A 144,179-nucleotide genomic window follows, 5' to 3' on the forward strand; every position below is an offset into this window, starting at 1 on the left:
CTTACTGCTTCAAATTGCATCCCCCTCTGCCCTTCTGCTGTAGGGAGACAGCCTGAGTCCTTGGGTAGAGGACTGGTGTGAATATGCACCACTTAAATAATGATAATGTGTGATGCAGCTGATGGGGATGTATATGGCTCTGTGAATCACTGAGCAAGCAGTCACAGGAGGGTTGTGGATGACTATTTTGGAAGAGTGTATGATTGTACATGAATGGTGACACATTTGTTCATGGCTGTGCGTACTCCGCACATGAATGTATAGTAGCATTGCTGATACTGAATGTACTACAAAGTTCTTATTGCTGTTTTTGTTGTTGTGCTTTATCAATCTTCAATAACATTAGTTTGGTATGGGATTGTTATCCATGCCTTGTATTTTATGTACATTTCAGGCATTGAGCTTTCTGGGTTAGATAGATGTTCCATATTCGTTGTCTGTCTGCCGGTTGGGTCAATGCCAACTTGTCTGTGACATGACTTTTCCTACTGTACAGTACAACACACTGGTCCCTTTTATTACAGAGCCTCAGAGCTTCATTCTCAGCTTTGTTCCCTGGCCATGGCCCTAGCCTGATTCCAGATATGTTTGTATTGTCTTGCCAACTTTAATGGCTGTGACAAACATAGTAGTTGACAAGACAGCACAAACAGATCTGGATTCAGGCTATCCTAGTCCTTTCCTAATGGCTGCTCCTTCTGGGTGACTTGTCGGCCACTCCGTCGATCCACAGATTATTCATAATCTCCCTCCCTTCCAGCCCCTCTCATCCTCCCTCTCTGTCTCTTCTCTCTCTCCCTCTCTCGACACTGTTGTCCTCACATATGAAGGTTCTGGTGGGATTAGCTGCTGGAATCTCCTGCACTTGTTTTGTTTTCTCACCGAGGGCGAAAGAGAGAGAGAGGGAGGGAGAGAGAGCGAAAGGGTGGGAGGGAGGGAAAGAGAGGAAGGGAGGGAGGGAGGGAGGGAGGGAGAGAAGGTGGGGGTGAAAGACAAAATGTGTTTGTGGTCTCTTTTCCACATGTTCCACATTGCTAATGTCCATAGTGTGAGATATGTGTTTGCATACGTTCCTGCTTTGACTCTCGGAATTGACCAGAATCTTTGAAATGTCTGGATCTTTTTTCTCCTTGCGTCCTCTTTTTGTCATCCCGTCCATCCAGTGATCAGCGGTGTACTGTGTCTTAAACCCCTGAATAGTTTCAAGCCAGGAGGGATTTCACACAGGAAATAGTTGTGTTCCGGTGGAGGTGCTGTGCGGTTGGACTGGGACTGAACCGAGGGTTGGTGTCGCTAACCAAGAACAGAGGGGAGACTCAGGGAAAGAGAAAAAGAGTGAGGAAGAGAGAAAGAGAGAGAGAGAGAGCTGGCAATGTGGGCTTCAGGTATGGCTTTTTCTGCTTTATCTGTTTGGCTCTAGTTGTGGTGTGACAATAGCCTACTGAATTGTTATGGTGGTCTTGAGTAGTTGTTGCCGGGTGAAACCCTGCACAGAAGAGATATCTTGTGAGAAAATGGTCTGGGTCTTTGTATTGTGGATACAATAAATTGTAAATATAACCCCTTATTTAGAACCTAAATACAGTACAGTGTAATAGTACGATTATGTGAAACTGTCTGACTTTGTGATAAACTTCAATTATAGTTCTAAGTGACAACAGTGTCATATTAGATGGCTGTTTTGTTTTGACTTCTAATTTCATTAGAAGAAGTTCCTTGAGATTTCCAAACACATATTGAACTAGTAGCCTTTTAAATGTCCCTACCAATACCTGTCAGCAATCTTCAGAGATGTTCTCATTGCCCAAATATATACATACATGGTGTATCCCTTTAGAGTCTGGATCTGTCAACCAAATATATATACGTACATATCCTGTTAATGGATAGCTGACAACAGTAATGACAGCTACACCTGTTAACCACTCCACCTCTGCCTTGAATGTAACACCAGAGATTTAGACTGGACTGATTTTAGTGTGCGTGTATGTGTGTGTATGCGTTTGTGTGCACGTCCTTGCATGCGTGTGTGTACTGTTGACTTTGTTTTGTTACAGCCTGATTTCAACATTGATTAAATATACCCCCCCCCATCTACACACAATACCCCATAATGACAAAGTGAAAACATGTTTTCTGAAAATGTTGTATAATTTTTATTTATTTTTAGATTTAATTTGAATGCAGCAAAACGTTAAGGCTGTGTATGGGTGTGTAGACTTTCACTGGCGACTGTATGTAAAAAAACATGTGGCCTGTGATGTTAACCATGTGACAGAGTCGGTGACAACATGTCACTGCAGAGCCCTGTCTCACGTTTGACCCCTAAGAAGACCTCCTCCTATTGGCCGCCTGGCCTTGCTCATCTAATCCCCAGAATGTCCCTACCAGGTTTTGAAATAGAATCCAAAGAGTTCTATAGCTCCAAGTGAAGTCTTCAACGAAAATCACAGAAGCGGGGTACGGAAGCAATCTTTCCCCATTGAAAGCAGTTCAGCCAAGCCTGAATTCAAGCACTAACGATACACAGTTTACCTTTTTTTGTATTATAACTAGATTATAGCTCCTGTCCAAATGTCGAGAATTATATATATTCATGTGATAGTCACCAGTCAACACCATTACACTCAAATGTTAGTTCAACTTCAACCAGTGAATGCTAGCGATTGCTAGTTATGCTAGCTATTCTACCAGCCTGTCTTAATGAGTGTTATAGCACACTCTGCACATTAAAATGTATATTTTAAGTGGTATGCAGTAGGTTCATAAGGATATCACCAAAGTATGTTGTATCGGACATTTCAAACAAAACTCCCAGCTAATGAGAAAGCAGTCATGGTATTTAGTTTGAGAATGAACAAGATTTTTAACAAAGCAACCTTGGGGCTAATTTAAAAGTGTGCCAACGGCAGATTTGTGGGATTTTTACATCCGTACCCCAGTACGACCCACGTGACCACAGTTAAACGTCACTCCTTGAGGAACTATGGAACTATGAAAAAAGGTATTAGAGAAAATTACATTTATTTTAAAATGTACACAACATTTCACAATGGCAATTCAGAAGCAATTGTCTTCTTCCTCCGAGGTTTGTGTGTTTTTGTTTCAGGCATTTGGCAGTATTCAGACATACTGTTTAGGCTGTGTCGGGTTGGGTTAGTGGTTAGGTAGTTCATGTAGGAATATGGTGGTTGAGGCTGATGAGCCAGGTAGATGGGACCTGTGTGTGTGTGTGTGTGTGTGAGAGAGAGAGAGAGATGAGGCAGAGAGAGAGAAGTTCTGTCTTCAAGGTCTAGTGTGAAAACAACAGGGATGTGTGAGAGAATAACGGTCAACATCAACATTCTCTGCCTCTACGGACCAGGGTGTATCCACTGGGCACAGTTCACACACACACACACAAACACGCGCGCGCATCTAGAACGCCACCTCAGCTGACGTTAAAAATAGATTCATTAATACCATTCAAAGAAGTATGTAAGCTATTTTAATGATTGTTGCTATGTGCGTACATAGGGCTGGCCCCATGGCACGTCCTGTCCACAGTGTCCTCTGTGTGTGTGTGTATGTGTGTGTGTGTGTATGTGTGTGTATGTGTATGTGTGTGTGTGTGTGTATGTGTGTGTGTCTGTCCACAGTGTGCTTTGCTGTATATACTGCATTCCTCAATGATCAATAGTCTATATTTAGTGGGATCACTCCTCAGAAATCCAAACTGAAATCAAAAGCTCAAACTCCCAGGCTCTGTCTGTTTCAATGGGAACTCAGAGGGCTACAAAGGTCCTTTCCTTCACGCTAACACCCACCATCCTAACCACCAATACAAAATCAATCATTGATGTAATCTCCGGTATGCAAACCTCTACAAACCAGGAAATGGCATTATGAAATGTCCTCTGTTGGTATATAGAGCAGTGGTTCTCCAACCTCTCCTCGTGTAGCCCCAGCCGTTCCATGTATTTGATCTATTCCAGAGCTACCACACCTGATTCACCTTGTCAACTAATCATCAAGTCCTTGATTAGGTGAATCAGGTGAGATAGTTCAGGGCTACAACAACATTGTGACATGTTTGAGGGTCCCCAAGGAGAGGTTTAAGAAGCACTGGTATAGAGAATCTGATTGTCGGGTAGCTCTAGTTGTGGTTCCTCAGTCCGGTATTTTGTACAGTACAGCAAGGTTATTATAGTAAACTAAAACTGAAACTAAAACTAAAACTAATTATAAAAAAACAATTTAGTAAACTTAAAAAAATTATTTTACAAACCCATTTGAAAAACAAAAAAATATGCTGAAACTATTCTATAACTATCTTTGACTCCAAAACGAACTAAAATAAAAACCATCATGAATTGGGCAAAAAACGAATGGGATTTTATATGGGTTTTTCAAACATCTGAAGCTGGTGGGTAAATGTAGTCAGATTTTTTTAGCTTGGGAATTGCTACAGAGAGGAAGAGGAGAAGCGAGAGGCTTGACTTGCCTCAATATCTGTCCACAGAAAAATATTGCGAGAAGCAGAGGAAGTGCAGATTTTTTGTATGGAGGTCAATTAAAGCATGTGGTCAACATAAAATTGAATTGATAATTAGCTACGTGAGGCTTATTTGATCGAATAGAAGTTTTGTAATGTTTAGGTTGTTACAAATGTACTGATTTAAGTGGACACACGTGGCATTCCGGCAACTTTGAGAAAAACTGTTTTATATCGGAGTTGTGCCTGTTGTTCACACGCGTATCTGCCCTCTCATTCGCTACAATGTCCCCGCCTGATCCCCTCCTCCCCCCCGCCTTCCACCTTTGCGGACATTTATTCCCATTATTAGCAGTCAGTCCAGTATCTTGTCAGTATTGATGACTATCACTAGCTATCACTAACTAACAGGGAAAAAATCGGATAGGTAGCTTGACTCTTCTTACATACACTACTAAAGTTAAAAAGCATTGGATTGGTGTAAACATAGGCGAGAGAAAGTTTCCTTCCACAATATTTTTTTTTGCGCTATTCCTTTTAAATTGAGATTGACTAAATAATTTAAACATAACCTATCCTATGACCTGACCCATCATCACCTTATGTAGTACTGCCCACAGTGCCCATGCCACCCATGCATGCTTTCTGTCATTAACAGTAAAACTGAAATTAAATAATATAAAAACGAAATATAAACATTTTAATGCAACTAAAACTAAATAAAACGTAGCAAATCAGGTCTGAAAATGTACTGAAACTAATTTAAAACCCCAAAACTGCCACATTGTATAATGATGGGAAGACAGGCGCAGGAATACGTATTAGGGGTTTTATTTACTCCACCCAACACAAGGTATGTCATGGAAAACGACGGGGACGAAGCCCAAAACAAACACGTATATATTTAACAAAGGGATTTCACCCAAACAAAAGAGCGAGGTGTAACCTCTACACAATACACGGGACGAGACCCGTAATAACAAGAGCACAATACACGGTACTCACGAGACCAACGGACATGGGACAATAATCGACAAGGACAATGGGGAACAGAGGGCACATATATACACATACTAATCAGGGGGAATGGGAACCAGGTGTGCGTAATGAGACAAGACAGTCTGGGGTTGGTGGTAATGAACCAGGTTAGTGACGCATAGAAGGCCGGTGATTTAGACCTTTGGAGCTGGTGAACAGAATGAGCAGCGGTACCGGGGGGATCCATGACAGGCTTTCCATGAACGCTTTCCATACGCGTGAGGTGAACTGACGACCACGGTCCAACACAATGTCCTCCGGGATCCCGTAGTGCCGGAAGACGTGTGTAAAAAGAGCCTCCGCGGTTTGCATGGCCGACGGGAGCCCAGGCAGAGGAAAGAGGCGACAAGCTTTGGAAAACCGGTCCACAACGACGAGAACGGTGGTGTTCACCTGGGAGGGGGGAAGGTCAGTGACAAAGTCCACCGAGAGGTGAGACCAGGGTCGTTGTGGAACCGGCAGGGGTAGGAGCTTTCCATAAGGGGGGTGTCTTAGACTGGGCACAGATGGAGCAGGAAGAGATGTAAACCCGGACGTCCCTAGCCAAGGTGGGCCACCAGTACTTCTCAGTCTGGCAGGCGTTGGTACGGCCTAACCCAGGATGACCCGACACAGGCGCCGTGTGCGCCAGGAAAGGAGGCAGTCCCGCACACCCGTGGGCACATAAGCACGGTTCTCCGGGTACTGTACAGGTGTGGGATCTGTACGCAGGGCCTGCCGTATGTCGCCATCCACATCCCACACCACTGGCGCAATGATATGGAATGGAGGGACAATGGGGGTCTCCTCTCCCTGCCTCTCCCCTGCATCATAGAGGCGAGACAGGGCGTCCGCCTTCACGTTCTTCGAGCCTGGCCCTCTCCGCCTCCGCCATCCAACAAAGCCGCTGGGGACCTCCTCTCAGCAGGGAGGTAAGAGGCGCGACCACCGTGCTGAAACACCGGATGAACCTCCGGAAATAGTTGGCGAACCCGAGGAATAGCTGGACTGCTTTCATGGAGTTGGGGAGATTATGCTCCAACAATCTTCCAGCACAGACCTGACTAACGAGACATGCTGAGCTCAGTAAGCAGAATAGACCAAAATGTCGTCTATATAAACCACTACACCCCGTCCCAGCATGTCCTGAAACACTTCGAGTTGTCCAACCTTGGAATTTATTGAAAGTTCCCAGAATTTTACAACCCTACAATCAGTACTGTTTTCATCGCATTGTAAATATTGAAATGATGGTAAAAACTTTAACTTAAATACATTGACTAACAGGTTTTTACATCAATCTAATTTCAACATAATCATCAGAACTTTGCATACGTTGTAATTGCATTGAAAATTCCCCGTAGAAACGTCAAAAATCGTTTTCATCCTAATTCCTTTTCAATGTGGAATTTAAAAGTAATTTCAACGTACCTTTATACTGTACATAGTTCTGATGATTATGTTGAAATAAGATTGATTTTACAACCTGTTAGTCAGGTTAAGTCAATGTATTTAAGTTTAAGTTTGACCCTAATTTCAATGTTTACAACGCTGGTTGAAATTAGATGAAAACAGTACTGGTTGATGACATCTTTCAAATCCATTTGAAATCTTTCAAATCCATTTGAAATCTTTCAAATCCAATGTATTTTCCTTGTTGATTCCATGTCACAATAAGTTGACAAATTACATTGAAACAACGTTGATTCAACCAGTGTGTGCCCAGTGGGGTGGTTGTATTGTGGTTATTGAGCCTGTACAGTACTGCAGTTGTGTTGTGGTTGTGTTGTGTTCCTAGGCTCCCACATTACCAGTGGAAATACCACCGTGCTGATGAAGGCCTGCTGCTTAGCCCCGTCACATTTGACATTTCTGAGCAGTCTCTAAACTCACCACCACAGCGCCAGGGTGTGGGATGTGTGTGTCTGTGTGTGTATATGCGTGTGTCTGAAAAGGTGAAGTACAGTGCTTGGAAAGATGCAGACTGCCTAGCCTAGGCCCTCAGAGTTCACTGGTTGGTGCTGAAATACCACTACAATTTATGTTCTGGGTGAAAGGGATTGGTGAAAGGGATTGGTTCAGCTGTATTGACACAATATTTGAGGGGCGAAGTGAAACTGACAGTGTCCATCTGTCTCCTAAATTTTCAAGATTTACAGTGCCTCTGGAGAAGATTGTGGAACAGAGGTTGTGGCACCTAGGGGGTGAATATCTTAGAGGTCAAACCGTCTTTTGAGGTTTGGTGAATCTACAGTATGACACATATTTCACAAACGGCGTATCCTGACATTTTCGCAAAAGTCCCCCATTTATATCAACCAATGTTTTGCGTGAAACCCGTGCATATTTATCTCAACTCTGAATCAGGCCCCAAGTCCCCCAAAGGAGACTTTTCAGCCATTATGATCCAGTCAATATGAAATGTGACTCTCTGCACTCAAACCTTGTCCTTTTCTTCTGCCTTGAGTGGTTCCTACATCATGGAGGAAAGTCCCAAACTCTGGTCTCGTCATTTTCAGATAACACATTGTCTCCCTGTAGTATTTGTATCAGCTGGGGAGTTATTTTTTTGGGAAATTCTATTGAACTGTTTTGGGCTGATGAGAGCTTTCTCTGAGTTAAGGTCTGGTACATAATGTCACCTCACTTACATTTGAGTCATTTAGCCGACTTACAGGAGCAATTAGGGTTAAGTGCCTTTCTCAAGGGCACATCGACAGATTTTTTATCTAGTCGGTTTGGGGATTCTAACCAGCGGTTACTGGCCCAACGCTCTTAACCACTAGGCTACCTGCTGCCCTAACCTCCACCCATCTATAGAAACTTCTGTTTGTTCCCTTATTTACCCCTGTCCTGTCCTGTCCTGTCCTGTCCTGTCCGGTCCTGTGAGTGGGCATCAGAAGGAAGTTCTGGGAAAATGGATGTCTCAGTTTGCATGTGATCCTTTTCAGTCTGGCCCCTGTCTAAACTGCTGTCCAGGAGGAGCAGGCAGCGAGAGTGGTATGATATGGCACCTTCTCTGGTGCCCGGTCTACGTTCAGCAGGGCACAATGTTGTTGAATAAAATGTAGAATAAGGGATCATACCAGCTCTATTCATGGCATTTGCAATGTTCCACAACATTTTCCTACTGAACATGCCTGTGTGTTCTGTTAAAAATAGTTGATACTGTATTGACAGGGTCCTACCACTAGGGAGCAGTAGAGCCTCGTCACAGTCAGGTAGACTGGCAGTGGCAGCCTGGCAGGCCGACATTGGGCAGACAATGTACTGTAGACAGCATCTTAATAAAGTTATCACTTTCATTACTCTGCTTAGTTGAACCCCAAGACTACTTGTTTCTAAACTTGGGGCTTGGGACTACTTTAGCTCGCAGTTGCTAGGTCCGTCTCTCTCTGCCTGGGGGGATCAGGTCAGCCATGTTTGTGACACTGACATCCAAAGGTCTTCTCCTGTGATGTGATGACGTCTCACAGGGTGGCAGGGTGACACAGAGACACTCTGCAGGTGGCTAACTCTAACCCTCCTGTGGAAAGATGAGTGTCCATCCCTGACAGAGATGTTGGTGGATTAGGCTCACCGAACACCACATGACTTTCTCACTCTCAGGGCATCAGCCTCAGATTACTGAGCTGTCCATATCTGACAATCACACAAGAGGACCTGGATCCAAATAGGATTGATTTTCTTTCAAATAGTCTGTGTGAGCATCTGATTGAGCCTGCCTAGACTGCCAGATGGGCGGGGGTTGCACTTTTGGGACTATTCCATTGGTTCCAGTATTTGAAAGAATAATAATACTTTTGGACCCAGGTCTGTCACACTAATGTAACTCCCAAAAGCTACATTGGAGAGCTGTTGAGGGCAGTGTTAGCTACAGTGGAGAGCTGTGGATGGCAGCAGACCCGTCGCCAGACCTCAGTCTTAAGGGGGGCATATGAAATGCATGGGAGGGCAGGGCACAATTATTATTAGCCTACAGTACGTATCTTTAATAATAAATTCCCTCAAGTGGGGGGCACAAGCATTTTTGGGGGCGAGCCCGGCCCCCTATGGCCCGCCCATAGCGACGGGTGTGGATGGCAGTATTAGCTACAGAGGAGAGCTGTGGAGGGCAGTGTTAGCTACAGAGGAGAGCTGTGGAGGGCAGTGTTAGCTACAGAGGAGAGCTGTGGAGGGCAGTGTTAGCTACAGAGGAGAGCTGTGGAGGGCAGTGTTAGCTACAGAGGAGAGCTGTGGAGGGCAGTGTTAGCTACAGAGGAGAGCTGTGGAGGGCAGTGTTAGCTACAGAGGAGAGCTGTGGAGGGCAGTGTTAGCTACAGAGGAGAGCTGTGGAGGGCAGTGTTAGCTACAGAGGAGAGCTGTGGAGGGCAGTGTTAGCTACAGAGGAGAGCTGTGGAGGGCAGTGTTAGCTACAGAGGAGAGCTGTGGAGGGCAGTGTTAGCTACAGAGGAGAGCTGTGGAGGGCAGTGTTAGCTACAGAGGAGAGCTGTGGAGGGCAGTGTTAGCTACAGAGGAGAGCTGTGGAGGGCAGTGTTAGCTACAGAGGAGAGCTGTGGAGGGCAGTGTTAGCTACAGAGGAGAGCTGTGGAGGGCAGTGTTAGCTACAGAGGAGAGCTGTGGAGGGCAGTGTTAGCTACAGAGGAGAGCTGTGGAGGGCAGTGTTAGCTACAGAGGAGAGCTGTGGAGGGCAGTGTTAGCTACAGAGGAGAGCTGTGGAGGGCAGTGTTAGCTACAGAGGAGAGCTGTGGAGGGCAGTGTTAGCTACAGAGGAGAGCTGTGGAGGGCAGTGTTAGCTACAGAGGAGAGCTGTGGAGGGCAGTGTTAGCTACAGAGGAGAGCTGTGGAGGGCAGTGTTAGCTACAGTGGAGAGCTGAGGAGGGCAGTCACTGGGAGGGCAGCAGGGTATTATAGATGATAACAGTGCTGGGAGTGGAGGAAAGGCTTCACTTTACTGACCTTGAAGACTATACATCAACATATTGGTAGTTGAGATTAACCCTGTAAGACTGTTTGTTTGAGTACTTTTTTTAGGCTTTTCTATCGTTTGGATCTGTTTAGTAGAGTAAAAAATTAATATTCTGTTGAACTATGTTTTCAATATAGCTTCTGTCTGCTGGGTGAAAATCCTAGATCCAGAGGTGTTGGGGGTCAATGCCATTCAGACCGAAAACCTATCCAATCAGACTGATGTATCTTTTTTTTGTGTGTGTTAATGACACTTGTTTCCTCTCCTCTTCCCATTTCCCCTCACCTCCCCTCATCCTCTTTTCACACACCTGGTTGTTATTGCAGTCTGTCCATTCTTAGGTCACGTCCCAATTCTCCTAAAGTGTGCACACACCTGGTGGGCTGAAGGGTGTTTACACCATATTTATTACACCGCTCCTTTCCTTTTAAAGGGGCAGTGCAGTCAAAAACGTGAATTTCCCGTGTTTTATATATATTTCCACATTATGAGGTTGGAATAATACTGTGAAATTGTGAGAAAAAAATAGATAATAATTAGTGTAAGAGTTGTTTGAAAAGACCGGCAGAAATATCAGCTTGTTTGGAAGGGTGGGGTTTTCGGACTGCCTGGCGACATCATCAGGCGGTATAAGTTAATAGACCAATAACAAAGAGAGTTTGCCCTCTTCTCTGCCAATAACAGCTAGTTATCAGGGTACATGTCCCTCAAATTAGGCTCCTCCAATTAGGTCCCTCATTCAGACCACTCCCAGACCGTCCTAGCTACATTCTTGCTTGAGAAATTGCTTTTTGCTAAGAATCAATTTTTCTTCTTCTTTTTTGACTATTTTAATTGAAAACAATTACAGTAAGGTACTTAATTGTTACTCAGAAATGATTTGATATTGAGATAAAACGGATGCATTGGACCTTTAAAGCAGTGAACGGAATGGAAGTGAACAAGTCCACACTTAGGTCAGAAGGGTAGAGACGCAGGCTTCAGTGGACCATACACATCACCACACTGCCCTCCCCTCACTCCCCTCCTCTCCCCTCCCCTCTCCCCTCCACCTCTAACCCCCACCCTTGGTGAGGTGACAGAGGATCCCTATGCTCCTATTTCACCCTCTCATCATGACATCCATTAAGCCCTGCTCTAGCACACACACACACACACACACACACACACACACACACACACACACACACACACACACACACACACACACACACACACACACATAGTGCGACTGTGGGGCCCCGACAGCACATTAGCGTTCGGACCATTGAGCCCAACAAGACCTGGAGTTGAATTATTGATAGCAACAGTACTAATGAGGAAACTGTATACCCATCCTCTGCTGACAGAGGCAGCATCCCAAATGGTACCCTATTCCCTTTATAGTGCACTTCTTTTTGACCAGGGCCCATAGGGTTTTGATCAAAAGTAGTGCACTACATAGCGAATAAGGTGCCATTTGGACAGCACCCAGAGACACACAGGGACAGGGCTACCGCCGTCCTAGGGAGGGACAGGCACACACAGAGACATCATGACAATAATAGTTATTGTGCCAGATTGACTGCTCTGGTCTCACACACACTAAGACCGGACCTAGGGACTCAATATGTCCTCTCATTGCAAAGGTGGGATCAACATTCCATTTCCAATCTATGGGTCCCTAGGCTGGAACTTAAACTGTTGTAGATAATGGATTTTCCCACACTGTACTTTCCCACAGCAACATGTCCCAGATGGAGGTACTTTCTGAAGTGTGTTTGACTGGAGTTGCATTCTGTTTGTATGTATCATACAGTTCTCCCTGTTGCAGGAGAACTTTCCTACAATGCAGGACATTTTAAACGTGTAGTGTACTTGGGGTTTAAAAAGGCTTCTGAAGTTGGTAATTTCCCTTATGAAAAATGTATTACATTTTAGTCATTTAGCAGACGCTCTTATCCAGAGCAACTTACAGTTAGTGAGTGCATACATTTTCATACTGGACCCCCGTGGAAAACGAACCCACAACCCCGGCGTTGCAAGCGCCATGCTCTACCAACTGAGCTACAGGGGATGTATGAACTCATGCTATAGCAAACTGGCTCAAATTAAGATCCTACATCTGTATGTGTGTTTGTGGCTCCTAATATTTGTGTGTGTTTACATGCAAAGCAGTGTGTGAGTGTGTGTGTGTGTGTGTGTGCTTGGTGCGTATAGTGTTTCTGCTGTGTAGTGCAGCAGTGAGGTATTAGAGGTGTCAGGCAGACTCTTTAGTATTCACTGCACCACTCTCTGACTCTCTGACTCACACACACACTGCCCCAGCCAGAGACAAGGAGAGAGGGAGAGGGAGAGCGAGAGAGGCAGGGTGAGAGGGAGAGAGGGAGAGAGGGAGGGAGAGGGAGAGGGAGAGAGGCAGGGAGAGAGGGAGAGAGGGAAAGAGGGAGAGAGGGAGAGAGAGAGAGGGAGAGGGAGAGGGAGAGAGGGAGAGAGGGAGAGGGAGAGGGAGAGGGAGAGGGAGAGGAGGACATGAGAAGAGCGAGAGGGGGATAGAGGGAAGGAGAGGAAGAGAGAGACTGACACAAGGAGAGATAGGGAGGGAGAGAGCAGAACAAGAGAAGGCATTAAAAAAGACACAGAGGGAGGTGAGGGAGAGGAATAGAGAGAGAGAGAGAGAGAGAGAGAGAGAGAGAGAGAGAGAGAGAGAGAGAGAGAGAGAGAGAGAGAGAGAGAGAGAGAGAGAGAGAGAGAGAAGGCAACATGGCACTATAAAAGAGAAGCTTGTTTCTCTAGCTAGCCCTACGCTCTAAAAGTAAATGATTCCTGGAGTATCCTTTAGGGGATCTTCAAATTGAAACTGTGGGGGAAACCCATAAGTTCTTCAAAGAACCCTTTAAAAGGGTTCTTCAAAGAACCCCTTTTAATGGATCCTCGAATAACCTTTTGAAGAACCTTTTGGGGTTGATTTTTGAACTACCCCCCTCCCCTATTATTATTTTAACAATAACAAAACATTAGAGTTCTCAGTGTTTATTATGATGTTAGTGGCAAAGCAGAATAAAAAATCTAAATATGAGGTAGACTCCCAGCAGAGCCCCAAGTCCAATGGATATATCCTCTGGCCTGTTGATGTTGATGTGCTGATGTTCTCCGTATCCATAGCCAGAATGATTTAGCAGTGCATGGTGATCGAACAGGTTTCCTGTTATATTCATCAGAGGTGTAGGGAGGGTGAAGTCTGTGAATCCAAAAAAATAGTACTTATACAGATGATTAACAAAACATGCACACGACAGAATACATACCTTGGTTTTTGTGGTGAATGTGAATGATTTTTTTGTTTTGTTTTGATAATGGTTTTCATACACATACCTTGTCCATGATGTAGAGGCCTATGGTATATTCATTGAAGAGGTAAGGGAGGAGGATGGTAAATGTGATCTGCATAACATACCAATACCAATACCAATTGACATACCTTTGTATGCCTTCTCGTCTGTATACCTGCAGACACAGACACACAAGTGAGCAGTTCAGTCATCTGCATCCAATACAGCTAGCCTTCAACATATTCTTATAGCATACCTTACCTCTTTGTTGATTGATATCCATTGAATTGTGTCCATTTTCTGTTTTTAGAAAGATTGGCACAAATATGAAAAGATAGATGGTATCAAAATAAAACAATATCAATTTAGATCATATAAGGGACAAACCCTACCTTAAATTGAGGAGATCTTTACATTTTTCAGTTAAATGCCTGCACCTGCTGTCCTTTCAAATCGAAATGTTTCAGTTGGGCAGTTAGGTTCCTGCAAGAACCCCCACCAACTAAGGTTCCTCGATTAACCCCACCTCCTATGGGGTTCTTGGAATAATATTTTGGGGGCCATTTTCATTTTCAGTGCCAAGAACTCTAAGGTTCTTCGAAGAACTATGAGGATCTTAGAAGAACCCTTGTTGAACTCCTAATTTTTTGAGTGTATATACATAGCAAGATACATTCCTTAGTTGCCTGCTTGTTTTCATTCACAAGCCGTGTGTTTTTAATATCTCCAGTTAGCTACTGCATTGCTATGGACTGCAGCTTAATTCAACTCCCTCTCTATGCCACCATCTCTCTCTTTCTCTCTCTTCTTCTGTTTTACTGTTTCATTCCTCATGGTCCTCTCATCTCTTCTCTTGTCACTCCTCGTCTATTCATCCCTCTGTCAGTTTGCATTTAGTTTAATCTCTGCCCCTCCTTCTCCTACTTCCTCCGCTCTGTCGCTTTCTATTCCATCTGTTTTTTTCCCCATCCTCCCCTCTCTCATTCCCTCTGTCCAAATCCTGTCTTTTAAGGGCAATGGAAAAGGGTGACAGAATGCGTAACCTTGCCTAGACAGGTTAGAAAGTGAGAGGAGGACGGAGAGAAGGAGAGAAAGGAGGAGATAAAAGGTTAATCCTATAAGTCCACGGTCACATGGAGTCAAAGAGCAAAGGGATGAGGGGAGGGGCAATAAACAACGAGAGAAAGCGGAAGACGCAAGCCGACAAACACTCTGGACAGAGGGCTGACGAGAGAGGGGGGATGGAGGGGGAGACAGAGGGCTGACGAGAGAGGGGGGATGGAGGGGGAGACAGAGGGCTGACGAGAGAGGGGGGATGGAGGGGGAGACAGAGGGCTGACGAGAGAGGGGGGATGGAGGGGGAGACAGAGGGCTGACGAGAGAGGGGGGATGGAGAGGGAGACAGAGGGCTGACGAGAGAGGGGGGATGGAGAGGGAGACAGAGGGCGAGAGAGAGGGACAAATACATTATTAGTCCATCGCTTTCTCAATCATGACTTACACTCTGCATGATGACAAACAGCTGCCGACACTCCCATTTGTCTAGGCTGCCACCAATCAGAGCACGCATGTAAGGTGCCTTTAGGTTATACGACCATTACATATTCTGGCCTCTCTGGAGGAGAAGATCTAGCCACAGTAGCTCCTTCTCATTCTGTGATTGGGTAGTTAGACTTCGGGTAGTTAGCTCCCCCTCCCTCTTCTTTCTGACGTCCACCAACCCCCTCCTTCTCTCCGACTGTCCCCAGGCTTACCTGAGACAGACAGACAGCACAACTGCACCAGCATTACTGCCCCCTCCTCCTCCTCCTCTTCTCCTCCTCCACATACCGCTAGTCACCTGGTGAGGACGGACACAAGGCAAGACGAGGGACAGACAGCATGGGCAACATTAGGAGCGATAGCAGCAGCAGTCTCAAATCACATGTAATTCTACTGCTTCTCTGACTTGCTTGCCTCTTTCCAGAGAGAGAGAGCGAGAGAGCGAGAGAGCGAGATAGCGAGAGAAGAGAGAGAGAGAGAGAGAGAGAGAGAGAGAGAGAGAGAGAGAGAGAGAGAGAGAAATAATTTGGAGCCATTGTCCCCTTCAAGAAAAAAAGAGAGACGGGGGAAACGAGGGATCACTGTTAAACGAGAGGAGCAGTGAGAAGGAGAAGTCATAGGATGATTTTGGGTGAGTGTTTGTTATTTATTTCCCTCCGCAGCTTGTTCTTTTTGGGGAGGTCAAACTTGATTATTTTATCATAGTCTCATTCACTCAAAGTCTTAAATACGCTTAAGATATCTGTCGTAGTGCTATTGAAGTGTTATTGAACACCAGTCCAAATGTATGAATCCTCCTCCAGAATTATTATGATTCTAGAAATAATCATAATCATCTATTTGACATGTTAGAGTAGGCAGATGACAGGAGAGGTTAAAGTGATTGCATTGGCAGCATATCATTAAGACCTGTTTGGTCACATGACATGACCATGCTTCACCACACTCCTCTCCTGTCCTTTCCTGTCTGTCCTGTGAGGAGAGGTTGAGGAGGGAGAGATGTTTCAGATAACAGCCCATGACAGAGATGCAGCTACGCATACTGCAACTTGCCAGCACCAATAGTCATGTGAAGGTTACATGTGAAGGTTGTTGGGTCTGTACATCGTCACATATGAATTTCGACATTCTCCTTTGGTGCTGTAGGGTTCCTAAAATGATTACATTTGCTGTTCCTACCAAGACCAATTTTGTGCGAAAATCCTATTGTGTATGAATAAGGCTACGACAGTATAGTTTGTTGCTAGATACACCAACACGCACTGTAATGCATTTGTATCCAGTATAGGTTATGCATCATGATCTTGCTTAGTATTCAAGTCTCATAGTCCACATGTGGGTAAGGAAGAGAGAAGCCTTCCTTCAAGTCTCTCTGCTGCTAGTCAGCTCGTACTAACACTTACTACCGCTACAGGGGACAAGAGCTCTGCTACTGCAACACTGTAAGTCCCCATGCTACATAGACCAGATTTTATGTGTGTGTGTGTCTGGGTTTCTGTATGTGTTGTCACTTGTGTGTGTGTGGTCATGTACTGTATGCGTGTCAGTCTTTGAGATGCGCTGTGTGTGTGTGTATGTGTGAGTGCGTGTTGCTATGTGCCCTGGCTCAGGAGAGGCCACATTGTTTAATGCACGCCTGGGCAGATTCAGAGGCAGCTAACGCTCATCTCCTCCGCTCCCCTTCTCCTCTGCTCCCCGCTAGGCATGTTTTTCAAGGAGACAGTAATGATTATAGGGAGGTATGCCATCTGAGGTCTGTGAGTTCATACTACTTAGAGAATAGTGACAGAGAGACACAGAGAGACAGACAGACAGACGACAGACAGACAGACAGACAGACAGACAGACAGACAGACAGACAGACAGACAGAGTACCTGACTTCTGCTTCATTTAACAGTCAGACGAGCACAGACGCGCTCTGCTCTGCCTCGCTAGTGTGTGTGTGTGTGTGTGTGTGTCTCTGTGGATCACTAGAGGCCCAGCTTAATGAGGTTGAGACAGGAGATGTGTTAATAGCATCATTAACCCTCTAACTACAGCTGTCTCACTTTAGACTAATTGTTCTGATCTGTACGTGGAACTGTCTGTGATGTCACAATTAGTTTTCATTCTCATATAGAGAATGATAGAATGTGGCAAGTCTACTCATCACCAGTATGTTTGAATCGTAGAGATCCCATTAAGATGCTATTCTAATTCCTAATACTGGTTTGAATTCTATTCTGTTCTATTCCATTCTATTCTATTATACTCCATTATACTCTATTCTATATTATAAACTGGGTGGTTCGAGCCCTGAATGCTGATTGTCTGACAACCGTGGTATATCAGAATGTATACCATGAGTATGACAGAACATTTATTTTTACTGCTCTAATTACGTTGGTAACCAGTTTATACTAGCAATAAGGCACCTCAGGGGTTTGTGGTATATAGCCAATATACCACGGCTAAGGGCTGTATCCAGGCATTCCGCATTGCGTCATGCATAAGAAAAACCTTTTGCCATGGTATGTTGACCATATACCACACCCCATTGGGCCTTATTGGTTAATTCATCACCTGTACAGTAGTGGGTTCCTTTCATTGTTGCCATGACATCATGAAACGTATATCATGGGGCTGGGAATTGCCAGTGACCTCACGATACGATATTATCACGATACTTAGGTGTTGATACGATATGTATTGCGATTGTTACGATTCTATATGTATTGTGATTCTTACGATTTTAAATGTATTGTGATTCTTACGATTCTATATGTATTGTGATTCTTTCGATTCTATATGTATTGTGATTCTTACGATTCTATATGTATTGTGATTCTTACAATTCTAAATGTATTGCGATTCTTACGATTCTATATGTATTGCGATTCTTACGATTCTATATGTATTGCGATTCTTACGATTCTATATGTATTGTGATTCTTACGATTCTATATGTATTGTGATACTTACGATTCTATATGTATTGTGATTCTTACGATTCTATATGTATTGCGATTCTTACGATTCTATATGTATTGTGATTCTTACGATTCAATATGTATTGTGATTCGATACTGTGATTTTATTGCGTTTCGATGTTCCAAACATATTGCTCACCATATGTCTTCTGCAGAGGGACAAGTTTTTAAAAGTGCTGAAAACAAATTGTCTCTATTTAAAAAGAAAATGGAAAGTAAAGGGAAAGGGGGATACCTAGTCAGTTGTACAACTGAATGTATTCAACTGAAATGTGTCTGAGAACAAGCTATGAAGGAAAAATACTGGAGTTTTGGTGCAGGTACAGCCAACGAGCGCAAACATAATATTGCGATGTTGTCAAAACGATACGATACGATATATTACCAAAAATAATATCTCGATAAGTAACTATCAATTTTTCCCCATCACTAGTATATCATACTAAAACAAGGGAAATATCAGACAATAATTGATGATCAAAATGTAGAATGATATGCACACAACAGCCTGCATGCTGCTGTGTACAGTATGTGTGAGGTTCTGTGGTTCTGTGAGGAGATCAGTATGGACCAGACTGAAAGAGTGTATCCCAAATAGCACCCTATTCCCTACATATATAGGGAATAGGGTGCCATTTGCTCTTGCAAGGTGATAATGCACCTCTGAAATGCAGTCGGACTTGGTGGTTTTCCTCACGTTTAATGGCCCATAAAATCTACAACCACCTTTGCAGATGAGGTTAAAAGCGGCAGATAACCAGACGCTATCATTTTGCTGTCGATTGTATCTCAACTGTTTGGTTCACCATTGTCTTCTTGTCTATCTTACACTTTGTGTGTCAGAACCCTTTTATTTGTACTGAGTAACATTCATCTCTATTGGCTTATACATTTTCGATGTTGACATTTCAGTTGTTTTAGCAGTGAAAAAGCTAATGTCATTCTAATGACCTTTACAACGTCTGTACCGTCTGATCACCTGATCTACTCCTGATATCCTGATTTACTATGTAGATATCACTCTGTTTAGCTCTGATAACATAACTTCATGACAGGGTGACACATTGCATTAGACAAGATATGAAAATGAAAACAGAATGTGTGTGTGTGTGTACATCGTGTATGTACGTATAGTACTGTGTATATGCATCAGTGGATATTAGTACATGGGTAATTTGCTTCATTTCCCTCGCTTGTTTCTACATTTGACCTTGAGCTCAACTCCCCTATCACTACCCTCTATGAGGTCTATGCCCTTGACGTTCTACTACACATGTATCTATGCCCATGATGTTCTACTACATTTGACATTTTAGTCATTTACAGTGGGGAAAACAAGTATTTAGTCAGCCACCAATTGTGCAAGTTCTCCCACTTAAAAAGATGAGAGAGGCCTGTAATTTACATCATAGGTACACGTCAACTATGACAGACAAATTGAGGAAAAAAAATCCAGAAAATCACATTGTATGATTTTTTATGAATTTATTTGCAAATTATGGTGGAAAATAAGTATTTGGTCACCTACAAACAAGCAATATTTCTGGCTCTCACAGACCTGTAACTTATTCTTTAAGAGGCTCCTCTGTCCTCCACTCGTTACCTGTATTAATGGCACCTGTTTGAACTTGTTATCAGTATAAAAGACACCTGTCCACAACCTCAAACAGTCACACTCCAAACTCCACTATGGCCAAGACCAAAGAGCTGTCAAAGGACACCAGAAACAAAATTGTAGACCTGCACCAGGCTGGGAAGACTGAATCTGCAATAGGTAAGCAGCTTGGTTTGAAGAAATCAACTGTGGGAGCAATTATTAGGAAATGGAAGACATAAAAGACCACTGAAAATCTCCCTCGATCTGGGGCTCCACGCAAGATCTCACCCCGTGGGGTCAAAATGATCACAAGAACGGTGAGCAAAAATCCCAGAACCACACGGGGGGACCTAGTGAATGACCTGCAGAGAGCTGGGACCAAAGTAACAAAGCCTACCATCAGTAACACACTACGCCGCCAGGGACTCTAATCCTGCAGTGCCAGACGTGTCCCCCTGCTTAAGCCAGTACATGTCCAGGCCCGTCTGAAGCATTTCAAGGTCGTGGAGTGGCCTAGCCAGTCTCCAGATCTCAACCCCATAGAAAATCTTTGGAGGGAGTTGAAAGTCTGTGTTGCCTAGCGACAGCCCCAAAACATCACTGCTCTAGAGGAGATCTGCATGGAGGAATGGGCCAAAATACCAGCAACAGTGTGTGAAAACCTTGTGAAGACTTACAGAAAACGTTTGACCTGTGTCATTGCCAACAAAGGGTATATAACAAAGTATTGAGAAACTTTTGTTATTGACCAAATACTTATTTTCCACCATAATTTGCAAATAAATTCATTAAAAATTCTACAATGTGATTTTCTGGATTTTTTTTTCTCATTTTGTCTGTCATAGTTGACGTGTACCTATGATGGAAATTACAGGCCTCTCTCATCTTTTTAAGTGGGAGAACTTGCACAATTGGTGGCTGACTAAATACTTTTTTCCCCACTGTAGCAGACGCTCTTATCCAGAGCGACTTACAGTTAGTGAGTGCATACATTATAAAAAAAAAAGAAAATCATACTGGCCCCCCGTGGGAATCAAACCCACAACCCTGGCGTTGCAAACGCCATGCTCTACCAACTGAGCTACATCCCTGCCGGCCATTCCCTCCCCTACCCTTGACCAATTGTGCGCCGCCCCATGGGTCTCCCGGTCACGGCCAGCTACGACAAAGCCTGGATTCGAACCAGGATCTCTAGTGGCACAGCTAGCACTGCGATGCAGTGCCTTAGACCACTGCGTGTTCTACTACACTTTAATCTATGTCCTTGAAGTTCTACTACACATATGTCATTGTGTTCTTCTACACATATATATTTGCTATTGATGTTCTACTACACGTATATCTATGCCCTTGAAGTTTTACTACACATATGTAATTGTGTTCTACTACACATATATATGCCCTTGATGTTCTACTACACAAATACCTATGCCCTTGGTGTTCTACATGCTGTATATCTATTTGTTAAATGTCAGGGTCCCTGGCACAGAGCTCGTTGGCTATAGTGACAACGCTGACAGTGCTGACACTCCTGATGCTGATAATAGCAGTGAATCTGTCACCCATACAACACACCATGGTCATGTTCATTACGGCACACCAAAGCAAAACGTTTGGCAACAGAAAGGGAACATTTGTGTTTCTTATTGGGCAAGGTCAGGTTATTCCTCCCTGTTTCATTGCCGTTTTCTTCTGTTTGGTGCTAAATGAATAGGATGGATTTGCCTCTCTCTCTGTCCTCACTGTCTCTCCCCTGGGCTGTGCTGCACCAAGCCTGGGGGTCTGGAGCTGCTGTTGCTGCTGTCATCTGGATCAGAGAACAGAGGAGGGGGAGGAGAGGATGGGAGGATGGAGGAGTTGGGAGGAAGAACATTACTGCAGCATATAATGGTAACATGATCACTGGGCTCACTGGACTCCTCCTGATGTGGAGACACCCAGCCTATTCATTGTGGCTCCCCCATTGACTGCACCTGGAGGCCTGAGGCTACTAGTAAGGGTTCTGCCTTATAGACAACCATAGGATTGTTTGAGAGGCCTTGTCCAACACTCTTATAAAGAAAGGTGCAACCTAGAACCAAAAAGTATCACGGCTCAGGCTAAGACCCAGATGCAGACACAGGAGGCGGATGGTACGAGTCTCAGAGTTTGTTACAGTACACGGGGCAGGCAAAAGGTAAGTCAAGGCAGGCAAAGAGTCATAATCCAAATCAAAGTCAGGCAGGTACAGGACGGCAGGCAGGATCAGGGCCAGGACAGGCAGAAAGGTCAGAACTGGGAAGACTAGGAAAAGCAAAAACTAGAGCACAGGAAACACGGGAACACGCTGGTAGGACTTGACGGGAGAAGACAAACTGGCAACAAACAAACAGAAAACACTGGTATAAATACACAGGGGATAATGGGGACAAATGGGAGACACCTGGTGGGGGGTGGAGACAAGCACAAGACTGGTGAAACAGATCAGGGCGTGATAAAAAGGGTAATTTCAGGGTTCTAAGGTTGGGTGAAAAGGTTTTACCTATAACCAAAAAGGGTTGTCCTACAATGACCACCGTAGCAGTATTTGGGCATGTTTAGCTACAAGTCTCTCAGTCTGTCTGGTTGAGTATTGCTTCAGCTCAGGGCGATGTACTATGCTGCATGTCTATCTGGTTGTCTATCTGTCTCTTTGTCTTTGTGTTAGTGTGTCCATTACAGACCCATCTGTCTTCATAACACATCAGTCTCACAGACCAACCCCCCCGAAAAAAAAAAGTTCCAAAGGAATAGAGACATTTCAAATGTCATATTATGTCCATGTGCAGTGTTATAATGGTGTTATAAGCCGTGTTACAAGCGCCGTGCTGGTAGAGCACGGCGCTTGTAACGCCAAGGTAGTGGGTTCGATCCCCGGGACCACCCATACACAAAAAAAATGTATGCACGCATGACTGTAAGTCACTTTGGATAAAAGCGTCTGCTAAATGGCATATTATATTATTATTATTATTATAAATAGTTAAAGTACATAAGGGAAAATAAATAAACATAAACATCGGTGTTTGTTCTTCACTGGTTGCCCTTTTTTTGTGGTAACAGTTCACAAATCTAGCTGCTGTGATGGCACACTGTGGTATTTCTCCCAATCTCTATCTCTCTCTCTCTCTCTCTCTCTCTCTCTCTCTCTCTCTCTCTCTCTCTCTCTCTCTCTCTCTCTCGCTCTCTCTCTCACCTGGCTGTGTGGTTGGAGGTCAACCGAAAGAGAGACTGTCAGAAATGTGTTTGTTTTCTCAGCTCAGCATTTTCCCCTCATTTCCCCTCTATGGTTATCCTGTTGTCACGCACATACACACCCACACACACACACACACCCACACACACCCACACACACCCACCCACACCCACACACACACACACACACACACACACACACACACACACACACACACACACACACACACACACACACACACACACACACACACACACACACACACACACACACACACACACACACTCTTTGGTGACACAGCAATTATTATCCAACTCCACTAAATGAGCCGGGGCCAGGGGCTTGCCTGTCTGCCATTGTGACATTGGCACAGTTTGTCCCTCAAGGCTTCCCCCATAGGAAAAAAACACATAATTGAAACGCTTGAGAACGAAGGCCCAATGGGGAAATCTGAATGCAAATATACCACAGTGGATTTTATTTCTTGATACTTTTGTCAAACTGTGTCACAAACGTTCCATAATCCATTAGTACCTTGAAGTGCTGTGTTGTTGCTCTACCTCAGCTACATCACTTAGTCAGACAGGACCTAGTAGTAAGTCACTCTCCTAAAGTGCCTGTTCTGTTTTCTTATGCAAAGACTCAATACTGCAGCTCCTTTCAAAACACTGCTGAAAGGATATGTTATTAGAAAATGGTGGCCATGGGTCATCGGGCCATCCTTAATGTCGGGCCCTGTGTTATGTGGTTACTGTTGATCCTCTGAGGCCTCCGTAGTTCATGTCATGTTAAAAGTTTTGATAATACTTGGTCAGTCATCAGTCACTCATTTCAACTACAGAACAGGACTCTTCCACACACTGACCTTTCTGTTACAGTGTATTACATTCTATTACAAATGATACTGGCCAAGTTGGTCTCTTCTTTTCAAGCGGTTGAATCCTATTCTTTGTGAAGCAGTGAGCTGTGAATTCCTAGATGGTTTCATAATATTCCACTTCACTTCACACCTCCCTCACCTCCCAGTGGTCTCTGTCAGTGGCAGTGCTCCCCTCTAGAAGATAGAAGCACTATTATGATCATTAGAATACATCTCTCAGGTCTGACCCATGGTAGGAGAGTAGTGGGATGTAGTGTTCTTCATCTCTGAGTGATGAAACTGTTCAATAGGCAAAAGGTGTCCTGTGTGTGTGTGTTTGTGTGTGTGCTTGCATGTCTGTGTGTGTGTGTGTGTGTGTGTGTGTGTGTGTGTGTGTGTGTGTGTGTGTGTGTACATACACGCTGTGAATGTGTGTGCACAGGGCTCTCTCTCTACTCATGTCAGTGGTGGGCTACTGCTTAGATTGATCCCACATCACTCAGGTCTCTTTCCCTCCTCTCCCCTCCTTCCCCTCCTTCCCATCCTTCCCCTCCTTCCCATCCTTCCCCTCCTTCCCATCCTTCCCCTCCTCCATTAGTTGATGTTGTAGTGAAACCACATTACTGCTGGCTACATCAAAGCCAATTGACATAGTTGAATCTCAGCATGACAGGGGGGCTTAGTGAATTGGAGTCATAGGAGGTCTTCACACACACTCACATCAACACAATTACAGACGCAGTACCTCCCCCAAAATATGACATTCTCTTTTGAGATGCCTTGATGCAAGAGGAAAAAAGAGAGGAAAAACACAAGTGAGACTGTTGAAGCGTGGAGACATGCAGTAGTAGCTCTCTAGACTACAGTTCCCAGGTGTCTTTTAGCTACGTAGCCCCTGCAGCTAGCAGCCTGTCCTAGTCTGTGTGTGTGTGTGTGTTGTGTGTATACGCACGCATGTGTGTGTGTGTGTATGCGCGTATGTGTGTGTGTGCACACCAGCCTGTCCCATTGAATGCACCAATGTGAGACACAATAATCACAGTCAGGTGCAGCTACGCTATGCTTCACAGAGTACCACTATTACACTGATGGTACAGAGGCAGGTGGCAGCCCAGGTGTACAGCTAATATACAATGTGCGTGTGCGTGTATGTGTGTGTGTGTGTGTGTGTGTGTGCGTCTATGAACAATAGTTGGAAAGAGTATAGTTTTTATGTGAGTCTTATTGGGTGATTCCTCAAAGCCGACCATGATTTTGGGGGATTTTCACGAAATGTTATCCATAGAAGGGTCTTTAGGAGGAAGGATTGTTAATATATAGTTGACATTTGTGTCTTAAAGCATAATTTAGAAATAATTAATTGATGTTAGAATAGTTGTTACATTTTGTCCTTACCCTGGTCTCTTTTAAGACTCCATAGTGTTTCATCTGCAGGTGGTACAAAGCTCTGTAATATGAGTACTATTTTGATTTCAAAAGCTATATTCTTATATTATTTTATGAATATTGAAAAATATTAACATGAATATAAAACAATTTCTTTTTTTTGATTCGGCACATTTTTAAGTATATTGTTGAACATAATATACTCTATGTCACATCAAAGTTCCAGAGAGGGATCTCTGATACTTTTGAGTTATGATCCAATGTGCAAGCATTACCAATAGACTGAATTTGAAAATGTATTAAAAATGGTCACCCTCTGCTGGTGATTTGCAGGACGTGCAATGATACAACTAAATGGAGGGCTGTGATTGGTTACATTGCCTCCTATGCCAATTTCTCTGTATAAAATCGGCCATAACATTAAAACTAGAAGAGATCTCACACTGGAACTTTGATATGCCCGTAGAGTATATTATGTTCAACAACATATTGAATAATTTGCCATATTCATAAAGTAATGTAAGAAAATTGTTATTGAAATCAAAATACTAGTCATATTACAGAGCAAGCGGTAAAGCTTCATATGACACCACTTTTTGCTTTGTAGCACCTACAGATGAAACATTATAGTCTTAAAGGACGCCTGGGTAAGGTCAAAATGTCACAAATGTTCCAACTTAAATTAATTATTTCTCAATTACGCTTTAAGATACAAATGTCAAATATACATCAACAATCCTTCCTCCAAAGGACCCTTTTATGGATTACATTTTGCGAAAAAATAAATAAATCATGGTCTCTTTTTGTTCTAGTTTTGTGAGGGATCATCCTATCAGAAAGTCATAGTCATATAATGAGATCATAAGCCAGTCCCAGCTCAGTGGATGAAGGTAGCCTGCTGTCCTCATGTTGACTCTTAGCTGTATCAGACGTCAGAGCTTCTGTTTGTTGTTTGTGCACATTGGCATCAATATTGATATCCCAATAATAGTCAGGAGACAGAATATAGAGACCCAGAGAGGATAACATAATGAACATGGCTTTGTTGTAGCTCTGTTGGGTATACTTGAACTGTTTGTTCACATTGGCATCAATATTGAAATCAATGCTGATACAGTTCGTATTCCAAATAACAGACCATAGAGACCCAGATAGCATTCTACTACTCATTGAACATTATTTGTTTCATTCCAATAGCACTAGGGAACCCAACACCGGGAAGTAGGAGAAGTGTAGAAAAACATTCTTAACACTCAGCAACCAAGCATGCTTGAATGAAAATGCATTAGTCTTTCTCTTTGAAATCCACTGTAAACAGTGAGGCCAAACATGCCCTCATCCAGCACAAGAATGTTGTTTTTGACTTAGCCTAACCTTGACTTATCTCAACATTCCCATTTGAAAGAGTCCACATTTCTCCATCCGTCATCTCATTATGGCCATGAAGAAATGTAGAAATGTGCTGTTAGGTGAATGATGATGAATGACATTTCTCAAAGATCAGTGGTTTATTAAAAGGTTACGGTTGAGCTAAAGTTCTGCCTCTCCCTCAATGTTGCATTAGTCAAGCCTGTGTTCTGATGAAGAGAAAAAGAGAGGGAGGTATTCTGAGGAAAACAGGAAGAAGGGGAACGACAGATGAAATGGAGGAGAAAATGATGTTTGTAATAGGGAATAAGCTCCATGGAAGTCTGGGGGCAGAAAAGGACATTCCTGTGAGTGTTGTTGAGATAGAGATAGATAGGGTTTCACACAAAGACCAGGAGAAAATCAATTCTCCTTGAGACACGGGCAAGGTCAGTGCGTGGGGACATAGAGGGGAAGGGGGGAGGAGAAGGTGGAGTTGGAGGTTGGAGAGAGTGATAGAGAGAGAGAAATTGAAGGAGAGGAGGGGGGAGTGATAGCAGGACAGAGAAGAGGGAGGAGGGAAACGGACGGGAAGGAGCGATAGAGGGGGAGAGATTTGGTTCTTCCAAGCAGCAGCACAGCAGGGCTCCTGCCTCTCTACCCTAACTCTAAATCAAAGCCTCAGCTTCATAGCCTCATGTGCACAACATAGTGAATGTGATGTGAACACTGTGAACGCTACCACTGACACTGCTGTAATGACTCTCTACAGGCTCTCTCATACACACACACACACACACTCCTGTAATGAGAAGAAAACTCTACAGCTTCTATCTCTCACCCTGATCTTATGGCTGTGGGGGAATTTCTTCAGTGTTACCTCATCCATCCAGCCATCCATATTCTCTCCCTTTAGGACCGAGGGGAGCGGAAATCATGATACAGTCTGTATGTATCACTTCCATTAAGCGAGTGGGAACATTGCGCTTGAGCGTCAGATTAAGTTGTCTGGAAGTAGCAGCAGCTGTGGAGCTATGAAACCCAAAGTGAGGCCCAATCCCTAACGCTTCTACATGCTTCTACATCGACCTGCCTGGTGTGGTGGTAGATCCGGAAAGCCTGCTACAGCCAGCATCAATATTAGCCTGTCCCTCAATGGAGGCTGGCCATGTGTGTGTTTTAATGGTGTGTGCTTTAATGGTGTTTCTAACGGCTCTGGTTAGTAAAAGAGAGAGAGGGGGAGAGAGGGAGGTAGCGGAAGAAGGAGAGAGTGATTGGAGAGAGAGAGAGGGAGGGAGAGGGTGGGAGAGAGAGAAAGAGATGTGCAGAGAGCGAGAGGTGAAGGGCAAGGGCTGGGCTCAGACCTGCTTGCTGTGACAATGGACCCTGCCAGCATCAGTATTAGCCTGTCCCTCCCCTTGGCTGTGGGCCTGGAGAGGTAAATGCCTGGCCAGCAGGTATATATAGACTGCATCCCAAATGGCACCCTATTCCCTTTATACTGCACCATATATAGTGCACTACATAGTCCCAAAAGTAGTGCACTTTATAGGGAATAGGATGCAATTTGGGACGTATCCATGATGTAATATGGAAGCTGCTGTATGCTGGCTGCATGGTGGACTCAGTATTGGCGTCTGGTATGCACACCTGTCTCCACCCACCCCCCACACCTCGCTATAGGCCAACGCCACCCAGAGAGAGGAGGAGAAGAGTGGAGCGGGGGACTCTGCTGGGGCCTGCACTACTGCCCTACCTCTGCCTGGGGGAGAAAGGGGGAGGGAGAGGGGGAAGGAGGGCGGGTGGGTGTTTAGGGTAGGTTGTCAGAGAGAGGTGTGGACCAGAAGGCTGTAAGGGACACTGTGGTGATGTGGTATCTCAGGTAAACCTACTGTATATACAGTATTCACCTGAACTAATTTCACCATTCTCACCATTATTCTCAGCTTTTGTTTGACATTATCATCGAAGTATAATTACTCTGTTCATCTCTTCACTGTGAAGAGTGCTTGAATGAAGGGCCACTTCATTTCACCATTGTCACCATCCATCATCAGCATTGCTTTAGCAGGTTGTGTTGTTACATCATCACAGAAGATGAACTACACTGTTCACTGTGTAAGAGTGCTCATTATGAGGACAGAGTTCTTTACTGATTAGAGGACAATGAAGAGTACTTGATATGAGGGGCATTTGCTATTGATGGGACAATTCCTTGTTGTTGTGTTGATCACTGGTGGGGCTCCTCTGTTTGTAGAGATCTTATAAAGATAGAGTAGTGGAACTGTGTCTTCGGGCCAAACTCTTAATCTGTCTCTCTCATCCTCTTCTAATGCAATCTCTCTCTCTCTCTCTCTCTCTCTCTCTCTCTCTCTCTCTCTCTCTCTCTCTCTCTCTCTCTCTCTCTCTCTCTCTCTCTCTCTCTCTCTCTCTCTCTCTCTCTCTCTCACTCTCTCCTCTGTGTCTATAATGGGCTTTACGCTTGAATGAACTGCTGCACACACATACAAACACCCGTACTCCATTGAAATGCAGACCTTGGCTGTTAACGTGTTTCAAAAGAACCAAGATGAAATCTAACAAATGGGAAGCAAAAAAGAGAGAGCGAGAAACAGCTATTACCATAACATTAACATAGAGAGCATCGGTGAATTGGTCAGTGACACGACTTCAAATCTCATTCTCTTGCTCCCAGTAATTTTCTATGATGTTGTGGGTTGTTGTGTAGTTAGTAGTAAGAACCCTGTCGTGATGGATGTGGAAACATAAAATTACATAGAAGAACACTGATTTATAGCATCTCTGTGGGTAGAAGCACAGAAGTGCGTCATGGCATTGCAGAGTTCTAAACCATTGTGATTACGTCTGCTAACAGCAGCACGCAACATTCTGTTCTCTGGGTTCTATTTCCACCTGTGACGGCTTGTATAAATGGGAGAGAATGTATTTACAGTGTTTTGGCAGAGCTTATTGTGTCTGAGGCAGCGCTAGCCCAATAATCACCACAGAGCCACAGCCACAAATCTTCATTAGCCGATTAGCCGAGAGAGAGACAGCTTGTGTTCTTTTTCCTATATTTGGGATCCTGTGTGTGTGTGTGTGTGTGTGTGTGTGTGTGTGTGTGTGTCACCTTCCCTCCCTCCCTCCCTCCTTCCCCCTCCTGTCTCGTTTACCTAATCTTGAACCTGTAAAGTGTAAACTTGACCATTACAGTGCCATCTTCTTACCTGAGTCACACACACGCACACACACGCGCGCACACACACACACACACACACACACACACACACACACACACACACACACACACACACACACACACACACACACACACACACACACACACACACACACACACACACACACACTTGTTATGTTGTTCCCTGAAGGAGCATCAGCAGCCAAGTGGGCATTAAGACTCAAGACAGAACAAATTAAGGTCACAGCGGGAACAGCCAAGCCAGGAAACCACAGTATGCGCCTGCATCCGTGCCTGTGTGTCTGGGCGCGTCCACGTTTGTGTGACCCTCTACTGCTGAAAAGGCAAGTCCTACCTACCGACCTCAAAAAAACTGCATGACTCTAGAGAGTTGTTGGATGTGTCCAAAATGGCAACTTATGTAGTGTGCTATAAAGGGAATAGGATGCCATTTGGGATGCACTGGTTGTCACACAGTACAGAACAGTAGCATTCCCCATCCCGTTGGCACTTAGAGGAAAGCCTCACTGCACCATTTGGATAAAAGGATGAAAGGTGCCACTGCCTTTGAACCCAAGGAGGTAAAATGGAGCACTGTCTGAATGCTCGTTTTGAACTGTCTTTCTTTGTCAGGCTGTAGTTCTTTGATATCAGCAGAGGTAGAAGTAGACGCAGGTCTGTGATCAGGGATCAGATTCCCTCTTCCATTCCCTACAGGGAGAGCAGAGCAAAGTGAATCACCTGGAGTCTGTTGTGTTGGACCCATCACATGTTATGTTAATGGGAGCCTTTGGGAGGATCTATTTCAGATCACTTTGAGGTGTAATAGCTCAATCTCACAGCACAGGGCACTCCCAGGTCTCCACTCTTACCCCGGGGCAAAGGAAGGGAAGGGCTCTGCTGAATGCCAATAAAGTAAGACTGAGGCTTTTTGTTGTCCCCTTTTGTTGTCGTCGCACCCTGCCATTTCCTCCTTCCCTCTCTCCCTCTCTCCCTCCCTCTTTTCCTACTTCCCTCCCTCCCTCTCTCCCTCTCTCCCTCTTTTCCTCCCTCCCTCCCTCTTTCCCTCTCTCCCTCTCTCCCTTCCTCCCTCCCCTCCCTCCCCTCCCTCCCCTCCCTCCCCTCCCTCCCTAACCCCCATTCACACCTTCATGGAGGTGGCCAGACCCCGTCAGGCAGACAGCTCTTCTCTTCTCTCCCCGTCCCTCTACCTTCTTTTCCCAAGACTTCCCCTCAAGGGCGGTATCCAATTCTGCCTGTGTGTGTAATCCATCACTGCAGGGCTGCAGCAGGGTGACCTTGACAGCAGGGAACCTCACAGGGTGCTCCTTCTGCTGCTGCGACACGGGCACAAAGGAGGTGTGTGTTTTTTGTGTGTGTTTGTGTGTGTGTGTGTTGATACAGTACCAGCAGAGGACCGAACACCACACAGAGAGCGAGTACACCAGGTTGTGTTGGTGTGGAGATGATGACGCAGGCAAATAAGTCCATGGTCATCAATGATTTATCTCCCTGGAATGTGATGTGAGGGGGTGAAGCTGTGCTCTATGACAGACAGTGGAGGGGTATGTATGGTGCAGAATGAACTCCATCTCTTTCTCATCCTGCCAGGAGCTTCACTGATGCTCTTTTACCCTTCCATTGCCCCTCTGTTGTCCCCCTGTCTCCCCACATTACCCCGTCACCCCCTCGCTCTCTCCCGCTTCCTTCTTCTCCTTTTCTCTCTCTCTTTCTCTTTCATTGCTGCATTTACCTGTTGTTTTATCCTCTCCTCTGTGTACCTGCACTCTCTCTCTCACTCTCTCTCTCACTCTCTCTCTCTATCTCTCTCTCTCTTTCTCTCTGTGTCTCAGCCTCTCTAATTTTGTCTGAAACAATCAGTGGATTTTCCATTTCACTGCCCAGCACTGCCGCAGTCTGAGACGTGGTGCTGGGATGGGGGGCGGAGGAGGGAGAGAGAGAGAGGGAGATGGTGAGCGGAGGAAGAGAAAGAGAGAGGGAAAGAGAGGGAGAGAGAGGCAGAGAGAGAGAGAAAGTAACGCCACATCTGTCTGTCCTCGAATGGAAGAGGGACGCATACACACACTGACATGCACACACACACACACACACACACAGCCACACACAGACACACACACAGACACACAGACACACACACACAGACACAAACACACAGACACACTCACAGACACATACAGACACACACAGACACACACAGACACACACACACACACAGACAGACACACACATACACACACAGGTAACTGTCAAACTAAAGGAAACACTTGAGTAAATGAGGGATACAAAGTATATTGAAAGCAGGTGCTTCCACACAGGTGTGGTTCCTGAGTTAATTAAGCCATCATTTTGGCTACCATGGCTATGCCCCCATAGAATGACACTGCCCCCATCCACAGGGCACGAGTGGTCACTGAATAGTTTGATGAGCATGAAAACGATGTAACCATAAGCCATGGCCGTCTCAGTCACCAGATCTCAACCCAATTGAACACTTATGGGAGATTCTGGAGCTGCACCTGAAACATAGTTTTCCACCACCATCAACAAAACACCAAATGATTAAAGAATGGTGTCGCATCCCTCCAATAGAGTTCCAGACACTTGTAGAATCTATACTACTGTGCATTGAAGCTGGCTCGTGGTGGCCTAACACCCTATTAAGATACTTTATGTTGGTGTTTCCTTTATTTTGGCAGTTACCTGTACAGTCGTGGTCAAAAGTTTTGAGAATGACACAAGTATTGGTCTTCACAAAGTTTGCTTCAGTGTTTTTAGATATTTTTGTCAGATGTTACTATGGTATACTGAAGTAGAATTACAAGCATTCCATAAGTGTCAAAGGCTTTTATTGACAATCACATTAAGTTTATGCAAAGAGTCAATATTTGCAGTGTTGACCCTTCTTTTTCAAGACCTCTGCAATCCGCCCTGGCATGCTGTCAATTAACTTCTGGGCCACATCCTGACTGATGGCAGCCCATTCTTGCATAATCAATGCTTGGAGTTTGTCAGAATTTGTGGGTTTTTGTTTGTCCACCTGCCTCTTGAGGATTGACCACAAATTCTCAATGGGATTAAGGTCTGGGGAGTTTCCTGGCCATAGACCCAACATTTCGATGTTTTGTTCCCCGAGCCACTTAGTTATCACTTTAGCCTTATGGCAAGGTGCTCCATCATGCTGGAAAAGGCATTGGTCGTCACCAAACTGTTCTTGGATGGTTGGGAGAAGTTGCTCTCGGAGGATGTGTTGGCCCCCTGTAGCTCAGTTTGTAGAGCATGGCACTTGCAACGCCAGGGTTGAGGGTTTGTTTCCCACGGGGGGCCAGTATGAAAATGTATGCACTCACTAACTGTAAGTCGTTCTGGATAAGAGCGTCTGCTAAATATGTAAAATGTACCATTCTTTATTCATGGCTGTGTTCTTAGGCAAAATTGTGAGTGAGCCCACTCCCTTGGCTGAGAAGCAACCCCACACATGAATGGTCTCAGGATGCTTTACTTTTGGCATGACACAGGACTGATGGTAGCGCTCACCTTTTCTTCTCCAGACAAGCTTTTTACCGGATGCCCCAAACAATCGGAAAGGGGATTCATCAGAGAAAATGACTTTACCCCAGTCCTCAGCAGTCCAATCCCTGTACCTTTTGCAAAATATCAAATCAAATCAAATAAAATTTTATTGGCCACATGCGCCGAATACAACAGGTGCAGACATTACAGTGAAATGCTTACTTACAGCCCTTAACCAACAGTGCATTTATTTTTAAATAAAAAAGTAAAATAAAACAACAAAAAAGTGTTGAGAAAAAAAGAGCAGAAGTAAAATAAAATAACAGTAGAGAGGCTATATATACAGGGTACAAAGGAGGTGTGTGTTTTTTGTGTGTGTTTGTGTGTGTGTGTTGATACAGTACCAGCAGAGGACCGGTGCAGAGTCAATGTGCGGGGGCACTGGCTAGTTGAGGTAGTTGAAGTAATATGTGGGTAGAGTTAAAGTGACTATGCATAAATAATTAACAGAGTAGCAGAAGCATAAAAATATGTGGTGGGGGGTGGGGGTGGGGGGGCAGTGCAAATAGTCAGGGTAGCCATGATTAGCTGTTCAGGAGTCTTATGGCCTGGGGGTAGAAGCTGTTGAGAAGTCTTTTGGACCTAGACTTGACACTCCGGTACTGCTTGCCGTGCGGTAGCAGAGAGAACAGTCTATGACTAGGGTGGCTGGAGTCTTTGACAATTTTGAGGGCCTTCCTCTGACACCGCCTGGTATAGAGGTCCTGGATGGTAGGAAGCTTGGCCCCAGTGATGTACTGGACCGTACGCACTACCCTCTGTAGTGCCTTGCGGTCGGAGGCCGAGCAGTTGCCATACCAGGCGGTGATGCAACCAGTCAGGATGCTCTCAATGGTGCAGCTGTATAATTATTTGAGGATCTGAGGACCCATGCCACATCTTTTCAGTCTCCTGAGGGGGAATAGGCTTTGTCGTGCCCTCTTCACGACTGTCTTGGTGTGTTTGGACCATGAGGTCTCTGACCTCCTCCCTATAGGCTGTCTCATCGTTGTCGGTGATCAGGCCTACCACTGTTGTGTCGTCTGCAAACTTAATGATGGTGTTGGAGTCGTGCCTGGCCATGCAGTCATGGGTGAACAGGGAGTACAGGAGGGGACTGAGCACGCACCCCTGAGGGGCCCCCGTGTTGAGGATCAGTGTGGCAGATGTGTTGTTACCTACCCTTACCACCTGGGGGCGGCCCGTCAGGAAGTCCAGGATCCAGTTGCAGAGGGAGGTGTTTAGTCCCAGGATCTATCAGTCTGTCCCTGATGTTTTTCCTGGAGAGAAGTGGCTTCCGCACTGCCCTTCTTGACACCAGGCCATCCTCCAAAAGTATTCACCTCACTGTGCGTGCAGATGCACTCACACCTGCCTGCTGCCATTCCTGAGCAAGCTCTGCACTGGTGGTGCCCCGATCCCGCAGCTGAATCAACTTTAGGAGACGGTCCTGGTGCTTGCTGGACTTTCTTGGGCCCCCTGAAGCCTTCTTCACAACAATTGAACCTCTCTCCTTGAAGTTCTTGATGATCCGATAAATGTTTGAGTTAGGTGCAATCTTACTAGCAGCAATATCCTTGCCTGTGAAGCCCTTTTTGTGCAAAGCAATGTTGACGGCACGCGTTTCCTTGCAGGTAACCATGGTTAACAGAGGAAGAACAATGATTTCAAGCACCACCCTCCTTTTAAAGCTTCCAGTATGTTATTCTAACTCAATCAGCATGACAGAGTGATCTCCAGCCTTGTCCTCGTCAACACTCTCACCTGTGTTAACGAGATAATCACTGACATGATGTCAGCTGGTCCTTTTGTGGCAGGGCTGAAATGCAGTGGAAATGTTTTTGGGGGATTAAGTTCATTTTCATGGTAAAGAGGGACTTTGCAATTCATTGCAATTCATCTGATCACTCTTCATAACATTCTGGAGTATATGCAAATTGCCATCATAAAAACTGAGGCAGCAGACTTTGTGAAAATGTATAATTGTGTCATTCTCTAAACTTTTGACCACGACTGTACATACATACCACATACATACAGTACAAACATACACGTACACATCTACATAAAGTCTGCATCAGTCACACATTCCATCACTCTGCCACCAGCCACAAATACACACATTACAGACTCCCATTGTTAGGGTGGAGACATCAGTACATAATGAAGTGATGTCTCCACCCTAACAATGGGAGTCTGTAATGTGTGTATTTGTGGCTGGTGGCAGAGTGATGGAATGTGTGACTGATGCAGACTTTATGTAGATGTGTACGTGTATGTTTGTACTGTATGCATGTATGTATGTATGTACAGTCGTGGTCAAACGTTTTGAGAATGACACAATTATACATTTTCACAAAGTCTGCTGCCTCAGTTTTTATGATGACAATTTGCATATACTCCAGAATGTTATGATCTTCAGTTTAGAATGCAATTGTTTAATCAGCTGTGTTTAGGGATGGAGAAAAAGTGTGACACCACAACGGCTCACGAGGACTGGAGTTGCCAATCTCTGCATGTTATCGACAGACCATAGATAGACTTTACATCTTGGTTATTGGTACACTCAATATGGCTGCCAGTCCATCCATCATAGGGATTTCCGTTGTAGTAATGATATTTATATGGTATAGACATTCAGCACCAGTATCCTCATGCATCAACTCTCATGTTGGACACATATGTCACTACTGGTGGCCAGAAACTGGATCAGGATCAGACACTGCCTTGTCCTATTTGTTTCCAGCAACCAGACTGAGACCGCGTCCCAAATGGCACCTTATTCCCTTGATAGTGCACTACTTTTGTGCACTACTTTTGTGCACTACTTTTGACCAGAGCCCTATGGGCAGCCCTAGGGAATAGGGTGCCATTTGCGATGCATCCAGATTGTGTGGTTGAGTAGGCTGTTACTTACTTGCAGGATAATTGCTGGTGATAAACTAGCTCTTCAGACAGCATCATGGATTCAGACGACTGAGGGTTTGTGTAAGGGAAGGAAACAGTGATGGATCTAGACACTTATCGCTAACACACACTGCTATTTAAATAACACATCGAAGAGGAAAACAGTGTGTGTCATTAGGCGTTCGATTAGTAGCTAACATGAATGTAGTCAAAGCTGGGTTTAGAAGAGCTCCACCACTCACAAAGACAGATCAATTTAAAGAGCTGTGTGTGTGTATGTGTGTGTGTGTGTGTGTGTGTATGTGTGACATGCATTTGATTCCATGTCATAAGTATGCTAATCCTACATACAGAGATGGAGGTTGCCTGGCTAGGGGAAGGAGAGGAGGGAGTGGGAGAACATTTGGCGATGGAGAGGAGGAGGAGTGTAGAGAAAGTGGGGGAGAGGGGCATGAGAGAGTCAGGGAGGAGAGTCTGGGGGTGGAAGAGGGGTGAGAGAAAGTGGGAGAGGGGACATAGTGTCCTGCTAGTCAGCAGTTTTGGCAGAGAGACTAGGCCTCTTCAATTAGCACCTATTAATTACTTATCAACGATGGAGGGATGACCGTGGAGGGAGGACAGGAAAGGGAGGAGGAAGAGGAGGAGAGAGAGAGGGGGAGGGCAGGAAAAGGAGGAGAGGAGTGGGATGGGCTACACAGAGGGCAAAGAGTTGCCCTGCCCTTCTGAAGGACCCTTGGCAAAGTAAACTGATCTAAGTTGCGCACTAGTAAATAAACACAATACAGGAGAAGCTTGGCCACTCAACAGTCATATGAAGTATTTCTTAATGGCAGAACGCCGATGATATCATGTGCTGCTATTTAACTTACTACGCTATACTTGTTTTATATTGCTTTATATAGCCTTAGGTGAATCATAATTTGATTGAAATGGACTTTGCATACAGCAGCATAGTCACTATATAACACAGTAGCACCGTGCTATTGTGATAGTATTTAGGTTTCCAAGGGTACAATTTTGATGTTGAATATGTAACTGAAGCACATTGACCCCCATCTGTTGAGATACTCCCTCTAACCCTAACATGAACATGTGGAATGTTGCTGTTATGTACTGTATAATTCACATTGCTCTGTGACATCTCAAGCATGAAGTCATCTATCCCCTATTCTCAGGAATGAAAACGTGGATGTACTCTGTAACTCTGTACCTCTCAGAGCCCTATGGTCCTGGTGGGACAAACACAGACACAGGTTGAGGCTCTTTCTTTAATTCCTAACGTCCTCGCCTCCTTCTCAAAACGCATTAGAGGAGAAGAGGGGAGGGACCGATGCAGTTTGAGAATGTGGTGAAGAGTGAGAGGATGTGAGGAATCAAGGAAAGACAAATTGAGAAAGAGCCACGTACTTCCAGGTAAAACCACTCTGCTGTCTGCTGCTCTGGTGTCAATGGACTTAAAGGAAAAATCCACCCAAAACCACTCATTCCATTAATTTAGTGTTAAATAACGCTAATATGTGAGAACAATATTTTTTGTGAACAAATGTTTCATTTTGGCGTTATAATAAGGTTGGTGACAACATGGAAAATTGTTGTGGAAATCTGTTGCAGCTCAAGTCGACCACAAAATCCACAATGCAATGCTCTCTCTCTATGGGCTGGCTGGATAGCTATGTAGCAAATGTAGCTACAAACATTAATACCAAAGACAATATCAGCATGTGAAGTAGCTAGTTAGCTGTAAAATCACCTAAACAAGCAATGTAGGAGTCTACAATCTCACCATGTTCAACCTGCAGATCGATGTGCCTCACAGAGTGGAGTCTGACATTCGCAACGGCAGATATACTTTTGAGGAGATGGGAAACGTTGTCCATGCTACGTCAATGGGCCGCGCGGTGCATTGTCAGTGATTCTGGGACAAGGAGCGCTCTCCTTCAAGGAGTGAATGGGAGTCTATTGGGCGCTAGCTCAAAAACCCAACATTAGCACTAATTTTGTCAACAAGAAGTACAACATTCCAAATCATTTCTGAGATGTTAATTACCTTGCTATCTGTAATATCGTATAGCATTGGAATCGTGACATTACGTAATTTCAAATGAAAATAGGCACGTTTCTCAACATACACGTTGACTTTGAGAAGGGATTGCGTGACGATTAGCTTTGCAACCTCGTGACGCAGCATGACAACGTGAATGTGATTGGTTGACAGTCTGATGGGTGGGGTGTTATAAGTTCCTTTATTAATTGGATTCCTATCTCCTTTCTCTAATATCTCTGGCAACGGCACCATGCAATGCACCCTGGACCGACGAGGCAGACAAATAGTAAAAATGTGCTCGACATATTTAGGTAGGACTATCGCAAAAATATGATCAATGGCTCCTTCGAGAGAAGACATCCTCCCGAGTTATGACATCGGCCAGTATTGAAATCTGACATGTATGATAGACGTTTTCAAGAAAAAGAAAGTCGTATTCCTATTAACTTCCAGTGTAGTGAGAGCAACTTTATCACAGTGCTATGTCATACTGGACGGATTTCTGCCTGCATGAATGCCAATAACTCAGATACACATGAAAACATGAAATGACCCAGGGAATCGATAGAACATCACTCAGAGATGCACAAAAACAATTTAACATTCAAAATGAGTGAACCCTTCCTTTAATGGACAGGCCTCACTACTCTGTCACTGTATGGCACACCATCTCCATCACCACAGTAGCACATGAGAGGGGTGAAGGAGAGGGGAGAAGGAGAGGGGGGAAGGAGAGGGGAGAAGGAGAGAGGGGAAGGAGAGAGGATGGAAAGGGTAGAGAAGAAGATGATGGGAATAGTAGCAGAGGAAGGGGAGGAGAGAAGAAAGTAGAGAGCAGCGAGAGGAAGGAGAGGGAAAGGAAATAGGAAGGTGAGAGAGAAGAGAAGGAAGAAAGGAAAGAGGAGAGAAGAGGGGGAGGGAATGAGAGAGTAGGTGATAGAGGGAGGGCTGATTTGGGATGCGTGGCACGTGGATTCAGGATAACCATCTTTTCTACAGCCCTCCTCCTCCGGCACCGGCACCAGCACACTGCTTGCTCAATCACCATTTACTGCAGAGAGAGAAAAGAGAGAGAGAGAAAAGAGAGAGAGAGAAAAGAGAGAGAGAGAAAAGAGAGAGAAAGGAGAGCGAGGTAAGCCAGCGCAAGCGAGGGTAATGGAGGGAGAGCGAGGGTGAAATAGCAGGAGAGAGGAGGGGTGTTCAGTGATGCATGGAATGAGGAAGAGGAAGTGAGAGAGTAGAAGAGAATAAAGAGAGAGGAAGAAAAAGAGAGAGAGGGTAATCACTCCAGATACAAAGGAAGGAAGGGATAGCAGAGGAATAGTGTGAGGTGGTGCAAAGCTGACGCAGAGAAACACATGGGCTACAGTATCCATGGGTGTGCTGGGTACACATTACATGAAACACACACGCCAAAGATGACTAAGACCTAGAGGGTTTCTACTGCTGTAGTCTGCTCATGGCTGTGTGATACACATGAAAATACTATCCCTGCCTCTCTGTCTGAGCGAGACATACTGAAATATTCTGTCATTGTTTCCCGGACAATGCTGTTTTAGATAACTGGGCTACCTCAAAAGAAGACAGTGCTTCGGTGCTCAACATGAGGTCCTCACCGTACCTAATTGAGTTATAGGTTCCACCAGCTCCTCTCTCTCTCTCTCTCTCTCTCTCTCTCTCTCTCTCTCTCTCTCTCTCTCTCTCTCTCTCTCTCTCTCTCTCTCTCTCTCTCTCTCTCTCTCTCTCTCTCTCTCTCTCTCTCTCTCTCTGTCTCTCTCTCTGTCTCTCTCTCTATCTCTCCACCTCTCTCTCTCGCTCCTCCTCTTTCTCTCTCTCTCTCTCTCTCTCTCTCTCTCTCTCTCTCTCTCTCTCTCTCTCTCTCTCTCTCTCTCTCTCTCTCTCTCTCTCTCTCCTCATACCCCATACCAACCCCCAACCCCCACACTCCTCCAAACAGTCTCTCTCTCTCCCCCTTCTCTCCTCCCTGGCTGGCTCCGGTTTGCAGTATGGAGCAATTACGGAGATGATATCGGCTGTCAGTCAGCGGCTCAGAGATGAAGCCTGGTCTCTTTTACATGCTAATGCAATGCCACATTCAATCAGACCTTTGTATGGCAGAGGGGAGGGCCACAGCTAGCTCACTCATTAAAAAAGATACAGCATCATAACAATGAGGCTAGCTGGCTAGGGCCACAACACAGCACCCATCACCTCAGATTGAGTGTGGGGCGGATAGAGTTTGCAGACACACTCCTACACACACCATCACTTTCTCTCTCTCTTTCTCTTGCCTTCTCGTTATTCTCTCTCTCTCTCTCTCTCTCTCTCTCTCTCTCTCTCTCTCTCTCTCTCTCTCTCTCTCTCTCTCTCTCTCTCTCTCTCTCTCTCTCTCTCTCTCTCTCTGTAGTCTCTTTCTTTCTTTCTTTCTTTCTTTCTTTCTTTCTTTCTTTCTTTCTTTCTTTCTTTCTTTCTTTCTTTCTTTCTTCTCTCTCTATCTCTCTCTCTCTGTTCTTCACTGTCTCCCTCTCTCTCTCCCCCTCTCTCTCCCTCCCTCCCACCCTCCCTCTGACGCAGCCTCCAAAATGGCCTTGTGGTGTGGGGGATTGGGGTAGTAGGGGAGGGTGAGTAGAGGGTGAGAAATTGGGTGCAGGGCTGACTGAATCATCTGAATCATCCGACAAACAAAGAGAGGGGATGATGCCAAGTCAGCTCTCTCTCTCTCCCTCCCCTATCTCTTTCTCTCTCCCTCCCTCCCTCTCTCCCTCCCTCTCTGTCTGCATTCACCCCTACCCCTCATTTTGTTTTCTTTCACCTTCCCAATTTAAGCCCAAGATAATGTGAGCGTCTTACGTATTTGTATTTGTATTTATCATGGATCTCCATTAGCTGATGCCAAGGCAGCAGTTACTCTTCCTGGGGTCCAGCAAAATTAAGGCAGTTATACATTTTAAAAACATTACAATAGATTCATAACAGATTTCACAACATATTAAGTGTGTGCCCTCAGGTCTCTACTCTACTACCACATATCTATAACACAAAATCCATGTGTACGTGTGTGTAGTGCATACAGTGGGGAAAAAAAGTATTTAGTCAGCCACCAATTGTGCAAGTTCTCCCACTTAAAAAGATGAGAGAGGCCTGTAATTTTCATCATAGGTACACGTCAACTATGACAGACAAATTGAGGAAAAAAAATCCAGAAAATCCCATTGTAGGATTTTTAATGAATTTATTTGCAAATTATGGTGGAAAATAAGTATTTGGTCACCTACAAACAAGCAAGATTTCTGGCTCTCACAGACCTGTAACTTCTTCTTTCAGAGGCTCCTCTGTCCTCCACTTGTTACCTGTATTAATGGCACCTGTTTGAACTTGTTATCAGTATAAAATACACCTGTCCACAACCTCAAACAGTCACACTCAAAACTTCACAATGGCCAAGACCAAAGAGCTGTCAAAGGACACCAAAAACAAAATTGTAGACCTGCACCAGGCTGGGAAGACTGAATCTGCAATAGGTAAGCAGCTTGGTTTGAAGAAATCAACTGTGGGAGCAATTATTAGGAAATGGAAGACATACAAGACCACTGATAATCTCCCTCGATCTGGGGCTCCACGCAAGATCTCACCCCGTGGGGTCAAAATGATCACAAGAACGGTGAGCAAAAATCCCAGAACCACACGGGGGGACCTAGTGAATGACCTGCAGAGAGCTGGGACCAAAGTAACAAAGCCAACCATCAGTAACACACTACGCCGCCAGGGACTCAAATCCTGCAGTGCGAGACGTGTCCCCCTGCTTAAACCAGTACATGTCCAGGCCCGTCTGAAGTGCATTTGGATGATCCAGAAGAGGATTGGGGAGAATGTCATATGGTCAGATGAAACCAAAATATAACTTTTTGGTAAAACTCAACTCGTCATGTTTGGAGGACAAAGAATGCTGAGTTGCATCCAAAGAACACCATACCTACTGTGAAGCATGGGGGTGGAAACATCATGCTTTGGGGCTGTTTTTCTGCAAAGGGACCAGGACGACTGATCCGTGTAAAGGAAAGAATGAATGGGGCCATGTATCGTGAGATTTTGAGTGAAACCCTCCTTCCATCAGCAAGGGCATTGAAGATGAAACGTGGCTGGGTCTTTCAGCATGACAATGATCCCAAACACACCGCCTGGGCAACGGAGGAGTGGCTTCGTAAGAAGCATTTCAAGGTCCTGGAGTGGCCTAGCCAGTCTCCAGATCTCAACCCCATAGAAAATCTTTGGAGGGAGTTGAAAGTCTGTGTTGCCCAGCGACAGCCCCAAAACATCACTGCTCTAGAGGAGATCTGCATGGAGGAATGGGACAAAATACCAGCAACAGTGTGTGAAAACCTTGTGAAGACTTACAGAAAACGTTTGACCTGTGTCATTGCCAACAAAGGGTATATAACAAAGTATTGAGAAACTTTTGTTATTGACCAAATACTTATTTTCCACCATCATATGCCAATAAATTCATAAAAAATCCTACAATGTGGTTTTCTGGATTTTTTTCCTAATTTTGTCTGTCATAGTTGACGTGTACCTATGATGAAAATTACAGGCCTCTCTCATCTTTTTAAGTGGGAGAACTTGCACAATTGGTGGCTGACTAAATACTTTTTTTCCCCACTGTATGTTATTGTGTGTTTGTATGCATGTGTCTATGTTTGTGTTGCTTCACAGTCCTCGCTGTTCCATAAGGTGTATTTTTATCTGTTTTTTAAATCTAATTTTATTGCTGGCATGAGTTACTTAATGTGGAATAGAGTTCCATGTAGTCACAGAACTGTGACACCAGGGTGCATTTGGAGGATGTGCTAATGCACTGTTTTAATGCATACGTTTTATAATAACATTAATGCGCAGTGTGTGTCTGTGTGTGTGTGTGTGTGTGAACTGCACATGCCTGTGAAGATGCCTGTGTGCTTGTAGCCAAAGGTTAAATGATGAGGATGGAACCATGGGGAAGCATAGTTGTTGAACAAATATATTTTGTTTGACATAAAACAAAACTGAATGCTGAAGATTGGGCGGGCGGCAGGTAGCTTAGTGGGTAAGAGCGTTGTGCCAGTAACCGAAAGGTCGCTGGTTCTAATCCCTGAGCCGACTAGGTGAAAAATCTGTCGATGTGCCCTTAAGCAAGGCACTTAACCCTAATTGCTCCTGTAAGTCGCTCCGGATAAGAGCGTCTGCTAAATGACAAAAAAAAAAAAAAAAGCTATGTTTATTGCCCCTGCCACACTATACTACAGTATTTCAGACAGCTGTGTGAAAAGTTTTTATTACTCATGACTTGCTGTGTGAAATACAAGTTTAAAAGTTTCCTCTACCCTCATCCCATGTAGTTTATTTAGAAACTGCAGTAGAGAGATTTAGGGACAGGATTTGATGCGTCTCCCCCCATGTTCAAAGTACCAGATCAGAGACAACCAGGTTGTTGATTGTGAATAAACATTCTCTGGATGCAGGTTTGAGAGTTGCTCCCATAGACCAACGATTTATCATAACCAAGGCTGAGTCCCAAATGGCACCCTATTCCCTACATACTGCACTACTTTTGGCCAGAGTCCTATGGTCCCTGGTCAAAGTAGTGCACTATATTGGTAATAGGGTTTCATTTGTGACACAGCCCATGACCAAGCAGAACCACTGAATAATGCATCAGCTAGCTGCTAGCATGGAGAGAGAGAGATACATATGTTGAGTGTGCTCCTAGTGTACTCCAGTCTTTGAAACAAGGGGAGAGGATGCATTCTTGTTTCTTTACATGTGTTTATTAGTGCGTCCCATATGGCATCCTATGTAGTGCACTAGATAGGGAATAGGATGCCATGTGGGATGCAAACCTTTCTGCATGGAAAGGGAGAGAGATAGAGAAAAAAGCTATTGTATGTCTTTGACAAATGAGTGTATCTGTGGTTCAGGTCAGTGTTCCTGTAAGAGATCATGAGTGTCACGATCGTCATAAGCAACGGACCAAGGCGCAGCGTGATATGCGTACATCTTTTTAATAGTGTACTGGCAACACGATACAAAATACAAAACAACCAAACGAAACGTGAAGTCCTCGGTTAACAACACAAACCAACACGGAACAAGATCCCACAAAACACAAGTGCACAACAGGCTGCCTAAGTATGGTTCCCAATCAGAGACAACAAGCAACAGCTGATTCTCGTTGCCTCTGATTGAGAACCACCCCGGCCAACCTAGAAAACACATGAACTAGAAACTGAACATAGAACACAAAACATAGACACTACACAAAGAAACTAACACCCTGGCTCAACATACAAGAGTCCCCAGAGCCAGGGCGCGACAATGAGGAACACTAGGAGAATTCATGCTTGGCTGGGAAGGTTTTCCCTGAGTTTGTTTTTGTTCACTTTGCGTAATAATGTAGTAAATATCAGATGAATTAGTTTCTATTGACTGTGAGGTGTTTTGAATGCCAGTGATTTGCTTAACCGTGAGGTGACTACTGTATACTGTGTGTGTGTGCGTGTGCGCGTGTGTGTGTGTGTCTGTGCGTGTGCACGTGTGTGTGTGTGCAGGCGCGTGCCATGCATGTTTGTGTGAATCTCAGCATGTGTACTCCCAGCTACCCAGAATCCTTTGCATGGTTGTGATGGACAGTGTTTTAAACAACACTGTCATCTGTGATCACAGCAATGACAAGTGACATTAAAGTGGCCCTGGGCACTCTAAGAGATTGGGCGGGGGGCGGGTAGGTTAATATAATGTCCCTAGAACGGTGTCCTGTAGAACTGTGACTGTCCTGTGGTAGAGGATATTGTTGTTTGGCAACCTGCTTCATATTCATATACTGTGTACTGTTCATACATTACAATACAGCATAGGAGCTGTATAGTGATGGCTGCCAAGAGCATGAAGTCGTCATCCCTTCTATTGTATTAGACTGCTGGAACCTGTCCTTTTACTCTTATGGACTGGGGTTCTGTTGTTAGCAGAGCTTCTGGTGCTGGGGAATGGAGTCATTGTTGTCATGTTATTCCTGGGCTGTTAGTGTTGTGTTGTTGTTATTCAAATAATGGTTGTTCAGGTAGATTGTTTCACCTCTTCTCTCCTCCTCCCCCACCTCCTCTCCCCTCCTCCTCTGTGCTGTGGTAATCTGTGAGGGAATCTGGTATTGTTGTCTCTCTCTGTCCATTCTCCTCACAGTGTATTTGGGTTAATCCAGCTGTTTGTGGTGAGTGATAGAATTCCATACCTGAGGGCAGAGGGCTGTGAGAAGGTAGCATGGGAAGAAATGGATGCCTATTGTTGTTGGGTGGGAGGTGTGTGTGAGGCTGTGAGAAGGTGAATGGAAATAAAAGGATGGCTATTGTTGTACCTGGGTGTGTCCACCACGTTGAACAAGGGAGGGAGGGAGATGTGAAGGGGGGGAGAGAGGAAGAAAGATAGGGATGGGGTGGGAAAAGGCTACAGGGGAAAAGAACAGACAGCAGAGGAGAGGACAGGTGGAAGAAAGGAAAAGGGGGAGGAGGTTGTTACAGTGTTTTGCTCAAAGTAGGAATGTCACATGTCTCCATTGTCTCGCTCTCTCTCACTCTCTCTCTTGCGCTCTCTCTCTCTCTCTCTCTCTCTTTCACTCTCTCTCTCTCTCTCTTGTTCTCTCTCTCTCTCCCTGCCTCCCTCCCTCTCCTAATATGAGCTACTGACAGCCCCAGTAGTCCAGTGTTCTAGAATCTAAATGTCGTTTCCTTCCTTCCATGTCTATTCCTCTGTAGAGGATGCAGTACTGAGCTTGTAGGTCTGTCTGTCTGTCTGTCTCTATGTCTGTACTGCTCCATGCTGCGTGTAATACACTATCCCCACCACCAGCACCACTAGTCTACTGGCTCTGCAGTGGACACCAGGGTCTTCTCACAGCCACAACACAACCAACTGCTTGCCCTTCTAGAACCATCTATGTATCTCTGAGTCAGACATCAGACATGCAGTACAGACAGGCCCTACAGCCAGTAACATTCACACAGTAACATTCAGACTGATCTCCGCTGGTCTACTGGCTCTGCAGTGGACACCAGGGTCTTCTCACAGCCACAACACAACCAACTGCTTGCCCTTCTAGAACCATCTATGTATCTCCGAGTCAGACCTCAGACAGGCAGTACAGACAGGCCCTACAGCCAGTAACATTCACACAGTAACATTCAGACTGATCTCCGCTGGATGAGAGTGGATCGTCTTACATGCAAAGCTGGCCTTCAGCCAAATATGGATAACTTAGAACAAAAGCTGTAAAGAAAGATAGAAACCTGAGCTGTCAGGATGGAGAGAAAGAGGACAGAGGAAGAAAAGTGGGATGGAGGGAGGAGGGACAGAAAGTAAAGAGAGTGGAATCTAATACCTGTGTGTGTTTTTTGCCTGGTGATATGAGTGTGTGTGTGTGTGTGTGTGTGTGTCACTGCCGGCCTGTCCCTTCCGATTAGAGGTGGCAGCAATTTGTCTGTCATTATTGACCTCAAAACAGCACAAACACTCATCGTCACCACACACATTCTGTGTCGACACTCATTCACTCACTCACTCACTCACTAACTCTATCACTCACTCACTTACTCAATCACTGTAGGCTACAGTATTTATGACCTTAGATGTACTGTGTGTACTTGACACTGGAATGTTTGACTACTGATGCCAATTGAAACAGATTTTGTTATGAATGGTTTCCTAAATGAGGTGGATGCTACAAGTTGTAACACAAGTCTTCTGTCCTCATTCAGCACCATAATAATGACTAATGGCTTATGACGGATCTGAAGCAACCAGAACATCAGTCACTAGTCACATTAATAATGCTGTATCTTTAGCAGCGCCACCTTCATTGATAACACACAGATGGGGAAAGTCCTCGAACTCAGTGGTGTCATGCTCCACAAGGCCCAGCAACTGTATCAGATAATCTCTGGTGCTACCATCAGCTCCAATGAGAGCCTACCTGAGGCTTTGGAGTGTGTGTGTGCTTGTGTTCCCCTCAGGACATGCTCTCTGTGAAAAGCGCTCCACGTTTTGTTGTTGTTGTGTGTGTGTGTGTGCGTCTGCCCGCGTTTGTCTGTGCGTGCATCAGTTCGCGGCAGCCAAGAGCAGATTTATCTAAGGGTTAGCTTGTGCATCTGCTTCTGTGCCTGGAACATGTGTACATGCAGGCCTGGGGCCATGCGGGCAGAGTGAGGTGGGCGAGGGAGGGGTGAACCTCCACACTACTTTGAACATTTTACCCATTCATCCCTTCATTCATCTTTTCTGTTTTCTCCTTCTTCCTGTACCCTTCTTTAGACCACCCAGTCATCCCTCTTTCCCTCTGTACTTCTACTGTACCTTACCTTACCTTACCCACTCTCTCCCCTCTCTCCTTCTCTCTCTCTACTCCTCCTTATACGTTACAGAACACCCAGTCAACCCTGTCTGTACTCCTACCTTAGATTAGAACAGAATAACTAGTTTAGTTTGGTGTGCCAGTGAGTATGTTATGATAATTTGGAAGGGTACATCTCCTGTTGAAGGGACCAGAGCTGATGTTGGGGTTGGGGTCTGGGGCCTTCTTCCATGATCCAGTTACACCCAGAGGGAGATCAAGTATCGCTGGGTAAGAGGGGTGACAGGACAGGGGCATGTGTACTCACTCACTGTCTGTAGTCCTCTGATCAGAAATGAGCACTCGATGTGCTTTATTCAATTGAATTGAATTCAATACAACTTCATTAATTAAGAATAGAATTTCCTGATGAACAAATTATAACAAAATATGGTGTCCATATTAAGACAGCCTCAGAATCAAGAGTTTGTGTCAGTGTCAACAACTAGTACACAAACATCAAGTAGACTTGGGTTTGGATATCACATACACATTGCTCACTTGATGTAGAGTTTGATTTAATGCTAATCCACACAAACATATCATTTATTTCCATATGGCAGCGAGGAATGTTTTTATGCCAACCACAGTTCAACCAAATACTTACAAGTCTGTACTAAAATGAGTGAATTTTGCTGTGCTACTAAATTGTTAGGTTACGGGACATCATATCATTACAGGTGAAATGTTCTCGCACGCGTGCGCGCGCACACACACACAAATCCAGCAGTAAGCCCTTCAGTTAGCTCATCATGCATCTCTGTGAGCAGTGACTACGTGGCTTTTGGTTTGTGTGCTTGCCCCAGTGAGGGAGTGAGTGTGTTCATGGTCCTGACTGCGTTGCTGTGTGTGCATTGGGATTAGAGTCGGACATGTCCTGACTGATACCCAGCTCTGAGGTAGTGGGTGGGCAGCCGTAGTACAGCCTCCAGTGATTGAGCCCTCCACAGCTCTATCATAGATTCAGATAATCATCTGTGCAACACACACACACAGTTATCACTAAGAGGCAGCTTTTGGCGCTCCTTTATACATAATCATTCATAGCATGACTGCAGCAGTGGTTTCGGGCACCACATCAAAGAGATTCTAATCCCTCAACTCTACCTTATACACATTTTAACAGAAGACAGGATGTGTTGATTACAGTTGTCATACCCTGATTAAAAATGAAAAGAACGTTTTGGCACCGATGTTAAATATTTGAATAAATGTTCACATATGTACGAAAAACAATATCTTGAAGAGCAAGGGTATGTCCCAAATGGCACCTATTCCATATATAGTGCACTACCTTTAACCAGAGCCATATGGGCACTACATTGGAAAAAGGAGGCCATTTGGGACGCACACAATGCTTCTGAAGGTGACGTGGGGACACAGCAGTGCACCCTAGTGGTCAGTTGTAGCCACTGCAGTGTTGTGTCCGTCCATTGGGTTTGAATCTTTGTTGACACTGGGTAGACAGAGTTCACTCACTAATTCCCATTCATTCTACTGAGCCAACTTGAGCAAACGTGAGTTATAGCCTACTGTGCTGGCCTGGTTACGCATTCACCATAGTTGCTGGAAAGGACAATGTGAAAAGAAACAGTACGATTTAGCAAGCTAGTGTGAAAAGGGTATAAAGGGTTAGTATGTATAACAATGATTCCTCTGAAAACGCCCATCCACACTGCTTTAACACTGAAATAAACCCGGCCCAGGTCCCTTTTAGCATCTGGGTGCTCTGCTGTTTTGTCATTAGTCATAATAACAATATGAGCAAAAGACAGAAAAAGTTATTTTTGGTTGAAATAAACATTGAAAAGATTTTTCAACATATTGTGCTCACTGGGAAGTTGACTTAGCAACAAGGTGCTTTGACTTGCTTTGCTGTATAACTTATTCATATGACTGAGGCAGCTATCTAGAGAGAGCGTAACTAACATACTCAGAGTCAACCATTGATGTAGATAAGCTGGTGAGATGAGAGATCAAGGTAAATGATCAGCCACTGGGCAGACTCTTCTTAATGCTAATGATGTGTGCATGTTGAAGAGTTTAGATGAGCTTGTAGCTGGATACAATTTTTATGTCTCTGTGTGCAGTTTGAAGGACATTTCTGGAGCCATTGCTATTAGCGTTAGCGCAATGTCTGAAAATCTATAGGAACCGCTAACATGCTTAATGTCGCACTAACCCGTTAATCTCAGGGGACTAAAGGTGAGAAGCTCTGTCAGAACAAAAATGTAGTGAAAAGAGATTTAGACTCAGGGAGGAATGTTGCCCTTTCACGAGACTGCCACTTGCTCATGACCCAATCTTTTTAAGGTGAGCATTACGCTGGAGGGTTAGCGTACATATTTGTACTTGAGTGAGTCTCAGAGTGTGTCTGAACTCGCTGAACTGTATGTGTGTATGCTAGGGGATGGGCATTTGAAAGAATGTCTGTTTTCGAGTACTATCATGGAAACGTTTAGAGTACTTGAGTTAGTAGCATGTTAGCGTGAAACGGTAGCCGGAGTACCAGTATAGCTAACATTCCACTTCTTGACAGTCCTTGTCATAGCCAAAGAGACTGGTCTTTCGGCATTCTCTACATTCAATACTCAGCCGGATTTACCAGTTGCTGATTGGTAGTTGGAAACAACATTAATATTTTCCATGACAACGTTATTGTCACAAGCTGATGTGGATGCGGTGTTGGAGTCAGCTCAGTCAAAACGACTTTACTAGTCAACAAGACAATACAAAATAACGGGCCTCAAACACTGGAGGCGAGCGATTACGCATACAGTGCGTAAATACACTATCAACACGAGAACAAATACCATACATCAACGGACAGGCGGACAATCACACACAACTGCAAACAAAACTAAAGGAAACTTATAGGTGACCTAATCAATACATAACACGAAACAAGTGCACTAACAAGACAAGACCAAACAAACATCGAGACATCAAGCGGTAGTAGCTAGTACTCCGGGGACGACGAACGCCGAAGCCTGCCCGAGCAAGGAGGAGGAGCAGTCTCGGCGGAATTCGTGACAGTACCCCCTCCAGCCGTGCGCTGACCCCGGGCTCGGGGACGGCCAGGAGGACGCGGAGCAGGGCGCGTGGGATGACTACGGTGGAACTCAGTCAGGAGGGATGGATCTAAAATGTCCCTCCTAGGCACCCAGCACCGTTCCTCCGGGCCGTACCCCTCCCACTCCACGAGATATTGTAGACCCCCATCCGACGTCTCAAATCCCACGATGGACCGGACCGAGTACGCGGAGCCCCCTCGATGTCCAGTGGGGGCGGAGGAGTCTCTCTTATCTCATTGTCCTGGAGTGGACCAGCTACCCACCGGCCTGAGGAGAGACACATGGAATGAGGGGTTAATGTGATAATCATTAGGCAGTTGTAACTTGTAGCAAACCTCGTTCAATCTCCTCAGGACTTTAAATGGCCCCACAAACCGCCGACCTAGCTTCCGGCAGGGCAGGCGAAGGGGCAGGTTTCGAGTCGATAGCCTGACTCGATCTCCAGGTGCGTATACTGGACCCTCACTGCGGTGGAGATTGGCGCTCGCCTTCTGCCGACGGATGGCCCGCTGCAGATGGACGTGTGCAGCGTTCCACGTCTCCTCCGAGCTCCGAAACCACTCATCCACCGCAGGACCAGAATAGTGGTATTCCCCTGAAAGGGGGGAAGGTCCGTAACAAAGTCCACCGAGAGGTGAGACCACGGCCGTTGTGGAACGGGCAGGGGTTGTAACTTCCCCCTGGGCAGGTGTCTAGGCGCCTTACACTGTGCGCACACCGAGCAGGAGGAGACGTAAACCCTCACGTCCCTAGCCAATGTTGGCCACCAGTACTTAACACTAAGGCAGTGCACTGTCCGGCCAATACCTGGATGTCCAGAGGAGGGTGACGTATGAGCCCAATAAATGAGACGATCACGGACCTCGAGCGGCACGTACGTCCGACCCACTGGACACTCTGGGGGAGTAGGGTCGGTGCGTAACGCCCGCTCAATTTCCGTATCGACCTCCCATACCACCGTGCCACCAGACACCGGCAGTATGGGAGTGGGCTCAATGGACCTCTCCTCTGTGTCATACCGCCTGGACAGGGCATCTGCCTTACCGTTCTGGGACCCTGGGATGTAGGTTATCTTAAACACGAACCGGGTCAGAAATATGTTCCACCTAGCCTGACGAGGGTTCAATCTCCTAGCTGCCCGGATGTACTCCAGGTTACGGTGATCAGTCAGAATGAGAAAAGGGTGTTGAGCCCCCTCAAGCCAATGCCTCCACACCTTTAGAGCTTGAACCACGGCTAACAGCTCCCTGTCCCCTACGTCATAATTACGTTCCGCCGGGCTGAGCTTTTTAGAATAAAAAGCGCAGGGACGGAGCTTAGGAGGCGTGCCTGAGCGTTGCGACAGTACTGCCCCAATCCCGGCCTCTGACGCGTCCACCTCTACCTGGGACAGCTAAAGCGGGGTCCGGGTGCGCCAGCACCGGAGCCGAAGTGAACAGGTCCTTCCAGTTTACCAAACGGCCTGTCCGCTTCAGCCGACCACTGCAAACGCACCGGCCCCCCTTCAGCAGGGAAGTAATGGGAGCTGCTACCTGTCCAAAACCCCGGATAAACCTCCCGGTAGTAATTGGCAAACCCCAAAAACTGCTGCACCTCTTTAACAGTGGTTGGGGTTTTGCCAGTTACGCACGGCTGACACACCGGTCAATCTCCATCTTCACCCCTGACGCGGACAACCGATGACCCAAGAAGGAGATGGACTCCTGGAAAAACAGACATTTCTCTGCCTTGACATACAAGTCATGCTCCAACAGCCTACCCAACACTCGGCGCACCAGGGCTACATGCTCGGCTCGTGTAGAAGAGTACACTAGGATGTCGTCAATGTACACTACCACACCCTGCCCATGCAGGTCCCGGAAGATCTCGTCCACAAATGATTGGAAGACTGAAGGAGCATTCATTAACCCGTATGGCATGACGAGATACTCATAATGACCTGAGGTGGTACTAAATGCCGTCTTCCATTCATCTCCCTCCCTAATGCGCACCAAGTTGTAGGCGCTCCTGAGATCCAGTTTTGTGAAGAAACGCGCTCCGCATAATGATTCAGTCATACTCGCAATCAGAGGAAGAGGGTAACTGTATTTAACCGTGATCTGATTGAGTCTACGATAATCAATACACGGGCGCAACCCTCCATCCTTCTTCTTCACAAAAAAGAAACTTGAGGACGCAGGGGAAGTGGAGGACCGTATGTATCCTTGTCTCAGGGACTCGGCAATGTATGTCTCCATAGCCGCCGTCTCCTCTTGAGACAGAGGATACACATGGCTCCGCGGGAGTGCCGCACCTGTCTGGAGGTTTATCGCACAATCTCCCTGTCTATGAGGTGGCAATCGCGTCGCCCTAGTCTTGCTGAACACGAGTGCCAAATCCTCATACTCAGGGGGAATGTGCATTGCGGGCACTTGGTTCGGACTCTCCACCGTGGTCGCCCCAACGGAAACACCTAAACATCGCCCAACACACTGGTCAGACCACTCCTTGAGAGCCCTCTGTTGCCACGAAATGGTGGGGTCATGGGTGATTAACCAAGGAAGCCCCAGCACCACAGGATACGCAAGAGAGTCGATCAGGTACAACTGAATGATCTCCTCATGACCCCCCTGCGTCTTCATCTTTAGTGGCGCTGTGACCTCCCTAATCAACCCAGATCCCAACGGGCGGCTATCTAGGGCATGGACAGGGAAGGGTGCATCAACGGGCAGGAGGGGAATCCCTAACTTAATACAAAATTTCCGATCAATAAAATTCCCAGCTGCGCCTGAATCGACTAGCGCCTTATGCTGGGAATGAGATGCAACCTGAGGAAATACCACAGGTATACACAAGTGAACAACAGAGAGCTCTGGGTGAGTGGGGCGCCTACTCACCTGGAATGACTCCCCAGTGCGTGACCTGTTGCCCCGACTCCCTGGAGACACTCCCCAGCACCTAGCCGCAGTGTGTCCTCCACGGCCACAGTTGGTGCAGGGGACGGCCCCCCTCGGGCTCTCTCTCCTCCTCTCTCTAGCGCCAGCACCCCGAGCTCCATAGGGCTAGGCTCGGAGATGCTGGGGGATAGAATGGACGGCCCCAACTCGGGACGTCCGCGGGTGGCCAGCAGGGTATCCAGACGGATGGACATGTCCACCAGCTGGTCGAAGGATAGAGTGGTGTCCCTGCAGGCCAGCTCTCGTCGAACGTCCTCACGTAGGCTACACCGATAGTGGTCGATGAGGGCCCTCTCATTCCACCCCGCATCCGCCGCTAGAGTCCGGAAATCCAGGGCGAACTCCTGTGCGCTCCTCTTCCCCTGTCGGAGGTGGAACAGACGCTCCCCCGGGAGGGTGATCGAACACAGCCCTGAAGCGGCGGGAGAACTCCGCGTAGCTGATGGCGGCGGCGTCTATTCCCCTCCATTCGGCGTTGGCCCACTCCAACGCCTTGCCGGAGAGACAGGAGACGAGGGCGGAAACGCTCTCGTATCCCGAGGGCGCCGGGTGTATGGTGGCCAGGTAGAGTTCCACCTGAAGGAGGACCCCTGACACCCGGCTGCGGTGCCATCATACGCCCTCGGGAGCGAGAGCCGAATCCCACTGGACTCCCGGAGCTGGTCTGGTGGGGCTGGCCGATGGTGGTGGTAAGGTAGGAGGAGGTGTGGGCACGCCTCCCCTTTCCCATCGGCGCAGGGTGTTCATCACCTCTTGCATGGCGGAGCCGAGTTGCTGGATCCTGGCGTCCTGGCAGCTGACCCGATCCTCCAGCGACTCGATCGCCGCCGCTGCTCCTGCTGACTCCATAGTATTGGTGTGTTGTTCTGTCACAAGCTGATGTGGATGCGGTGTTGGAGTCAGGCGCAGGACACAGAAGCTCAGTCAAAACGACTTTACTAGTCAACAAGACAATACAAAATAACGGGCCTCAAACACTGGAGGCGAGCGATTACGCATACAGTGCGTAAATAAACTATCAATACGAGAACAAATACCATACATCAACGGACAGGCGGACAATCACACACAACTGCAAACAAAACTAAAGGAAACTTATAGGTGACCTAATCAATACATAACACGAAACAGGTGCACTAACAAGACAAGACCAAACAAACATTGAGACATCAAGCGGTAGTAGCTAGTACTCCGGGGACGACGAACGCCGAAGCCTGCCCGAGCAAGGAGGAGGAGCAGTCTCGGCGGAATTCGTGACAGTTATTGAACATGGGGTGTGCGCAAATTAGCGAACAACTTTTAAGAACAACAACAAACAATACCGTTACGACCTGCTGTGGTCTTTCCCTTGAGAGAAGGCAGTGTCAATGCAAGATCATATTGTTCAAAGTGGCTAGAGAGGACTCTGTAATGAGAGTGAGAAATAATAATACGGAAAATATTAGCATACAAAATGTTATCGAGCTACATTTGCTTCAGTTGTAACCCATAAACGAGAGAAAATAAATGCAAACTGGCACCTGTCGTCATTCCTCACATATACAGTGGGGAAAAAAAGTATTTAGTCAGCCACCAATTGTGCAAGTTCTCCCACTTAAAAAGATGAGAGAGGCCTGTAATTTTCATCATAGGTACACGTCAACTATGACAGACAAATTGAGGAAAAAAAATCCAGAAAATCACATTGTAGGATTTTTAATGATTTTATTTGCAAATGATGGTGGAAAATAAGTATTTGGTCACCTACAAACAAGCAAGATTTCTGGCTCTCACAGACCTGTAACTTCTTCTTTAAGAGGCTCCTCTGTCCTCCACTCGTTACCTGTATTAATGGCACCTGTTTGAACTTGTTATCAGTATAAAAGACACCTGTCCACAACCTCAAACAGTCACACTCCAAACTCCACTATGGCCAAGACCAAAGAGCTGTCAAAGGACACCAGAAACAAAATTGTAGACCTGCACCAGGCTGGGGAAGACTGAATCTGCAATAGGTAAGCAGCTTGGTTTGAAGAAATCAACTGTGGGAGCAATTATTAGGAAATGGAAGACATACAAGACCACTGATAATCTCCCCTCGATCTGGGGCTCCACGCAAGATCTCACCCCGTGGGGTCAAAATGATCACAAGAACGGTGAGCAAAAATCCCAGAACCACACGGGGGGGACCTAGTGAATGACCTGCAGAGAGCTGGGACCAAAGTAACAAAGCCTACCATCAGTAACACACTACGCCGCCAGGGACTCAAATCATGCAGTGCAAGATGTGTCCCCCTGCTTAAGCCAGTACATGTCCAGGCCCGTCTGAAGTTTGCTAGAGTGCATTTGGATGATCCAGAAGAGGATTGGGAGAATGTCATATGGTCAGATGAAACCAAAATATAACTTTTTGGTAAAAACTCAACTCGTCGTGTTTGGAGGACAAAGAATGCTGAGTTGCATCCAAAGAACACCATACCTACTGTGAAGCATGGGGGGTGGAAACATCATGCTTTGGGGCTGTTTTTCTGCAAAGGGACCAGGACGACTGATCCGTTTAAAGGAAAGAATGAATGGGGCCATGTTTCATGAGATTTTGAGGAAAACCTCCTTCCATCAGCAAGGGCATTGAAGATGAAACGGGCTGGGTCTTTCAGCATGACAATGATCCCAAACACACCGCCCGGGCAACGAAGGAGTGGCTTCGTAATAAGCATTTCAAGGTCCTGGAGTGGCCTAGCCAGTCTCCACATCTCAACCCCATAGAAAATCTTTGGAGGGAGTTGAAAGTCCGTGTTGCCCAGCGACAGCCCCAAAACATCACTGCTCTAGAGGAGATCTGCATGGAGGAATGGGCCAAAATACCAGCAACAGTGTGTGAAAACCTTGTGAACACTTACAGAAAACGTTTGACCTGTGTCATTGCCAACAAAGGGTATATAACAAAGTATTGAGAAACTTTTGTTATTGACCAAATACTTTTTTTCCACCATCATTTGCAAATAAATTCTACAATGTGATTTTCTGGATTTTTTTTTCTTATTTTGTCTGTCATAGTTGACGTGTACCTATGATGAAAATTACAGGCCTCTCTCATATTTTTAAGTGGGAGAACTTGCACAATTGGTGGCTGACTAAATACTTTTTTTCCCCACTGTATGCTGATCATCATGGCTTGATCAAATTAGCTAATTTCAGTTATATTATATATCCCTCCTCTCTTATTAAGTTGTTCTTAACATTTTTTTTCTATATTGCGCCATATTTGCACGCACCCCATGTTCCAGAACGTTGTCATGGAGTGGCACAGAGTGGAATGTTAGCTAAAGAGACTGGAACCCAGGCTAGCGAAATGGGGCTGAAGGCAAAAAAGATTGCGGTATGCTGGTTGTTCCAATTGCTGGTTGTGCTGATTAATACACAACTGAAAATGAAACAACATAATTTCACTGCATTTGACATAGGCTACTCCACAAAGAAATCTTAAAGTTAAAATTGTGTCAGTGCTTATACATTTTACCTGTTAAATAGTTGCTTTTTGACTAATTGTATTAGATTATTAGAAACAAATACAAACCTTTAATCGAGTACTCAAGTACTCTCACCCATCCCTAGTGTACGCCTGTGCCTGTGTGATATTGTATATTTTGCCCGTGTGATAGTTATGCCGACTGTTGTGTTCAGGTGAAGGGGGTGGCTGTGCCCCGTGCCCTCCCTGCATCCCTCCCTGCCCCTCTGCCTTCCCTCCCTGCCCCTCTGCCCCTCTGCCATGCCTCTCTGCCCTCTGCCCTGCCTCTCTGCCATGCCTCTCTGCCCCTCTGCCCCTCTGCCCCCTGCCCCTCTGCCATGCCTCTCTGCCCCTCTGCCCCTCTGCCCCTCTGCCATGCCTCTCTGCCCCTCTGCCATGCCCCTCTGCCATGCCTCTCTGCCCCTCTGCCCTGCCTCTCTGCCCCTCTGCCATGCCTCTCTGCCCCTCTGCCCCTCTGCCTTGCCTCTCTGCCCCTCTGCCTCTCTGCCATGCCTCTCTGCCCCTCTGCCATGCCTCTCTGCCCCTCTGCCCTGCCTCTCTGCCCCTCTGCCATGCCTCTCTGCCCCTATGCCATGCCTCTCTGCCACTCTGCCGTGCCTCTCTGCCCCTCTGCCTTCCCTCTCTGCCCCTCTGCACTGCCTCCCTGCCCCTCTGCACTGCCTCCCTGCCCCTCTGCCCTGCCTCCCTGCCCCTCTGCCCTGCCTCCCTGCACCTCTGCCCTGCCTCCCTGCACCTCTGCCCTGCCTCCCTGCACCTCTGCCCTGCCTCCCTGCACCTCTGCCCTGCCTCCCTGCCCCTCTGCCGTCCCTGTCGAGCCTCCAGACGAGAGGAGAATACAAAGTGGCTCTAGGCCAGAGTCTATCTCTACATCCCAAATGGCAGCCTATTCCCTATTTAATGCACTACTTTTGACCCGGACCCATGGGCTCTGGTCAAAAGTAGTACACTATATAGGGGAATGGGTGCCATTTTCATTTGGGACGCATCCTCTGTACGTGCTGGGCCAGGCCCTGTCCCTGTAGTTATCAGACACTAAGCCAGCCTCCATTGGCTAAATGAATTGGCAATTTCTGACTGCAGCTTTGGTCACAGCTGTGTACAGAGCCTGGTCCCTGCAGGATAGGCTAGAGGGATGAAGAGAGAAAGAGATGGGGGGAGAGAGAGCGAGAGAGAGAGAGAGAGAGAGAGAGCGACAGAAAGAGAAAGAGAGAGAGAGAGAGAGAGAGAGAGAGAGAGAGAGAGAGAGAGAGAGCGCAGCTACATCGTCATATCTGTTATTGAAAGGCATCATCTGTTCTTTGTAATGTTCTAGCTTGGGTAGAAAGTAATAATGAACTTCAGATACCATATTTACCTCTAAAACAGATTGCTTGATCCACAGTCACTCACTGTAGTAAGGTATTGTAGCTGATTTATCTTATCGACTTACAGTGTGCATTGAGAGGACTTGGTCACGTCAGCTATATATCCTGTGAAAGCGTTGCCCTGTGTTTTAAGTATACATTATAGAGAAGAGAGGTACTGTAGGAGTCAGTAGGATGATTTATAGGGTATGAATATCCTGGAATATACCTAATACATAATCTAGGACAGAGCATCATCGCAACCACACACAGACACACACACAGGCACACACACCATCATCATAACCACACACACCATCATCATAACCGCACACATAAAAACACCATTAGAAGACTTAGCTTCACTCAGTACTGTGGTTGTCAGCATTTCCACAGATAATATTTATTCAAGCATATTTCAAGCTATCTGGCTTATCTGAAAGGCAGGTGCCATCTTAGGGGCCTAGTTGAGGGAGCTGGCCCCTATGCTCCCCTCTCCCTCCTCCCCTCCTTTCTGTCTACTGGACCACCTCTGCCAACGGCCCCAGGGCAATCTGTGCCAGTATGGGCAGTTCAGTGCCAACCACTTCCCCCTCCTCCTCCAATCCTCCTCCTTCTCTCCCTCCCTTCACTGCACTGAATTGCCATAAGCAGTGTTCCTGTTCCTGTTCCTATAGCATATGAAGACTGTATGGACAGAGGTACCTACAGGACATTGACAATATGTTGGATAATTTCAAGGCTAAAAAGACATTCATATCCCTAGATCCTACTAGTCACGTGACTTCATACTGGCTTTAAACACATCTGGAAAAGACCAAGGCCGATTCAATTCCCTCTCCTTAACTGTTTATTGATTCCTACATGCGGTGAAATAACTGAAGTCATTATGAGCGTTTCCTGGGATAAACTAAATAAGCTACTTTCCTCACTTCTATAACGATGAGTCTCCACAGGGAGAGGTGGAAATCCTGCTTCACGCACACTCGCACGCGTACGCACACGGATACACAACACACACACAAATCTTTATTTTTGCAGACCATTTAAAATCCAAATTCTTTGTTACATTTCCCTCTTTAGATATCAACCTGTATCTCAGCTGAGCCTCCTGCTCCTATCTGTGGTTATTTTCCTCCAGCAGAGTAAACCAAAACACACACTCACATACATGTACCGTAACCATAGGCAACAGTTTGCGTTCTGCCACAGCGCCCCGCCGAGAAATAGGATTGTGGGAGATTTACTGGGAGACGGAGGCCGGGAGCGCAGTTTTATCAGTCTCAAACAGACTTACTGGCCAATCATTTTAAATGTTTGAATCCATTTTTCTTCCCTTCTCTTTATTTTCAATCAGCCCCCTCACCCCTCTCCTCCCTGTCAATAATACACCACTTCCAACAACACTTCCTCTGAGCTTCACTTTATTTTCTCTCCCAAATCCACCTGCAGAACCGCTCTCCTGGTAATCTTTCTTCTTCATCCTCTCTCTGTCACTCATATTGCTGTGTGTGTCAGTGTGTGTTTGTGTCTGTCAGTGTGTGTTTGTGTGTGTGTGTGTGTGTGTGTGTTGCGACCTATGCGTTGCAGTCTGTTTAAGACTGCTAATGTTTGTGTGTGTGTGTCAGTGCGCATGTGTGTTTGTATGTGTGTCAGTGTGTGTGTCCCACCCCAGGCCATGTAGTGTAGTGTTACTAGCTAGCTGTAATCCTACACTACATTGGCTGCGTGGCAATGTTTTGGCCTGTTTAAGAGGGCTGATTAAAGCCTCAGAGCGTGGCATGGATTCCTGGCGTGTTGCAGGATTTAACGACATCCAAATGCTCTCTCATCTCTTCCTTCCACACACACACACACACACACACACACACACACACACACACACTTACAGATCAGGTTCCAAGGGCCACTGACGGGATCAACGAGTATGTATGCCCGCTGAGGACAAACAAGATTCTTGCCCACCTCATAAGACTTCCATGGCTGTGTGTGTTTGATGGCTCTGGGTAAATTGGTAGGTGCTGTTCAGTTGTCTCTTTTAGTAGAATTAAGTTCATTGTTTGTGATTAGGTGCTTGTTCTGGCTGTTAAGATATATTGGGTTCATCTCCATTGTACTTCTGAAGGGACTTTATTGAAGATGGAATCGTAATCAAACAACATGTCTCGTCATTTATATTTTAGGCGGCCCTACCCAAAAGGTTGCATCATTCTAGGCCTTCCAAGTGTGTGTGTGTGTGTGTGTGTGGACGTGTACATACACCACACACACACACACACACACACACACACACACACACACACACACACACACACACACACACACACACCATGACAGTGTGATTTACTATGTGCGCTAGCCCCGAAAGGGAGCTTTAATTTAATGGGGTAATTATACACTGGGGGCAGGAAGCAGACACACTCTGATTTACACACACTAGCTGGGGTGTTGTCTCTCTCTCTCCCTCTCTCTCTCTCTCCCTCTCTTTCTTTGCTCCAAGGGCAACTCCCCTGCTCTCTCATTCCCTCTGGAATACTTTACTTTCTATTCCCCATAGGTCTTATATCCATGCACTTCTCATATCACCTTAAGCATTTTACTGGGACTGTTGTCTACCATCTTCCAGTGTGGTAAACAGTGAACAGCAGCAATAAAATAACTGATTCAACCCTCAGTCTCGCTGGGCACAAGACACACACAGTGCACAAATAGTGCATGCATGCGCACACACATGCACGCACGCACACACACACACACACATCCACACACACTAGGGTTGAATGGCGGGAACCCGGTTACCGAGATTTACCAGGATTTACCGCCCAAAATCACTCCCTTTTCCCGGGATAAATAACTGCGAGAAACCGGTAAATTATAATAAATTATTTATATGAACAGCATGGCGTGAAATGGAACTGTTATATTATATGTGATGTCTAAATCTAGCTTCTCTATGGCCTACTCTCTGCTCTCTGCATGATGAATCATCAACGCTCAGGGTAGGTACAGACAGCCCATCTCAGTATGGAGCGCAGTTCACAATGTAGACCTATTATTTAATCATGGTAAAAAAAGTATTAAAATGTTATGGGGTAGATCAGCTTTAATATTGCAGATAGATTGTGGCTTCTATCAATGTAAATGTCTGCATCATTTCCAATCCCCACATGTTTTGGTAAATATATATTTTTAATATATTTTCCTTCTTTAGTATTTTCCCAGAACTTTTTTTCTTGTGACAGGTAGGCCTACATTTGCTGCAGCATAGCCTATGCCAAAGTAATGTAAAGACTGAAAGCGTGGTCTAATTTATCCATATCCATCTGGCATTCAGGGGTCACCTTAATTTTTTATTGTAAAGATTAAATTGTAGCTGCAGAGTTTTAAAACAGCCTATCACTCAAATATAGTTTAAATCAGTGCACGCAGTCTTTCTCTCAACTCCTGTGATGGGTGATTTGAAGGAGTCAGGCGCAGGAGGGTAAATCACAGAATAACAGGATTTATTCCGGAATACAGAGTTACGCAGTAATGCGTCAAAACAGTCCAGTGCGCAAAACAGGCGCACTGTAACCAACAAGGCACACGGGGAAAATAACCCGGCAATACAAAATACAAGAGCTCAACCAAGCTTCACTATCCTCACAATAAACAATCACACACAAAGACAAGGGGGCAGAGGGAACACTTATACAGGTACTGATAAGGGGATATGAACGAGGTGTGTGTAATAAACAAGACAAAACAAATGGAATGATGAGATGAGGAGCGGCAGTGGCTAGAAGGCCAGTGATGACGAACGCCGAAGCCTGCCCAAACCAGGAGAGGAGGCAGCTTAGGAGGAAGTTGTGACAGTACCCCCCCTTGACGCGCAGCTCCAGCAGTGCGCCGACACCGGCCTCGAGGACGGCCAGGAGGACGCGGAGCAGGGCGAGCCGGATGGCGACGGTGGAAATCCCGCAACAGGGAGGGATCGAGGATATCCCTCACATGGACCCAGCACCGCTCCTCCGGACCGTACACCTCCCACTCCACGAAGTACTGAAGGCCCCACCACGACGCCTCGAATACAGGATGGAACGGACGGAGTACGCTGGGGCCCCCTCGATGTCCAGAGGAGGCAGAGGGACCTCCCGCACCTCAGACTCCTGGAGCGGACCAGCCACCACCGGCCTGAGGAGAGACACATGGAACGAGGAGTTAATACGATAATCTGGCGGGAATAATAACCTATAGGTAACCTTGTTTATCCTCCTCAGGACTTTGAACGGCCCACAAACCACGGGCTCAGCATCCGGCAGGGCAGGCTGAGGGGCAGATTCCAGGTCGAGAGCCAGACCCGATCACCCGGTACAAAGACCGGGGTCTCACTGCGGTGGCGGTCAGCGTTGGCCTTCTGACGACGCACGGCGCATTGGAGGTGGACGTGAGCAGCGTTCCACGTCTCCTCTGTGCGCCGAAACCAGTCATCAACCGCAGGAGCCTCGGTCTGGCTCTGGTGCCTCGGTGCCAGAACCGGTTGATAACCTAAAACACATTGGAATGGCGTTAGATTAGTGGAGGAGTGACAGAGAGAGTTCTGGGCATATTCGGCCCATGGCAAGAACTCCGACCACTCCCCCGGCCGGTCCTGGCAGTAGGACCGCAGGAACCTACCCACATCCTGATTCACTCGTTCCACCTGCCCATTATACTCGGGGTGAAAACCAGAGGTCAGGCTGACCGAGACCCCCAGACGTTCCATGAACGCCTTCCAGACCTTGGATGTGAACGAGGGACCCCGGTCAGACACTATGTCCTCTGGTACCCCGTAGTGCCGGAAGACGTGTGTAAACAGGGCCTCGCAGCCTCCATGGCCGTAGGGAGACTGGGCAGAGGATGGAGGTGGCAGGCTTTGGAAAAGCGGTCCACAACGACCAGGATGGTGGTGTTACCTTGAGAGAGGGGAAGATCAGTAAGGAAATCAATACTCAAGTGGGACCATGGCCGTTGTGGAACTGGTAAAGGCTGTAACTTACCCGCTGGGAGGTGCCTAGGTGTCTTACTCTAGGCACACACCGAGCAGGAGGAGACATACACCCTCACATCCTTAGCCAAGGTAGGCCACCAGTACTTTCCGGTCAGGCAGCGCACTGTACCACCGATACGTGGGTGACCAAAGGAGGGGGACGTGTGTGCCCAATAGATCAGATGGTCACGGACAAGAGCAGGCACGAACTGCAGCCCAACTAGACAATGAGGTGGAGATGGCTTTGTGTAAACGCCTGCTCTATATCCGCGTCCATCGCCCATACTACCGGCACACCAATGCAGGAGGCCGGGAGTATGGGGGTGTTGTCTCTGGGCCTCTCCTCTATGTCGTACAGCCGTGACAGTGCGTCTGCCTTCACGTTCTTCGTACCCGGGATGTATGATAGTGTAAAATCAAACCGGGTGAAGAATAGGGCCCACTTGGCCTGGTGAGGGTTCAGCCTCCTCGCTGCCCAGATGTACTCCAGGTTACGGTGGTCCGTCAAGACGAGGAAAGGGTGTTTCGCCTCCTGGAGCCAGTGCCTCCACACAGTCAGGGCTCGGACAACAGCCAACAGCTCCCGATCACCAATGTCGTAGTTCTGCTCCGCCGGGCTGAGCTTCATGGAGAAGAAGGCACGGGGCGGAGCTTGGGTGGCATGCCCGAGCGTTGAGATAGGACCGTGCCTATACCTACCTCGGACGGATCCACCGCCACTACGAACGGTAGTGATGGATCGGGGTGGGCCAGTACCGAGGCTGAGGTGAACAGACCCCTCAGGTTACTGAAGGCCCTGTCAGCCTCAGCAGACCAGAGGAGCCGGGACGACCCACCCTTCAACAGAGGTGTGATGGGAGCTGCGACCTTGCCAAAGCCCTGGATAAACCTCTGATAGTAGTTGGCAAAGCCAATCAATCAATTTCAATTTTATTTTATATAGCCCTTCTTACATCAGCTAATATCTCGAAGTGCTGTACAGAAACCCAGCCTAAAACCCCAAACAGCTAGTAATGCAGGTGTAGAAGCACGGTGGCTAGGAAAAACTCCCTAGAAAGGCGAAAACCTAGGAAGAAACCTAGAGAGGAACCAGGCTATGAGGGGTGGCCAGTCCTCTTCTGGCTGTGCCGGGTGAAGATTATAACAGAACCATGCCAAGATGTTCAAAAATGTTCATAAGTGACAAGCATGGTCAAATAATAATCAGGAATAAATCTCAGTTGGCTTTTCATAGCCGATCATTAAGAGTTGAAAACAGCAGGTCTGGGACAGGTAGGGGTTCCATAACCGCAGGCAGAACAGTTGAAACTGGAATAGCAGCAAGGCCAGGCGGACTGGGGACAGCAAGGAGTCACCACGGCCGGTAGTCCCGACGTATGGTCCTAGGTGCTCAGGTCTCTCAGTTGGCTTTTCCAGCCGATCATTAAGAGTTGAAAACAGCAGGTCTGGGACAGGTAGGGGTTTCGTAACCGCAGGCAGAACAGTTGAAACTGGAATAGCAGCAAGGCCAGGCGGACTGGGGACAGCAAGGTGTCATCATGCCCGGTAGTCCTGACGTATGGTCCTAGGGCTCAGGTTCTCAGAGAGAAAGAGAGAACGAGAGAATTAGAGAGAGCATACTTAAATTCACACAGGACACTGGATAAGACAGGAGAAGTACTCCAGGTATAACCAACTAACCCCAGCCCCCCGACACATAAACTACTGCAGCATAAATACTGGAGGCTGAGACAGGAGCGGTCCGGAGACACTGTGGCCCCATCCGAAGAAACCCCCGGACAGGGCCAAACAGGAAGGATATAACCCCACCCACTCTGCCAAACCTCCTTTACGTAGTTGGATTCGGCCAATTACGCACGGCTGAAATGCGATCTCCCTCCATCTCCACACCTGAGGTGGTAATGCGGTATCCGAGGAATGAGATGGACTGTTGGAAAAACAGACACTTTTCTGCCTTGGCATAAAGGTCATGTTCCAACAGTCGGGCCAGCACTTTGCGAACCAGGGACACGTGCTCGGCGGCACAGCGTCTACCCGGAGGTTTATCGTGCAATCCCCCACCCGATGAGGTGGTAATTTGGTCGCCCGGGTTTTGGAAAACGCGTGCGCCAAATCAAGGTATTCGGGGGGAATGCGCACGGTGGAGGTACTGTCTGGACTTTCCACCCGTGGTTGCACCAACGGAAACACCTAGACACCTACCCTGACACTCTCACGACCACCCTGTGAGAACCCTATGCGGCCATGAAAAGGTGGGGTTGTGGAGTGCTAACTAGGGAATACCTAACACAACAGGGAAATCAGGATACTCAATAGTAAAAAAAGTAACTTGCTCTCGATGAGTCTCGTGGGTAACCATAGTGACTGGTGCTGTAACTTCCCTAACGAACCCGGACCCTAATGGTCGACTGTCAAGTGCTCTGATGGGGAGTGGAATGGAACCAATGTAATGCCTAGACTATGTGAAAACGACCTGTCCATAAAGTTCCCAGCTGCGCCTGAATCGACCAGTGCCTTACACTGGGGAATTACAATGTAATCAGGAAAGTGGATGGGTAGGGTACAGTGCGCAGCTGTGGGCTCTGAACGAGTGTGGGTGTTCGATACCTGGGGTGACGCGAGAGTGCCATGCCTGCCGCCTCCAGACCCGAAAGAACGCTGACGACATTATGCAGTGAAATGTCCTCTCGTGCCACCAGAGTGACACTGGCACTGTCGTCCTCCACTCTCCCAGATCACCACTCCACCCAGCTCCATCAGCTCGTGATCCGGGTTGGAGAGGGGTGGAACGGGCAGGCCCCCTCCAGGACGTTCTCTGGCCGCCAGCAGGTTGTCCAACCGGATGGCCATGTCCACCAGTTGAGTGAAAGACAACATGGTGTCCCGGCACGCTAGCTCCCTTCGGACGTCCTCCCGTAGATGGCACCGGAAGTGGTCGATGAGGGCCCGCTCGTTCCACCCATACCCAGCTGCTAGAGTCCGGAACTCCAGGGTGAAGTCCTGCGCGGTCCTCGTCCCCTGCCTCAGGTGGACCAGCCGCTCGCCTGCCTCTCTACCCTTGGGCGGGTGATCGAAGACAGCCCGAAAGAGGCGAGCGAACTTCATTCCAGCGTTGGCCCACTCCAGGGCTTTCCCCGAGAGGCAGGAGACGAGGGCGGACACCTTCTCCCACTCCAATCGGGCCGGGCTGATGTTAGAATAGTATAGCTCCAGTTGGAGGAGGAATCCCTGGCAGAGTGCAGCTGTCCCGTCAAAATCCTGTTGTCGTGATATATGGATCCCTCTGGGTGCTGTGGTGTGGGTGGCTGGATCCGGTCGCCCAGCTGATCCATCGCTTCTCCCAAGCTGGCTAGCATCGTCGAATGCTCCCAGACCCGTGCCACGACTCCAGGCATGTGCTCCTCTCCTGCTGACTCCATGGCGGGTGTGTGATTCTGTTATGGGTGATTTGAAGGAGTCAGGCGCAGGAGGATAAATCACAGATAACTGGATTTATTTTGGAATACAGAGTTACGCAGTAATGCGTCACAACAGTCCAGTGCGCAAAACAGGCGGCAGAGGCTAGAAGGCCAGTGACGACGAACGTCGAAGCCTGCCTGAACCAGGAGAGGAGGCAGCTTCGGAGGAAGTCGTGACAACTCCATTCAAATTGCATCCAAAATAGATAATCCTGTTCTAGATTGATATACTGTATAGCCTTATATATAGATGTCCTAGACTACCTCTTTCAGGTAATACATTCAACGCAGTATTAGCCTTATATTGAGCTAATGAATTATGGGTTATGCACAATAAGCTTCTAACTTATAGCCTCTTGTCTCTTGCGCAAAACACACGCACCTGTGCTCCGCTTGCCTCCTTAAAAAATGTGTGGAGTCCCATGCAGCAAAATATACAATATACAGAATAAAAGTATAAACACAACATGTAAAGTATTGGTCCCATATTTCATGAGCTGAAATAAAAGATCGCAGAAATGTTCCATACGCAAAAAATATTTGCTTATTTCTCTCAACTTTTGTGCACAAATTTGTTTACATCCATGTTAGTGAGCATTTCTCTTTTGACAAAATAATCCATCCACCTGAAATGTTTGGCATATCAAGAAGCTGATTAAACAGCATGATCATTACACAGGTGCACCTTGTGCTGGGGACAATAAAAGGCCATGTGCAGTTTTGTAAAACAACACAATGCCACAGATGTCTCAAGTTTTGAGGGATCGTGCAATTGGCATGCTGACTGCAGGAATGTCCACCAGAGCTGTTGCCAGAGAATTGAATGTTCACTTCTCTACCATAAGTCACCTCCAATGTCATTTTAGAGAATTTGGCAGTACGTCCAACCGGCCTCACAACTGCAGACCATGTCTAACCACGCCAGCCCTTGACCTCCACATCTGGCTTCTTCACCTGCGGGATCTTCTGAGACCAGCCACCTGGAAAGCTGATGAATCTGAGGATTATTTCTGCCTGAAATAAAGCCCTTTTGTGGGGAAAAACTCATTCTGATTGGCTGGCCTTGCTCCCCATTGGGTGGGCCTGGCTCCCCAGTGGGTTGGCCTGGCTCCCAAGTGGGTGGGCATATGCCCTCCCAGGCCCACCCATGGCTGCGCCCCTGCCCAGTCATGTGAAATCTATAGATTAGGGGCTAATGAATGTATTTCAATTGACAGATTTCCTTATATGAACTGTAACTCAGTAAAATCGTTGACATTTTGGCATGTTGCGTTTATATTTTTGTTCAGTATAGAATAGCTTGCTGAATATTATAAACAGTTGAATTCGGAAGTTTACATACACCTTAGCCAAATACATTTAAACTCAGTTTTTCACAATTCCTGAAATGTAATCCTAGTAAATATTCCCTGTTTTAGGTCAGTTAGGATCACCACTTTATTTTAAGAATGTGAAATGTCAGAATAATAGTAGAGAGAATGATGTATTTCAGCTTTTATTTATTTCATCACATTCCCAGTGGGTCAGAAGTTTACATATACTCAATTAGTATTTGGTAGCATTGCCTTTAAATTGTTTAACTTGGGTCAAATGTTTCGGGTAGCCTTTCACAAGCTTCCCACAATAAGTTGGGAGAATTTTGGCCCATTCCTCCTGACAGAGCTGGTGTAACTTGAGTCAGGTTTGTACACGCAAGTTAAAGCTTGCTCACACGCGCTTTTTCAGTTCTGCCCACAAATTTTCTATAGGATTGAGGTCAGGGCTTTGTGATGGCCACTCCAATACCTTGACTTTGTTGTCCTTAAGCCATTTTGCCACAACTTTGGAAGCACGATTGGGGTCATTGTCCATTTGGAAGACACATTTGCGACCAAGCTTTAACTTTCTGACCAATGTCTTGAGATGTTGCTTCAATATATCCACATAATTTTCCTTCCTCATGATGCCATCTATTTTGTGAAGTGCACCAGACCCTCCTGCAGCAAAGCACCCCCACAGCATGATGCTGCCACCCCCATGCTTCACGGTTGGGATGGTGTTCTTCAGCTTTCAAGCATCCCCAGTTTACCTCCAAACATAATGATGGTCATTATGGCCAAACAGTTCTATTTTTGTTTCATCAGACCAGAGGACATTTCTCCAAAAAGTATGATCTTTGTCCCCATGTGCAGTTGCAAACCGTGGTCTGGCTTTTTTATGGCGGTTTTGGAGCAGTGGCTTCTTCCTTGCTGAGAGGCCTTTCAGGTTATGTTGATATAGGACTCGTTATACTGTGGATATACAGTAGATTCTTTTGTACCTGTTTCCTCCAGCATCTTCACAAGGTCCTTTGCTGTTGTTCTGGGATTGATTTACACTTTTCGCACCAGTACGTTCATCTCTAGGAGACAGAACGCGTCTCTTTCCTGAGCGGTATGACAGCTGCGTGGTCCCATGGTGTTTATACTTGCGGATTATTATTTGTACAGATGAAGGTGGTACCTTCAGGCGTTTGGAAATTGCTCCCAAGTATGAACCAGACTTGTAGAGGTCTACAAAAAAAATTTCTGAGGTCTTGGCTGATTTCTTTTCATTTTCCCATGATGTCAAGCAAAGAGGCACTGAGTTTGAAGGTAGGCCTTGAAGTACATCCACAGGTACACCTCCAATTGACTCAAATGATGTCAATTAGCCTTTCAGAAGCTTCTAAAGCCATGACATCATTTTCTGGAATTTTCCAAGCTGTTTAAAGGGACAGTCAACTTAGTGTGTGTAAACTTCTGACCCACTGGAATTGTGATACAGTGAATTATAAGTGAAATAATCTGTCTGTAAACAATTGTTGGAAAAACATTCACAAAGTAGATGTCCTAACCAAGTTTTAATGACTCCAACCAAGTGTATGTAAACTTACAACTTCAACTGTAGGCTTATATTATGCTTTATAATGCTTTAGAAGGACAGTTCCGGTTTTGGTGGGAAATACCAGGGTACCTGGGATTGAACATTTGTAAAATACCAGGAAAAATATCCAACCCTAACACACACTCATTGGTGCAGGCCATGCATCGGTATGGGAAGACAGTGCTCTGTAGTTTTGCTCACTGAGAGACTCAGTGAAGAGGATGATTATGGGAGCACCAGCAGTGTCTACCACCAGCGAGAGACTCTGATTGTCTCTTTAACACCAGTACTCGTGGAGGGAACTCTGTGTCTGAACGCAAGTGCTTGATTTTAAGTTTGTATGTGTGTGTTCGTATCGGTGTTTTCGGGGTGCAAGTGTGTGTGTGTTAGAGGACAACCGTGCATGTCTAATGGGGCATAATGATGCAGGCCTCAGCAGCTCAGCTCAGCTCAGCCCTGGGGCTCACAGATGCACTGAGCGTTGGGTTGGACAGGGAGCAGAGAGCAGAGGCAAGCAGCAGCTGGGCTTTGGCTGAGACAGCACATTTATAAAGTCTCTCAAAGTCCCTTTCAAATTAGCCCCAACTCCCTCTCACTTGAACACTCTCTCCCTTCTCTCTTCTCTCTCTCCTCTCTCTCACGCTTTCTCTCCCTCTCTCTTTCTATTCCTCTCTCTCTCTCTCTCTCTCTCTCTCTCTTCTCTCTCTCTCTCTCTCTCTCACCTCTCTCTCACCCTGTCCTCTAACTGGGAGACAGCTGCTGCTGAGAAGCCTGGGCTTAACATCCCATCACATCACATTCCCCTCAACAGACAGAGGCCACTTTCGGCTGCTCTTCCAATGTAGCTGAAATGAATCTAAATAAGAACACAACAAACTTTTTGAGAAGTGTGGGGTGAAAGCCCTCCAGGAAATTAAGAAAGTATTTAGGTGGGTAGGAGGAAAATAAAAAAAGTATTAGGCAGCGAGAGATATAGAGAGAGAGAGAGAGAGAGAGAGAGAGAGAGAGAGAGAGAGAGAGAGAGAGAGAGAGAGAGAGAGAGAGAGAGAGAGAGAGAGAGAGAGAGAGAGAGAGAGAGAGAGAGAGAGAGAGAGAGAGAGAGAGAGAGAGAGAGAGAAATGGCGAGACAAACACAGAGAGAAAGGGAGCAAAAAAATGAAGAGCCGGCTGGGAGAGCTTTAAGTCTTGGGGGAATTTGAAAGCTACAGAAATCCAGTTGAGGATATTAAGAAGCTTATTTTTTGCGAGCTGACTTGCTGAGGTTTTCTGCTTGGTGCAGAGCCCCCTCAGTGTCATCCTTACAGAAGACGAAGGGGATCAGGAGGAGGCAGAGAGAGACACAGAGAGAGAGAGAGAGAGAGGCAGAGAGAGAGACACAGAGAGAGAGAGAGAGAGAGAGAGAGAGAGAGAGAGAGAGAGAGAGAGAGAGAGGGGGGATAGGGAGGAGAAAGAGAGGAAGAGAGTGAGGGGCAGAGAGGGACACAGAGAGAAATAGGGACGATGACGTAGACAGAAGACATGTTTCATAACCACTGCTTGACACTGGCAGCCTGTTAAAATGAAATGCTGACTTGTGTCCTCACAAGCTATATTGGTTCGGTTTCTCTCTCCACCTTTTCCACTAGAAAGGTGTTAGAGGACAATAATGTAAAAAATTATGTTATTCACAAATGTTTGCAAGTGTGTTACCCCTTATTCTACGATAGTGAGTAAAGTATTATTTGTAGCCCAATATTATTGTTGCTGCAGTTGATGCAGGTCCTCACCATGTTTCGGGGAGTGTTCCTTCCAAGGACACTTTCAAGGACATACAAGAGCCTACACTCTTAGAAAAAAAGGTTCCAGAAAGGGTTATTTGGCTTTCCCCATAGGAGAAACCTTTCAGGTTTTATGTAGAACCCTCTGTGGAAAGGGTTCTACATGGAACCCAAAGGGGTTCTATCTGGAACCAAAAGGGTTCTACATGGAACCAGAAAGGGTTCTTCAAAGGGTTCTCCTATGGGGACAGCCGAAGAACCCTTTTAGGTTCTAGATAGCACCTTTTTTTCTAAGAGCGTACTGTCTGTTCTAGTCAGTGTATGTACTGTATTTTGACTGTGCCCCTCCCTCTCTCTTCTCTCTCTCATTCTGCAGGAGGTATAAACCGTGCGGGGGCGATGCCTGCATTCCTGCGGAACCCCACTATGATCCAGCCACACCTGGATATGAAGCCCTTCCTCCAGTTCCCTATGGACACAGCTCCACCACAACACAGCATGGGCCTGTTTCACAACTTCAACACCGTGAGTAGTATATACAAAACCGTGAGTACATGCACACCCACACACACACTCATGCACACACTGACACATACACACAAACTATATCCACACTCGACACATACTCAACGCAATAACACAACATACACACACAAACACACACACACATACACACCACATATACACATGTATGTACTATACTGTAGGTACTGGATCCAGGTCACAAGATTAAATACCAGAGCAGTTAAGGTCAGGAAACCTTCCTGTTAACTACCTTTCAAATGAATTGGATTGAAGAGAAGCTTCAAGGTCGTTTTTACAATGCTGTATACTTCAGAACACACTTCATCGTGCTCTACTTACACTTCAAAACACACAATGTATTAAACCTGTCTGAGATGGTTGTTTGATGTGTGTTTTCTCCAATGTGCCCTGTGGATGTCCTTCCCTCATTACTATAGGGACTTTCTGTGTCCTCAGGCCATCTGGGTTCAAATACTACTTAAAATCTTTCAGACACTTTGAGCGTTTGTCTGGAATTCAACATGAGTGGGGCTTGCAGTTTTGTGATTATTCTATTGGTGTCCTTTGAGCCAGACAAGCTCAATGAAATGCAGCTAAAGTATTATAAAGATTTCAAATACTATTTGAACCCAGGTCTGCCCTAGGCTATGAGTTATGGGCGATCATTTTGATTAGGAGGATATTTAGCATATCACCACACTCAGCATATTGTTGAAAAGAGCTGTGCATTGCATTCTCAAGATGGCTGATTAGGAAATGCATTATACAAAGTACAGTGTGGTTCTGTTGGTCAGCAGAATAGAATGTATAGAACAGACTAGGATTGTCCTACTAGACTGGACTAGGAACATAATTCAAAAACCATCTTGTATGAGTGCTGATCTAGGATCAGTTTTGCGTTTTAGATCAGACAGGGGGGACCTGATCCAAGATCATCACTCCCACTCTGAGACTCTGTGAATATGGGTCCAGGTCCCCCCTGTTCATAAAATCGTACCAATTATGATCTAAAAGGCTAAACTGATCCTGTATCAGCACTCCTACTCTGAGACTCTTTGTGAATAGACTATGGGCCCTGGTCTTTACGTGGGGTAATAAGGTCCCTCCCACAGCAGCTGACTTTCTCTCTGTTTGTTTGCCATCTCAATCAGTACACTTGGCTCTCCAACTGGCTCGGGACATAGCATGGCAACATAGCATAGGACACTTGTTGCCAACTGGAAGTATGGCATGAGACTTGGCCTCAGTGCAGAAGGTGAGACAGACATAGAACAAACAACAGACACCCTTAACCTCCATTTTATTTTACTACCCATTGACTTTAACAGGCCCCATAGTTTCCATAGAGCTGGACACTGCTGACACTCACTGTGTTGAAATCAGAATATGACTGACCAGTCATAGATTGATAAAGTTAGACATCCTCGTTTTCTGTTTCAGATCTTGACAGATCTGACGTGTTTCTCTTAAACCAAACCCAGACTCTCTCTCATACTGTAGCTCTTTCCACAGTATCGTGCTGCAGACCCGAACCATACTGTGCTGTCTTGGATATTTAGCCTACATCTCAGAGGCCTGTAGGGTACCGTTTGACTCGATGTTGCTCGGGAATGTGAAAAGCCCTTTTGACTTGCCGTTCCATGTGCTCCTATTTACCACAGTAACTATCTATATTTGGTCCAGTGGGATCTTGTGAATTGTAACAGCCTACAGACTGTAGTTTGGCCGTCAGGGTCTAGTACTTTTACTGCTGCTGCTGACCAGTAGATGGGGATGTTGGAGAGGACAACCTGACCTTACCAACTACGTATTAGGACACCATTAAAAAGGCATTACTGCATTGTGTGCACTAAAAGGGGTGATGAGTAACAGAAAGTGACATTGACGAGGATTCGCTCACACAGGTAATAAACCGGTATTTTATCTGGAACCGTTGGGAGGGGAGTCTGCGGTCTAGAATGTTGGCTAGATGTTCTAGAACTGATTTGGTCTTACAGTGTGTCTATGGCAATGCATGTATTGTTGCTTCTGACAAGTACATATAGTAGTTATGTAGGAGACGGTCAGTCTAGGGCTGTAAACACATATATCCCAGTATACTATAGCACGACAGTACATACAGTTGAAGTCGGATGTTTACATACACCTTAGCCAAATACATTTAAACTCAGTTTTTCACAATTCCTGACATTTAATCCTAGTAAAAATTAGGATCACCACTTTATTTTACAAATGTGAAATGTCAGAATAATAGTAGAGAATAATTTATTTCAGCTTTTATTTCTTTCATCACATTCCCAGTGGGTCAGAAGTTTACTCAATTAGTATTTGGTAGCATTGCCTTTAAATTGTTTAACTTGGGTCAAACGCTTCGGGTAGCCTTCCACAAGCTTCCCACAATAAGTTGGGTGGATTTTGGACCATTCCTCCTGACAGAGCTGGTGTAACTGAGTCAGGTTTGTAAGCCTCCTTGCTCGCACACGCTTTTTCAGTTTTGCCCACAGATTTTCTATAGGATTGAGGTCAGGGCTTTGTGATGGCCACTCTAATACCTTGACTTTGTTGTCCTTAAGCCATTTTGCCACAACTTTGGAAGTATGCTTGTCCATTTGGAAGACCCATTTGCGATCAAGCTTTAACTTCCTGACTGATGTCTTGAGATGTTGCTTCAATATATCCACATAATTTTCCTTCCTCATGATGTCATCTATGTCGATATAGGACTCGTTTTACTGTGGATATAGATACTTTTGTACCTGTTTCCTCCAGCATCTTCACAAGGTCCTTTGCTGTTGTTCTGGGATTGATTTGCACTTTTCGTACCAAAGTACGTTCATCTCTAGGAGACAGAATGCGTCTCCTTCCTGAGTGGTATGATGGCTGCGTGGTCCCATGGTGTTTATACTTGCGTACTATTGTTTGTACAGATGAACGTGGTAGCTCCAGGTGTTTGGAAATTGCTCCCAAGGATGAACCAGACTTGTGGAGGTCTACAATTTTTTTCTGAGGTCTTGGCTGATTTATTTTGATTTTCCTATGATGTCAAGCAAAGAGGCACTGAGTTTGAAGGTAGGCCTTGAAATACATCCACAGGTACACCTCCAATTGACTCAAATTATGTCAATTAGCCTATCAGTCAATTCTAAAGCCATGACATCATTTTCTGGAATTTTCCAAGCTGTTTAAAGGCACAGTCAACTTAGTGTATGTAAACTTCTGACCCACTGGAATTGTGATACAGTGAATTATAAGTGAAATAATCTGTCTGTAAACAATTGTTGGAAAAATTACTTGTGTCATGCACAAAGTAGATGTCCTAACCGACTTGCCAAAACTATAGTTTGTTAATAAGACATTTGTGGAGTGGTTGAAAAACTAGTTTTAATCCCTCCAACCTAAGTGTATGTAAACTTACGACTTCAACTGTATAGGATCAATAAAAGAGAGACCCATGTTTTCAGGAGCAGTGAAAGGAGACAGTACATTTACTACTGTACTGCTTCTGTCTGCATGGTTGTTGTCATAGCAGGCTAACGTTTATGGATTTTTGCCTTTTTGGGGAGAGAGAGGAGGTGTAAACAATTTACATTTCAGTTATTTAGCAGACGCTCTTATCCAGAGCGATTACAGTAGTGAGGTCAAACATTTTCATACTTTTTTTCTCTTGTACAATCAAAGAAAATAGATGAATTATCTGCTTGGGATCATCTTCAGTACTGTCATTGACCCCCGCTGAAGAGACAAAGCCAGTACACTGCATTATAGTCATTCTTTAAAGTTAACACATGTAGTTCCAAATAGGTTTTAACTGTTACATTTGAAAGGATGGGAGATAGCTAACCCGAGGCTTCTCTGTAACTGTACAGTAGCTTATAGGTGGTTTACTACCAAAGCGTCTAGCAGGTACACTATATGTGTTCTTATTGCTCTTTGTACCGGTAACTTAAGCAGGATTTCAATCTGTCTGAGGAGATAGCTAAAGGCTAAATGAAAAAGTACTTATTCATAGTCTCTGTTATTAAATCTTCTACTTGACTGCCTTCTCTTAAAGCTCTGTAGCGTCAATGTCGCTCTGTAGCGTCAATGTCTCTCTATAATGTAATTTGTTCTCTACCTGCCTGTGTGTCAATCTGGCCCAACGTGCCCTAAGACAGTGATCATTTATCAGCAGCAGCTGCTACTGGTGGTACTGTAGGCTTAAGGGTTGGGCTGAGGTAGACTGAGGTGAGTGCCTCGTGCAGGCGGCAGAGTCAGGAATTTCCAATGAAGCTGTCTAGTCATGTGAGCCATGCACAGACTTGTCGATTCTCTCTTGCACCTCCCTCACTCCTTCTCCCTCTCTCTATCCCTCCCCCCTCCCTCTGTCCCTCCCTCCTTCCTTCCCTCCCTTTCTCCCTTCAAACAGCTTTCTCTAATATTGTAGCCTCAGGTGCTCTCTCTCTCTCTCTGTGGGTCTAATCTGTCGACAGTCTCATCTCACACGGTAAACATAATCCTGGACCCACTTTAGAGACGTTCTGATGAATATCCCCTCAAAGGACCCTGAAAGAGTTCAATAGGCTAAGACTTTTATTTAGCACTTATGTAAATGTAGTGTATTGCTATCCATGTGACTATATTGTGTTGGAGTCGTTCCATTTGGGACTAGGGATGCATCCAAATGGCACCCTATTTCCTATATAGTGCAATAAGGTAGTGCCTTGCAAAATTATTCATCCCCCTTGGCGTTTTTCCTATTTTGTTGCATTACAACAATGGATTTTTATTTGGATTTCATGTAATGGATATACACAAAATAGTCCAAATTGGTGAAGTGAACAAAAAAAAAAATTGTTTCAAGAAATTCTAAAAAATAAATAACGGAAAAGTGGTGCGTGCATATGTATTCACCCCCTTTGCTATGAAGCCCCTAAATAAGATCTGGTGCAACCAATTACCTTCAGAAGTCACATAATTAGTTAAATAAAGTCCACCTGTGTGCAATCTAAGTGTCACATGATCTGTTACATGATCTCAGTATATATACACCTGTTCTGAAAGGCCCCAGAGTCTGCAACACCACTAAGCAAGGGGCACCACCAAGCAAGCGGCACCATGAAGACCAAGGAGCTCTCCAAACAGGTCAGAGACAACGTTGTGGAGAAGTACAGATCAAGGTTCGGTTATAAAAAAATATCAGAAAATTTGAACATCCTACGGAGCACCATTAAATCCATTCCGCTTTATGGAAGAGTGGCCAGAAAAAAGCCATTGCTTAAACAAAAAAATAAGCAAACACGTTTGGTGTTCGCCAAAAGGCATGTGGGAGACTCCCCAAACATATGGAAGAAGGTACTCTAGTCAGATGAGACTAAAATTGAGCTTTTTGGCCATCAAGGACAACGCTATGTCTGGCGCAAACCCAACACCTCTCAACACCCCGAGAACACCATCCCCACAGTGAAGCATGATGGTGGCAGCATCATGCTGTGGGGATGTTTTTCATTGGCAGGGACTGGGAAACTGGTCAGAATTTAAGGTATGATGGATGGCGCTAAATACAGGGAAATTCTTGAGGGAAACCTATTTCAGTCTTCCAGAGATTTGAGACTGGGACGGAGGTTCACCTTCCAGCAGGACAATGACCCAAAGCATACTGCTAAAGCAACACTCGAGTGGTTTAAGGGGAACCATTTAAATGTCTTGAAATGGCCTAGTCAAAGCCCAGACCTCAATCCAATTGAGAATCAGTGGTATGACTTAAAGATTGCTGTTCACCAGCGGAACCCATCCAACTTGAAGGAGCTGGAGCAGTTTTGCCTTGAAGTATGGGCAAAAATCCCAGTGGCTCTATTGACTTTGGGGGGGTGAATAGGTATGCACGCTCAAGTTTTCTGTTTTTTTGTGGTAGGCATGTTGTGTAAATCAAATGATACAAACCCCAAAATCAATTTTAATTCCAGGTTGTAAGGCAACAAAATAGGAAAAATGCCAAGGGGGGTGAATACTTTCGCAAGCCACTGTAGGGTGCCATTTGGGAAGAGGCCTAGATTTCTGATGTGTGTAATGAGGTTTCTCTGAAAGTGCCTCCACATAACATGGCCATGTGTTTTGAACAGTTGGTGGTGAGTAGCACAGTATGGGGTGGGGATGAGGGGAGTGGGAATGAAATGGGAAGGGGTGATGAGGAGGGCAAAAGTTATACTGGCTGGGGATGACAACATTTGGTAGACGGCAAGAACAGAGGAGGGGAAGGGAGTGGGGGAGGAGGAGAGGAGGGGAGCATGACACACTACACTGCATCTGGACAGATTGTCAGAGTATGCATGTGACGGAAAGAGTGTGTGTGTGTGTGAGAGAGAGAGAGAGAGAGAGAGCGAGAGAGAGAGAGAGAGAGAGAGAGAGAGAGAGAGAGAGAGAGAGAGAGAGAGAGAGAGAGAGAGAGAGGGTGTGTGAGAGAAGAAGAGAGAGAGAGAGAGAGAGGGAGGAGAAAGGGGAGACTAAAGTGAAGAAAATGACTACAGCAGTGGGAGAGCAGGAGAGGAGCTGGAGAGAGAAAGAGGAGAGAAGGCTGAGTTGATAAGGCAGACGCTTGCTAGCTAGGTGATGTATCAGTAGAAAAACAGCAGAGAAATTCCTCACAGCGAGAACTATTACTTCAAACACTGCAGCTACACAGAGACACAGAGAAGAGAAGGAAGAAAAGAGAGAGGAATAGATGGAGTGTACCACTAGCTACATTCACTGCTGAGGTTATACCAGTCTAGTATAGTGTGTAGGAGGTGGCTGAATGAGTAAAGAGAGAGACACACACTCCCACTACCTCACTCTCATACACCACTTGGAGAAAGAGACACAAACACACAGAGAGATACACACCGGCGGAACCATGCAGCTTAAAGATCCAGCCGACTCAGAGCAGGAGAAGAGGGTGAGTACAGAACCTGAACCAGCAGTAGTGTTGAATACAGGGAGATATGGGACAGAGGGGAGTGATTTCATATTGAGGTACTCTAAAACTGGGCAGGACTCAAAAGGAGAAACTTCGGTGCACACACGCACACGTTGGTCTTCAAAGGATGTTTCATCTGGCTTGGTAGAGTTGTTGCTCCTGTTGCCAGCCCAGTCCCACAGCGTGAAATAGAGCAGTGCATAGTTGGACCGCAGGAATTTTTGTTTAGTGCCACGGCTGAAACATTTCATCTGTACAGCAATGATAGACACGCTTCAGAGAGAGAGAGAGTGATGAGAGACAAGTCAAACAGAGAGAGACGGAGGAGATAGGAGAGAAGAAAGTTGGCTCCTTGGGCTCTTACTTATTGGTGCAAGCAGTTGTTTAGTGCTGTGTTGTTGAGAGATGTGTGGTGTGCCGGTATTGGTCTGTCTCACAGACACTGTTGTGAGTCTGGTTTGTGATAAAACACTATTAGGAGAAGAGAGGAGTGTTGGAGTGTTGAACTGTTGACATGTGCTGTGGGAGTGACGCTATTCTACAGTGTGTGTGTTCATGTGTGTGTGTGTGAGTGTGTTCCTTTCACCTGCTATGAAGGTGCCCGGTTTCATAGACACTGCATGCAGCGCTGACAGAGAGGGCACGCTCTCTTTTTCGAAAAACGTTTTACTGGAGATCAGAGACCAGTGGAGCAGTGATTGAGAAAAACCTATTTATTACAGTACTGTTTATTACTAAAGTGAAGTGGAGCAACACCCAAAATACTGACCTGGACCCTGCAGGAATTCAGTGACTCAACCCACCATTACTGTTCTGTTCAGCTTCTCATTAAACTGACTTATGAGGGTGTCGGACAGACCCCTTGTATTTTAGGAGCCAGACACATACACATTCCCATTTTGGGAAAACTGCCGCTTTCTATCTTTTCTTCTTTGATAAGGTCAGAAAATAAATACCAGTTACGGTCTCACTCCTATTTACTTTGAACGGTTCTTCAAATCAGAACAGATCATGGCAAAAAGTGTTTTAGTTACTCAGCTCTGTGGTTTTGGAATTCTCTCCAGACCAGCTTGAAACTCCAGGAACTTGTTTCCTTGGAGGAGTTTAAAAGTTTGGTTGGCTCACATGTTACTGAGGTATGATATGTCTGATATTCGTCTGAAACATTGTTCCCCCTGCTGCTGTCTTGGTTGGACCAGGTCTCTCTTGAAAAATAGATTTTATCTCAAAGAGACTAACCTTGCTAACTAAAGGTTAAGTAAAACACTGAACAAACGACACAAACACACGCATGCACATACACACTGATGACAGCTTTGTTTATGTATGAGGGTTACGTATTCATTTAATCAACAACATTTGGTGGCAGTGGTGTTTGTTTCTATGTGTAGGCTATGTGGCTGTAAAATAGGATTAGTGTAGGGTGTGAGTGGAGGTTTATGTTAATGTAATACCAGTATGTTGTAGAGCATTGACCAATGAGAATTGACCAAGCAGGCTGCATGGTGTAGCTATACAGTAATTTCCTGGAGGTCCATGAACACTATATCATCATAGTCCAGCATTACTGGCCAGGATCCATCCCCCCTTCCCCTTTTCCTGTGTTTACATGTGGACAACAGCACCAAAAGACACTTTCTTCTTCCTCTTTCTCTTTCTCTTTCTCTTTCTCTTTCTCTCTCTCTCTCTCTCTCTCTCTCTCTCTCTCTCTCTCTCTCTCTCTCTCTCTCTCTCTCTCTCTCCCTCTCTCTGTCTCTCCTCTACAGATGGTGTCTGTCTGCACTGTCACCCTGCTCCCTTTCTCTGCCCTCTATCTCTCTGTTCCTCTCTGTTAAGTTTTTCCTTCTTTGGGTTTCCTGGTTACAATCCCAGTGGAGATTTCCAAATTGTTTTTGTTTAACTTAAGAGCTTATTAATTTCAGCCTCTCCACTCGGCTGGCTCTCCAGCCAATTTAAGCTGTTTTTTTAGACATGGCTCACTCTGGCCGTAAGACAATGAGAAGAAACGTATGGTTATCATCTAAATTTATAATCTAAAATGGGTTCGTTTTTTACAGTAGAGTTGAGAGAGATTTGTGTCCCAGTAACTGTCTGAATGATTTTTACTAGTACGTGTCAAGGAATGGAAATGTCTTTCAGATTGGTGTCTAATAAAGTTTTATTTTGTCCAGTGAAGCTGACTGGCAATGCTAGTGTAGGTTACACAACCTGAAGTACCATACTTTTGGCTGTGGAAATCAGACCTGGGTTCAAATAGTATTTCAAATCTTCCACACAGGAAAGCTGTGCTTGATTAAGCTTGTGTAGCTTAATGGAACCAATGGTTTCGCCCCAAAAGTGCAAAACCCTCATAATCTAGCATTCCTGACAGGCTTAAATAAACGCTCAAAGTATTACATACAAAATATATACTATTTGAATCCAGGGCTGGTTGAAATCCACACCAGTGATGGATCCCCAACTAATGCTAATGTCAATTAAACATGAGCCCAATAATAAATTACGGTTCAGACATAAAAAGATACACAAAGATAAGTGTTCAGTTCAGAGACCACAGGACATGCTGACTGGCTTTCCTGTCTCTTTGTGTCTGGGACCAGGGCCAGCCCTAGCTTTTTGGTGGTCCTAAGCGAGATTTGCTTTGGGGGCCCCCGACCTGGTGGGTAAATATTACGTTTTAAAGTTCCTTTCCTGCAATTCTGGGGGTGGAAAGAATTTAGCAGGTTTTAAAAACACATGTCATGCAATAAAATAATAATAATACAGTTTTAAAGCAAATTACCTGTAATTCTGCACATTTGGCCATGACTTATGCCGTGTTCATATGATATCTGAGTAAGAGTGACTTAACAAAATTAATGGGGGCCCCTGGAGGTGAGGGCCCGTGGGCACATGCCTTGTGTGCCTGGTCAGTACTTCGGCCATGATTACTACAAGGTGTAGATAGCTTGCTAGACGAACCATTTAAAAAAATTCACTGACGTGCTAATTGAGTGACTGTCAGTGACTAACATTACAAGAGAAAAACTGCTGATTCACTACCAAATTTCGAAATTGCAACTTGTGTATTACTACTATTCTAATTCTCAACAGTACGTTGAGACCCCGACTGAGTTCCTAGCGGCCAGGGGCCCTTATGCCCAGGGCCGGCCCTGTCTGGGACTGTGGTTTAAATAGAGGCTTAGCCTCCTGCACAGCATTGTCCTGGTGCTAAAGCTGGACAGTTAAATTTATACTGAGTGGCCTTACTGGCCTAACATCCCCATGATGGACACCCCAGCTGAAACAATTAGTAGGAGGTCACTCACTCACAAAGCTCCCCACCAGCTGCACCAGCCAACATAGATTTCAAAGGTTGTGTTTATTAGGCACCAAATAGAAGAAAACAGACTGAAACAGGGAAGTACTGCCTCATTTTCTATTGCAAACATTTTTAACATGTTTTCGGTTGTGTGTTCTAAAATGACCATGGTCATTCTTCTTCTCTACTACAAGTATGACACAGTATGGCAGCTGTGGTACTTTAACACTTGTCAAGGACTGCTTAGGTCTGCTTAGGTGCTGCCCACAAATACACACACACACACACACACACACAAATACACACACACACTGACAAAGACAGGGGCGTCATGCACCCCATAAATCTGATGGGGCACAAAGTATGTGAGGAAGGCTGGGGGGTGGTCCGGAGGGGGGTTATGCCCGTCTGGAAGCTTGCATGGGAACCTATCTGGGCTAGCTAAAGCCAACGTCATACATTTGCTAGGTGGCTAGTAGTATTACAGAGAAACAACAACAACAAATATTTGTACTTTTTTTTTTAAACAGGACAAATCTGAGTGCCCATGTGCCCCCTATGGGCATGACATCTATGGACACAGACCTATAAACTGTAGGAAACTGAAGGACTCTAGCTGTTAATGGTGTTATAGGTTAGGTTAACAGGGTTATGGGTCGGGTTAACACAGCTCTAACACTGGTCTGGTGTAGTACTCAGGGACGAGCGTCTGTGTGCACAGGTTGTTTCGGTTGTTTCCTTCAGGCACTTGAGCAGGGTGCCTCAGGTGGGCCTGATTGTACAGATGTGTGCTGAGCTCTCTCAGTGCAGTGCTAGGACATGCAAGGGAAAATAAAAATGTGCCTTTCTTATTGAATAGATAGTACCTCCCTGGTTTCTCCCAGCAGCTCTGGGGGGCACATGGTGCTCACCGACTGCTCTACAGCACTGTGATCAACTGGCCTGTCAGGCTAGACACTAGGCTAGACACTGGGCTTTGTAAGTGAGGGAGGTACACTAGCATATATATCATTTCCCTGTCTCATCTGACTCCTTTTCTCTCCCTCCCTCTCTCACTCCATCTCTCTCTTCCTCCCGCCATCTCTCGGTCGCTCTCTCTCTCTCTCTCTCTCTCTCTCTCTCTCTCTCTCAGATGGACCCGGTTCAGAAGGCGGTGATTAACCATACCTTTGGCGTTCCGCTGGTGAAGACCAAGAGGCCCATCATCTCCTGTAACGTCTGCCAGATACGCTTCAACTCTGAGGTAACGTACCACTACTGACACAACCCACCATACAGTACAGCTCCTACCACCACCCACCATACTCACTCTAACTCTAACCCTGTAACGTCTGCCAGATACATGCAACTCTGAGGTACAGTACACTATAGCACTTCTCACAGCATACTCACCATACCGTACCACTCGAACCGTTTTTACACTATCGTGGTGACCCAAACCAAACTTTACCGAATCTGCACGGTTCCAGCAGCTATGGTGGATGTGTAACCAGGCCAGTTCAGTACAGCTTGGTTTGGCTCAGTAGTGTGAACTGTCCTTACCACTCCTAACACATCATACAGTACAATTACGGACACCATATGCACACTGTGTAGAAGGTTATCTCTGTTTACTATTGTTTATCTCTTTTTTTATCTCTCTGGACAAAGTGGTGACACCATGGACGTGTTGCATATATCTGTTTGTGTTTCTGTAGTGTTTGGTACATCTGTTTGTGTTGTGGTTTGGCAATGGATGCCTCATTAGAATATGGCGTACCTAGCCCGAGTGAGAGTTCTGAGACAAAGACACAGAATAGCTGACCTTGGTTCAAATACTATTTGAAATCATTTCAAATAGTTTATCTGTGCTTGATTGGGCTTGCCTGTTGCGATGGAACCAATAGAATAGTCCCAAAAGGCCCTGTCCACCTGGCAATCCAGGCAAGCTAAAACAAACACTCAACATTTTTAAAGAATTCAAATAGTATTTGAACCCAGGTCTGGTACAATACTGCAGTAACAGCCTGAATTGTTTCTAGGCAAGCTGAGAGCTTGAAATAGGATTTTCCTCCACATTTCAAAGGAATTTTCTCTCCCCCACATCAACATGGAAATGTTGATTAAGATCTTCTTGGGCGTATGAAAACTAATTTCACATAAGCATACCACAAAGTTTAAGTCTACTTCTCAAATGGCCTATATAGTGCACTACCTTTGACCAGGGCCCATAGGGCTCTGTTCAAAAGGAGTGCACTATGTGCTAGGGAATAAGGTGCCATTTGGGACACACTTGAAATCTCTCCAGTTTTCTGCCTTCTTTTATATAATCTGATTAATGTGATTAATCCCCTCCGCTAACTGCATTTTCATCAAACCATATGGTACAGTTTATCTTGACTTGTTTTTAATGTGCATACAGCATGATTCCGTGCAATATGTGTTTTTTAAAAAGCAAAACATAGGGAATAGGTTTATCAAGATGTGTAATGTTGTAATGCAATGTGCATTAATGATTTCATGAATGTATGTATGCAATTTGTGGTTTTTGAAAAGCAAAATGGAGTGGTTAGGTTTAATGTCTCGTATGACCAACATTCTCTGAATGCTTTAGAAGCTCCCTGTATACAAAGCATCCTTACCGTAGCAAATCACACCATCAACGTGTACATCTGCAGACAGTCCCTTTAGTCCGTAGGCCTATAGTGAAGTATTTAAAGTTGGCTATTATGGGCATAATATTCTGTAGCATAGACTTCAGTTCAAAGCCAGGGTGGATATTTTCCCATGTCCCACACCTACACCCAAGACAGGGACTAGGGAGTAGGGAGTGCCCCATAACCCTTTTCTATTTTTACTGAGAAGGCCTACAATCATGGCCTCCTTGTGGTTTCTGTGGTGTGGAGCTGTAATCTTCTAGGCTATTCTGTGCAGAGGTAGAGCCCTCCTTAGGCCTCTGTAGGAAACTCTAGATCTTGCGTGGCTCTGTTGGTAAGCGTGTGGCAATGCCAAGGTTGTGGGTTCAATTCCCACAGGGATCACACATAGGCTACATAGTAAAAGTGAATACAGTCATAGCAGAGCCATAGCCTACTACACCACAGGAAACAGTGGAATAATGGGAGCAAAGCGGATGTTTATGTCTGTTATGCCTTTGGAAACTTGACCCTGACTATTAAACGGTAACACCATCTGTTAGGCGGTGTTATTAATATTTTAAGTTATGGTAAGTGATGGAGATTTTTATTCAAGCTAATTTCCCTGTCTTTATGATTTCTTTACTTTATTACTCCCATATGGCATATCTGAAGTACATGGCAACATATGACACACATATTTCACGGACTTTTGGATACAGTATTTAAAACAAAATTTGATCGTTGCATAGGTATGCAGTGTATTAAGTAAAGTACATGTCTCGGACCTGGATTCAAATATTATTTGAAATCTTTCAAATACTTTGAGCTTTTGCTTGAGCCTGCCTGGAGTGCCAAGTGGGTGAGGTTCACACGTCTGGGACTGTTCTTTTTGTCCCATTTTGCCCGGCAAACTCAATAAAGCACAGCTAAAGTACTTGAAATTATTTCAAATAGTATTTGAACCCAGGACTGATGTATTCAACATAAATGCCAGCGACCAGGGACTAGCAGGGTATGAGCTCACTGTTTATAGCCTAGTATGTGACCTATCAGCCAAACAGGTCTGACACATAAACATGCTGGTAAATATTTACACATACCGTTCAATAAAGAGCTAAGTACTCTACCTTTGTTCGGGCCATCTATGACCCCCGACCCCCAGCAGGACCAGCAGCTGCCTCGCTGTGTTTTGCGTGTGTGCGTACGTGCGCTCGCACGTGCATCCATGTATATGTTCCTCCCTGCAGTGCTGTGTGGGTGTCACGGTTTAGGAACTTCTGTTGCTATCCCTTCTTACTGTCACAGCTAACACACATTTTTATTCCAAGCAGGTGAATGGCCTTACTGCACAGTATAGTACACTATAGAAAATAGGATAGTACTGTGCTTTAACCCAAGCTTTTTCCAACAACAACAGTACAGTAGATCAAATGGAAGTTAATATTATAGATGACACTGACAGTTCTCATATCAGTCTTTATCTTTAAGATAAAGCCTCTCTTTTAATCAGAGAAATGTCTGCCTGGTACAGCCTGGAGAAACATGTGGCCTCTGACCATATCACCATACCATCAGTTGATATAATACATCTTCAAAAGCTTATCCCATCTTCCTCATCCCCCTTCTCATCTGTGCTCAAGTCAGTCAAGCCATTTCATATTCCTCTCTCTCTCTCTCTCTCTCTCTCTCTCTCTCTCTCTCTCTCTCTCTCTCTCTCTCTCTTTTTTTGTCTGTCTGTCTGTCTGTCTGTCTGTCTGTCTGTCTGTCTGTCTGTCTGTCTGTCTGTCTGTCTGTCTGTCTGTCATTATCTCTCTCTATCTCTCTCTCTCTCTCTCTCTCTGTCTCTTTCTCTGTCTCTTTCTCTGTCTTCACACAGCATTATTTACAGTGCGGAAAGCCTGAAATTGGCTGCCACTACTCATCATAAGATGCATTCGTCAAGGGCCAGGGTTATGCCATGGTCTCCGACAGCCCTGTTGCACTCTGATTAAAGGGGGAGAGAGGTGGCGAGATAGGGGAGAGAGGTGGAGAGATTGGGGAGAGAGGTGGAGAGATGGGTGAGAGAGGGTAGAGATGGGTAGTGTCCAAGATGGCGTAGCAGTGTGGTCGTGTACTCTTGTGTGTCCGTGTAAATAGCCTGTTTTTTTGTGTATTTTTTTGTATTTTTCATACATATTTCCCTATCACACTTTTCATCCTTCTACTAAATATACTTTCCTGCAACCCGCCTCACTCAATGTGGAACGGATTCTATTATTGACTTACCTTTTATTTAGAATTTCCAGTTGAAACTAGCTAGCCAGCTAACTAGCTACTTGCTATTAGCCACCGTTAGTGGTTTTTCACCCAGAACATCAGATTTTCGGCCGGAATAACTGAATCACTGGACATTAACACCGGATCGCAACGAGCTAGTCGCAACCGAATGGATGTTGCTGTTGGCTAATCACCACTGCCCCCGAAGCAAGCACCAATTAGCCTTGAGCTAGCCTCGAGCCAGGCTCATATCCCGGCTATCTACCTCTCTGTCTACCGGACGGGAGTAGCCAGCTAACTAGCTACTTGCTATTAGCCACTGTTAGCGGTTTTTCACCATTGTCCGTGGCCTGCACTACCTACCAGCCAGCTCTAGCCTGGACTATTATCGGCCAGTCTGCACTGTCTGCACAGCGCGTTATCGACCCAGAACATATCAGTTTTTCTGCCAGAATCACTGAATCACTGGACCTTTAACACCGGATCATCGCAACTAGCTAGCTGCAACCAAATGGATGTTGTTGTTGGCTAATCAGCCTTGAGCTAGCCTCAAGTCAGGCCCATCTCCCGGCTATCTACCTCTCTGTCAACCGGACGGGACCTCCTAGAGTCGACACGGAGCCCCGCTGATCCATCACGACTGGTCTGCCGACGTAATCGTCTGTGGTTTCAACAGGCTCCCCATTGCGACGACCACGAAGATCCATATGCTAGCCCCGGCCCGCTAGCACACGCAAACAACAGCCGTGCTTCCTGCTCGCCTGTGCTATAGCACCAATTCGAACTGCTCTCGGACTCACATATTGCTGTTCACTGGACCTTATGATCACTCAGCTGCACAGCTGATGCCTGTTTATCTGTTTAGCCTCAGCCCAAACTTTCATCGCCATTACCAGTTGTTGTCTTAGCTCTCTCGAATAACACCTGTGATTGCTTTATGCCTCTCTCCCATGTTAATATGCCTTGCCTATTGCTGTTCCAGTTAGTTCTTATTATACAATTTCACTGTAGAGCCCCAAGTCCCTCTCAAACTGCCTCAAAAAGCTCCTTTGTTCCACCCCCCATACATGCGGAGACCGGCTCAATCGGTGCCTCCAGTGATGCTATCTCTTTCATTGTTACCCAACGCTTAGGTTTACCTCCACTGTACTCATATCCTTCCATATCCTTGTTTGTACATAATGCCCTGAATCTATTCTACAACGCCCGGAAATATGCCCCCTTTATTCTCTGTACCCAACGCACTAGAAGACCAGTTCTTAAAGCCTTTAGTCGTACCCTTATTCTAGTCCTCCTCTGTTCCTCTGGTGATGTAGAGGTTAACCCAGGCCCTGCAGCCCCCAGTATCACTCCTACTCCCAAGGAGCTACCATTTCTTGACTTCTGTAACCGTAAAAGCATTGTTTTTTTTGCATGTTAACATCAGAAGCCTCCTCCCTAAGTTTGAGTTATTCACTGCGTTAGCATATTCCGCCAACCATGTTCTAGCAGTGTCTGAATCCTGGCTTAGGAAGGTCACCAAAAATTCAGAAATGTCCATCCCCAACTACAACATTTTCCATCTAGATAGAACTGCCAAAGGGGGTGGAGTTGCAATCTACTGTAGAGATAGCCTGCAGAGCTCTATCATACTATCCAGGTCTGTGCCCAAACAGTTTGAGCTCCTACTTCTAAAAATCCACCTTTCCAGAAATAAGTCTCTCACTGTTGCCGCTTGCTACAGACCCCCCTCATCCCCCAGCTGTGCCCTGGACACCATATGTGAATTGATTGCCCCCCCATCTATCCTCAGAGTTCATATTGCTTGGTGACCTAAACTGGGATATGCTTAACACCCCGGCCATCCTACAATCCAAACTAGATGCCCTCAATCTCACACAAATTATCAAGGAACCTACCAGGTACAACCCTAAATCCGTAAACATGGGCACCCTTACAGATATCATCCTGACTAACTTACCCTCTAAATAAACCTCCACTGTCTTCAACCAGGATCTCAGTGATCACTGCCTTATTGCCTGCGTCCGTAACGTGTCCTCGGTCAAACGACCACCCCTCATCACTGTCAAACGCTCCCTAAAACACTTTAGCGAGCAGGCCTTCCTAATTGACCTGGCCCAGGTATCCTGGATGGATATCGATCTCATTCCGTCAGTAGAGGATGCCTGGTTGATCTTTAAAAGTGCTTTCCTCTCAATCTTAAATAAGCATGCCCCATTCAAAAATGTCAGAACTAAGAACAGATATAGCCCCTGGTTCTCCTCAGACTTGACTGCCCTTGAGCAGCACAAAAACATCCTGTGGCGTACTGCATTAGCATCGAATAGCCCCCGCGATATGCAACTTTTCAGGGAAGTTAGGAACCAATATACACAAGCAGTTAGGAAAGCAAAGGCTAGCTTTTTCAAACAGAAATTTGCATCCTGTAGCACTAACTCCAAAAAGTTTTGGGACACTGTAAAGTCCATGGAGAATAAGAGCACCTCCTCCCAGCTGCCCACTGCAATGAGACTAGGAAACACTATCACCACCGATAAATCTACAATAATCGAGAATTTCAACAAGCATTTTGCTACGGCTGGCCATGCTTTCCACCTGGCTACCACTACCCCCCCCCGCTTCTCCTTCACACAAATGCAGACAGCTGATGTTCTGAAAGAGCTGCAAAATCTGGACCCCTACAAATCATCTGGGCTAGACAATCTGGACCCTTTCTTTCTAAAATTAGCCGCCGAAATTGTCGCAACCCCCATTACTAGCCTGTTCAACCTCTCTTTCGTAACGTCTGAGATCCCCAGAGATTGGAAAGCTGCGACGGTCATCCCCCTCTTCAAAGGGGGTGACACTCTAGATCCAAACTGTTACAGACATATATCCATCCTGCCCTGCCTTTCGAAAGTTTTTGAAATCCAAGTTAACAAACAGATCACTGACCATTTCGAATCACACCGTACCTTCTCCGCTATGCAATCCGGTTTCCGAGCTGGTCATGGGTGCACCTCAGCCATGCTCAAGGTCCTAAACTATATTATAACCGCGATCGATAATAGACAGTACTGTGCAGCCGTCTTCAGCGACCTTGGCCAAGGCTTTCGACTCTGTCAACCACCGCATTCTTATTGGCAGACCAAATAGCCTTGGTTTCTCAAATGACTGCCTCGCCTGGTTCACCAACTACTTCTCAGATAGAGTTCAATGTGACAAATCGGAGAGCCTGTTGTCTGGACCTACGGCAGTCTCTATGGGGGTGCCACAAGGTTCAATTCTTGGGACGACTCTTTTCTCTGTGTATATCAATGATGTCGCTCTTGCTTCTGGTGATTCTCAGATCCACCTCTACGCATACGACACCATTTTGTATACATCTGGCCCTTCATTGGACACTGTGTTAACAAACCTCCAAATGAGCTTCAATGCCATACAACACTCCTTCCGTAGCCTCCAACTGCTCTTAAACACTAGTAAAACTAAATGCATGCTCTTCAATCGAACGCTGCTGGCACCCGCCCACCCGACTAGAATCACTACTCTCGGCGGGTCTGACCTAGAGTATGTGGACAACTACAAATACCTAGGTGTCTGGTTAGACTGTAAACTATCCTTCCAGACTCACATTAAGCACCTCCAATCCAAAGTTTAATCTAGAATCGGCTTCCTATTTCGCAACAAAGCCTCCTTCACTCATGTTGCCAAACATGCCCTCGTAAAACTGACTATCCTACCGATCCTTGACTCCAGGCTCTTGTTGGCTGGTCTCACTGGTCATCCCCAAAGTCAACACCTCCTTTGGCCACCATTCCTTCCAGTTCTCTGCTGCCAATGACTGGAACGAACTGCAAAAATCTCTGAAGCTGGAGACTCTTATCACCCTCACTAACTTTAAGCATCAGTTGTCAGAGCACCTTACCGATCACTGCACCTGTACACAGCCCATCTGAAATTAGCCCACCCAACTACCTCATCCCCATATTGTTATTTATTTTACTCATTTGCACCCCAGTATCTCTATTTGCACATCATCTCTTGCATTATCTCTCATTCCAGTGTTAATACTAATTGTAATTATTTTGACTATGGAATATTTATTGCCTTACCTCCATAACTTGCTACATTTGCACACACTGTATATATATTTTATGTTGTATTTTTTGATTTTAGGATTTGTTTTACCCCATATGTAACTCTGTGTTGTTGTTTTTATCGCACTGCTTTGCTTTATCTTGGCCAGGTCGCAGTTGTAAATGAGAACTTGTTCTCAACTGGCTTACCTGGTTAAATAAAGGTGAAATCAAAATAAATAAAATTGGGTGAGAGAGGGATGATGTGACATCAGCTTCCTGTGTCCCCGATTGGTATGTGTGTGGTGTGTGTCGCCAGCCCCCAGTATCCCTCGCCCTGCCGCGTGCCTGTGTGTGGGGCTGACGGCGATGGGAGGAATAACCTTCCTGTGAGTTGCTGCAGGACGGGAGTGATGTCACAGGCTGGTTTTACGCTGCATTGGTCAACATCACTCAGTACTGCAGCATGACCCAGCTGGTCCGGCCCTTCCCTCCCTCCCTCCCTCCCTCTCTCCCTCCCTCCCTCCCTATGCTCATCTGGAGCTGCTGCTGCACTGCAATGTGTGTCCTTGTGCCACAGCTCTCCTCTCAGTATCCATGCTTTGCAGCACATGTTACCTCAACATGCTCTAACATGCGTGTAGATTACAATCACTTCTCTCTATCACATGTTGCTTCTATCTGACCTCTCGCTAAGATATGCAGTCCTTTTCAGTCTGTGCTTCTTCTGTGTTGCTCTCCTCTTTCTTTCTGTCTGTTGTTCTTTCTCTTCTTCCTTTCTTTCTGCTTCTTGTCCTCCATCTCTCTGGCCAGCCATTATCCCCCCTCTCTCTGTGCTGTCTTCCAACCCCCTCTGTCTTTCCACTGTCTTTCCATCCAGAAACATATGAGCACCTGGGTCTTGGCTGGTGATCCCAGACTTTGGCAGTAGAGGTTCATCCGAAAGCCTCCATCACTGTGTGTTTGTGTGTGTCCTGTTTTATCGCTCCTCCTAAAAACTCTCTCCTCATGATACCGACACCCTCTGAACGGCTTTAGCCTGGCAGCTCATTAAGACCCCAGGATGTCTACAGTTACAGGGACCTGCTATTTACGCTACCAGGGTAGGACAGTCTGTCATCGCCAATTACAGCTCTAGGCTTAAAGCAAAATCGACCATATTGGCTGGTGCCTGGGCATACCTGACGCTCTGACCACAGGGGATAGTGCTATAACCATCCGGCCTAGCCTGAGTCCCAGATCTGTTTGTGCTGTCTTGCAACTCCTATGTCGTTGTCACGTCAACAGACCCAGCAGGGACATACCTGATGCCTTGACCACAGACTATTGCCATTGCCATCCAAACCACAGGAGCTCCAGCCTAGGCCCCATTCACCCCTCCCCCTTCTCATCTCCCCACCCCGTCCGGTGCATCCATCCAGCCAAGGCCGTCTCTCTGCTCTCTCACCTCTCTCCAACCCGTCAAGCCTGTCTATCCTCAGCCATCCCAACCTAAGTCCAAACCACCATCCCCCCTTCAGTCCAACAATGCCCCAGTCACGGCCCCCTCTCTCTGCTCCTCTCCCCTCTCACCTCCCATCCAACTCCTATCCTCGCACCTCCTCTCCTTCCCTGCCGAACCAGTATAACCCCAGGCCTGAGCCCCTAGTTAGCTGGTGGTGCGCTGTGGTGCACTGTGGTGCGCTTTGGTGCGGTGTGGTGCGGTGTGGTGCGCTTTGGTGCGGTGTGGTGCGGTGTGGTGTGGTGTGGTGCGGTGCGGTGTGGTGTGCTGTGGTGCGCTATGCCACTTGTTTTCTCTATCCTTCTCATCGCCTGTCTGTTGCAGCTGTCAGCGGCTCTCCAGCCCTGTTTTATAAGCCCCCTACTTAATCATCATCATCATCATCTTGATACAATAATTATTCGCCCAGCCAATGTATGCACGCGCACGCACACACATCAACATTCCAGAGGCTTTGGGCAGGCCTTTTTCATCCTGTTAGCTGCCAGATGATCTGTTTGAAGTGCTCACAGCGCACAGCGGAGGGGCAATGTGTGTTTGTTTGTGTACAGCACTGTTGCAGCAGCAGGCCATCATGAGGAAGTAGACCATGGGCTCCTACGGTTGCCGTTCTAGAAATATCCCCCAAGGTGTCTCAAGACCTAGCCAGGCAGAGGTCAATCTGTCCATCCAAACAACACACTGATACAGACAGACAGGCAGACAGAGACCAATTGGCCAATCAACACACTGAGCTGAGGCAGACATATAGCTGCACATATTTCTCAAAATAGTGGCCAGTATCTAAAGCTTTTGGTGGTGGGAAGTGAGGGGTGGATGGAGAGTCTTGCAAAGGGACAGGGACTGTCTCTGTCTGCAATGTCCCCTACTCCAGTCCCGTCCAGTCCTTTTGATGGATGACTCCCTCTGTTGTTTACCCCTGAACCAACACATTACCAGGAGCACTCCTTTGAACAGGAGATTAACCAGAACAGTGCTACTGTAATGGATACATGGATTGTGTTTCTCTCTGTTGGACTCCAGGACATTCCCCAGCCCTTTACAAAACATCCCTTCCATCCACCAGCACCTTCCAGTTCCCACCACCGCCACAAAGGATATAGATACCCACTGCCTAGTAGCACGTATATTTAGAGAGATGCATTTCTATGCAAGCAATTAACTTAGAGTGTGTCTAGGCCTATTGGAGAAGCTGAAGGCATCCTTGGTATTCTGGGGTTAGGGTTTGCTCTGTAGGAGTAGAAGGATAGATGAATGCCAGCCTCCCCATTGATAATTTATACAGTCAGATGAGGAGGTCCAAGGGTGAGGTGTGTGTGTGTGTGTGGGGGGGTCAGATCACCTGTTACACTCTGCTATGTCCTCTATCTATCCACTGAATGCCTTTTTGCAGCCTGCCTCCTGTCTCCTATCCCCGGTGCAGATTGAATAACATACCAGACCCCGAAACTGTGTGTGTCTGTGTGTGTGCGTTCATCACTCCTGGATTCACACATGTATATCAATGTACCCAGGCGTACAATGGCAGGTATACTATATCAAGCTGCGTCATTGTGGGCACCGCATTCATTGGCTGGTGTGTATGGTGTTTTGGGCCTCTGTTTTCCAGTCAGTTTGTATCCATCCAATGTTTTATTCACCTGTTGTTGTCATTAGTCTAAATCTCCTCTCCATCTCTCCATCTCTACACAGAGCCAGGCAGAAGCCCACTATAAAGGCAACCGCCACGCCCGGAGAGTCAAAGGCATTGAGACCTCCAAGAGTCGCCCCCAGGAGGGTGACAAGCCGGCCCCACCTGTCCCCCCCATCTCCTCGCCGTCCGACTCTGGTGGACCCCATACAGCCACCTCGGACATCAGCGACCCCTGCAACACAGGTAAGACCATGGTGGAGAGAGACTTTGAATATCCCCTAGCACTTACATGCAGGGTGTACAGTAACAGTATCCTGCCAATACAGGGTGTACAGTAACAGTATCCTGCCAATGCAGGGTGTACAGTAACAGTATCCTGCCAATGCAGGGTGTACAGTAACAGTATCCTGCCAATACAGGATGTACAGTAATAGTATCCTGCCAATGCAGGGTGTACAGTAACAGTATCCTGCCAATACAGGATGTACAGTAACAGTATCCTGCCAATACAGGATGTACAGTAACAGTATCCTGCCAATACAGGATGTACAGTAACATTATCCTGCCAATACAGGATGTACAGGAACAGTATCCTGCCAATACAGGATGTACAGTAACAGTATCCTGCCAATGCAGGATGTACAGTAACAGTATCCTGCCAATACAGGATGTACAGTAACAGTATACTGCCAATGCAGGGTTTTGGGTGTATACCAACTATACCTGCACAGTTCCATCATCACTGCACACCAATACAGAGGAGAACATTTATGGGTGACCTTCATATTAACAGGGTTCATGGCAAGTAAATGCTGTTGAAAATAAACCTAAGACATCGAAACAAATTGTATTTGTCACGTGTCAAATAGAACCGGTGTAGACTTTACCGTGAAATGCTTACTTTCTTAAAAAATAAAAATAAAAAGCTAAATAAAAGAAGGAAATAGTAACACAATAAAATAACAATAATAAGGCTATATACAAAGAGTACCCGTACCGAGTCAATGTGCAGGGGTAGGAGGTAATTGAGGTAATATGTACATGTAGGTAGGGGTAAAAGAGACTAGGCAATCAGGATAGATAATAAACAGAGTAGCAGCAGCATATGTGAAGAGTGTGAAAGCGTGTGTTTTGTGTGTGTGTGTGTGTGTGCGTGTGTGTATTTGTGCGTGTTGGAGTGTCAGTGTAGTATGTGTGAGTGTGTGGGTAGAGTCCAGTGAGTGTGCATAGATCCAGTGCAAGAGAGTCAGTGCAAACAAAAAGGGGGGTCAATGCAAATAGTCGGGGTAGCCATTTGATTACCTGTTCAGCAGTCTTATAGCTTGGGGGTAGAAGCTATTCAGAAGCCTTTTGGTTCCAGACTTGGCGCTCTGGTACCGCTTGCCATGTGGTAGCAGATAGACCGGTCTATGACTTGGGTCGTTGGAGTCTTCAACAATTTTTAGGGCCTTCCTCTGACACCGCCTGGTATAGAGATCCTGGATGGCAAGGAGCTCGACCCCAGTGATGTACTGGGCTGTACGCACTACCCTTTGTAGCGCCTTGTAGTCGGATGCCAAGCAGTTGCCATACCAAGCTGTAATGCAACCAGTCAATATTCTCTCAATGGTGCAGCTGTCAAACCTTTTGAGGATCTGATGGCCCATGCCAAATCTTTTCAGCCACTGAGGGGGAAGTGGCGTTGTCGTGCCCTCTTCACGACTGTATTGGTGTGTTTGGACCATGATAGGTCCTTAGCGATGTGGACACCGAGGAACTTGAAACTTTTGATCCACTCCAACAGAGCCCCGTCGATGTGAATGGGGGTTTGTTCGGCCCTCCGTTTCCTGTAGTACAAGATCAGCTCCTTTGTCTTGCTGATGTTGAGAGAGAGGTTGTTGTCCTGGCAAAACACTGCCAGGTCTCTGACCTCCTCCCTATAGGTTGTCTCATCATCATCAGTGATCAGGCCTACCACCTTCGTGTTGTCTGCAAACTTAATGATGGTGTTAGAGTCATGCACGGCCACACAGTCATGGGTGAACAGGGAGTACAGGAGGGGACTAAGCACGCACCCCTGAGGGCCCCCTGTGTTGAGGGTCAGCGTGGTGGATTTGTTGTTGCCTACCCTCACCACCTGGGGGCGGTCCGTCAGGAAGTCCAGGATCCAGTTGCAGCGGGAGATGTTCAGTCCCAGGGTCCTTAGCTTAGTGATGAGCTTTGGGGGCACTATGGTGTTGAACGCTGAGCTGTAGTCAATGAACAGCATTCTCACAGAGGTGTTCCTTTTGTCCAGGTGGAAAAGAGAAGTGTGGAGTGCAATTGAGATTGTGTCATCTGTGGATCTGTATGCGAATTGGAGTGGGTCTAGGGTGTCTGGGATGATGGTGTTGATATGAGTCATGACCAGCCTTTCAAAGCATTTCATGGCTACAGATGTGAGTGCTTTGGGGTGATATTCATTTAGACAGGTTACCTTGGCGTTCTTTGGCACAGGGAGTATGGTGGTCTGCTTGAAACATGTACAGTTGAAGTCGGAAGTTTACATACACAATAATTTAAACTCAGTTTTTCACAATTCCTGACATTTAATCCTAGTAAAACTTCCCTGTCTTAGGTCAGTTAGGATTTTACCACTTTATTTTAAGAATGTGAAATGTCAGAATAATAGTAGAGAGAATTATTTACTATTTATTCTTTCATCACCTTCCCAGTGGGTCAGAAGTTTACATACACTCAATTAGTATTTGGTAGCATTGCCTTTAAATTGTTTAACTTGGGTCAAATGTTTCGGGTAGCCTTCCACAAGCTTCCCACAATAATATTGGTGAATTATGGCCCATTCCTCCTGACAGAGCTGGTGTAACTGAGTCAGGTTTGTAGGCCTCCTTGCTCGCACACACGCTTTTTCAGTTCTGCCCACACATTTTCTATAGGATTGAGGTCAGGGCTTTGTGATGGCCACTCCAATAACTTTACTTTGTTGTCCTTAAGCCATTTTGCCACAACTTTGGAAGTATGCTTGGGGTCATTGTCCATTTGGAAGACACATTTGCGACCAAGCTTTCACTTCCTGACTGATGTCTTGATGTTGCTTCAATATATCCACATAATTTTCCTTCCTCATGATGCCATCTATTTTGAAAAGTGCACCAGTCCCTCCTGCAGCAAAGCACCCCCACAGCATGATGCTGCCACCCCCATGCTTCACGGTTGGGATGGTGTTCTTCAGCTTGCAAGCGTCCCCCTTTTTCCTCCAAACGGCCAAACAGTTCTATTTTTGTTTCATCAGACCAGTGGACATTTCTCCAAAAAGTACGATCTTTGTCCCCAGGTGCAGTTGCAAACCGTAGTCTGGCTTTTTTATGGTGGTTTTGGAGCAGTGGCTTCTTCCTTGCTGAGCGGCCTTTCAGGTTATGTCGATATAGGACTTGTTTTACTGTGGATATAGATACTTTTGTACCTGTTTCCTCCAGCATCTTCACAAGGTCCTTTGCTGTTGTTCTGGGATTGATCTGCACTTTTCACACCAAAGTATGTACATGACGGCTGCGTGGTCCCATGGTATTTATACTTGCGTACTATTGTTTGTACAGATGTGGTACGTGGTACCTTCAGGTGTTTGGAAATTGCTCCCAAGGATGAACCAGACTCGAAAAAAATTTTCGGAGGTCTTGGCTGATTTGTTTTGATTTTCCTATGATGTCAAGCAAAGAGGCACTGAGTTTGACGGTAGGCCTTGAAATTCATCCACAGGTACACCTCCAATTGACTCAAATAATGTCAATTAGCCTATCAGAAGCTTCTAAAGCCATGACATCATTTTCTGGAATTTCCCAAGCTGTTTAAAGGCACAGTCAACTTACTGTATGTCAACTTCTGACCCACTGGAATTGTAATACAGTGAATTATAAGTGAAATAATCTGTCTGTAAACAATTGTTGGAAAAATGACTTGTGTCATGCACAAAGTAGATGTCCTAACCAACTTGCCAAAACTGTAGTTTGTTAACAAGAAATGTGTGGAGTGGTTGAAAAACGAGTTTAATGACTCCAACCTAAGTGTATGTAAACTTCCGACTTCAACTGTAGGTATTACAGACTGGGTCAGGGAGAGGGGGAAAATGTCAGTGAACCCAGCTGGTCAGCACATGCTCTGAGTATTCGTCCTGGTAATCCGTCTGGCCCTGCGGCTTTATGAATGTTAACCTGTTTAAAGGTCTTACTCACATTGGCTATGGAGAGCGTGATCACACAGTCGTCTGGAACAGCTGGTGCTCTCATGCATGGTTCAGTGTTGCTTGCCTCGATGGGAGCATAGAAGGCATTTAGCTCATCTGGTAAGCTTGCGTCACTGGGCAGCTCGCAGCTGGGTTTCCCTTTGTAATCAGTAATAGTTTGCAAGCCTTGCCACATCCGGCAAGCATCAGAGCCGGTGTCCTAGGATTCGATCTTAGTCCTGTATTGATGCTTTGCCTGTTTGATGGTTCGTCTGAGGGCATAGAGGGATTTCTAATAAGCATCCGGATTAGTGTCCCACTCCTTAAAAGCAGCAGCTCTAGTTGAGTGCGGATGTTGCCTGTAATCCATGGCTTCTAGTTGGGATTTGTACATATGGTTAATGTGTGGACCACGTCGTTGATGCCCTTATTAATTAAGCTGGTGACTGATGTGGTAAACTCCTCAATGCCATCGGATGAATCCCGGAACATATTCCAGTATGTGCTAGCAAAACAGTCCTGTAGTTTAGCATCCGCTTCATCGGACCTCTTCCGTTGAGCGCCTTTACTGGTACTTCCAGTTTGAGTTTTTGCTTGTAAGCAGGAATGAGGAGGATAGAGTTAGGGTCAGATTTGCCAAATGGAGGGCGAGGGAGAGTAAAGGTGATCTAGCGTTTTTTCGCCTCTAGTTGCACAGGTGACGTGCTAGTAGATATTAGGTAAGACTGCATTAAAATCACCGGCCACTGGGAGCATTTTGTGGTTTGCTTATGGCCATACACAGCTCTTTGAGTGCGGTCTTAGTGCCAGCATCGATTTTGGTGGTAAATAGACAGCTACGCAAAATATAGATGAAAACTATCTTGGTAAATAGTATGGTCTACAGCTTATCATTAGGTATTCTAACTCAGGCGACCAGAACCTCAAGACTTCCTTAATATTTTAGATTTGCGCCTGGTCTGGGAAGAGCAGTATGTTCTTCGCCGCTGACTATTGAAGTAGAAATCCTCATCCAAATCGAGGTTAGTGATCGCTGTTCTGATGTCCAGAAGCTCTTTTCGGTCAAAGGAAACAATGGCGTAAACAACATTGCATTGCTTGCTGTTTTGGGTTTTAGGCTACGTTTCTGTATAGGCACTTCGTGACATATGCTGATGTAAAAAGGGCTTTATAAATACATTTGATTTGATTTCAACATTATGTACAAAAAAGTGATGATCAGCGCAAAAAAAACACACCACATAGCACAATTGGTCAGGAGCCCGTAAAACAGCTGCTATTCCCTCCAGTGCCATCTTACTACATCCATTCTACTACATCCATGTTTCCCTACAGTTAGTCTTATCAGTCCATAGGGAAATTAGCTGACCACTATGGGCTGAGGGAGATATGAATAGCTCTCCACAGATATGGAGGAATAACAATCACATAGGCCTTGAAGTATGTTGTTCTGGTCCTTCATGGCTCCTCTGTCTGTGTGGTCGGGTCTGACTCTGACCTTGATTGATGGCTGTAGTCTGCTCCTCTCACATTCCCACCAGCACAGCACAGCATCAGCAAAGCACCACAGACTGTTTAGGCCCAGATCTCCTCTGTCACTGCTGTCCAGCTGACCCTGAGATGACAAGGACAAAATGACCAACACACAGAGAGAAGCTGGATCAAAAACAGAGAGAGAAGCAGAAACTCACTAAGGATTTAGAAACGGGAGCTATTTTTTGGCTGTAACTCCTTGCAGAGACTAACTCCTTTTTCAAATACCTTAGAAATACATAGTTACTCAGTCACTGCTGTCTCCCTAACCCTGAGATGACAAACACACAGAGAAATGCTGGACCAAAATCTCAGCTACAAGTAGAGACCAAGGACTTTGAAAGGGGAGCTATATCTGGTTATAAATTCTTGCAGAACCTAGCTCCAAGTTAAAATACTTTACAATTGCATCCTTCCTTCCTCCCTTCATTGAAGTAGGCTAACCACTGATCGACAGAATTGGTGAAAAGCTGTGTGGTGGAAACCCTTAATTCCGCCTTAATTACAAACGTGTCAGATCAGTGAATACTTAAATGAAGGGAAAAAGGAAGGAAGCAATGGGAGAAGGAAGGACTCATTTTTACAGAATTGGAATATGGCCTTTTGAGCAGAGACGCTATAGTAGCACATCACATCGTGGAAAACATCTCCTGCCAACCAGCAGTTCGATCTGAGGACAACAGCAGCGTGTATTGTCGGACCTGAAATGATGCTCTGAGTTCTTTGAGTTCTTTGAAGGAATGTATTGCACTACTAATGCTTTGTTGCCTTCAGAACAGTGAAAGGCTTCTACAATGCTTGTCCTGTTTAGTAACCTGGTCCCAGATCTGTTTGTGCTGACTTGGCAACTCCTTTGTCATTCCTTTGGTCATTGTCAATTTCACGTGTGGTGTTGGCAAGACGGCACAAAGAGATCTAGGACCAGGCTACCTATTTAAAGCCTGACCTCAGAGAAACAAACCGTTGACTTTGCAGTTTGCACAATGGCACAATAACGTGGCAGCTTTAATTCGGACCACCTTTGGTGTGTTATATAGTTATGGGTCGTGTTTTATTGGGTATTAGAGTATGATTTGTCACACAGTTAAAATAAACTGTGGCGTCTGGGAGGAGGTAGTGCTAAGTGACTGCGTGAGAGAGAGAGAGAGAGAGAGAGAGAGAGAGAGAGAGAGAGAGAGAGAGAGAGAGAGAGAGAGAGAGAGAGAGAGAGAGAGAGAGAGAGAGAGAGAGAGAGAGAGAGAGAGAGAGAGAGAGAGGCTGTAGGACGACATCTATTGGTATGGAAAGATCACAGCTGACATCAGTTTAATAGTTTAATCTAATGTAATTCAGTGTTGTTGTCAGATTATTGGAGTGACAGGTTTGTTGTTAGGGATAGAGGGCACTGTGGAGGGTGTTGCTGTTTTTCTCTTCCTCTCTTCCACTCTCTCTGTCTCTCTCTCTCTCTCTCGCTCTCTTTCTGCCTCAGTCTTTCTCTCTCTCTCTCTCTCTCTCTCTCTCTCTCTCTCTCTCTCTCTCTCTCTCTCTCTCTCTCTCTCTCTCTCTCTCTCTCTCTCTCTCTCTCTCTCTTTCTGCCTCAGTCTCTGCCATACTCTCTGGTCCTGAGTGGCTCAGCTGGTAGAGCATAGTGTTTGCAATGCCAGGGTTGTGGGTTTGATTCCTACAGGGGACCAGTACAGAGGGAGAAAAAAGTATGAAGTGCATGCAGTCACTACTTTAAGTAACACTGGATAAGAGCGTCTGCTAAATGACTCAAATGTACAAATTTAAATACTCCTCTCTCAATCTCTGCCCATCTCCTCTGTCTCTCCACCCGGAACTTTCCATTCCCTCACTCACCAGTCTCACTCTGTCCGTCTCCGTCCCTCCCTGAATCAAACACTTCGGAATTAAACAACTGGGGCATATTCTGAATCTGGTGTTGGCATTTGAAAAAGGTTGTACTGACCATTATTTCCCAGACAATTTCCCCAGAGAAACACAGAGTAGGTGTCATCAAACATATCAGAATTCCTAACTGAGGGTGAGGGGCTTAACATTCTGATGTGGCTGCCTTTCTTCATCTCAAGGGTGTTTTCATATCTCTCTTGTGGCTTTGACCACCATTAGAACCATGAGACAACATATAGTGTCATGACGGAAGGACTGGGCATTCTAGAGGGTTCTGATGGGTGATTATTTCTCCCTCTTGTGGCTTTGTTTCCTTCCACTGACCACATAGCTCTAAAGGGGACTGTACTGTACTGATCTGGCCTGGTTATGCATCCACCATAGTTTCTAGAACTGTGGGTCGGCACAATAGTGTAAAAAGGTCTTAAGAGGCCAGTCTGACCGTCTATATGGCCTACAGCCTTGCAGTCACAATGAATGAGGCTCTGAGAGACTTCCAGTGGGAAGCAGAGCCAAAACAAGCCTGCCATGATCTAAATATGAAAGCAGATACATGTGAAAGAATGCATTTTTCCATCCAAGACTCTTTCTTGTGACCCTGGAAGCCCAGCCATCTCCCTGAACGTTAGTGAGTGCGTGTCTCTCCCTGGCTGTGATTGTGTGTGTGTGTGTGTGTGTGTGTATCCCAGTGCACTCAGTGTTTGTTGCAGTCTCACAATACCAGTTTCACAACATCAGTTCCATGGAGGGGGACATCCAGGGCCTGTGAGGGCCAGCAGCTGTGGTTCCAGCTGGGATATGTTGCAACTGGAGGAGCCCTGTCTGGAGGATGGAGAATGGGTGGGTGGGTCTGGCTGGGCGGTCACTGTGGTTCACATACTGGGGTCCATAGGATGACATACACACATGCTACGCAAAGACACACACACTCATAGGCACGTACACATACACACACATGCACTTGTGTGAAAACACACACACAAACACTGTGGGCTGGGGTCAGGGTGGGTGAGAGGAGAGGAAAATAATTCCCACGCTTGAGCAGAACTAGGCTACTACCATGCAGTTCTGTGTGATTGTCGATGCAGATTGTTTTTCTGTGTAAAGTCTGTTTGTTTGGTCCAATTTTCTGCCTTTACAGTTCTGTTTCCTCTACTGGGACATTGAGATATGAACATTGAACCTCAGTGTTCTATTGAAATATACAGTATGTATCATGCATAATACATTGAATGTTGAATATCTTCACTGAGAATAGTATGGAAGTGTGCTAATAATAAACATTCCAGTTGAGATATTTGTTTGTGAGATGTATTATATAATCTCCTGAGTGGTGCAGTGGTCTAAGGCACTGCATCGCAGTACTAGCTGTGCCACTAGAGATCCTGGTTCGAATCCAGGCTCTGTCGTAGCCAGCTGCGACCGGGAGACCCATGGGGCGGTGCACAATTGGCCCTTAGGGGACTGTGAAGGAAAAGCCTGGGGTTGAGTTGTGGATGCCTCCCTCAGGTAGTCTTCCACAAGCCTGGGGTTGAGTTGTGGTGGTTCTCTGGGGTTTGGAAGAGAGCAGACGGGTTTGGCTGAGCCTGTACTATACAGGGATAAGAAGAGGCCAAGGCTAGTTGTTTATAAAGAGAGAGCAAAAATTCCCTGTTTTAGGTCAGTTTATTTTAAGAATGTGAAATGTCAGAATAATAGTAGAGAGAATGATTTATTTCAGCTTTTATTTCTTTCATCACATTCCCAGTGGGTCAGAAGTTTACATACACTCAATTAGTATTTGGTAGCATTGCCTTTAAATTGTTTAACTTGGGTCAAACGTTTCAGGTAGTCTTCCACAAGCTTCCCACAATAAGTTGTGTGAATTTTGGCCCATTCCTCCTGACAGAGCTGGTGTAACTGAGTCAGGTTTGTAGGCCTCCTTGCTCGCACACGCTTTTTCAGTTCTGCCCACAAATGTTCTATAGGATTGAGGTCAGGGCTTTGTGATGGCCACGCCAATACCTTGACTTTGTTGTCCTTAAGCCATTTTGCCACAACTTTGGAAGTATGCTTGGGGTCATTGTCCATTTGGAAGACCCATTTGAGACCAAGCTTTAACTTCCTGACTGATGTCTTGAGATGTTGCTTCAATATATCCACATAATTTTCCTTCCTCATGATGCCATCTATTTTGTGAAGTGCACCAATCCCTCCTGCAGCAACGCACCCCCACAGCATGATGCTGCCACCCCCATGCTTCACGGTTGGGATGGTGTTCTTCAGCTTGCAAGCGTACCCCTTTTTCCTCCAAACGGCCAAACAGTTCTATTTTTGTTTCATCAGACCAGTGGACATTTCTCTAAAAAGTACGATCTTGGTACCCGTGTGCAGTTGCAAACCGTAGTCTGGCTTTTTTATGGTGGTTTTGGAGCAGTGGCTTCTTCCTTGCTGAGCGGCCTTTCAGGTTATGTCGATATAGGACTCGTTTTACTGTGGATATAGATACTTTTGAACCTGTTTCCTCCAGCATCTTCACAAGGTCCTTTGCTGTTGTTCTGGGATTGATTTGCACTTTACGCACCAAAGTACGTTCATCTATAGGAGACAGAACGCGTCTCCTTCCTGAGCGGTATGACGGCTGCGTGGTCCCATGGTATTTATACTTATGTACTATTGTTTGTACAGATGAACGTGGTACCTTCAGGCATTTGGAAATTGCTTCCAAGGATGAACCAGACTTGTGGAGGTCTACAATTTATTTTTCTGAGGTCTTGGTTGATTTCTTTTGATTTTCCCATGATGTCAAGTAAAGAGGCACTGAGTTTGAAGTTAGGCCTTGAAATACATCCACAGGTACACCTCCAATTGACTCAAATTATGTCAATTAGCCTATCAGAAGCTTCTAAAGCCATGACATCGTTTTCTGGAATTTTCCAAGCTGTTTAAAGGCACAGTCTCAACTTAGTGTATGTCAACTTCTGACCCACTGGAATTGTGATACAGTGAATTATAAGTGAAATAATCTGTCTGTAAACAATTGTTGGAAAAATTACTTGTGTCATGCATAAAGTAGATGTCCTAACCGACTTGCCAAAACTGTAGTTTGTTAACAAGAAATGTGTGGAGTGGTTGAAAAACGAGTTTTAATGACTCCAACCTAAGTGTATGTAAACTTCCGACTTCAACTGTTGCTACCAATCATTGCAATATCATAAACTGATGTAGAGTAGAGGAGAAGGCACACTGCTGCATTATAAATGATGCTGAGTGCTCGTTAGAACAGTGTTGGGTTTCTACGGTCATTAATCATTAACGCTAGAATCCTTAGTTGCTAAATCCATTTTTGGACTTGTAAATTAATGATATACACTGAGTATACCAAGCATTAGGGAACACCTTCAACAGTTTGTGTGTTTATCAAGAATGGTCCCCCCCCCACTCCCTTTTGCCTTCACAGCAGCCTCAATTTGTCGGGGGATGGACTCTGGGCATGGACTCCTGTAACTCAACACAGCCAGGGAGGAGAGGGCTGGAGGGGCACAGGCCCCTTATCTCCTCCTGTGAACATAACACCTGACCACACAAAGGTGGTACACCTTTTCCCAGCAAACCCACCTGGTTACTGGCAGTACCACAACTAGCCAGCACTCTGCTCATGTGTTCAAACTACCAGTGTACTGTAGCTACCAGAGAGATATCAAATGTTTTATTTGATTAACTACTTTCTCTGAGTTTGTAACTAACATTTCTGACTGAACAGTACAGTGGTTTGGCTCATATGTACTAAATGTATTATTAAATTTGTCTTATCCTTCCAGGACAATGGCGCTAGTTTAGCACATGGTTTTTAAAAGCATTTTTGGATGAGGCAGTGTTCCCCTTTGAGCAACTTTTACTATGTAATTTAAAACATATCTCTTTGGTTCTCCCTCCGCATTGAATTGTAATGACCTTTAAATAAGGCAGGTATACAGGCTGGATTGATGGTACACGCCTGGTATCTTCTAACGCACCAGAGGAGAATGAATGCCTATCTGATGAACCTTCACCCCTGGTCTCAGCTGTCTAGCTCACCACATCCTCACACTTTAATCAGCATGTTGAACAACAACATCAATATATACAGTACTAAGAAGAACAGGTTGTAGTTTGCAGTCGGTGTGTGTGTGTTTGTGTGTGTGTGTGTGTGTGTGGGTGGGTGCATGTGTGCTCATGTGCACGTGTGTTATTTTTCTCCATTGACCTTTAAAATTGGAGTTATCCATCTTTTAACTTGGCTGGAATTGGAACAGCCTGATCAATTTGGGATCCGATTCTGTATTCTGGAGGCTGGGAATCAATGGGATATGTCTCCTGAAACTTGTTTGAAACATGAAAAGCTGAGTTGAGTTTTAGGGGGAAACCATAGGATTTCCTGTTTTCTAGAGCTGGGAATCAAGTTAAAATTCTGTATAATACCCTCAAAAACACAAATGCATGGGTATTACAATGCATAAACAATCAAAACATTCATGTTAAAAGCACTAGTGAAATCCATTGCAATATGTACATTTAGGATGCATAAATCAATGGGAATGTATTCTAAAACATACCGACTGCTGAGACCAGGTTGAACTCAGTTTTAGGGGGAAACCAACCATAGGAGTGACTGTGGTGAATAAGCAGGAAGCGTACTGAAATGATGCATTGAAATGAAGGCTCTTAACAGCATAGCTCGACTCCAACCCATAGAGGATCATGAAATCCCCTATTACAATCGCTCTCACCTCCTCTCCTCCCTCTCCTCCCTCCTTCTCTCTTTAGCCTAACATAAACCACATGCAGGACGCTATGGGTTCAACTTCAATGCTATTCCACGAGACATGGTCTGACGCCAGCACTCTTCCATCGGCGTGCTGACATACTGTGATGGTGTGTGTGTGTGTGTGTGTGTGTGTGTGTGTGTGTGTGTGCTATGTGGTGTCATTTTCAAGAACAACGCTAGAGGGTAAAGTTCAGCTTTACAATCACGCCCTCTCTTCTTCCTCTGCTCTGATGTTGCTAGTGGTTAGAGCGTTGGGCCAGTAACCCAAAGGTCGCTAGTTTGAATACCCGAGCAAACAAGGTGAAAAATCTGTCGAGGTGCCCTTGAGCAAGGCACTTAACCCTAATTTGCTCTAGGGGCGTCGTACTACTATGGCTGACCCTGTAAAACAAAACATTTCACTGCATCTATCAGGTTTATGTGACAATACATTTTAATTTTTTTATGAAATCGCCCCTCCTGGCCTTAAACACCACTCACCTATCGCCCCACACACCACTCACCCGTCAACCTGCTCTTTGATGCAGCCACACTTTTTGCTCAAGATTGACTTTGAAATTGGACGTCTATCCATATCCTGACAACGTTGGGAAATGTGTTTAAAATGGCCACTAGGGGCAACAGTGAGCGCTGTTACCATCAGGTAGGCTTGGGTTTTACTAGGGCGTTGTGGACGGGAATGGTGGATGGATGTAATCCTATGACTTTGGATCAGAAGGAGGTGTGTTCGATCCCAGATTTTTGGTTTTAACACCATCCCAAACCATAACCCTTACCTTAACCATTCAGGATAACGCTAAACTTAACCCTTAGCTTCAACATTTGAGGTTTGGAGAAATGGAATGATACAGAGCAGCAGGAGCAACCCTTGGTGTCAAAAACACTTAGAAATGTGATGTTTGGAGCAACTTCAAAATTTGACGTTTGGAGAACCGTGGATAAACGTCTAATTCTGCAGTGAGACCGTGAGAGCTTGTTGAGGAGGAGGATGAGTAATCCTAAAAAGGAAATTGAGCAGTTATAGTCAATATTTGTGTACTTCCCAAAAATAGTCCACTCTAGCCCCTTTAAGACTCCTAATCCGCAGGGCTTTCTGTCCCGACCGACTCCCCTCCCCCACCTGCTGCCTGCAGCCACGTCCTGTGGTCGGTGGTTGTGTGTGTGTGTCCTGTGGTGGCAGTAGTGGCAGTGGTGGTGGTGGTGGTGGTGGTGGCAGTGGTGGTGGTGGTGAAAGAGGGAGGGCAGGGTTTGGTGCCCCAACTGAGGAGGGCCTGTGGGGCGGAGAGCAGAATTCTGAAATGCTCCCCACCCACCCAAATTTTATGGCTTTATGGAACACCACCAAGTGCATTGTCGGGTGAATAGCAAAGGCATTGCAGCATGGGAGTGGCTGACCAGAAACATGTGTGTGCTAGCTGTACGTGTGTGGGAGAGAGAGAGAGATTAAGTGTGTGTATGTGTGTGGGAGGAATAATGTGTGCACTAGCATGAGTGTGTGTGTTTTGTGTTTTGTGTTTGCAATGTTTTCCGTGGCACCCCTTTTCAAAACAAACTTGTGCCACTTTTTCCCCCTGCACCATCTCATTCTCAGCCAAAAACAACAGGTGAAAAAACATCCATCCACTGCCAGGGGAGTATCTGTTTCTCATTTCTCTCTCCTCTTCTTTTCTCTGAAACATTTTAATAAGATGAGACCAGGGGTGAGTGCCCTATGGGCCCTGGCCAAAAGTAGTGCACTATAAAGTGAATAGGGTGCCATTTGGGACACAATCCACATCACTGAGAGGAAATGTCTAACACTTCAGAAGACCAAACATTTCTGTTTCTGTTACAGTTCTGTCCCCAGACATTCATATATTAACTATATACTGTATATGCCATGTGTATATATACTAGTATATATACATCACTGGTTCTGTCCCTGGATCCCAGCCTGCTTCGTCAAATCCTCCCTATGGGTTATTGCTGTAGTAAAGATTAAAAGGAAGGAACCGTTCACAATTACAAGGTCATACTGAATACTAAAATACTTCCCTATAGCAGACCAGTGTTTTTCTTTTGGAGTCCTTTACTTTAGTGAGATAAAATGGGGTTTGTGTGCTCTTTGAACCAGCCAGTGGGTTGTAGTTGAAGGGGCCTCTGGCTTAAAAGGAAACATTTGGATTTGACTTTGCTTCACCGCATAGACACTTGAACGGCATCGTCGAAGTCTATTGTAAACATGTTATCGTTTCAGTTACATGCTTTTAGTCTTTTTTGTTTTGTCAACACTGCATTTTATTTGACAATGATTTCCCCTTGTGTTTCCTCTTTATAGACGAACCACGCCCTCTACCACCACAGTTTAATGGGGGACCTCTCCTGGCCCCGCCTGGGCCCCTGCCTCCCCTCTCCATCTCTCCCCCCTCTGTGTGTCCCATGCTGACCGCCCCCACCCTCACCCCTCCTCCTCTGCTCCCCCAATCCTCTGACTCTCCCCTGGCTTTCGGCACCACCAACCCAGACCAGAGTGGTGGTCCAGTGGCCCCTGTGGCTCCCGGGGCCCCAGCCGGCCCAGAGACAGAGGAGGACAAAGCCAAGAAGCTCCTCTACTGCTCACTCTGCAAAGTAGCCGTCAACTCCCTCTCACAGCTTGAGGCTCACAACAAAGGTACATCAATTTACGTATGGACAGTGACCATCTTCAGGTTACTAATCTCGGAGAGGACACTTCCCAGTCCTCTGAATAGTCAGTACTTAATGGAGAATTCCTTGCCAACAGACCTGGGCTAATATAGTGTTTGTTTTCGTTCAAATACCTTGAGAGTTTGAGATTTAGCCTGTGTAGAGTGCCAGATGAAAAACTCAGATCGGCTCTCCTCTACCGATAAACCTGGCCTGCATCACCCTCATCAACACCACCATTTTGATTTAAAGTTCAAACACAAATGAGGGTGCTTCTATAACAAAAGTATCCCCAATGGTTTTACTGTAGTGTCTGGGTAGTGTATTTCTCCTCTCTTCCTTCCTGTTTCTACACGTCCTCTATCTCCCAGCCAGTCCAGTTACAGTACAAACACGCCTTGATAATAATTATATAAAGTTATTGAGTCTCCCACTCAAACGCTCATGATTTATCTTGTGATAGTGTAAGTAGATGCAGCAGAAAGCTGGTATCTGTTGCTCCAGGCATTCAGCCTGAATAGGAAGTGGAGAAAGTCCCGTTAATGCTGGTAGAGGAGGCCCTCTTAATGCTCCACCACTGGAGGAGTTTCTTTAAGCCTGTAAAACCACAAAGCTGTTATGAGGCCAGACCTGGGTTCAAATAGTATTTGTTTTCTGTCAACTCCATTTGGCCTCAACCTTCCACTCAGTCTCAGTGGCTTTGTTTTTAATTGGGGAAGCTGTTAACTTAACCTCACTCCCTCTGTGTTCTGATTCATGTCAGACACATGTCACACACACACCAGTCCCTACACATCACCATTACCACGCCACAGCAGTAAGACAGTGTTGTTGTTAGGAGAATGGGAATAGCCTTGGACTACCAGCCAGCCAGACATGATAATACACATCAATGAAAAGCTTAATGTAGATTATGTGTCCACCAATGGAAAAATAATCACTGACATCATTAGAGTAACCTCTGGAAAGCTTTTTGTAATAGATGTTTGATTGAGCCCTAGGGGCAGGAGATTAAGGGATAAAATAAGATTGTTAGTTGATTGTGTAAACTCCGTCTCTTCTCTTCTTACAGTATACATGTGCACAAAAGCACTAATTAAATATGTATATGCAAACTCCCACAAAGATAATTTACGCCACACAGACAGATATAAAACAAACAGAGATAAACAAAGACACTCAGACGTGTGTGATATCGACAGTGCCTGCAGTTCAATCTGGGCAGAGTAACAGCCCAAATTAACTCACAATCTGGAAGCAATATCTCTCTTTCCCTAAATAATACTCTGAAACATTACAGAGTCAAAAATGAAAGCACATGTTACACAGACAGAGAGACAGACAGAGAGACAGACAGTGTGACTAGCAGTGCTATGAACATTACATAAAGAAAGGGAGCGATCAAGGTTATGGATGGGTGTGTATTCAACCGTAATCATAAGTTTATACAACGGTTTCCTTTCTGTGTTTTGTCTATTTTCATGTTTAGAAACTTCTCCTGTCTGTTTGTGTAGTGTTTTAGTTAATTGTAAATGTAAGTCAAGCTCGACTCGCAGAGCACAAGTGAAAAACACCCTGAAGTGGTTCATCCATTGTCGGCCCAGAATAGAACAAAGGCAGCAACAAAGTGCACATTTTTGGCCACAAGTTAAATCAGTCATTCCAGACCTCCCTCCTCCTCCTTCTTCCTCCCCCTCCTCCCCCCTCCTCCCCCACTCCCCATGTTCTCCTGCTGTAACCTCTAACTCACTTCTCAAAGCTCAAGGATTTGATAGAACAAGTCAAAGAGTGCGCCCCAAATGGCACCCTTTCCCCTATATGGTGCTCTACTTTTGACCAGGGCCCATAGGGAATAGGGTGCCATTTGGGACGCATGTAAACCTCTCAGTCAGACAGAGTGCAACCAGACTGCTTGGGGGTTTGGGACTGGGGGAGGAGCGGGGAGGTTGCCGGGGGAGGAAGGAGTGGAGGCAGGGGCGGCAGAGGGTAGGACATGACTGGAATTTTTCAGCCAAGAACAAAACATGCAATTAATTATAGGAACTATTTTGGCATAAAGTCATCAGTGCTGTCTGTCTGTGTAATCCAAACCATTCAAAAAATGTGAACACTCATATTTCTGCTCATGAGAGGCAGCTCACAGAACATACTGCACTATGCTCTTCCATTCTTTCATGACCAAAACCAGTTGACCTGGCTACGGACGAGTTGACTTCAATTTATAGATGTTGTTCCAGACAGTTGACCCCTGTAAGACATTATTACTACCATCCATATGACCTCTCAGTAAAGCTAACACTAACCCAGAACATTGAATTAGCTACCGTAAGAGAACAGAGAGATCTACAGATGTGTTTCAGTTCGGTGCCAATGTCAATGCTAACAATGCAGAGATCCTGAAAAACACAATGTTATGTTGCTTCCATAACTAACACTAATGTAAGACGATAGCATTACCTTATCACTGTGGCCCTCTAGTGGTGAATATATCACACTACACCTCCCTCTCCCAGTCCCATTCCACTAACCGTACGTGCTGCGATAGACATGATGATGATACATTCCAGAGAGTCCATTAGGCTAGCTCTCTCATATCCTGATATTTGTCACTGTCATATTCTCCTTCACCACATGCTGTTCTGTGGTATGAGGGAAAGGATTCCAGATATACTTAGGTGATGAGCTCTGGCAATTGAGATGGGGTTAGCATGAGCCATATAACAGTTCAGCATAGTGTACATGTTAGTGTTGGGGGGATGTCATCCTGGACTAAAGACTGATGGTTTGTGTGTGTGTGAATGATTGAATGCATTTTTATTTTGGTGTCTTGACCAATCCCTTACGGGATCGTTAGACACCATTTTCTTTAAGTAAATTAAAGAAAACTTGTGTGTGTGTGTGTAGGTACCAAACACAAAACTATCCTGGAGGCTCGCAGTGGGCTGGGTCCCATTAAGGCGTACCCTCGGCTGGGACCCAAACTCCCGGGGGAGCTGGGAGGGGGGCCGCTGGACCCCAACACTCAGGAACGCACCTTCCACTGTGAGATCTGCAACGTGCGGGTCAACTCCGAACTGCAGCTCAAACAGGTGAGAGAGATGGAAAGAAAGGGGGACATCATACTGTATCTTTTATTTTCAGATGCACATCTTCCCTTTATTTTCTCTTAATCTCTTAACTAGAAACTACTGGTTTTGTTAACCTATTATTTTTACCCTATATATTGCAGTTAGGCTCCCTAGTCCGGAGCCAGTTCAAATTTGCTAACCCCTTCCTTGTAAGCTCCACCATTACCCTGATTATACCTATTCAGACCCTTCAGATCTGCAGATGTTGAAGGGTTAGGGCCTAGGGGAAGGGGTAGGGGTAGGGGTAGGGAGTAGATTGGGACCGGCTGTTAGAGAACTCCAAAGGTCAGAGTTCAACTCTACCTGTCTGTCTGGCTGCTGTCAAACACTGCTCCCTGTATGTCTGTCTCTCTCTCTCTCCTAATCTCTCTCTCTCTCCCTCTCTCTCTCTCTCTCTCTCTCTCGCTCTCTCTCTCTCTCTCTCTCTCTCTCTCTCTCTCTCTCTCTCTCTCTCTCTCTCTCTCTCTCTCTCTCTCTCTCTCTCTCTCTCTCTCTCTCTCTCTCTCTCTCTCTCTCTCTCTCTCTCTCTCTCTCTCTCTCTCTCTCTCTCTCTCTCTTGCTCTCCCTGCAGCACATATCTAGTCGAAGGCACCGGGACGGAGTGGCAGGGAAACCCAATCCACTCCTCAGCCGACACAAGAAGCACAGGGGAGCTGACCTCACGGTAACTTTTCACCTCTACGACCACTATCGTGCGAGGGCTAGATCAGATTAACAATTAGCGAGTTTAAGTGGATCAGCCTGAGCAAGGCTGGGTAGTAATTTGGGATGCAAGGGGATTGGTAGATCAGTGATTCTGTGTAGTTCAAACTGCAATGTTGTCTATCTCAAACACGCTCAAAGTTAATTAACGAGAGGAGGTTTGGCTGTCTTCTGAGTAGTCACTACTTAATGGTAAAGTAGATTCAGAGGAGGCTGGTGGGAGGAGTTATAGAATAAACACATGGAAACAACCCTACATGGAGCCCATCCTCCTACAGCTCCTCCCACGAGCCTCCTCTGAGTAAATTCCTTACCAAAGTGCTGAAGCTCCATTTTGTAGCTTGCTGGAAAGTTTGATTAGAAACCTCTATGTTATGAGATCAAAGAGGTCCAAACTGAAATGGTATTTCTATATTGTTCCCCTGAATCCCTTTACATGTGTTCACCTTCTGCCACTAAACTTTTCATCCGTCTCGCCCTCCCTCTCTTTCTCCCTCACTCTCTGCCTCTCTCTCCCCTCAGTCCTCTCTGACCTTCTCTAAGGATCTCTCCAAATGTTTGGGGGCTGGGCTCTTGCCCAGTCCCCTGGCGGTTGCTGCGGCGATGGCCGCCGCCGCTTCCTCGAACCACCAATTGGCTCAGCTTCGTGCCGCAGCGTCTTCCGTCCACCACCACCCGCATCACCACCACCACCACCTATTACAGGGCCCACCTCTCAGCCACGCCATCCTAAGACCCGCCCCCGGTCCCATGCGCACCTCCCACGGGCCAATCCTCTTCTCTCCTTACTGACTCCACCCCCTCAACCTCGGCCAGTCAGGAGCAGCCACTCCAAAAGCACACTGTGAAGAAATAATCAACATAAACAACAAACAGCAATTGATAGGGTAAACAAACAAATCATCGGTAAACAAATCAAACGTAAAAACATCTAGAGGAGAAGAAAAGAAAGGGAAGAGGGCGCCTGAAAGAAGGAGATGATTTTTCCTTTTTCCCTGACCTGAAACTCTCCCTCCATCTCATAGACTTGTGACTGTGAGTGATAGACCGATGGAGAGAGACAGAGAGCAATAGGAGGAGCGATACACAATATGCATTGGATGGACTGTTCATCTCTCACCTCCTCACCTCCCTCTCCCCCACACACTGTGAGATCCATCACTGCATATAGCTACAGAACAAACTGATGAGACTGATCACACACACACACACATATAAACACCCCTCCACTGCAGCTAACTGTTCCAGTGCAGTATGTGCTGGGCCACACTTCGTGTATGGTTTCCTCATCATTCTGGTCTAACGAGTACTTACTGTACTACTCACCTCCACCTCCTATGCACCTCCAAACAAAGAGAATAATGTTCCTATAGTATGTAAGGACAGTAGGCTAGCTGCTTTTCAGTGGTCTTCTTCTTCGCTAATATAAACGTGTTTAGCCGTGTTTAAGTATAGCAATACTCCCCGATACTGTCAATTCCTCTTCCCGCTCTCGTGGGCACAAACGAAACAGGCAACCTTGTTCCTCATTGTGGGTGACCCTTAGGTTCTCTTCCAATTGGTGGACCTATAGGTCCTTGATAGATTATTACTGTGGGTGACAACAGGATTGTGATGGTCGCATCTTGACGTGTGAAGCGTGGGGGTGGGGAAAAGGAGAAGAGAACAGGACTGTAAGGTGATTCTGAAAAAAGGTGCTATCTAGAACCTAAAAGGGTTCTTTGGCTGTCCCCGTAGAAGAACTCTTTGAATAACCCTTTTTGGTTCCAGGTAGAAGCCTTTTGGGTACCATGTAGAACCCTTTCCACAGAGGGTTCTACATGGAACCCAAAAGAGTTCCTATGGAATCAAACATATTTTATCCTATGGGTACAGCCGAAGAACCCCTTTGGAACCCTTTGTTCTAAGAGTGTAGGGTGATTGTGGGGGAGAGAAAGGAGAGCGGGGTAAGAGAGGAGAAGGGAACAGGACTGTAGGGATACTTGTGGCAGGGCTAGGTGAGAGGAGGACCAGCGTGGGTCACTGGAGATCCAGACCCCAGGGCACTGTGGAGGAGGCTGAGACACGCTGGTGTTTGAAAATAGATTGTAACAACAAATATGGCTGCAGGGGGAAATGTGTCAACCGCTATAACGATCACAGCTAGACCTCTCCACAGGATAGAGGAGCGAGAGAACAGAGAGAGGCGCTAGAGCAGAAGAGGCATGCGTTGGTTCATACTTCCCCTTTAACACAGTAACAAAGTAACATGTACCTGTTACCTTGCCATACATGCCAACTGGTATTGTAGCATAAACTACTCATTGAGACTGCAATGTGAGTCTTAGTCCTCAAAATACACCCACATGAGAGTCTGTTCTTTTGTGTGTTTGTGTGTGTCCCTGAGAGTGTGTGGAGAGAATTATTTGTGTATCTACGATAAAGCACAGGATTCCAGATTTCATCCACCTATGCAACCCCCCACACTCATATGAGCTCCATACGGTGTTGATGGTATGACCAGTGTACAGTATCTCTGTGTAGACTATCTCCCTGTATCTCTCTCTTCTGTCCTTCTCTCTGAGTGGGGCCTGTAGTACTGGGGTTCGGGAGGGTCAGGGTCTACTCTTATGCATCACTGGATCGACCCCCCTCTCCTCCTCCACTTCCACCCGTAGGGTTGGTTTAAGGCTACATAAGGGCAACAACGGGACGTGAACTCACAAACGATCTCTATCAGATCCCCCGAGACAGACGAAGAGAGAGAGCGGCAGAGCGAGATAGAGAGAGAGGAGGGAGAGAGAGATGACACTGAACTGAAGTGACAACCACCCCGGAGTCCTAGCACAGCAAGGTCACACATAGTGTATTTAGGACAGGCCTGGGAAACCCTGCCCAGCCCTCTTTATATTTGACATCCACGCCTTAAAACAGCAAGCCATGCAATGCTATTTGTATTATTTTACCATGACTGATCAATAATGTTACGTTTGTTTGTATTTTGGGTTGGTTGATTCATTTTCATGGTTACCTACACAATTATAAAATAATGTACTAGTGCAGATAAAATCAAATAGAAAATGAAAAATCAATTTAGGAGGGAATGGTTGGCGACGGGTGGAAGAGAGAAGGATGAAATATTTAGGAGGAGGTAACATACCGGGTGCAGAAACTGAGACTGTGCTGCCCACCTACAATAGGCTAACTGGACTGAGAATTAGACAAAGAGATACCTGCCCTGCTGAACACTACCATAACACTATAGTACTGGGCCGTGTTCGATGGGCACAAAACGGAGGAAAACGATCCGAAACAGAGCTGAACAGGGTGGTACTACCTGAACTTGTCCAATAAGAAACACCTGCATTCGTTTTCTGTTGCAAAAAGTTTTGCTAAGGTGTGCCCTAATGAACACGACCCTAACGGAGATGTACACTGCCCTTCCGTTGAGAAGCAATGTGTTCTAATGTCTTACCTTTCTTCGGAATTTGCTCGGATAGTTAACTTGTTGTTGTTTAGCGTAAACAATGTGTTGTACACTACAGGGTAATGTACAGTGAACTCTGGGTCCTAGATGTGCTTAAATGCATTTTGTCCTGGTCAGGTCACATGGTCAAGTCACATGGTCAGGGTAAAACTCCTGGTCCTATAAATGGGAAATGTGCCTGATAATAGGCCTTTAATGTTCGTCCACAGAGGAGGTGGCCTTCAGAGGGTACAGTAGAGAAGCCCAATACTAAATGGACCACTAGACCCTATGCACTTGCAGAGATCTCAGCGGATTGGACACAAAAATGCCATCTAGTCAATCAGTCGGCCAGATTGTGCTACTACCATATTGCGTATCTAATCATCTAAGATTTCCACAAGTGCATAGGTTGAAGGGTCTAGAGGTCGATTTGGGATAGGGCCGGGAGAGGGACAATGAAGAAGCGGCTTAGGGAAGGGCCGTTAATATTAAAGTGGTCTAATCCAATGGTAATAATGACTGTGGTCCGATTCTCTAACCTTCTCCCGAAGTGTGCAATCCTACACTCACCCTCATGGATATAAAATTGACTGGTGTAAGGAATATGGTGGAAATCATGCTTGCTGCAATCCAATGCTTTTAAATAAGGGGGAGTGAACAAGTGTACCCTTCTGGGTGAAAGAAAGATCATTGGAATGCAGCCAATCTCTGCTTTGGGAACGGTACGTACACGCCAGGTAGCGAACTGGCATTCAAGTTTTGACTTTTTGTGTTTTTGTTTCATTGTGTTTCATTTTCGTGTGTGAGAAATAAGGTTGAGTATTGAGTAATAAATCCTGATATGACAGAATATATGATTATATCAATGCCATTATGTAAGAGCTGACTGAGTCAGTTTATCCACCACTGTGCTCTTTTGGTTAACTTGATCTTAATCCTGATCTTAAACTTGATCTTGACTTGGTGGAGATGATTTCATTTGTAGTGAAGTTAAAAAGTGTACTTGGAGTAGTGCTCTTGTTCCTGTTGGTGTGTATCATTATGTCTGCGTCCAAAATGGTGCCCTATTCCCTATGAAGTGCACTAAGCCCATAGGGCTCTGGTCAAAAGTAATGTACTATATAGGGAATAGGGTGCCATTTCAGATGCACCCTGTGTAATGTTGTGTGTTGAGACCTGCTCTCCCCACTCCCCACCAATCAAAGACCAGAGAAGCAATGGCTGGAACAGAAGTGGCCTATCACGATACAGGAGACAAACCTTAACCCAGGCAGGGTGGCCTACCACAATAGAGGAGACAAACTTCAACCTGCCCACGCAGGCACGGACATCAGAGATTGATGCTTTGTCAACCTTATATCAAGAAACAAACATTATTAACAACAACAACCCATCCGATCAATTCAAAGTGTTTGATTCTGTCACTGTTAGATCCATGAAGTAGAAATTAACATATATGTTAATATCGTAGTCACCTCAAATGGTACATACATCCTCATTTATTATTCAAACTGTTGAACATTAAATGTTAAATCTATTCATAAGACCTATTTTCTGAGCAGGTGTCCTGGTAGCTGTGTGTAGGCTATTAGCCTTAGCCTTATTCCACCCTTATTATCTCCAGAGGCAGAGTATGCAGTCCAAATGGCACCCTATTCCCTATGTACTGCACTGGTCAGAAGTAGTGCACTTTATAGGGAATAGGGTGCCATTTGGAAAACATCCAGAGAATAATAAAGATGGAGACACTTTGGTGAAACCTTGTCTTGCCAATAAAGTTATTTTTTTGAATTCCATTGTCAGAGGGGACAACTAAAGAGTTTGTATGTCGAATTGTAGCAATACCCAACTCATACTGGTTACTCTTGTTTATTGCAATAATAAAAAATGAACCAATAAAATACGTATGTGAGTTAAATATTATAAATGTAATTTTAAATGAAAAATATACTTTATGAAAATGCTATTGGTGTCTGTCGAGAGAAACTAATGGTGAAAAAAAGAAAATCAATGTCAATAAATCAATAATCTGAAAAATGAAACCTCCGCAGCTTCCTTGTGTGAGTCAAAGCAGTCACAGTGTTCAAAAGACCCCTGGCTCTACCTTTAACTTGAATTGTTTTAATAGCAAATACTCAGCGGGAGATACATACCTTTGGGCCAGGGTCAAAAGTAGGGCACTATATAGGGCCGGACACAGACACAGTATATCAGGCATGATATACAATGAATGTCATCACATGTAACTCACCAGCTCACAGCACTGTAATTATATCCTATATGCTAGTCGGCTCCTCTATTTTATCATCACCAGAGCCATATATTTAGATATAAATAAATATATGTCTCTGATCATCACATCAGATATATCAGATTATGACTTTCTAGAAGCACAAATCCTGTGGATTCTGAAAATGGCAGGAATGGTGAAGCATTCTATCTAGTCTAGAGCAGTATTTTCTGTCGCTGAATGTCCCATCTTTCTCCGAATGAACGGCCTAATTGACAAGCCATAGGATTTGTAGTTCTTACAGTGTGCCTCAAGCCTGTTTATACAGACGGATACTGTAGCTTGGCCGTATGCCGTATTGAACACACAGCGGTGCGAATCACCAAAAGATAAAAACGTAATATTCAATTTCAGTAAGAAAGATGAAATATTAGCACTTCATATATTCGCAGGTAATAACATTCAATCTGGATAATAACACAAAACAAATAATAAGGCTAGAGAAATGTATCAACAAATATTACGACAACAAGCAACACTCAACCATGACGGAGGGAAACGTTAAACATGGAGAATCAATCTCCAAGAGAAAACGCGACTCCTCGGACGGATACAGATGATTTATGCTTTTCACCACTGGGACTGGTAAGTGTGGAAAGTGATCTGTTGAAGTCGATAAATGACAAACTGGGCATACTAGAATTAATCAGTAAAGACGTAAAGGAGTTGAAGGCGAGTCTCGAAATGAGTGACGAAAAAGCTGCGATAATGGAGAAAGATACAAAAAAGTTAAAAGGGACAATCACTAAGATAGAAACGGACGTTAATGAACTTAAAAAGGAGAACAACTTTCTGAGAGAAGCCTTACTAGACATACAGACTAGATCTATGAGAGAAAATGTTGTACATACGGAAAGGATACCAAGAAAATAGTGAAGGACTTCTTTCTTACAGCGCTTCAAATCCCACTCGATGCTGTCGATAAAATCCAACTCGATAAAATCCAACTCGAACGTGTACACCGTTTCGGACAAAGAGGACAGAGATAAGAGCGTCGAATCGTTGCCAAATTTGCTTCCTTTATAGGGGAGTCGAATAATGGAACACCCAATACTAGCCATGGTAGGGATCGTAATAATAAAACACATATATAGTATTTATAGCATTTTATAAAGGGATAAGACGGCATTAGAAGAAAGGATAACAAGAAAAATAATACATCTTTAAAAACAACTAATTAGAACACAAAATTACTCAATCAACATAGTGGAGATAAAAACATAGCAAACAGAAGACATAGAAGGCACAGTATGTGGGTATGTGTGGATGTATTGTGATAGAAGGTGTGGTGTGCGTTTTTGTGTTTGGAAAAGTGTGGCGTTGAGTGAGAAAGGAAATGGTTGCATATCCCAGAACCAATGTGTGTATGTGAGCAGGAGTCATGAGAGAGAGCTTTCAATTTTGTGCAGATGAGGGATATGCATTTTAAAATAAAGTATACATCTAATTTATTTTTTATTGTCCTATCATGATGGAACGGTCCCCAACCCTATACCCTAGACATCCACCTGAGCAACCCATACACCAAAGAGACGTCCCCATTTGTTTTATGGCCCTGCTGTAAGTTGCCTATATGCAGCCAGAACAGAAAGATAAATGGTCAGAGACCTACTAGAGCAGCACCGCCCCCTCAAGATTCTGAGCCTGCCTGGTAGGGTTGGTCCTACAAAGCCAGAGACCCTGATGGGAGAGCATAATATACATGAAATTCTCAAAGCTGCTAATGAGAACCTTGACGACCTTGTACCTAGCCGGTGGGGATTCCGGTGGGGTACCCCCACCCAGGTAGTGGCAGTGCTGGCAACACTGGCTGCAGTAACCCATGGGGAGGGGGTCACACTCAGACAATCAGAGAGGGGGCAAATTATTGAAGGCCCTGTTGGCACAAAATAATCAAAGGTAAATTTACTTCTCCCATGGTACTGTAGCAACTAAATACAATATCATTTTAGCCAGCTACATTCGTTCGCAGCGACGCCGTTTTTCAAACAAAGTCAACACCACAGCCATTGCTAGCTAGCCAACACTACCAGATAGCAGTACTGTAGCAGCTAAATACAATATAATTTTAGTCAATGAGAATTTTGCAACATAAAGCTTCCCTTTCTGAACATTCGAGATGTGTAGTCCACTTGTGTAGCTAGCATGACTGACTTTGTGCTAGCTAGCCAACGTTTAATTATTGCTGCGTTATGAAAGGAACTAGACACGGACACGAATTATCTGTTTAGTGTGTTAACACACTATTGGTAGTTTGTTGTAACCAAGTATTGGTGCTAAACCGTGTGTTATTGGATGCTAGCATGCTAGTTAGCTATGGTGTCATAGGATACGGTGCCCTGGGCGGTTTTCATGGGAAGAATACTGTACCAAGTTAGCTAGCTGAATAAAGTAAGTTAGAGTCTATTCCTAGAAACATTGAACCGCTGTAGTTTACAACAATTATAATTTCTAAAGTGGAAGTTGGGAGAGTTATATTCGGGTGTTTCAGTGAAACAATTATAGTTTCTGAGGTGGAAGTTGGGAGAGTTATATTTGGAAGTTGTGGTGAGGGGAGGCCCCGCTCTCTCCTTTCCCAGATGTTTAGTTCATTTCATTCCGATCTCCTCTGCATTATTGTAGCCATTTGCTGCAGCCTGTCAACTATGCCTCTGCCTATCCCTGTTCTCTCCTCTCCGACACAGGCTACACAAACGCTCACACCGCGTGGCTGCTGCCTCTCTAACCTGGTGGTCCCTGCACGCACCCCCACACCTGGAGTTCCAGGTCTCAGGCAGCCTCTGGAACTGCCGTTCTGCTGCCAACAAGGCAGAGTTCATCCCAGCCTATGCTACCCTCCAGTCCCTCGACTTCTTGGCGCTGACGGAAACATGGATTACCACTGAAAACACTGCTACTCCTACTGCTCTCTCCTCGTCTGACCATGTGTTCTCAGCATACCCCGAGAGCATCTGGTCAGCGGGGTGGTGGCACAGGAATCCTCATCTCTCCCAAGTGGACATTCTCAATTTTTCCCCTAACCCATCTGTCTATCTCCTCATTTGAATTCCATGCTGTCACAGTCACTAGCCCATTTAAGCTTAATATCCTTGTCATCTATCGCCCTCCAGGTTCCCTTGGAGAGTTCATTAATGAGCTTGATGCCTTGATAAGTTCCTTTCCTGAGGATGGCTCACCCCTCACAGTTCTGGGGGATTTCAACCTCCCTACGTCTACATTTGACTCATTTCTCTCTGCCTCCTTCTTTCCACTCCTCTCCTCTTTTGACCTCACCCTCTCACCGTCCCCCCCTACTCACAAGGCAGGCAATACGCTTGACCTCATCTTTACTAGATGCTGTTCTTCTAATAATCTCACTGCAACTCCCCTCCATGTCTCCGACCACTACTTTGTATCCTTTTCTCTCTCACTCTCCTCCAACACTACTCACTCTGCCCCTACACAGATGGTAATGTGCCGCCGCAACCTTCGCTCTCTCTCTCCCGCTACTCTCTCCTCTTCCATCCTATCATCTCTTCCCTCTGCTCAATCCTTCTCCCTCCAATCTCCTGATTCTGCCTCCTCAACCCTCCTCTCCTCCCTTTCTGCATCCTTTGACTCTCTATGTCCCCTATCCTCCCGGCCGGCTCGGTCCCTCCCCTCCAGCTCCGTGGCTTGATGACTCATTGCGAGCTCACAGAACAGAGCTCCGGGCAGCTGAGCGGAAATGGAAGAAAACTAGACTCCCTGCGGACCTGGCATCTTTTCACTCCCTCCTCTCTACATTTTCTTCATCTGTTTCTGCTGCTAAGGCCACTTTCTACCACTCTAAATTCCAAGCATCTGCCTTTAACCCTAGGAAGCTCTTTGCCACATTCTCCTCCCTGCTGAATCCTCCCCCCTCCTCCCTCTCTGTGGATGACTTCGTCAACCACTTTGAAAAGAAGGTTGATGACATCCGATCCTCGTTTGTTAACTCAAATGACACTGCTGGTCCTGCTCACACTGCCCTACCCTATGCTTTGACTTCTTTCTCCCCTCTCTCTCCAGATAAAATCTTGCGACTTGTGACTGCAGGCCGCCCAACAACCTGCCCGCTTGACCCTATCCCCTCCCCTCTTCTCCAGACCATCTCCGGTGACCTTCTCCCCTACCTCACCTCGCTGATCAACTCATCCTTGACCGCTGGCTATGTCCCTTCCGTCATTCAAGAGAGCGAGAGTTGCACCCCTTCTCAAAAAACCAATACTCGATCCCACTGATGTCAACAACTACAGACCAGTATCCCTTCTTTCTTTTCTTTCCAAAACTATTGAGCATGCCGTCTTTAGCCAACTCTCTTGCTATCTCTCTCAGAATGACCTTCTTGATCCAAACCAGTCAGGTTTCAAGACTGGTCATTCAACTGAGACTGCTCTTCTCTGTGTCACGGAGGCTCTCCGCACTGCTAAAGCTAACTCTCTCTCCTCTGCTCTTGTCCTTCTAGACCTGTCTGCTGCCTTTGATACTGTGAACCATCAGATCCTCCTCTCCACCCTCTCCGAGCTGGGCATCTCCGGCGCGGCTCACTCTTGGATTGCGTCCTACCTGACCGGTCGCTCCTACCAAGTGGCGTGGCGAGAAGCTGTCTCCGCACCACGTGCTCTCACCACTGGTGTCCCCCAGGGCTCAGTTCTAGGCTCTCTCCTATTCTCGCTATACACCAAGTCACTTGGCTCTGTCATATCCTCACATGGCCTCTCCTATCATTGCTACGCTTGACGATACACAACTAATCTTCTCCTTTCCCCCCTTCTGATAACCAGGTGGCGAATCGCATCTCTGCATGTCTGGCAGACATATCAGTATGGATGACGGATCACCACCTCAAGCTGAACCTTGGCAAGACGGAGCTGCTCTTCCTCCCGGGGAAGGACTGCCCGTTCCATGATCTCGCCATCACGGTTGACAACTCCGTTGTGTCCTCCTCCCAGAGTGCGAAGAGCCTTGGCGTGACCCTGGACAACACCCTGTCGTTCTCCGCTAACATCAAGGCGGTGACCCGATCCTGTAGGTTCATGCTCTACAACATTCGGAGAGTACGACCCTTGCACAGGAAGCGGCACAGGTCCTAATCCAGGCACTTGTCATCTCCCGTCTGGATTACTGCAACTCGCTGTTGGCTGGGCTCCCTGCCTGTGCCATTAAACCCCTACAACTCATCCAGAATGCCGCAGCCCGTCTGGTGTTCAACCTTCCCAAGTTCTCTCACGTCACCCCGCTCCTCCGCACATTCCACTGGCTTCCAGTTGAAGCTCGCATCTGTTACAAGACCATGGTGCTTGCCTATGGAGCTGTGAGGGGAACGGCACCTCCGTACCTTCAGGCTCTGATCAGTCCCTACACCCAAACGAGGGCATTGCGTTCATCCACCTCTGGCCTGCTGGCTCCCCTTCCTCTGCGGAAGCATAGTTCCCGGTCAGCCCAGTCAAAACTGTTCGCTGCTCTGGCACCCCAATGGTGGAACAAGCTCCCTCACGACGCCAGGACAGCGGAGTCACTCACCACCTTCCGGAGACATTTGAAACCCCACCTCTTTAAGGAATACCTGGGATAGGATAAAGTAATCCTTCTACCCCCACCCCCCCAAAAAAAAAAATATATAAATAAATAAATAATAATAATAATTGTAAAGTGGTTATCCGACTGGCTATAAGGTGAATGCACCAATTTGTAAGTCGCTCTGGATAAGAGCGTCTGCTAAATGACGTAAATGTAAATGTAAATGCAAAGAAACTCAAAAGGGGTGATGATATTAATTAAAAGTAATTTTGATCCGAATATGCAAATTGTCCAAACAGATCCGCAAGGTAGGTGGATGATTTTAAATATGTTATTAGACAGTAAACATATATGGCTTATTAACCTTTACGGACCAAATAATGATGATCCACGCTTCTTTGAAAATATATATAATAAATGATCAACCCTGCAAGCAATACAAGACTCTATTATTATGGTAGGAGATTATAATGCTGTTTTAAATAGCTCAATGGACCGTAAAGGAAATCACACTACAAACTATCACCCTCATGCTCTTAAGGAAATCATGAATGTCATTGATACATTAGAACTAGTGGATATGTGGAGGCTTAAATAGCCTGACCTAGTGAGATATACATGGCGGAGACTCAATCAAGCTAGTTGTCTTTTGACATTTACATTTACATTTAAGTCATTTAGCAGACGCTCTTATCCAGAGCGACTTACAAATTGACTTCTTTCTTATGTCATTCTCGTTGGTACCAAAAGTGTAAAAAGTGATGATAGGGGAAAGAATGCGGTCTGACCAGCATATAATTGGCATATACATTACTCTTACTGAATTTCCACATGGGCGAGGATATTGGACATTTGATCAAAGCCTATTGTATAATAACTTGTTTTTAACTAGGATAGAGGAATTTATAACTGCATTTTTTCATTAAAACATAGGTACAGCAAATCCCCTTATTGTATGGGACACTTTTAAATGTGCCTTTGGAGGCCATTCAATTCAGTACTCATCTCGAAAAAAAAAAAACGTATTCAAGAAAGATCAAGTGTAATATATTATAAAAATAAAGCAAACTGGATGGAATATGGGGAAAAATGCACCAAATAATGTTTTTATCTTCAACATAAAAATGCTACCAAAAATAATTTACTGAAACTGTTTACAAATGACGGAGTCACCCATGATTCACCAAATTATATTTTGAAGGAGGAAGCAAAGTACTTTAAGCATATGGTGGGAGGTCTTGGCCAGTTGTTGCCTTCTCACCAAGCTGCTTGCCTATTGTCCTGTAGCCCATCCCAGCCCTGTGCAGGTCTACAATTTTATCCCTGATGTCCTTACACAGCTCTCTGGTCTTGGCCATTGTGGAGAGGTTGGAGTCTGTTTGATTGAGTGTGTGGACAGGTGTCTTTTATACAGGTAACGAGTTCAAACAGGTGCAGTTAATACAGGTAATGAGTGGAGAACAGGACGGCTTCTTAAAGAAAAATGAACAGGTCTGTGAGAGCCGGAATTCTTACTGGTTGGTAGGTGATCAAATACTTATGTCATGCAATAAAATGCAAATTAATTACTTAAAAATCATACAATGTGATTTTCTGGATTTTTGTTTTAGATTCCGTCTCTCACAGTTGAAGTGTACCTATGATAAAAATTACAGACCTCTACATGCTTTGTAAGTAGGAAAACCTGCACAATCGGCAGTCTATCAAATACTTGTTCTCCCCACTGTATGTATGTATGTGTGTATGTGTGTATATATATATATATATATATATATATATATTTGTGGGGGAAAACATATGGGGGATTGGAAGTGATGCAGACAATTACATTGATGGAAGTTACAATCTATCTGCAATATTAAAGCTGATCTACCCCCTATATATATATATATATATATATATATATATATATATATATATATATATATATATAAATATAAATAAATAAAATGTTGGTGCCTAGTCTCAGTTGTCTGATGTAGAGCCATCATCCCACCACTAGATGGAGCCAGTGGTATATGCTATTCAAGCGCCAAAGTGACAGCAACATTACCTGGTCTTCTGTAGTTCACTTGGTAGAGTATGGCACTTGTAACGCCAGTATAGTGGATTTGATCCTGGGACCACCCATACGTACAAATGTATGCACACATGAAGTAAATCAGATTTGCCTTTTAGATCACAATGACTACATGGACAGGGAGGACCTGATCCTAGATCAGTACTCCTACTCTGAGACGCTGTATGAATACAGACCCAGATGAAGACACATGTCTTGATGGTCATTAATGTGACCATCATGTTGACAGAAAGCAGATGGTCACTAGCCAGTCTGTCTTTATAACCCTGGTATTGGAAGACACTGTAAAACTAAATGACCGGTACTAATACAGTATGTACAGTGCAGGCCTAAAACATTAACAAATCTCTATTGTAAATCTCTACAATGTATCTATTTCCATCATTTGTACTGTACTAACAACAATAGCCACACACACAAGCATTCTCTCTCTCTCTCTCTCTCTCTCTCTCTCTCTCTCTCTCTCTCTCTCTCTCTCACGCACACACACACACACACACACACATAACACACACACACACACACACACACACACACACACAGCATGCTGATGGTAACTACACAAGGAGTAACATGTATTTAACCTTCTTTCATACTCATGGTGTATAGGACATGACATGGTAAAGTCCATTCATCCCATAGATAGAGAACAATAACAGAGGTTAAAGGTGGTAAGAGGTGAGCAAGTTAATGCGTTATTCATCAAACAACTACAAGCACTTAACCTCTACGGGATCGGTGTCCCGTATACGGGACGGTTGAGCTAACGTTTGCTAATTTGATTAGCATTACCATTTCTTAAATGGGCAGAAAGCTTAAATTCTTGTTAATCTTACTGCACTGTCCAATTTACAGTAGCTATTACAGTGAAAAGATGCCATGCTATTGTTTGAGGAGAGTACACAACAAAAAACTTATCACAGCAACTGGTTTGATACATTCACCTCTGAAGGTAAATAATGTACTTTCATTCAGTAATCTTGCTCTGATTTGTCATCCTAAGGGTCCCAGAGATAAAATGTAGCATAGTTTTGTTTGATAAAATCCATTTTTATATTCAAATGTAGGAACTGGGTTCTACAGTTTGATCCCCTGCTGTATCTGGCTCCACAACCACCTAGATGAAAGTTAGTGTACAAGCTAATGATCCATCATGTATGACATTCCTGGGAGTGTGTAAACTGACATTTTGTACTACTATATCATTTTTGTATGTTCTCTATAGTTATGTACTTGAAAATGTATAAATTGACCAATTCGGCACATTTGGGCAGACTTGATACAAAATAGTCCAGTATTGCAATGCTTCACTGGATCAATCTGAAACTTTGTACACACACTGCTGCCATCTAGTGGCCAAAATCTAAATTGCGCCTAAACTGCAATAATATATTGTGGCCTTTCTCTTGCATTTCAAAGATGATAAAATAAGCGTGTTTTTTTGTTTGTTTTATCTTTTACCAGATCTAATGTGTTATATTCTCCTACATTCATTTAATATTTCCACAAACTTCAAAGTGTTTCCTTTCAAAAGGTATCAAGAATATGCATATCCTTGCGTCAGGTCCTGAGCTACAGGCAATTAGATTTGGGTATGTCATTTTAGGAGAAAATTGAAAAAAAGGGTCCGATCCTTAATGGGTTTTTAACAAGTAAAGAACAGCAACTCAGGGAACAGTGCATGAACTGTGAAAAGTGCGGCCCCAAAAATAGACAGAATATTAGTGTCAACAAGATCACGTGTATATGGAGGGAAGGATAAAGGGATGAAGGATCTCTAAATGGAACCTGAAGAGGTAGAAAGGTAGCCTAGTGGTTGTTGAGTTCAGACTCTGTACAGTGGGTACATCCTCTCTCTGCCTCTCTCTCTTTTTCTCTTTCTCTCTCAGTGGTGCCCCGTTTTGAGCCCCAACTGTTTAGCCAAGAAAAAACATGTTTTATTGTTGCCTGTTTTGCATGTTATTTTAGCATTAATACATGTCACATATCAGTTTGTAAACAATATGAAAAAGAAAATATTGAGTTCATAAAGCCGCATACAAACATGGTCTCTTTTTTGCTTTCTTGTGTAAGGCAGCTACAAAATGCAGGTGTTTCAGCCAAGCTCAGTGCTTTCTGTGGTGGTATGGCAGCCAGCGGAAAATAGGGGTTGGTAATGTTCTCTAGTTGCGCCTTGATTTGCTCAGTGTTCTGTCACTCATGGGGACACTACGTCACAGAGTAGAGCTCGAAAGGCACTGCATGGTAGTGCTAGCTGTGCCACTAGAGATCCTGGTTTATGTCCAGGCTCTGTCGCAGCCAGCCGCAACCGGGAGACCCATGGGCGGTGCACAATTGGTCCAGCGTCGTCCAAGGTAGGGGAGGGTTTGGGCGGCAGGGATGTGGGTTCGTTTCCCACGGGGGGCCAGTATAAAAAATAAAAATAAAAAAAAAGCTTATGCATTCACTAACTGTAAGTCGCTCTGGATAAGAGCGTCTGCTAAATGACTAAAATGTAAATGTAAGTGCCCATCCAAGAAGGCTCAAGGTCATTGGCCACAGATAAAATGACGTCAAATCACATTATATCTACCGTAGATTTGATTGGACTGATCATGTCAACATCACACTTTCAAAATCTTAGCTAGCGAGCTAGCAGTCATCATCATGAATCAAGTCGACAATCTACTGGCAAATCCTTTTCAATCCTTGTCATATGAAGATAAATTATAGATAAAACGTATCGGTGCTCATCGGCCATTGGACATAAATATTACACAACACTTTGGAAATCGCAAATCCAACAATGAGTGGTTTAGAAAGCATCAGTGGCTAACTGCAAGCGTTGCAAAGCAATCAATAATAGCCTGCTATTCAGTGGAGTGGGTGTGTGGTTTGAGGTTCTCTTTTCCAAGCTTAAAGAATAAACATTCAACAAGATGGGCAGAAAAGGTTGAATACATTGGCCATGCTGTCAATCCAGCATGACTTCTGCCATGTTCAAAACAACTGGAAACTTGGAACTGGGAAATCTCAGACTTCAGTGAGTTCAAGACAACTGGGAACTCTGAAAAAAAACAGCTCTGACTGGGGAAATACGCTTTGAAGAATCATCGAACTCTGAATTCTAGGTCGGGAACTCGGGCCTCTTTCTAGGGCTCCAACCTGAAGATCACTGACGTCATGATTCAACCTTGTTTTTTCAGAGTTCCCAGTTATCTTGAAAGCACCATAAATCCAGAGAATGCCAGACTTTGATGACAAAGTTTGATGACAAAATTTGCCCACGAAGGACCGCCGCGCCACCTTCCTGTTCAAGTGAGTACAGCACAACAAGGTGAGTCTAAAAATGTATTGTATGCTGCTGCATAAATGATGTAATATGCCAGGAAGATATGTATGCTGTGGCTAAGAAAGTAATACTAAGTGTATGTTGTGTAGTAAGCTGTTAGTAGCCCATGTGCCTCACCCTAATAATTTGGTCCCATTCCCCCTCCTAACTTAGCCAACTGTTCTGACTTGGTGGTACACATATTACCTTTAGCCTGTTGTAGAGAAATGTCATCATCGAATATTGTTGGAGCTGTCATTGTCTGCTTATATGCCCCTTTCATTTATCCTACGGTTCTGACTTGGCGTACAGGGAGAATACTGTAAGAACGGCCCATGTTCTGAATTCTGTCGCTGTACATTTCAAAAGTGCTGAACAAATAGTTATATTGACCAAGTCTGTCCTAGCTCGCTCATTAGTCTTAATCGAAATTACAGATTGTCTCTTATCTGCTTGTCGTCCCCTTATGCCATAGTTTGTACATCTCAATTGTCAGTAGAAACCACATTTGTTTAAGCAAGTCAGCCATATCAGCTATGTTTTTTTAAAGGCAGAAAATGAGGCTGAATTAACTGTTTCGCTGCCAGACAAGGTTCTGCTGATAGCCAGGTGTAGCTGTGGTAAGGATTCACTCCATGGTGCTGAAAAGAACGCTCTGCTGTTGGGACAGCTTTATGTAGGCCCTAACAGTTTGTGGGCACCGTTTGTCACCGTTATCGTGCAATTAATGTATAGTTTAGTGCTTTGCTGCATGCATCTAAAACATTTTTGGAGAATTTGCCCCCCCAAGATTTACATGCATCTATCTCTGTCTTTTTCTTCTCTCGCTCTCTTTCTATCACTCTATATCTCTTTGTTTCTCTTTCTATCCCCCTCTCTGTCTCTCTCTCCTCTCCCCTTCACTCTCTCATCTCTATCTCCCTTTCTCTCTCTCTCCCTCTCTGACTCTCTTTCTCTCTGTGAGAGCTGAGGGCGAGATGACAAGACTGGGGAAGAGGAAGTCTCTCAGGGATGTGAGTGAGTGGCAAGTAAATGGAACCTGTATGGTGGCGACATGGAGAGGAGGAGGAACACAGAGACAAAACCTGAGATGAGGGCTAGCAGTGGTAGGTATCTACAGTGAAGGAAAAAAGTATTTGATCACCTGCTGATTTTGTACGTTTGCCCACTGACAAAGAAATGATCAGTCTATAATTTTAATGGTAGGTTTATTTGAACAGTGAGAGACAGAACAACAACAACAAAATCCAGAAAAACGCATGTCAGAAATGTTATAAATTGATTTGCATTTTAATGAGGGAAATAAGTATTTGACCCCCTATCAATCAGAAAGATTTCTGGCTCCCAGGTGTCTTTTATACAGGTAATGAGCTGAGATTAGGAGCACACTCTTAAAGGGAGTGCTCCTAATCTCAGTTTGTTACCTGTATAAAAGACACCTGTCCACAGAAGCAATCAATCAATCAGATTCCAAACTCTCCACCATGGCCAAGACCAAAGAGCTCTCCAAGGATGTCAGGGACAAGATTGTAAACGTACACAAGGCTGGAATGGGCTACAAGACCATCGCCAAGCAGCTTGGTGAGAAGGTGACAACAGTTGGTGCGATTATTCGCAAATGGAAGAAACACAAAATAACTGTCAATCTCCCTCGGCCTGGGGCTCCATGCAAGATCTCACCTCGTGGAGTTGCAATGATCATGAGAACGGTGAGGAATCAGCCCAGAACTACACGGGAGGATCTTGTCAATGATCTCAAGGCAGCTGGGACCATAGTCACCAAGAAAACAATTGGTAACACACTACGCTGTGAAGGACTGAAATCCTGCAGCGCCACAAGGTCCTCCTGCTCAAGAAAGCACATATACAGGCCCGTCTGAAGTTTGCCAATGAACATCTGAATGATTCAGAGGAGAACTGGGTGAAAGTGTTGTGGTCAGATGAGACCAAAATCGAGCTCAACTCGCCATGTTTGGAGGAGGAGGAATGCTGCCTATGACCCCAAGAACCCCAAGAACACCATCCCCACCGTCAAACATGGAGGTGGAAACATTATGCTTTTGGGGGTGTTTTTCAGCTAAGGGGACAGGATAACTTCACCGCATCAAAGGGACGATGGACGGGGCCATGTACCGTCAAATCTTGGGTGAGAATCTCCTTCCCTCAGCCAGGGCATTGAAAATGGGTCGTTGATGGGTATTCCAGCATGACAATGACCCAAAACACATGGCCAAGGCAACAAAGGAGTGGCTCAAGAAGAAGCACATTAAGGTCCTGGAGTGGCCTAACCAGTCTCCAGACCTTAATCCCATAGAAAATCTGTAGAGGAAGCTGAAGGTTCGAGTTGCCAAATGTCAGCCTCGAAACCTTAATGACTTGGAGAAGATCTGCAAAGAGGAGTGGAACAAAATCCCTCCTCAGATGTGTGCAAACCTGGTGGCCAACTACAAGAAACGTCTGACCTCTGTGATTGCCAGCAAGGGTTTTGCCACCAAGTACTAAGTCATGTTTTGCAGAGGAGTCAAATACTTATTTCCCTCATTAAAATGCAAATCAATTTATAACATTTTTGACATGCGTTTTTCTGGATTTTGTTGTTGTTATTCTGTCTCTCACTGTTCAAAGAAACCTACCATTAAAATTATAGACTGATCATGTCTTTGTCAGTGGGCAAACGTACAAAATCAGCAGGGGATCAAATACTTTTTTCCCTCACTGTATATGGTAGAAAGGTCGAAGCAATGATACCCCTTCGGAAAAGTCTATGTGGTTTGATGGTCCCTGTGTGGCTCAGTTGGTAGAGCATGGCACCTGCTACGCCAGGGTTGTGGGCTCGATTCCCATGGGGGACCAGTATGAAAATGTATGTACTCATTACTGTAAGTTGCTCTGGATAAGAGTGTCTGCTAAATGACTAAAATGTAATGGTCACCACCAGTGAATTAATGAATGACAAGTTACAAGGTGACCTCCCGAGTGGCGCAGTGGTCTAAGGCTAGCTAGCTGTGCCACTAGAGAATCCAGGCTCTGTCATAGCCGGCCGCGACCGGGAGACCCATGGGGCGGCGCACAATTAGTTCAGGGTAGGGGAGGGAATGGCCGGCAGGTATGTAGCTCAGTTGGTAGAGCATGGTGTTTGCAACGCCAGGGTTGTGGGTTTGATTCCCACGTAGGGCCAGTATGAAAAAAATTAAAAATAATGTATGCACTCACTAACTGTAAGTCGCTCTGGATAAGAGCGTCTGCTAAATGACTAAAATGTAAATGTAAGGTGGGCTTAGAATACACAGTGAAATAGAGATAACATTCTACTCCCATGCCAGCCAACAGCAGTGAAAGCAAAATAATAAGTAGTATGTCTACTCTAAATTTGATAGTGCTATTTAAGCTAAAACAACAAATTAATTTAAAAGCTCCTCAGCTGTCAAAAAGCAAGTACACGTATTCATGAATAACAGAATACTTTCACAAATTTGACAGCTGAGGGAGACTGAGTCAGAGGGTAATATGGAATAAGAACGCTTTGCATCATTATCACTCACAAACAAATCACTATATTGTAAGACATGGGAAGGTTAAGTTAAACATATTTGACAGAAGAGATACTGTAAGATTTTTAATTGTATTTTCTAATCAAGACAAAAGTGTCATAATTGTATGCAATACAGGATTTGCCAATCTAATTATGGTAACCTAGATATACTCAGAGAATAAGAAATAATTCCCATTAGAATGAGAATCACATTTCAGGAAAATATGAACTATTGTAATATTACACTATCGTACTTTACACAGTCTATTCTAAACACTTTACCTGACCATGAATACAGCATCAGATTCAGATACAGAACATACTGATCAGATAAATCATGCTATTGAAAATCAAGCTTCCCAAAAATCCAACACAATCACAATCCTAGCTCCTTGATCACCAATTGATGCGCGTTTCATGATGACAGTCCCTCTATCTTTTATCAGACCAAAGTGTGTGAGTAATGTCCGACCTCTCCCATTTATCCGACCTCTACCATTTATCCAACCTCTTCCATTTATCCGACCTCTCCCATTTATCCGACCTCTCCCATTTATCCGACCTCTACCATTTATCCAACCTCTTCTATTTATCCGACCTCTCCCATTTATCCGACCTCTCCCATTTATCCGACCTCCCATTTATCCGACCTCTCCCATTTCCTCTTTGTACTCCTCCTCCTACTCCCTCCTCTTTCTCCTCCCCCTCTTCCCTCTCTTGCTCTCTTTTTCTCATGGCGTCAGTCAGTTCTCTCAGTATGCCCATTGCTGTCAATAACGGCCACAAGATGGGCACATACTATATGCCAGATTCCAAGTCATGAGACTGTTAAATGTGCCCACTACTAGGCATTGTCCCAGATAGTTCCATCCTTTGCACCCCCATTGCTTGAGTACCCACATTGTGTACCAGGCGCCAGCCCATTAAAAGACATGTAACCATTGCCATCAGACTCAGCAGTATTAGACACTTCTCTTTACACCATGCCTCTTTTTTTTACCCTAATAGAGTGAGGTGAGTGACGTAGCACCTTGTAATGTAGGAAGTGAAATGCAGATGGTTTTACACAGAATGCACAGAAGAAAAATGCACAAAGGGAAAATAAGTTTGATAATGGATATAAATAAATTGTGCTGGTAGTGTAATGGAGGTGGTTCGGTGAACCATATTGCGTGATGATTAATGTTGCCTGAGATCTGAAGACTTACCATAGCTCCCTGACCTAATGCCTAGGCTTTAGCTCATCGGGTTGGAACCTGGCTAGTCAGTCACACTAGTAGAGACAGGCTGTGGATGAGATGAGAGAGTGACGGCACAATTGAATGATGCAGATGGCTCTTGAAACTAATGTCTAGACTTTAGCTTAGCGGGCTAAGACAGTCATGAGGCGAGCAGCTGCATGAGATGTGGGTTTAAACCCTGGTTGGTCACCACTATCGTGAATGAGTGACAGCTCATTTGAATGATACAGAAGGCTTGACGCACAGACTTCAAAGGAAGACAAACACCAGATAAATTGGAGACAGTGTAATTGCTCAAATCAAATAAATAATAGGACAACATCACACATTTGATTTGCTTATTATATGAGGATCTATTAAACTGAATAAATGTAATCAACTCAAACTTGTGATTTGATACCTCAAGTGACTATTGTGTATCTGACGGAAACATAAAGAAGAAATTGAAGCTACGATGAGACAGACAACCTCTTATAGAACAGAGGAGTGTGATTAGGATGCCACATCCTGAGATCCCAGATGATGATGTGTTGTTTGCAGAGGAGGCTGGTGGAAGGAGCTATAGGAGGACGGGCTCATTGTAATGACTGGAATGGAATAAATGGCAAGGTATCAAACACATCAAACATATGGAAACCAAAGGTTTGACTCTGTTCCATTTAATCCATTACAGCCATTACAATGAGCCTTTCCTCCTATAGCTCCTCCCACCAGCCTCCTCTGATTGCTTGGATCACGATGAAATGACATGAGGTGAAAACAGACTCTTGGTGTTGTCTGGAAGGTTCCATATGACTAACACACACACTCACGTGCAAGGACATAGATACACAAGCACACACAGGCACACACAGGCACACACAGACATACACACGCACACGCACACACGCACACCTCTCCTCCCAGACAAAGTGTCTATGGCAGGTTCAGGTGTGTTCTCACTGAAAGGATGATTAGTCCAATCTCTGTAGCCGCTCACTCTCCTACAAGCTTTTCAAAGGTCCAATGCAGCCGTTTTTATCTAAATATTCAAGCATTTCTGCAGCATAACAATTAAATTACCTTGCTATGATTGTTTTCAATCAAAATGGTCAAACATAAATGAAAATAGCTTCTTGGCAAAGAGCAATATCTCAAGCAAGAATTTTACTAGGATTGTCTGGGAGTGTTTTGAGTGGGGAGGGGAAAACTGAAAACTAGCTGTTATTGGCAGAGAGGTTTGGAACTCTCTTATTGGTCTATTAAAGACATGCTCCAGAACTTTGGCGACTACTAAGTTGTTGTTTTTTTACTTCCTGCTTTGGGCTGGATGTGTCAATGTGTAGTTCATACATGCATAATCTATGAGAAGAATGACTGTCTTACTTCAATTAGCCACGACATCCCTAGTTTGAAAGCTGTGCTGCACCATTTTCCCTACATTTTCGCCCACGTGGGCCAGCCCCCTGGCAATTAGAGCTTCAGCCTCTCGCCATTTGAGTGACATCTAGCAAGAGGCACATCATGGAAACACAGCAGAGCGAGAGAGAAAGCAATGACGTGGTGCACATATCTGCACATATATGACATTGTACGCAATTTTCAGGGACCACTTTTGGCTCGTGAGCGCTACTTTCAGAACTACTGGCTAAAAAGTATACAAAAGTACCGGAGAGATCTCTTTAACTAATTTACCACCTTGTGATGTCACCAGGCAGGCCAAAACTCCATCCTACCAAAACAGGCTGAAATTTCAGGCGGTCTTTTTAAACAGCTCTTACACTAAAAGGGCATTATCATCATGTTCACTATTTCACAGTATTATTCCAACCGTGTATTATATATAAATCATGTTATTGACAGCACTGGGCCTTTAACAAACAGCTGCTCATCTTATCCTAACTCATTTTCTGAAACTAATATACAGTGAATTGGTTTGTTACTGCCTGTTCAGTTTTCTCACAGGGCTTAAAGCATGTCATATATCTTCTCTCTCTCTCTCTCTCTCTCTCTCTCTCTCTCTCTCTCTCTCTCTACTCTCTCTCTTTCTCTGTCTCTCTGTCTCTCTGTCTCTGCTCTCTCTGTCTCTCTCTCTCCTTCTCTCTCTCTCTCTCTTCTCCTCCTCTGTCCCTCTCTGTCTCTCTCTCTCTCTCTCTCTCTCTCTCTCTCTCTCTCTCTCTTCCACACAACATTGTAATACATTATACGTTATACACTAGCTTGTGGTTGTACCTCTACTCAACAGGAGGGTAGAATCAATCATCCTACTGATACCCTATTGGCTACAAGGAAAACTGAACATAAAGCCCACTCTGAGGAATCTGTGCAATAACCATCTGTCGCCTACTCACAAATGGTCAGAGTCAGAGGAAGACATTCACAACACACAATGCAGTATTCCTTCAGGTAGTCAGCATGTACTACTGCGCTCATCGTTTGAGATGCTCAACAACATGCAGTCAGTTGCCAATATGTGTAGTACATGGCTGGTGTCTTTGGTAATCTCTTAAGTGACTTCCATCCATGGATACATTTCCTCATAGTAACAGTACAATATAAGTGTTCTATGGGTCTTTCATCATGTGGAAAATGGAAAGATTGAATTGTCTTTACAGGTGTAGGATCTTAATTTGAACCAGTTTGTTACAACAGGAGTGGAAATTACAAACTTTAGAAGCCTTTTTAAACCTTGAATACACTACAAGTTTGCACAGGAAAATTCTCAGCAACAAGAGTGATCAAATTAAGATCCTACATCTGTAGATCCACAGATGTGTATCATTAACCTGTATAGATGGAGGGTCACCTTGATGTAGCTGGTAAATACCAACCCAACATACATGCCATGTCATTGAAACAAACAATTCTCCCATATCTCCCAGATATCACTTTTTCTTTTAGATCGTTTTTTTCATATGATCAAGCAAATAGGCATGAATAAACAGTATTAGACAAATAATAGTTGCATTATCAGAGCACATCCAACACATTTTCACATGATATTCAATAAACACAGTAAATACAATAAACGCAATATCTCACATATTACCAACTGCTGCTCTGTGACTTTAGTATAATGTTGAGACCAATATGTTGAGTGGTGACAGACCCAGTATATTACATTAGAACCTCATTCCCTCTCTCTTAATGACCTTCTCATTAAAATCTTAATGAATCTATTGTCAACCTCTGATCATCTGTTAATCATAGTGACCCTTCCTCTGGGTTTGTAAACTCAGTTAGCCTATAGTATCAAGCCATGTTCAGATTTGCAGAAGTAGACCCTACTCATCCTCAGACCAGTGTGCCGAGTCGTTCTGGACCAGAGTAGATTACGTCTTAATCAATATATGTAATGTTTAAAATGTTAATGAAACTCATATCCCTTATTCTGCGACGACCATCTGATCATCATTGTGATCTTCCTTCTTTTAGGTTTCCAAACTCAGTTAGCCTACAGTATCGTTAGACGTTCAGTTATGTAGATAAGTAGTGGACCCTCATCTGCCCTGTGGACATGATTATCCCCTATGACAGTGACTCACAGCAGGTGTCCCTCCTAGCTTCCTTGTTGACGTTCGGTGTTGAAGGAAACCCATGCATTGGTTTCTATTTAAATCTATCAATAAATTAATAGGAGCCACAAAGCCCTGGGGATTAGTGAGGTGAGGTGACAGAATGGCTGCTGGTCTGGTCAGTCATACGTTAGTTAGATGTAATGCAACAGATAGGACGCCACATTTAATTATGTTGTGATGTTGATGATCTGACATCTTCAGAGACAAATGACGTTGTCATTCAACAGCGCTGGTGTCGTGACAACCTCTCTCTCTCATTATCTCTCTCCCTCTCTCGCTTTTTCTCTATCTCTCTCTCTCTAGGTCTCTCTCTCTCACTCTAATACAGACTGCCTCCCTGTCAAATAGCATGTACTGTAACTCTTTCAACCTCTTGTTTCTCCCTTGACCTGCTTCAAGACTGTGTTGACTTTGATGTAAAATGTAATGACCTATAACGCTCATGTATTTTTAAGATCATAATTTCTCCATACACGACTGTAAAGCCAAGAGATTCAGGTGCTTAAGGTTTTATTCTGTTAGAGGTAACCATAGCATCATGGGCACTGACATTCAGAGATAAAAGGTGAACACTAATTTGTGGTGATCAAGAAACCATCAGCATCTTATCAGCTCTTCAACCTCTTATCTTCCTGTCTACTCTGTCCCTACCTAGACCTCTGGCACATGGTGCACCTACTACTGGCGTGTGCACATAGAGATCCAATTTCTAATTCCTAATTCTATGCGTGTGCACCTACTAGCCCAGACATAGCAACAAACCTGGGTTTAAATAGTATTTGTTTCCTTTAGTTTAGGCATTTGATTGAGCCTCCCTGGAGTGGCAGATCGTCCAACAACTACCTTTGAACCCTGATCTGAACAGCAACTGTACTTCAGAAAGTGGATCTTACTATGTGTGTATTTCATATGTGAGACCCTCTTTCCTAAACCTGAAACCGATGAGTAGTGTATTTCATTAATCTTTCATATGTTAGACCCTCCTAAAAGATGAAACCATATGGAGAATGAGCAGTGTGTATTACATTAATCTTTGTGAGACCTTCCTACCTAAAACATTAAACCAAATTTGTTGAACAATGAATGAGTCATTTGTCGTGCTTTCTCTTATGGAAGACTATCTGCCATATGTGTTTACTATGACATCTCTGTTATGAACAATAATCAAATCACCAGAAAAAGGGCTGTCTTTTAGATGGCAGTTGTCATTTACAGAGGAGAGGCTTTGAGGAGAGCCCAGGGTTATCAATCTTGTGTGTGTGTGTGTGTGTGTGTGTCTGTGTGTGCATGAGTGCGTGTGTTTATTTGATACGTGAGCAGCGTGGCTGTGTGTTTGTGTGTGTGTGCGTGTGTGTGTGTATGTGTGTGTGCGTGTGTGTGTGTGTGTGTGTGCGTGTGTGTGAGTGTGTGTATGTGTGCGCGCGCGCGTGCGTGTGTGTGTGTGTGTGTGTGTTTGTGTGCGCGTGCACGTGCATGTGCGTGTGTGAGAAGTGGCCCTAAGGAGAACGTTGGGTCATCAATCACAGTGTGTTGTAGTGTGTGTGGGTGTTTTCATGTCCTGTCCCGTCTCTATCTACTCTACACAAATATGATGACATAATAACATGACAATCAACAGGATGTCATCTTCTCCTGGATAATAACCCGCAGACAAAATAACTGTCCTGGGAATATGGATTGTAAACATAAATAAAGTTAAACACACGTAGGCAGACACCCATGCACAAACGTCATATGCATACAGGCGCACACAGGTGCACACACACACACACAGTTGATGTCATGGGTGTACTGAACTAGGCAGTAGTAGAAACTGGGTAGTAGCTCTAACTCAATCGTCTTCTACTGTCTGTATGTTGACCTTGACTTCATTGATCATTCTAACTCTTAGTAACACATTTAACAGCTCTGCTCTAGAGAATGGGGGTTATACTGTGGTCTGTCAGAATTCATTATCCTTCATGTGCTCACACCTGGAAAGCAATAAGCACAGCTCCTTCAACAAGATCTCATAGTTTCCTTTCGAAATTTGATGTATTATGGATGAATGTCTGCCTATTTTTGACGCATTCATTCCACGTGGTTAAAGGGTTAATTATGCGTGGTTACAGGGTTAAAACAGAAACAACTCAAAGGTTAACAGTTCAGGTATTCATTCCGAGTGGTTAAGGTTAGGGCTATGGTTTGGGGAAGGCTTAAAACAAAATAATTAAAAACGACTCGCTATTTAGATCAAGTATCATCAAGTGTTCTCATGGCTTGCTAGAGCATTGTGAACTGCGGTGGCGCAGTCTGAGCAGCACACTTCGGCATCTGAGCGTCACGAGTTTGTGCACAGTGCTGGGCAATCATTTTATATTTTTTATTGTGAGCGCCAAGGAAGGCATATATCGATGTTCTCAGGACCTTTTCAAACGTCCAACATCGAAGTCTATTTCTAGTGATCAGGTTGAGCTCCTTAGGAATCATAGCCTGAGCAATTGGCTGAACCACTGAACCTTTTTATGCCAGTAATGTACTGTACATGTTTGATAAAAAATGTAATGACAGGCCTGATGGAAACTTTCCAAATGTTGACAAAATAAATAGGTAGACAAGAAAGGGATCTTTTTGTGTTGGTAAAATGTATTATGCGAGAAATGTCGGTGGAAAAGCTTTATATGTGTAAACTTGGAGTCACGCGATGACATGTGGTGTGGTCCTCCCATTACGACTCGTTAGAAGGCATGCAGTTAATTAGGCTACAGATCAGACCATGTGAGTGGAGTTGAGCGGTTGGAAATCCTGCTCATTGCTCATGGAACAGTGCACAAAGGGCTCCATGTGCTTTCCTACCGCTCCGCTAAAAACCGCTCCCTACTCACAAGAAAGAAAACTGTCTCTCCAAATTCGCTCCATTCAATAAAATCACAATTTAACCAACACCCATCTATTTTTGTGACTACCTGGACCTACCAATTGGTTTTTAAGTATTGAAACCAAACCATATGGATTTGAATGAAAAGTATTTGAATAAACATGAAAATGATAATCACAGTGGTTGTAGAGGGTGCAACAGGTCAGTACCTCAGGAGTAAATGTCAGTTGGCTTTTCATAGCCGAGCATTCAGAGAGAGAGAGACGGAGAAGGAGAGACAGGGAGGGGGAGGGGGAGAGACTGAGAGGGAGAGACGGAGAGGGGGAGTTGGATATGGAAAGGGGGAGATGGAGAGACGGAGAGGGAGACGGAGAGGGAGACAGAGACGGATATGGAGACGAAAGGGAGACGAAGAGGGAGACGGAGAGATGGAGAGAGATAGAGAAGGAGACGGAGACTGAGAGGGAGAGAGACGGAGAGAGGGAGAGGAGAGGGAGAGGGAGAGTGAGAGAGACGGAGAGACGGAGAGACGGAGAGACGGAGAGACGGACAGACGGAGAGACGGAGAGAGAGAAAGTTGAAAACAGCAGGTCCGGGACAAGGTAGCACATTCGGTGAACAGATCAGGGTTCCATTGCCGCAGGCAGAACAGTTGAAACTGGAGCAGCAGCATGACCAGGTGGACTGGGGACAGCCAGGAGTCATCAGGCCAGGTAGTCCTGAGGCATGGTTCTAGGGCTCAGGTCTTCCGGGAGGGGAGGGAGAGAGGGAGAGAGAGAATTAGAGGGGGCATACTTAAATTCACACAGGACACCAGATAAGACAAGAGAATTACACCAGATATCACAAAGGTCAGTAATAGTCTCTGGCCCTCTGTGTGGCCTCATCACATGTTAATTTGTAATAACAAATAGAATGACAAAGCTGTAAAACACTATCTTAAATATAAACCATCAACTTAGTGAATACCATTGGTGTTTAATATGAGGATTTCAGCATAAAACATCCTTTACATATTTTTTTTACAAACTTTTATTGATTTTACTAAATCAATATTTATTTGTTGTCTAAGTTTTGGCGTCAACCTGGAGGCAGTTGTGAAAAAAGTCAATAATTGGAAGAGTTGCAGAGTTAATTGAAAATAATGCCATTGTTGATTAGGCTATTTTCTCTTCAAACATATTTTCTATCTACTAGAAACTCATAGACAATATAAACACAGATATAATAAATGAAAACAATACTGAACAAAAATATAAACGCATCATATAAAGTGTTGGTCTCATGTTTCATGAGCTGAAATAAAAGATCACAGACATTTTCAATAAGCACAAAAATCGTATTTCTCTCAAATTTTGTGCACAAATTTGTTTACATCCCTGTTAGTGAGCATTTCTCCTTTGTCAAGATAATCCATCCACCTGACAGGTGTTGCATATCAAGAAGCTGATTAAACAGCGTGATCATTACACAAGTGCACCTTGTGCTGGGGACAATAAATGGCCACTGTAAAATGTGCAGTTTTCTCACACAACACAATGCCACAGATGTCTCAAGTTTTGAGGGAGTGTGCAATTGGTATGCTGACTGCAGGAATGTCCACCAGAGCTGTTGCCAGATAAATGAATGTTCAATTCTCTACCAACGTCATCTTGTAGAATTTGGCAGTACGTCCAGACTAAAAAACGCAGACTACGTGTCACCACGCCAGCCAAAGACCTCCACATCTGGTTTCTTCACCTACGGGATCGTCTGAGACCAGCCACTGAGACAGCTGATGAATCTGAGGAGTATTTCTGTCTGTAATAAAGCCCTTTTGTGGGGGAAAAACGAATTCTGATTGGCAGGGCCTGGCTCCCCAGTGGGTGGGCCTGGCTCCCAAGTGGGTGGGCCTATGCCCTCCCAGGCCAACCCATGGCTTTGCCCCTGCCCAGTCATGTGAAATCCTAATGAATTAATATAAATTGACTGATTTGCTTTTATGAACTGTAACTCAGTAAAATCTTAAAATTGTTGCATGTTGCATTTATTTATTTGTTCAGTACATACAGTATATGAATATACAGTACCAGTCAAAAGTTTGGACACACCTAATCATTCCAGGGTTTTTCTTTATTTTTACTATTTTCTACATTGTAGAATAATAGTGAAGACATCAAAACGATGCAATAACACATATGGAATCATGTAGTAACCAAAAAAGTGTTCAACAAATCAAGATATATTTTATATTTGAGATTCCTCAAAGTAGCCATCCTTTGCCATGATGACAGTTTTGGCGCCGAAAAAGAATGGCGCCGGAGAAGACAGCTGCTGTTTTACAGCCCTCTAACCAATTGTACTATTATGTGTATTTTTTCACGTTATTTGTAATTTATTCTGTACATAATGTTTCTGCCACCGTCTCTTATGACCAAAAAGAGCTTCTGGATATCAGGACAGCGAATATTCACCTCGTATTGGACGAAGATTGTTTCTTCAACGAGTCGGATGCGAAGGATATTCTACAGACACCCGACAATGCCCAAATCCCCGTCATTCGCATGAGAAAGAGACGCAGGTATCGTGGACGTAGGTCGGGGTGCCTTGTAAGGATCCGACGGCGAGCGAGTAAACTGCCTCTTCCATCAATCCTATTAGCCAATGTTCAATCATTTGAAAATAAATTGGACGACCTAAGATTAAGGTTATCCTACCAATGGTACATTAAAAACTGTAATATCTTATGTTTGACCGAGTCGTAGCTGAACGACGACATGGATAACATACAGCTGGCGGGATATACGCTACATCGGCAGGCTAGAACGACTGACTCCGGTCTGTGTAACAAGAGAG

General features: G+C 45.1%; 1 protein-coding gene across 4 annotated transcripts; it reads left to right on the top strand.

Moving 5' to 3' along the window:
• Positions 1-15,542: 15,542 nt before the first annotated feature.
• LOC121545870 (zinc finger protein 385A) lies at positions 15,543-115,269 on the top strand. Of its 4 annotated transcripts, none has more exons than XM_045209448.1 (8): positions 15,543-15,944; positions 72,162-72,331; positions 83,675-83,785; positions 94,668-94,851; positions 109,333-109,665; positions 112,584-112,768; positions 113,379-113,471; positions 114,032-115,269. In XM_045209448.1, the coding sequence occupies exons 1-8, from the start codon at positions 15,935-15,937 to the stop codon at positions 114,299-114,301; spliced, it is 1,356 nt and encodes a 451-aa protein (XP_045065383.1). In that variant the 5' UTR covers positions 15,543-15,934; the 3' UTR covers positions 114,302-115,269. The 4 variants fall into 4 exon arrangements, with proteins under 4 accessions (XP_045065383.1, XP_041712686.2, XP_045065384.1 ...); XM_041856752.2 differs by having other exon boundaries at positions 72,162-72,310; XM_045209449.1 differs by lacking the exon at positions 15,543-15,944 and adding an exon at positions 60,601-60,693.
• The last annotated feature ends 28,910 nt before the right edge of the window (positions 115,270-144,179 follow it).

This window comes from Coregonus clupeaformis, chromosome 30 (genome assembly GCF_020615455.1).
Source record: "Coregonus clupeaformis isolate EN_2021a chromosome 30, ASM2061545v1, whole genome shotgun sequence".
NCBI classification, from domain to species: domain Eukaryota; kingdom Metazoa; phylum Chordata; class Actinopteri; order Salmoniformes; family Salmonidae; genus Coregonus; species Coregonus clupeaformis.

Bases quoted from the DNA above. Each gene is read 5' to 3' on its own strand.
- LOC121545870 (XM_045209448.1), top strand. The intron at 72,332-83,674 runs GTGAGTACATGC...TCTCTCTCTCAG, and splicing joins TGAGTAGTATATACAAAACC to ATGGACCCGGTTCAGAAGGC. The intron at 109,666-112,583 runs GTACATCAATTT...GTGTGTGTGTAG, and splicing joins GCTTGAGGCTCACAACAAAG to GTACCAAACACAAAACTATC.